The 103,154-nt window shown below is 36.9% G+C and overlaps 8 protein-coding genes and 1 long non-coding RNA gene across 10 annotated transcripts; 4 read left to right on the top strand and 5 right to left on the bottom strand.

Annotated features, from left to right (window-relative positions):
• Positions 1-25,151: 25,151 nt before the first annotated feature.
• On the bottom strand, positions 25,152-26,193 carry LOC104886250 (lachrymatory-factor synthase). Its single transcript, XM_010670720.3, has one exon. The coding sequence runs from the start codon at positions 25,903-25,905 to the stop codon at positions 25,411-25,413; it is 495 nt and encodes a 164-aa protein (XP_010669022.2). The 5' UTR covers positions 25,906-26,193; the 3' UTR covers positions 25,152-25,410.
• Positions 26,194-31,247: 5,054 nt separating this feature from the next.
• On the top strand, positions 31,248-34,790 carry LOC104885650 (gamma-tubulin complex component 3). The gene is made up of 2 exons (XM_010670308.4): positions 31,248-33,710; positions 33,806-34,790. Exons 1-2 carry the CDS (start codon positions 31,429-31,431, stop codon positions 34,086-34,088), a joined length of 2,565 nt encoding a protein of 854 aa, XP_010668610.2. The 5' UTR covers positions 31,248-31,428; the 3' UTR covers positions 34,089-34,790.
• A 7,521-nt stretch (positions 34,791-42,311) lies between these two features.
• LOC104885660 (hypothetical protein) lies at positions 42,312-48,050 on the top strand. Its single transcript, XM_019247306.3, has 16 exons — positions 42,312-43,156; positions 43,888-44,016; positions 44,109-44,182; positions 44,297-44,366; positions 44,456-44,511; positions 44,598-44,669; positions 45,268-45,362; positions 45,472-45,538; positions 45,643-45,772; positions 45,867-46,085; positions 46,183-46,325; positions 46,410-46,584; positions 46,728-46,818; positions 46,974-47,131; positions 47,224-47,412; positions 47,513-48,050. The coding sequence occupies exons 1-16, from the start codon at positions 42,692-42,694 to the stop codon at positions 47,570-47,572; spliced, it is 2,193 nt and encodes a 730-aa protein (XP_019102851.2). The 5' UTR covers positions 42,312-42,691; the 3' UTR covers positions 47,573-48,050.
• Positions 48,051-48,229: 179 nt separating this feature from the next.
• LOC125495085 (uncharacterized) lies at positions 48,230-50,502 on the top strand. Its single transcript, XR_007271773.2, has 2 exons — positions 48,230-48,890; positions 48,982-50,502. It is a non-coding gene; the product is annotated as an uncharacterized LOC125495085 (long non-coding RNA).
• A 1,684-nt stretch (positions 50,503-52,186) lies between these two features.
• Positions 52,187-59,218, bottom strand: LOC104885668 (protein SAWADEE HOMEODOMAIN HOMOLOG 1). The gene is made up of 9 exons (XM_010670323.4): positions 58,756-59,218; positions 57,027-57,112; positions 56,860-56,905; positions 56,592-56,760; positions 55,696-55,762; positions 54,781-54,832; positions 53,876-54,019; positions 53,689-53,808; positions 52,187-52,602 (listed from the first exon to the last, which is right to left on the bottom strand). Exons 1-9 carry the CDS (start codon positions 58,816-58,818, stop codon positions 52,564-52,566), a joined length of 786 nt encoding a protein of 261 aa, XP_010668625.2. The 5' UTR covers positions 58,819-59,218; the 3' UTR covers positions 52,187-52,563.
• A 7,809-nt stretch (positions 59,219-67,027) lies between these two features.
• LOC125494901 (uncharacterized) lies at positions 67,028-67,540 on the top strand. The gene has a single exon (XM_048638781.1). The coding sequence runs from the start codon at positions 67,028-67,030 to the stop codon at positions 67,538-67,540; it is 513 nt and encodes a 170-aa protein (XP_048494738.1).
• A 2,664-nt stretch (positions 67,541-70,204) lies between these two features.
• Positions 70,205-76,052, bottom strand: LOC104885681 (receptor protein kinase TMK1). Its single transcript, XM_010670330.4, has 3 exons — positions 75,723-76,052; positions 72,606-74,927; positions 70,205-71,039 (listed from the first exon to the last, which is right to left on the bottom strand). The coding sequence occupies exons 2-3, from the start codon at positions 74,905-74,907 to the stop codon at positions 70,510-70,512; spliced, it is 2,832 nt and encodes a 943-aa protein (XP_010668632.2). The 5' UTR covers positions 74,908-74,927; positions 75,723-76,052; the 3' UTR covers positions 70,205-70,509.
• Positions 76,053-82,917: 6,865 nt separating this feature from the next.
• LOC104885693 (NADP-dependent malic enzyme) lies at positions 82,918-89,725 on the bottom strand. Its single transcript, XM_010670339.4, has 18 exons — positions 89,543-89,725; positions 89,016-89,212; positions 87,812-87,932; positions 87,639-87,713; positions 87,120-87,271; positions 86,906-87,011; positions 86,713-86,778; positions 85,891-86,142; positions 85,712-85,810; positions 85,355-85,402; positions 84,908-84,961; positions 84,693-84,791; positions 84,510-84,599; positions 84,136-84,213; positions 83,937-84,011; positions 83,762-83,852; positions 83,372-83,500; positions 82,918-83,275 (listed from the first exon to the last, which is right to left on the bottom strand). Exons 1-18 carry the CDS (start codon positions 89,570-89,572, stop codon positions 83,187-83,189), a joined length of 1,851 nt encoding a protein of 616 aa, XP_010668641.2. The 5' UTR covers positions 89,573-89,725; the 3' UTR covers positions 82,918-83,186.
• Positions 89,726-94,028: 4,303 nt separating this feature from the next.
• Positions 94,029-99,985, bottom strand: LOC104885703 (hypothetical protein). Of its 2 annotated transcripts, none has more exons than XM_019247308.3 (10): positions 99,686-99,985; positions 98,624-98,697; positions 98,417-98,539; positions 98,210-98,322; positions 98,062-98,127; positions 97,135-97,236; positions 96,490-97,033; positions 95,195-95,400; positions 94,621-94,784; positions 94,029-94,414 (listed from the first exon to the last, which is right to left on the bottom strand). In XM_019247308.3, the coding sequence occupies exons 1-10, from the start codon at positions 99,808-99,810 to the stop codon at positions 94,279-94,281; spliced, it is 1,653 nt and encodes a 550-aa protein (XP_019102853.2). In that variant the 5' UTR covers positions 99,811-99,985; the 3' UTR covers positions 94,029-94,278. The 2 variants fall into 2 exon arrangements, with proteins under 2 accessions (XP_019102853.2, XP_010668651.2); XM_010670349.4 differs by having other exon boundaries at positions 98,462-98,539.
• Between the last annotated feature and the right edge of the window lie 3,169 nt (positions 99,986-103,154).

Genomic DNA, 103,154 nt, shown 5'->3' with positions numbered 1-103,154 from the left:
GCTAGTGAGGGAATAATTAGATTGTGATAATACATGATGCTTTTTAACAAATTTGATCAAAAAGTTGATCCCTTATTCAGCTAATAAGACTAGATGGGCATCGCGTTGGGCTAAATTGCACAAGCACCGTCCAAATCTTTGATTATTTTTTCCCTTTCGTTTTCTCTTTCTTCTTAAGATGAGAATCAACTTCTTTGACTTATCTTTTTTATTTCCCACTTTCATTCAAATAAAGAAAATGACTTTATAGAAAAGGTATGTTTTAAATGAGACTGTTTTATCAGTCATTGTACAATAAAGCTTTTTCTTAGAGATATACTTCCACTGTTTCAGTTTATAAGGCATTTTAGCTATAAAAAATTGTTTCAAAAATATAAGGTATTGTATATTATCAACGTAAAATTAAATGTAACTTTATACTATCAAGATAAAATTACAGGTTATTTTCTATTATCAATACGATGTTTAATGTCAATTCTTATTATCTATGCAAATCTAACTAAAACTAACTAGATTCTTAATATGCGTAAAAGCGATTTACATGTCTTATAATTTGAAACGGTGGGAGTATACAGCTAGCTACCCCTTAAATATCAATATCATTCAAAGAATTACCTTTTGAGAAATATAGAAGTCACCCCTTTCAAAATAAAAATAAAATAAAAAAAAAGTTACTTTTTTCAACATAAGTCTAAGAGATTAAGATTATCAAATTACATTGTAGGTTTTGATAACTAGTGAGATTGAGCATAAGTCTGAGAGATTAAGACTATTTAATTAGATTGTATGTATATGTTCTGGTAATTAGTGAGTGTTGTGAGATCTGTCATCAACGAGTTCTTTTAGAGCCTGTTTTTATGCAAAAATGCATGATACTTTCGTCACTCGTCGTTAGCTCCCAATCAGCATATCGGTTTTCCCAGAGAAGCACTCTAAGTACTTCAATTCTACCCTTCATAGTAGCAACATGTATCGAATTTCTTCCATCTTCATCACGAGAAAAACACATGTCAAATTTCATACCTACAAGGCTACAATAGTCTCCATAAAATGTACATGTCCAAGACTTGTACAAACATGTAATGGCGATGTCGTGTGCGGCGTGATTTTCGATGATGCATCGATCGAGAACGAATGGATCTTCTAGGAATAAGTTAGCGAAGGAGTGGTCGCTCGGATAAGTGTTGCATCATAGAGTCTTGTAACTGATGACTTTACGTCCATGTTTCTCGTGTGGAGGTTGATAGCGAAAATGTGAAATAATAGGCGGAGCTTTCCTACGTGATCTCACATACTTATGATGCAAAACTTGAACTGACTTTTCCGATAATTTATAAACCTCTATGTTACACATTATTTGGATAGGAAACTAGGAAGGAAATGGAGGGAAGTTTAAGCAAGAGAAACAATCACTACTATAGAGAAAGAGAATGTTTTGGAGAGCTATGAATGATTTTCTCATTGATGATTTTCGCATATAAATATACAAGCAGTAGGTTTACAACTGTTAGCTATATTTTAGGAAGAGATAAAAAGGTAACTATATAAAGCTACGTAAATGCATGTAGTTAAGAAAAGATAAGTACAAGTGGAATACATTAGCGAAGACTTAGTAAAAGATAGAATCTTAGCAAAGGATAGAATATGGGAGGATTGACTTCGTCAATCCTTATCACGCCCCCGCGAATTGGGCGGCCAAGATGAGAGGCCAATTTGACGCACCAATGAAGTGTAGGTGGCACGTGAGAGAGGCTTTGTAAGAGCGTCGACTAGCTGGTCACGAGTAGAGATGTAGGAAACACGAAGCAGACCTGCTTGCACGTTTTCGCGAACAAAATGGTAGTCAAGACCCAGGTGCTTCATCTTGGAATGAAACACGGGATTGGCGCTAACATAAGTTGCCCCGGCATTGTCGCAGTAGATGACGGGAGCTTGGGGAACCTTGCAGCCAAGTTCCTCGAGAAGATTACGCACCCAAAGAAGTTCAGCAGTGGTGTTGGCGACTGCGCGATACTCGGCTTCGGTGGAGGAGCGAGCACGCGTGCGTTGCTTCCGCGAAGTCCATGAAATTGCATTTTTACCAAGATACACAATGTAGGCTGTAGTGGAGATATAATCATCAGTGTCACGAGCCCAATCCGAGTCAGAGTATGCATGAAGAGTTAATGGTGTATCTTTATAAAGTAGTAAGCCCATATGCGAAGTACCATGAAGATAGCGAAGAACGCGACGGAGAGCTTGCATATGATCAGTGGTGGGACGTTGCATGTATTGCGCAAGCTTGTTGACAACAAATGCCACATCGGGCCGCGTAAGTCCCAAGTATTAAAGGCTGCCGACGAGCTGGCGATAGGGAGTCGGGTCAGGCAGGAGAGTACGATGTAGAGTGAGGGGGGGATCTGTGGCCATGGGAGTAGCTACAGGTTTTGCGTCTTCCATGTTTGTTTTGCAGAGAAGATCTTGAATATATTTCTTTTGGCTAAGAAAGATACCTTGAGGATGAGCTAGGACTTCAACACCAATAAAGTACGATAAAGCGCCCAAGTCTTTGAGTGAGAAGCGTGAAGCAAGCTGTGAAACAAAAGTATCAAGAGCCAAGGGATTGTTGCCTGTCACAATGATGTCATCAACATATACAATTAAATAGAGAAGAACATTATTGGACTTGTAAGTAAAGAGGGAGGAGTCGGATATTGCAGACCGAAACCCCACATCAAGCAAATGTTGACGTAGTTCGGTGTACCATGCGCGCGGGGCTTGTTTAAGACCGTAGAGCGCTTTATTTAGCTTGCACACGTAGTTGGGGAATTTAGGATCTCAACATAACCAGGAGGTTGAATAGTATATACTTCATCAGTTAGTGTTCCCTGCAAAAACGCGTTATTTATATCAAGTTGACGTAAATTCCACCCTTGAGTGACTGCAAGAGTGAGAATCAACCGAACCGTGGAGGGCTTGACTACAGGGCTGAATGTTTCGCTGTAGTCAATGCCAACACGTTGGTTAAAGCCGCGCGACGTATCAAGCTTTGTATTTGGAGATGTTACCCTCTGGATCTTTCTTAATGCGAAAGACCCACTTACATGTGACGACATTGTGGGAGGGAGAGGGTGGAACTAAGTTCCAGGTTTTATTTTGGAGGAGTGCCGAAACTTCTTCATCCATGGCTTTGCGCCACACAGGGATTTTTAGGGCTTGAGTGATATTGCGGGGTTCGGTTTCGTGGATGATGGCAGTGAGGTTGAGCTTGGCGAGGGGTTTGCGAATCCCGTGACTGAGATGGGTGTTGTGGGTATGGGTAGGGGGAGGTGAGGAGGGTGGAGTGGAGGGAGGTGAGGCAGGAGACGAGGAGGGGGAGGAGGTAGGAGATGTAGGTGGAGTAGGGGATGCGGGAGCCGTGTGGGCTGATGAGGAGACGGAAGAGGGAGAGGGGGTGGGCGTAAGTGGAGGTGAGTGTGAGCAGCGGAGATGGATAGGCGAGGAGGGAGGAGAGGGAGAGTTGTGGGAGAGGGAGGTGGCAGGGTCGGGTGGGGGGTTAGGGTGCGTGAGTGTGGGAATGGCTAAGGGACACCATTCATCGAGAAGGGTCGGAAGAGAGGGAGTGGAGGTTGTTTGTGAGGAGAAGGGAAAAACATGTTCAACGAAGTGAACGTGACGAGAGCAATAGATACAAGTGGAAGCGATATCAAGGCAGTAGTAGGCACTTTGGGAGGAAGAATAACCTATGAATACACAGGGTATGGATTTTTGTTGAAGTTTATGAGAGTTGTAAGGTTTGAGCCAGGGATAGCAAAGACACCCAAAGCTACGGAGTTTAAGATAATTGGGTTCGGTGCCAAAGAGAGTAGAGTATGGGGAAGCGTTGTGAAGGGTAGATGTAGGCAAGCGGTTTATGAGATATACGGCGGTAGCGCACGCATTTGACCAGTAGGTGAGGGGCATGGAGGAGTGAGTTAGGAGGGTGAGAGCGGTTTCGACAATATGTCGATGACGGCGCTCAGAAAGACCATTATGTTGGGGGGTATGTGGAGGGGTTGTGAGACGAGAGATTCCGTCAATGGATAAATAGTCTTTGAGAGCATCATACTCGCCACCATTGTCGGAGTAAAGCGAGATGAGAGGTTTTTGGAAATATTTTTCAACCAAGGCTTTGAACCTAATGAATACCGGTTTAGTGTCAGATTTTAGTTTGAGAAGGTAAAGCCATGTATATTTTGAGAAATGATCTATAAAAATAACATAATATTTATAGCCATCATGAGAGATAATAGGGGAAGACCACAAGTCAGTATAAACATATTGCAAAAGGGCCGTGGATGAGATAGATGAGACATAAAATGGAAGTTTATGACTTTTATTGCACGCACAAGCATTACAATCTAAAGTGGAGATACTAGAAACATTGAGATTATTCCGAGATATAAGATGCCTAAAAACTTTATGAGATGGATGCCCTAAGCGGTGATGTCAGTCAAGAGAAGTGGTGCTTGTGAAAACTTGAGGCGAAGCTGAAGAAAGTTCATAGACGCCTGAGTTACCCGAACCCTGGAATAGAGATGCCCCCGTTTTGAGATCCTTCACAATAAAAGAGTGAGATAAGAATTCGATAGAGGCATTATTGTCAAGACAAAGTTGTGAAATAGAAACAACATTACGAGACATAGATGGAACGCATAAAACATTATTGAGAGTAATAGAGTAAGAGAGATAGGAGATAGTGAGAGAGCCAATGTGAGATATGTGAAGACCCGTACCATCACCTATGATAAGTTCCTTGGTGCCATCATATGGAGTGTGAAGAGAGAGGTTATTCAGGTCATTTGTGACGTGGTGAGATGCACCACTATCAAGGAGCCATTGAGAGGAGGAGGAAGAGGAGGGAAGATGAGCGAGATGGGCTTGACGCTTGGTGGTGGGGGGACGGTTTGTAGGGGGAGATGGAGGGGGTGGGTTGGCTGTAGGAAACCTTGCGGTAAATAGAGGACAATGAGAAACGACGTGGCCTTACTCACGACACCACTGGCATTTACCTAAGAAGGGCCGAGGTTGAGAGCGAGAGGAGGTGGAGGGGTGAGGGAGTATGCCGTGATGTGGGTTTCGGCCAGGTGGGCGATTTTGTGGGCGAGCAACCGCGGCAAGCGCGGTGGCGGGAGTGTGTAGTTGAGAGCGAGTTTGGTTTATAAGGAGCTCCTTGTTGATAAGTTTCTCATGTAGTTCCTCAAAGGAGATAGGAGTATCACGGGCATTGACGGACTCGATAACGGAAGTGTAGGAGTCATCGAAACCGACAAGGATGCGAACAATAAGATCTTCATGGTCCATAGGTTTTCCAAGGGAAGCAAGTTGGTCAGCGCATGCCTTAATGGAGTGCACGAATTCGGTAATAGAGGAGTTGCCTTTGGTGATGCAGGTGAGTTGGTCCTTGAGTTGTTTAATATGGCCACGGCTAGGAAGCGCATAGGTTTGGGCTAGAGCTTCCCATAAGGTGTGGGAGGAGGTGGTGCGGGAAATTAAGGGAATAAGAGGGGGAGATAAGGTACCAACTAGGGCACCGAAAAGAAGCTTATCTTGACGTATCCAGTAGACACGATCGGGGTTGAAGGTTTCGGTGCCATCAGGAGCAAGAGTGGGAGGTGGGCAAGGGAAAGTGCCATCAACGAACTTATAGAGGTCATGGCCAATAAGAATGGCTTCAACTTGGAGTTTCCATGAGAGGTAATTTGTGGAGTGGAGTTTAATGGTGTTGTGGATGTTGAGGAAGGTGAAGGGCCGAGAAGGGTCGGCACCGTTGGGGATGGCGTAGGAGGGAGGGGGGTTGGAGGCAGCCATGGGAGAAGGAGTTCGACACAGGGAAGAAGATCGAGACTGATACCATATAGAGAAAGAGAATGTTTTGGAGAGAATGAATGATTTTCTCATTGATGATTTTCGCATATAAATATACAAGCAGTAGGTTTACAACTGTTAGCTATATTTTAGGAAGAGACAAAAAGGTAACTATACAAAGCTACGTAAATGCATGTAGTTAAGAAAAGATAAGTACAAGTGGAATACATTAGCGAAGACTTAGTAAAAGATAGAATCTTAGCAAAGGATAGAATATGGGAGGATTGACTTCGTCAATCCTTATCACGCCCCCGCGAAATGGGCGGCCAAGATGAGAGGCCAATTTGACGCACCAATGAAGTGTAGGTGGCACGTGAGAGAGGCTTTGTAAGAGCGTCGACTAGCTGGAATCTCAAAATGCAGACGCTAAATTTTTAAGAATCGGACGCTAATTAGCGTCCGACTTTAGAATCGGACGCTAAATCTCAAAATGCAGACGCTAAATTTTTAGCGTCCGCTTGGGGGACGCTAACTGAAGAATTAGCGACCAAGGGTTTTGCGTCAGTCTTTTAGCGTCCGTTGACGGACGCTAATCTCTTTAGCGTCCGATCCCGCCTTTTTAGCATCCGATTTTGGCGGACGGAAAAGGGTGATATTCTTGTTGTGGCATGTAGTTAAGAAAAGATAAGTACAAGTGGAATACATTAGCGAAGACTTAGTAAAAGATAGAATCTTAGCAAAGGATAGAATATGGGAGGATTGACTTCGTCAATCCTTATCAACTACTTCAAAAACAAACCTTATATCATATTTCGATCATTGATATAAGGTTCCGGCATTTACATGGTCCCTAAACTTACTTTTTGTGGAAGATTTTGTTTAGGTAATTTTGGTACCTAAACTTAGGTGTGAAATCCCCTAGCCTAGGAGGTATATAATGATAGCTAAAGTAATAGTGGTATGGTTTTGTGGGTATTTTAATGACCTAAACTTACTTTTTGTGGAAGATTTTGTTAAGGTAATTTGGGTACTTCAACTTAGGTGTGAAGTTCCCTAGGTGGTATATAATGATAGCTAAAGTAATAGTGGTACGTTTTTTTTTTTGGCAGCAAGGACAAACATCAAAGACCAACAAATCAAATAACAAGACCTTGTCTAGCTGTAATAGCTAGATCATGACTATCCCTAACTATCTGCCTATCAACCTTAATTATTTCACAATAGTTAAAAAACTTACAAGCCTCATAAATATCTTGACATATACTAGCAATCTGTAAAGGTGTTGTCCCCTTGCTTAGAGCTTGTACTAATATTTCAAAATCCATAAGAATCCTGATCTTTTATTTCCTGTGAGCATGCGCTTCCTCAAGAGCTCTTAAAACCGCTAGCCCCTCATTCTGAAGTGCTGAATTTGCCTTTATCATTGCATTTCCTTTAAATATAATCACCGAATTCACCCTAGTTATCCGTCCTATACCTGCTCTTGAACCGTTTCAATGACCTATTTATGTTTTTGGGTACATTAGTAATAGCCTTAGGTATCTTGGGAGTACTTAAATGGTTTGCGTCTTTCACAAGCATTCATGATAGTGTGACTATGACTTGAGAACTTCCTCAAACCTTTCCTCCACCTTGTATGTTCAACAATGTATGTCCACCTTCGCATGCATGCACAGCGAGGTTCTTTACGAGCTAGCCACGACGAGTAGGTGAAACGCAACCTTTCCACCGGTATTTTTACAGTTAAGTAGCTCATTGTCATCAGGGTCAGAGCTATTATCACACAACTGGGTTCAATTGAACAACTTGATTTATATATGGTGTAATATATGTATGATATGTGTACAATAATATATGTGCATTATATATGCAATATAAAGATAATTATCTAATACTCCCTCCGTCCCAAAATATAGTTCTCATTTCCCTTTTTTCACGGTAATTTATGCAAGTAGAATCTAAGAGGGATAGTAAAGATTTTTTATTTATTTAAATAAATATTGTATGGAAAAATATGATTTTAAGAGAGAGAGTGGAGAATAATTGGTGAAAGAGCATTAATTGTAACATTTTGGTTGAATAAACAAAGGAAAAAACAAATTTCAAGAAGAAAATAAATGATGGGACACGGTTTTTCTAGACAAATTACGGAAAAATGTGGAACTAAATATGGAAATGGGAACTATATTTTGGGACGGAGGGAGTATTTGTCGGAATTTAAAGTTTTAGATCTTTCATTGGTGGACGCCCCGGAGCGCTAGATAAGAAATATATTATTGTACTTAATTACTCATATTTATACAAAATAATAGAATAATGTATAATTCCAAAGCAAAATATTTAATGTTTTTCAAAAGGAAAGGGGAAAACATTTAATTCAAATGGAAAGCATTTAAATGCATTGCATTGGAATTATACATTGTTATATTAGCTTGCAGATAATTAATATCTTTGTCCCTGTTAATCAGCTTGCAGATGAGGTGTTCTGGGGTTTAACTGCAGATGGTGAGTATTCTGTTAAGTCGGGAGTGGCTCTTCTTCAAGGTTATGGTTTGATTCCCCCTAATAAAATTTCTTACAACTGGATTTGGGGGTTGGATATCCCTCCCAAAATTAAATTTTTTATGTGGAAAATTTGTCAGAATGGGCTGCCCACTAAGAAGCGTCTAGAGATTAGTCATGTGTTTCTTCCTTTGGAATGTGTGTTTTGTAATTCCCCTGTTGAGACCGATCACCATTTATTTTTGGATTGCCCTTTTGTAAAGGATGTGTTTGAGAGTATGAGTTCATCCGGGATTCCTATTAATCTGCCAGATTTTGGCTCCTCGCCGTCTTTTATTGAGTATGTCTGCGGTCTTTATTCGAATGTAGGATCTCGTCAGGTGCAGATTATAGCTATAGTGTGGTGGTTTATTTGGTATGCTAGGAACCAAATTACATTCAGTCAAGTTTCCTTTACTCCCGAAAAGGTTGGTTCCATGATTAAGGCTTTTATCAGTAAGTGGTCTAGTGTCACTAAGGTTGGGTGGGGTTTGCCAGGCCCTGTCACTAGAAGTTCTCGACTGAGCAGAGCTGGCATTTCCTGGTCTCCTCCTCAGACTTCTTATATTAAGCTTAATTTTGATGGTTCAGTGCTAAATAATGGTGCTGCTTCTTTTGGTTTTGTTTTAAGAGATGAGACAGGGAATGTTCTGTTAAGTGGTGCTAGCTCTATTGCTAATAATCTTTCCATCTTAGTAGCGGAAGCGTGGGGTTTAAGGGAAGGTATCAGGGGTGCTCTTTTTTTGGGTGTTAAAAATTTGATTATTGAAGGGGATAATCTTTCGGTTATTCAAGCTATAAAAAGAATTTGGAAGATTCCTTGGTCTATCTATTCTTTATTCATGATGCTGAGTTAGATTTGCAAAAGTTTGATTCCGTCTTCATTCAGCACATTTTTAGAGAAGCTAATTTTGCTGCAGACTGGATGGCTCAATATGGCCATTCCACTACTAATTTGTGTTATCATTTTTCGTCTTTGGATACTTCCTTTTCTCAAATCATCCGTAAGGATGCTTTAGGGTGGCCCGTTTCTTGGGTTCCACCCTAATTTTCTTTCTTGCTAAAAAAAAAAAAATATTATTTTATATAAATATGAGTAATTAAATAGAACAATATATTTCTTATCTAGCGCCCCCGACGTCCGTTAGCTTTTGCCTTTATAAAATTATGAAATAAATTTTTAGGGTTATACTTCAAGCTTAATCTTTAACTATATTTATCTAAGAGTTAATTTTGATTGACTTGAACTCATTTGAATAAATTGTTATATCCGTCATTCCGTCATTGGATACTCTCATATGCATCAACTTCCAAGTTCCAAGTTATAGATATATTATCTCTCTTTATGAGTGTGTTTGTATAATACTTTTATTATTGCGTAAAAAATTGGTGATATGATTTAAAATTTTGAAAGATAAGAACATGAAGAACACTAAAGGAATTAAAGCTTATCTTCGAGGAAAAAAAAGAGGCAGATTATCTTTCTTTTTTTTTTAATCGCAAGAAGAGGCCATAAAAATTGAAAATTTAAAGAATCTGAAGAGAATAGAAACCTGCGGACTGTGGACATGTGGGAAGCATCTATCTTTATGTCTATATTTGTAGACAGAAATTGTTTGTGGATTTTATAAAACGTTCATTGCTGATTCAATTATCCACCACATGAGAGTTGAGACCACCACGTTTCATTTTAGGACTAGTTTGTCTATTTCGATGATTGTAAATCACAAAAGACAGAATAAACTTTTTTGCGGCATTTTGTATTAAACTACCTCTCCATCACATAATATAAGTCATATTTCCTTATAAGTTGTTCTAAAATATAAGTTCTATGCTCAAATTTCCCTCATGAAAATAATTGAATTTTCAAAATATTTTCATAATTTCAGCTTTCAATATACCATTATTAATGACAAAATAAAATCTTTTACTCAATTGAACTCCTCTACGTTACACATCAAACCATGCAACATTAATGTTCAGTTTTTATTTTTTTTGTTAAAAAGACAAAAGTGATATAAATGTTTCCCAATAAAAATGAATTTTTTATTCAAATAAAACAAGATTCCACTTTACCTTAATTCTTGTGTAAAAACAGAATCATGACTTATATTATAGGACGGAGGGAGTAGTTATTAGGCTCGGGCGAATTTCGAGTAAGAAAAATTTTCATTTATTAATATTATATTTTGAAATGATCACACTAAATATCACTTGGTCTAGTGATTAAGATTTAATATATAACCTTGAGGTCACAGGATTAAATCTTATACTATGCAATTCCTATTTTTTTTATTGTATTATAGATTACATGTAGTAAAATATTTTAGAAGGAGCGCTATATGATACCATTTCTTGTTTAGAAATGTCTTTTATTTTATTAGTATATATTACACCGACCGCAGTATAGATATAGTTTTGCAAGCAATGTGTAGATTTTGTTAAATGACTTTGATGTGTTAATCTCTAAGGAGTACTCTTAGATATAGGGATGGGCATGGGTCCAGGACCCTACCTGGACCCTGTTGGACCCGACCCTAATTTAAGGGTCTGGGTCCAACTTTTTCAGACCCTAAGGGTCCGGGTCCGGGTCTGGGTCCAAGTTAATTTTTTAGGGTCCGGGTCTTAAAATTTTGGACCCAGACCCTACCCAGACCCGACCCTTAGACCCTAAACTTATTTAATATATACATTTTTATATTTTTCTTAAAAAAATAAATTGATTTTCTAAAAGACTTAAACCTAAATTAAACACCAAAACACCCATTCTGAACTCTTATGTAAGTTATATTTGTTTCGTTTTTTTTTTTTCAGTTTGTATGTCTGTGTTTGTTTCGTTTTTTTTCAGTTTATATGTTTGTGAATTGTGTTTGTTTCGTTTTTTTTTTCAGTTTTATAAGTTTGTGTTTGTTTCGCTTTTTTCAATTTTTGTGTTTGTTTCGTTTTTTTCAATTTTTGTGTTTGTTTCATGCGAATTTCAGATGATTATTGATATTAATAATGCTGAAAATTTGGCAAAATAAAGAATTTAGGCCTGGACCCTCCAGACCCTCTAGACCCTCCAGACCCTAAGGGTCTGGGCTGGTCCTCTCATTTTTTCAGACCCTTAGGGTCCGAGTCCGGGTATGGGTCTACAAAAAAAATTTAGGGTCCGGGTCTAGGGTCCACATGGACCCGACCCAGACCCTACCCTTGCACATCCCTACTTAGATATAATAATGCAGCAATGTCTTCGGGTTATGTTCTCCCTTATCTTCTTTGAGCCAGCACGGGAATTTGGAACTCGGAAAGTTTACCTCGCAAATCTAATTTGATTTGAGTTTTCAAATTGATTTAAAATAAACTTAATCCAATTCAGCCAGATTCAAATAATTCAAATAATTTGAATAGCTACCCACCTATAGTAGATGGGTCAATTCAGCCAGATTATTATAGTGTTTTAACTAATACCGAACCAAATATTATTAACTTATATTATTTACGTTATTAGATAATAGTATATGTAAAGGGATAATATTATATTGTAAAGGGTAGAAGGGTACTTTCATAGTCATTGGTCTGTATTGTAAACACTATATATATTGAATGCCAGATTAACCTACAACAGGTTAACACAATTATTTCCCACACTTGTACATGGTATCACAACCAGTGATTTCCTAAAAGAATTAATTTTTTTTCCACCTCGTTTTTTTTCCGTCCAAGAATTATTTTTTAATTCCTCAATTCTTTTACGTCGTTTTTTACTTTTCCCTGGCTATGGATTCTTCATCCATGAATTCCGCTGCCGCTGCTATATCCACGCAGCCTCTTCCGGCTTCTTCATCTGCCGCCTCGCCGACTTTGTCGCCGGCCGCCACCGTAGCTGCGGTCTCTGCCGCTCACCCCGGCTTGCAGCCATCTGCTGCTAATTCTTTCTCGCGTCCTCTACTTTCTGGCCTGGATTTCTCCTAGTCTTGGACGACCGGATTTACATCACCGGCTTCAGCCTCGCGCGCGACCCCGCGTTTTCCGCCGGGATATATGCCCACCTCACTGGGCCCCTCTCACAGCGGTGCCACACCGGTGTTATACCCGGCCACGTCGACCACCTCTCAAGCTTGGCAATTTTCTAATCCTTCCACGCCCCTATTAGGCGCGTCCCATACGGCTACTCCTTTCAGTCTTCCGACTTTATCGGCCCCTAATCTGAAGAATCTGGTAACCATTACTTTATCTTCCCCTGAAGATTATTTATTATGGAAAACGCAAATAACTTGCCTATTACTTTCCCATCAATTACTTGGTATTGTTGATGGCACTGCTATAATTCCTCCTGCTACTGTTATTGATGAGTCTGGTAATACTGTTCCCAATGTTCACTTTTATGAGTATTTACGTATTGATCAACAAGTTAAATCATGGATTTTTGCAACCTTATCACGTGATGTATTTGTGGATGTTCATGATTTGCATACTTCTGTGGATATTTGGACTAGATTACAATCTAGATTTATGCATGCTAGTATGGCCCGATCTATGGAATTAAAGGGACGTTTAACTCAGATTAAAAAACCTGCTTCCCAGACAATGGATGGGTACTTACGGGATATTAAGGTGATTGTTGATTCCCTTGCTGCTATTCAGTGTCCTGTGTCGAACCAGGATTTAGTGCAGTATACTTTTTTGGCTAGATCGTGATTCTGAGTACGATCATATAGTTACTACCCTCCTGCATTATCCATTCCCAATTATTTTGATGATTTGCGTCCCAAGTTACTACTGCATGAACAAAGATTGATCAATTCTAAGGATGCATCTGATCCTCATCCCATCATGCCTTACTTGCCGTTAAATCTACTGGTACTGGTTCAAGTTCCTCCTCCCAAACTAATTCTGGAGGGAGAAATCGGGAAGGAATAACAGAAACAGAGGTGGTAATAATAATCGTGGGGAAACAATGCTCGGAATAATAATGGTGGGAATGGTGGAAACAATAATAATCGTGGATCTGGAGGAAACAACAACAACAATGGTAATCGGGGACGCTCAAATGGTATAAGGAGTAATTCATCGAATGGTAACAATGTTACCTCTACCCCTACTTCCGATACATGTGGTTTGTGTTGGTTTCAAGGTCATCAAGCTGCCTACTGTTCCCAGCGTTTCAATCATAACTTTGTTCCCTCCTCCTCAGAAAGTGTCACTCGAGCCTTAGCTGCACTGTCTGTTGGTGGTGAAGCTAATGACTCAGTATGGTATCCGGATTCGGTAGCTGCATCTCACATGACTCCTCAGGATGGTACGTTCACTATTAAAACTCCTTATACTGGGTCTAGTTCTGTTGTAGTTGGTAATGGTACCTTACTCCCAATTAAAAGTACTGGAAATTTAACTTTAAAAACTGCAAGTCGTCCCCTCCGTTTATCATCTGTCTGTCATGTCCCTAATTTAAACATAATTTATTATCAGTTAACAAGTTGTGTCATGAAAATGATTGTGTTGTGAGTTTTGATAAAAATTTGTTTATGTTAAGGACCAGATAAGGGGGAAGTTCTGCTTCAGGGAACCAGTAAACAAGGTGTCTACCCTCTTCAGCCCAGCATTGTCCCTCCTGAGCCTTCAGTTCCTGCTTTCCTACCTTAAGGAGTCGGGTGACGTGTGGCATGCTCGCTGGGTCATACATCTTCTAACATTATAGGAAAATTATGTTCAAATAAATATATCACATGTACCTCTAAATTTCATGATGATTGTGTAGGCTGTAAGCAAGGAAAAATACACCGTTTACCTTTTGATTCTTTGAACATTTTCTACATATCCATTATATAAAATTCATAGTGATCTTTGGCAATCTCCTGTTTTGTCAAATCAATTATTTCATATTATGTTGTGTTTGTTGATGATTTTTCACGCTATTCCTGGATTTATCCTTTACGTCGAAAATCGGAAGTTATTCAAATTCCTTATGTTTCAAAAGATGGTTGAAAATCTTTTTAATTGGAAAATTAAAATATTTCAAAGTGATGGAGGAAGGGAATTTGACAATTCTCCTCTTCTTCAACATTTTTCTGACAATGGTATTATTTTTCAAAAATCTTGTCCCCACACTCCAGCTCAAAACGGTGTTGCAGAACGCAAACATCGTCATATCATTGAAATGGCTCGTATTATGATTATTCATTCTGACTTTCCTGCGGAATTTTGGGTTGATGCATCATATACTGCCACTTACACTATCAATCGATTACCCAGCTTGGTTTTAGGGGGTGTTTCTCCTTTTGAAAAATTATTTCATCGTCCTCCTTCCTATCAATTTTTGAAAACATTTGGATGTGAATGCTTTCCTTTGTTCCTAAACTCTAAAAATCACAAACTGCAACCTAAATCGAAAACTTGTGTTTTTAGTGGATATGCATTGGAATATAAAGGGTATCGTTGTTTTGTAACTACTACCAAGAAAGTATACACTAGTCGTCATGTTCTTTTTCATGAACATAAATTTCCGTATCGTGCTTTAGTTGGCTCTGCATCAAATGTCCCTTATAGTTCACCCTTGGTCTTGACTTGGGACTGGTCTCCCACGAACACTACCCACGAGTTGCCTTTGGCTTCTTCCCATTTTCTTCCCGTGTCGACCCATGCGTCGGCCTCTTATTCCCCAGGGCCATTTCCTTCACCCTCGGTTGCTGGCCTCGCCAGTCCTCCGGCGTCGTCTCCTATCGAGCCTCGGCTCGCTGGGCAGCCTGCTGCGTCGCCCACTCCCGTGGCCTCGGACTCTCGCTTGCCCGGTTCTGTGAGGTCTGCTGCGTCGCCACGTGCCTCGGTAAGTGGCTCGCCATCTCTCGCTGGGTCGCCGCGTGCCCAGGCCACTCCGCCCGAGTCCCTTCCCCTAGAGTCTCCTCTCACGGTCTCTCCCCATTCCTCGTCGTCTAGTCCGGTGTCTCCCACTCCCCTCTCTCCTTGTCCGTCTCCTCCTGTTGCTAATCACCACCCTATGGTCACTCGTCTTAAGGATGGTGTGTCTAAGACTCATGTCTTAATGAACTTAAACACTGAAATTGTAGAGTCCGAACCTACTAATTTTAAACAAGCTTCTAAAGACTCACGTTGGCGTCAAGCTATGTTAGGTGAATATAATGCTTTGATTAAAAATGACACATGGGAATTGGTACCTCGCAACTATGATAAGAATTTACTTGGTTGTAAGTGGGTTTACAGGATTAAATATCATTCTGACGGTTTTGTGGAGCGGTTCAAAGCCAGACTTGTTGTTTTTGGCAATCATCAGCAGGCAGGTATTGATTACTTTGAAACCTTTAGTCCTGTTGTTAAACCTACTACTGTTCGCTTGGTTCTTACCATTGTTGTTTCTCTTAAATGGTCTATTCGTCAGTTAGATGTCAAAAATGCGTTTCTTCATGGTTTTCTCAATGAAGAAGTTTATATGCGTCAACCTCCGGGTTTTGTTCAGCCATCTAAACCTACTCATATTTGTCGTCTTCGTAAGTCCATTTATGGTTTGAAACAAGCTCTTAGAGCTTGGTTTTCTCGGTTTAGCAACTTTCTTTTATCTATTGGTTTCAAGTGCAGCAGTTGTGACACTTCTATGTTCACTCTCAAATATCGTGGTCATCTCATTATTCTTCTATTGTATGTTGATGACATTGTCCTTACTGGTAGTAGTCCTCCTCTTGTTGCCAAATTCATTTCTGTTCTTTCTTCTCAATTTGCTATGAAGGATTTAGGGGATCTTCATTACTTCTTAGGTGTGCAGGTTGTGCGTACTCCATCTGGTTTATTTTTGTCTCAACATAAGTATGTCTCTGATTTACTACGTAAATTCCATCTTCATACTGTTAAACCAGTTACCACTCCTGTTGTCTCTAGAGTAACATTGTCTCTGCTTGATGGAGAACTTCTTGCTGATCCCACAGATTATCGTAGTATGGTTGGTGCATTGTAGTACTTAACTATGACTCGTCCTGATATTGCTTATGTTGTTAATATGGTGTCTCAGTTTATGCATGCTCCTCGTACTACTCACCTTCATGCTGTGAAAAGAATTTTCAGATATCTGCAGGGGACTCTGGATTATGGACTTTATTTATATAGCAACAGTTCTCCTACTATTGTTATTGCCTATTCTGATGCAGATTGGGCAGGATGTCTTGACACACGGCGTTCTACTACTGGCTATGCTGTCTTTCTTGGGAAGAATCTTATTTTCTGGCGTTCTAAAAAGCAACCTACTGTCTCCAAATCCTCCACTGAAGCTGAATACAGGGCCATTGCCTACACAGCTGCAGAAACATTTGGCTCAAGCAACTTCTTGCTGACATTGGCCATTTTCTCCGTCGTCCTGTGATTGTCTATTGCGAAATATCTCTGCTACTTATCTCACCGCTAATCCAGTTCATCATGATCGTAGCAAACATATCGATGTTGACTATCACTTTGTTCGAGAAATAGTTGCCAAGGGAGGACTTATTGTTCGACATATTCCTACTCAGTCTCAGGTTAAAGACATTTTTACTAATTAAGGGTCCAACTACTGACTTGTTTACTAAACATCGTACCAATCTATCCGTAGTTTCACCCCGTAAAGATTGAGGGGGTGTATTAGATAATATTATATGTAAAGGGATAATATTATATTGTAAAGGGTAGAAGGATACTTTCATAGTCATAGGTCTGTATTGTAGACACTATATATATTGAATGCCAGGTTAACCTACAACAGGTTAACACAATTATTTCCCACACTTGTACATACGTAAATAGGGACACACACTCAAGTTCATACAGAGGATGTTGCACCTCTGTTAAATGTGACTTAGTTTTTATATTTTAAGAGTCCATATTGTTCCTATTGATATATATCTATGTTGACATATAGGGGTTGCATCGGCTGTTGGTTGTTGGCTGTTTTAGTTGGCTTGTTTGACTGGCTGGAAGCATTGTTGTATTTATTGGCTTTTTGAGTTGGTTGTTCAAGCCAGTTGTTTGCAAAAGTGCTTGGTAAAATTAGTTGTTGTTGTTGGTTGTTAATTTATTAGAGAGTTTGTGGGCCAACAAACCAAAAGCCAATCCGAAAAGCTACTCCGAGCAGCTTTTTTCAGCCAATCAAAAAGCCAATAACCAAATTTTTTTTTATTTTTTGACTAAATTAAAAAGCGAAAAACCAATAAAAAAAGACATTTACCAAACATGGCTATAAATATGCTTATGTTGACATAAATATTACGTTAGTGATAAGTTGTAGATTTTATGTAAATCTTTGCTATAAGGATTAATGGCTACTTCTCTTCAAGTACATGAGTTAGTGAATCACCCAAAAAAATTATGAAACATTAGATTTTTTTTTTTATACAACAATAGTGGTGAATAGTAATGGTCGATAATCACTCTCGGCTCATCTTTTTTTAATCTTATTACACAAGGTTTCCTTAGAGCAATGCCATTATGCCAATGGTGATGGTGTAGGGTTTGATTACTAAATTGTGAATAACAAAATAATGGATAATAATACAAATGTTTATCAAACATTGACTATTTGGACCTTATTGGACCTTATTTGACGTTATTAGACCTGATCGGAACTTATTGGACCTTATTAGACCTGATTGGAACTTATTGCACCTGATTGGAACTTATGGTACCTGATTAGAACTTATTGGACCTTATTAGACCTTATTGGAACTTTATTGCCCTTATTAGACCTTATTGCAACTTATCTGAACTTATCTGAACTTAAAGGGTGCGTTCTGTTCAACTTAAAAAATTAAGTTTCAGGTCCAATAAGTTCAGATAAGTTCAGATAAGTTCAGATAAGTCGCAATAAGGTCTAATAAGTGCAATAAGTTTCAATAAGGTCTAATAAGGTCAATAAGTTCCAATCAGGTGCAATAAGTTCCAATCAGGTCTAATAAGGCCCAATAAGTTCCAATCAGGTCTAATAAGGTCCAAATAGTCAATGTTTAATAAACATTTGTATTATTGTCCATTATTTTGTTATTCATAATTTCATATCACTATTAGCGGATTATGTTATTATTATAATTTTAATTAAAGTACCACAATGATTATATAGTATTATACTTGTATTAGTGTCTATTTTTATTATTTATTTGTATTATGTCTATTATTTTATTATTTATTTGTATTATGTCTATTATTTTATTATTCATATTACTATTAGTTGATTATGTTATTATTAGAATTTTTTATTAAAGTACCACAATTTATAGTATTATACTTGTATTATTGTCTATTATTTGATTATTCATATGGCTATTAAATAATATTATAATCATGGTCAAATAATTAAGGTTAACAATAATAATAATAAATGTTAATTAATATTTGATTTTCTACAAGTGTTTCATAAAATCAAAACAAGACTATTAGATATATTAGTGGTGAAATTTATGTATAGGCAAATATATAAATAGTAAATTTTTTTGTTAAATTAATTATCATAAAAGATAATTAATAATCATTTTTTTCAAAGGACGGATTATAATAATTATTACTCCATAAAAAAATTTGAGGAGTAGTATTTCCATTAGTGGTAATATTTATGTTATTCATGGTCAATGTTTTTGTCTAATAAGGTCAAATAAGTTTCAATCAGGTCTAATAAGTTTCAATCAGGTCCAATAAGGTCAAATAAGTTTCAATCAGGTCCAATAAGGTCTAATAAATTCCAATCAGGACCAATAAGGTCTAATAAGTTTCAATAAGGTCAATAAGGTCCAATAAGTTCCAATCAGGTCCAATAAGTTAGATCAGGTCCAATCAGGTTTAATAAGTTCCAATAAGTTCAGTTCAGGTTCAATAAGTTCAGTTCAGATAAGGTCCAATAAGTTCAGGGCCAATAAGTTGAATAGAACGCACCCTTACTCATGTTTTGTTCATTTTATGAACAAATGTATCACCTCCATTTCACTCATGAACAAAAAAAAACCATCAAACTCCATTTTATTTTCGCGCAAATGGAACTCTCTCTTTATTATATTTTTTTTATTACTCATTTAAATCTCTTTAAATGACCAAAAAGTAACATATAATAACAAAAATGCATTATATGCCAGCCTATATCTTCGAAAGACATAAAAAAACTATTAGCTTATATTACAACAATAAATAAAAATTCATCCAAAAATAATTTCTTTCATCAGCCCATCAAAAATTATTGAAGCAAAGAGATTGTATTAGCTGAGAGAAATCTTTTTTTTTTTTCAAGAACTAGGTCCAAAAAAATGTTAGTTTACGATGGTCTGCAAAAGATCAATTAACGTGCTTAATTAGTGCTTACAGAGATTACATATGTAGGGATTATATATTCAGCTGATGGACAGATGGAGCATATTTAAGCTTTGTGGGGATTTAGTGGAGCCTTTGTTTTATCTCTTCCACTATATTCTCTTTCTTTTTTAAGTACTGGTTTGCTGTTTTTGAGATTTGATGGTTGAGCATCTCTTCCACTTAAGCTAGTGAGAAAAGACAACCGTAATGTGCATTCTATTTCCAAGTAGAGGAAACCTCGAGTGGAATAAGCATAAGTTCTAAAGCTATAATCAAAATGTCACTCTCAAAAATAATAGTACTCATAGATTTCTAAAATTTTGGATTAATTTCATTGAATTTGGCAATTAAAGTTTGCAAAAAAGGAAACATTGATTATCATAATGATAGAATAACTTGGCTAGCTAGAAATCTAATTATTGCTAAAGTAACTTTTTAAAATGTGAAAAGCTCGTTTTATAAAAAATAATAATTCATGTGTAGAAGTGTGAAGAATAAATGTTAACTTGATTAGATCGACCCTAACAGTAAGTTACAATCAGTGGCGGATCCAAGAATTGAGCCACGTGGGTTCGGAGTTATTCGAACATAAATTCTAAATTACTTATTATATACGATCTAGAGTTACATTTTTATTTAAAAAGGAAAACTTTCAACAATTATACTTAGTGGAGCTTTCATTCTTGATTACATTACAAAAAAATATTATATGAAACATGAGGAAAAAAATGAAATATTAGCAACTAGCACAAATGTGAAATATAAAATGACTAATTAAGAACGACACAACACAACAACAACCGGTATGATCTTTGCATTTTGGGTGATATATGAGCTCTGTCAAGAATTTTGTTTAGGAGTGACATATAAAAAATCTTCCATGTAAAAATATTAATATTTGCACTTTTAGTTTATAAAATGCATATATAAACCTGATAGTCAAGAATGAAAGATATTCATAGAAGTGCACATTAGAAATCGAATAACCATGTTCATCAAGTACAGTAGAAGGAGGAATAGAAGTCGTACCATCAACTATATTAAGCAATTGATGCAAAAGAAGCAAGCAAGTAATCTTCGTTTTCCATAAAAGATAATATTCAGGAGAAGAAAGAGTAATGGTTACCAGATCGTGAGATCGGTGAGATTTGGAGTAGACAGCTGTGGGAGGCTAAAAACCATGGGCGGATACACTGGGGGTACAGTGGGTACAACTGTACCCCCATTAATTTAGAAAAGCAGATTTATATAGTTTACACATGCAGACTTTTATCAAAACTAGTGTTTGTTTCAGTGGTAAGGGAGAGGAAATTGATAAAGGAGTGTGAGGTTGCATGTTCAATTCTTGTAATCTACCTTTCAATCTTTTTTTTTTTTTCTTACTCTTTCTTTTTTCTCAAATGTTCTTTAGCAACATTTTTTCTTCCTCCTACTCTTTCAGGCCCTCCTAAATAAGTTAAATATGCAATTCTTATGTAATCTTGTATCGGAGCATTTATATCATATGATATTTTTTTCTTATATATTAATGGTATTTTGGTTAAAGTTGGCGAAATTTGGCTCCAAAAAAATAAAATATAGCCAAAGATTAGGGAAGGAAAAATGATATATTTTATGAATCTAGTTGCTCATTGTTCCGTACCCCCATTTCTGAATTTCTAGATCCGCCACTGCTAAAAACGATCGACGTAACACTATTAGAGGCCGGAGAAATAGCTCCCACGTGAGAGGGCTGCAAGACCCGATGATAAAAACCAGGCGAGAACCAAGGTGAGACACGCACAGGAGTGCTACAGGGCTGCATTGTCGGGCTGGATGACACGCCAAAGAGAGTCGCAGGATGCGAGGGCTGGGCGTATGCTGTCGAGGAGTGCTGGGCGGCAATTCCCGCAGCCACTGCCGAGTAGGACAGGACGGGCTGAGCATGCGAAGCAACAACCAAGGCTGAAGAAAATTGCGAGGGTTCGTGCAAGCCGACAATCATGGTCGAAGAGGTGGGGAGGCTTGCCGAAGCAAGAGAGCCACGCAAGAAGAGATGCATCGTGGATGAGGCAACAACATCGGAAAACGATGTGGCAGAGGCGGCGTCCATGGTGGAGGATGGAAGGCCGAAGGAAGGAAACATGAAGGAGAAAATAAAATTATTTTAACTTAAGTTGTGATACCATGTACAAGTGTGGAGAATAATTGTGTTAACCTAATCAGGTTAACCCTAACATTATATATATAGAGTTACAATACAAACCTAATAATACAATTAAAATTGTACATACAATATTACACTAATATCATGAAATATATCCAAGATCGATTCATAGAAATGTTGGGATTGTCAATTGTCGTACCATATTGTCTAGGGGATTGAAAATCTTAGTTGAGGTTATCGGACGACAAAATGAGTTTTTTTTTAGAAAAAATGATGAAATGATAAATCAAACAAGATATTTAACTTTTGAAGGAAAACAAGAAACCATACATACAACACCCAACCCGCAAACAAATATTTTAGGTGATGGTTGAGCACTATGATTTTCTTTAGAACTGTATATAAAAAACAGATCATGTGTAAAAAGTTAGTACTAAAATAGTATGAGTTTTAGGGTGTTTCAATCACTAATTAAAGTGTGATCATATAGGATATGAGTTAAAAGTGTTTGCTTAAAGGAATAACGTACACATTATTGTAATCTATAAAGTGTTAATTTATCTTAGGTGTAATTTATGCTATCGTCCTCTAGTATCAAGTACGTAGACAAACACAAAAACTTTGATATACTTTCTGCATTTAGAAATAGTTGCGCCATTTGCATAGTATTTACTGTTCACATCTTACATTTTGATTATCTTTGGTGATTTATATTTTAGGAAAAATATAGTCATATGTGATCTTGTTAGATTCGTCCTAATGTATATTTTTTTAATATTAACTTTTTATAATTTTCACTCATTGATAATTGAAGATATTAACGTTTGAAACTATCTATCGGCAAGCGTGAAAACATAAAACGGTGCAACTATTTCTAAACGGAGAAAGTAATTGATTGAGGCAAATAGCCAGAGGTCCGACTCCTAATTTTTCTGCTTTAAATATATTGTCTTAAATATACAAAACAGTAGATAAATACTCAAATTTCAAATTAGAGATTGCGTTTTCAAACCTTGACACCCTTAATTTTTTGGTTCATAATACGCTAGTGACAATCATAAATATACATGCATGGACTATGTGGTGGATCTTGAACCACGAAACCAATAGGGCAAAAATTCGAATTTCCGACCTCTACATTGAAAACTGAAAATTTTACTATTATATATGCTACTAAGTGTGTGTCGTGGATAGGGATGGCAATTCAATCCGAATCCGACCCTAGTCCGTTCCGATCCGAAGGAAAAAATTCGAGTTGACCCCGACAAAAAGTAATCCGACTCCGACTCCGTTTAAAAAATCCAACTCCGAGTCGGAGGAGGGTCGGAGTCGGATCTCATAAAATTATCCGACATCCGAATCCGACTCCGACTTTGAGTCAATCAATCCTTTTTTCTTATTTATGTAATGTATTATTTATGTATAATCTGACTTCGACTTTCAGCTAATTGTATTATACATGATTTTCCCACAGAAAAAAATGATTGTTAAAAATAATAGTAATAATGAGATTATTTGTACTATAAATGATTTTCATATGATGATTAGAATAAATTGTAATGATTAAATTATTGTATTATAGAAGACTATTCTATTATAAAGAATTGAAAGAAAAATAAGTCGAATCAGGTTTGGAGTCGGATGTTCGGATTTTAAGTTGGATGTTCGGATTTTAAGTCGGATGTCCGGATTTTAAGTCGGATGTCCGGATTTTAAGTCGGGTCGGATCTCGGAGTCGGATGTTCTGATTTTAAGTCGGGTCGGATTCAGATTTTCAAAGTCGGATGTCGGAGTCGGACTCGGACTCAGATTTATAATCCGACTTTCTGTAGGGTCGGAGTCGGATCATGCATAATCCGGTCCAAGTCCGACCCGTTGCCATTCCTAGTCGTGTGTGTGTCATGTATGTGTGAGATTACAAAGATTATATGACTATGAATATAGCCAGTTTAGTTACTTATGTATAGGTTTAACAACTAATTCGATCGTCAGAGTTGAAAATAAAATTCTTCACTCCCTCCAAATTCCAATCTAAAATCATGCAAAATAGCTAAGATTAGCGGGGAAAGGGTTTGTATTTTTTATGCATGGCATACGCCATACTGTATCACATTAATTGGTAAAGAGTTTGTCTTGTAAGAGACCGTTTACATTTAAATTAAAATTAGGCAATGGTAAGTCCAATATTAAAAAGAGAATTAGTCCAATAATGACTAGGTTAACTTTTCTAGGTGACTAGTTTAATCCATTCAATGACTAGGTCTACTTTTATAATAAAATTAGACCGTCTCTTTTAATAATTTTTGATTGGTAAATTGTTTAAATTACTTGTTTAACAATACATAGAGTGATACACATGTTTGAGAGTGTAGAGAAAATAAATTCACACTTTTGGGAGAAAAATATATGCTTTTGTTATCAAAGTTAACCAAAAAGTACAAACTCAATCCAGATTTGCAAAAAAAGAAGTATGATAATCTCGTAATTAATACCATATAATATTGATCACATTGAGTCATTACTTACGTAATCTATTGAGATCACTAACTTTAGGAGTGTACTCTAACTTTAGAAGGTTAAAAAAAAAAAAAACTAAAGTTGACTTTTTCCCACGGTACATGAGCAGCATCTTTGCACATGCTCGGTAGATTTGGATCTCTGTAATTGTAACAATCTAATAATCTATTATTGTTGTATCAATATATAAATGGGTATAAACAATCAGTAATAGATATATAGTGAAGTAGCAAAAAAACAATGATTTAGATGATTTTTAAGCTACTAGTATAGTCTTACTTGTATATATATGCCACTAGCTTCAAAAAAATATTACGTGTTTATGTCTCATGTATTGATTCGATTTTCTTGACAGATTGAAATAGGTTACTTCTACTTAAGAACATAGAAATTAATCTATGTTTTATTTCCCATTTATACAAAATTTATTATACAGTAATTATTCTAATTAAGTTTTTTTTTTACTATTTTTCTTTAACTTCGGAAAAAATTACTTTGAATAAAACTTAAATAATTACACCCTAGCTAGAGAACATACTAGCACTACCTAACTAAGTTATCGTGAGCAAGATTATTAGCTACTAAAATATAAGGAGTAGGAACATGATATTTCTTTCGACAAGGGTAGTAAATTAAACGTTCTCAGTAAAACATAATAGAATTTCTATTATTTCTTACTACTAATTTAGCATTACATTGCGATAATGTTTAAATGTCGATCACTAAAATCAAGGATAAGTACCTAAATGAAACATATATATTGATAATTAATTATTTTGGGAACAATTTGTTGGACTCTACTCACCACAATAACAATGAGTTACAGGCAATGTACTATAATAAGAATTGTCCTTCCATTCAAAATACACTCATGTGTATATATATATATATATATATATATATATATATATATATATATATATATATATATCATATAAAAGCTTAATCAAAATGATATATTAAGCTTATGATGATTTATAGCATGGTATCAATAACAAAGATCTACTAATTTAACATAAAAATAAAATAAAATTTTTATATGAATTGATATCTCTTTCTCTGGAAAATCAACATATATAATCTTCAATTAATTAACTTTGATCAGAAAAAGCTTCTTCCATCTTTTTAGCCATGGCTTGAGCAATACCATTTAAAAGCTCAAGAAGACCTTCTAGGGTAAAACCATCAACAGGATCAGCTACAAAATTCCACACAAACTTACACCAACACTTTCCATCATCACCATTAATAACTGGAAACAATCTCATGGTTGCAACATAAGATTTAAATCCAGCATTATTATCAACAATATCATAAGAAAGACACATATTTGATGGATCAATCATAAGGAGTCTTTCTTTAGCATATTTGGCTGCACCCTCACCTCCAAAGTTTGAGGACTCACAACACCTGATCATACCTGGCTCTCCTAGTACACCTTCTACTAAGTAACACTTCTCTAGGTGAGGGCACAATTTGTCTAAGGAGCAAAAATCTGCTATGAGTGGCCATACTTGTTGTGGTGTGAGTGTTTTTAGCTCTACTATGATCTCTCCTTCCCATTTGCTTGATTCTTGATCTCCCATTTTTTTATGGTTTAGGAGAGAAATTTGAGAGAGAGGTTTTTTTTTTTTTTGAGGTGATTTGATGAAGTGGTGAAGAGTAGCTTTGGGGATAAGCTTTTATAGACCAAAAATGTAGTGATAGTGGACCAAGAAAAGTTAAGAGATAAGTTTGTGGTAGATGCATGTTACCTAAAATTCTTCTTTGAGAATTTGTTGTTTCTTTAGTTTGTGTTAGGTATTGTATATGTGGTGAAAGTATTAGTTTCTGTTTGGAGCACTAGTGCAGCAAAAAAAAATCTATAAGTTGTCGAAATCTGTTTGAGTTGGTATCTTTATGTTTTGTTTTTTGGACTGAATTGTTAATGTTCAGTTCAAATAAATTTAGTTCAATTCAGTTTAATTTCGATAAATTTCTCTAACAATATAGTTTTAGTTCAGTTCAAAGAACAAAACCTTAACTTGTTGGTATCATTTTGTAGTAAAAAATTTATTGTGCCAATTAAAGGAGCTTTTTTTGGTTACGCATTTATATGATAACATCTAAGTTACACTATATAATATAGAGACCCATAAACCTTCATATTTCTTTCATGTTGTTAAAAGATAAAAAGATTTATTTGATTAAAATCTTAGATGCATATGTTTTTGAACTATAGGCGGTCATAATTAATATCAATGGTAAATTTTCTAAAGTTTGACAACTAATTTTTTATAATGTAGACATTGAGTTATTATTTTTAAAAGAGACTTTCATATTAGTTTTGTTTTTTTAATGGTTACATTATACTTTTTGGTGGTCACATATTTAGAAAATTTTGACTGAAATTTTCAATAATGTATATATAAGACCTTGTCGTTTAAGATTATGTATGATTCATTATAATGTGTGTTTTAAAAATATCAACTATATTATTTTCTATTAATATGCAACTATAGAGCTTTTATTGTCAAAAGGTGTATATTTAGACCATAAGATATACTCCCTCTGCTTTTATTTATTTGCTACATTTTTCAAAAAGGGTTGTTTTTTTTATTTGCTACATTTTCCTTATTAGGATACTTGGCCCACCAAAAAGTAATAGTATTATATTTGTTTCTCCTCTCTTTCCACAAAAAAGTACTACTTTTCCCCCCTTTTCCCACCTATTTAATGCTAAAGGGGTCAAAAAGTACACTAAAAAAGAATGAAAATGACATCTCCTAAATTCTTGTGTAAACCAAAATGTAGCAAATAAATAAAAGCGGAGGGAGTAGTTATATAAGTGCAAAACCATTATTTTTTTTTGATCCATATGAGCCACGAAGGCGGTACAAAGTACAAAGAAGGGGAGGGGGGATTCGAACCTGTGACCTATTGCTCACAGCACCTCAATCTTAACCACTAGGCCAAGACATCCTTGGTTAGTGCAAAACCATTATAAAAGCACAAGGGAGTAATATTTTCACTTTGTATAACTTTCTAATGAGATATTGATCAATTATTAAGAATTTCTGTTAAAAACAGGTAACTTGAAAATACGAATTATTGGTTGAAACTTCTTTATCAAGGCCCTACTTATTCGAACTAATTGAGGGAAAACGTGTAAAAACATTAAACTACACAATTAGGGATTTGTTTTTTACTGAAGTTGTGTAATCTCTGGAATTATGACAATTCTCGAACAAGGTGAATATAAATTAGGGCCTTGTTCAATAACTTTCCCAATACCTTTCTTTTCTAGAATAGTTGTATGGGGATTGTTCAAGTTCCATATCAGTCCAACTGAACCGTCAGAGACCGTCATGGTCAAACCTTTGATATATCAGTCCTTATCGAACACCTTATCAATGAGAATCGTCTGGGCTATCTTTGATGAGCTTGGGCCTAATCCAGTAATATCTTAGCAAGATCTATGGCCTAACGATAAGGATCAGAAGAGGATAGAATTGCATTTAGCCAATAGGAGTAGTGTCCTACCTAACTTAGGACACTACCGCCTCCTATAAATACCCCTGATCTGAGTCATAAAGGTACGTTGAAAATCATAATTATGCAATACTTGAGAGCTACCAATTTTATCTTGACTGACTCAGGCATCGGATAGGCATTAGCCGCATTACTTAGATCAACCCCCGAGCTCAATTTACGTAATTTGTGTTGAAGGTCATCAAATTGGCTCACGTGACAAGGAGATATCAATTCACTTCCAAAACATTTATTCCATACCAGAGCATTATTAGTATTACAAAATCAATAGTTACTCGCTTCTTTAAAATTTGCACCACTTTAACACTTGCCTACACGAAAATAAAGAAACAGTATACATAGTTGTATATTGCGTAATACTTCTGTTTCTTTTTTATTAAGTGAACACCTTTCTTTACAAGGGAATGTGACATGCAGTAAGTGACACATTGCTATGACAAAAAAAAAAACTTTTATTACCAATTTAGTATTACTTATTCTGGGCAAAGCAAATACATTCCAAGAAGAAATTACTTTGGGCAAAACAAAGCAAAAGAACAAATTCGAAGAAGTAAATAAATGGCAATGACACGCTTTTTTAGCAAATTATGAAAAAATGTAAAATAAAAAAAAACAAGTAATATAATTTGAGACACCTAAAAAGAAAACAAATATTATATTATGAGACGAAGTGAATAGTAAATATTCAAGAGTGATATTTTTAGAAATACCAATTAATACCAATCTAAGCATTTACAAGTTTCTTTCATTTCAAGTTAATATTGTAATAATTAATAAGTCAAACTCAAACATGTCAAAAATCAAGACAATTAACACAATTTATTAAACAAATCAAGTTAGTATCAAAGGGTTTAGATACTTTTAATTAAATGGAATGAGTTAGTGTTAAAAACTTTTCTACTCACTTATCTATAATATGAAATACAAATTTGTCATTACAGCGTAGTTAACAGCTCTTTTTTTGGGAATAAGACTAAGCAAAGACTAATTTTTTTAAATGGAAAAAGAGTAATGCATTAATCGAAGGACAAAGTGTCCATAAGTACGTACAGAGTTACAATGCTAGGACACTGATTCTCCCAACATTGTTCAACACCAAAAGCACCACTCTAGCAAGATTACGGGCAACAGTATTCCCATCTCTCTTGACATGCATAAAATTAATAGAAGAAAAATCACGGTATATAGCAAGAACATCACCAAGCATTGCATCTAAATCCGAGAAATAAAGGGTCATTCTTGACAATCTTGTTGTCACAACCTGTGAGTCAGACTCAATAACCACATGCATTCTTCATCCGATGCAATTTTGCTAGTCGAATTGCTATATGAACCGTCTTACACTCGGCGACTTTAGGAGGCCAAAAGGCTTTATTGAACCCTTCTCACTGCCGCAGAATGGACTTTCCCATTCGAATCACGGGCCACATACAACCGTAAGACAAATCCAGCCATCCTCACTAATACTTGCATCTGAGTTCACTTTGATGATTCCAGTAGAGGGCGCAACCGCGCAATCCATCGAGATGAGCTGGCCACTACACTCTTCGACACTCCTCCATAAATGTGAGTGGTGTATTCCTTGAATTCTTCAACTTGCCTCACTACTAGTTGACTCACTACCACCATGGGTTGAGAGCTATTCTCACAAACAAATTTATTTCGAGCTGTCCATAAATTCCACATAATGTAGCAACCCGTTTGCACCAATTTCTTGTCGAGCCACTCCATCTCACTAGCGTGTCGAACTGTCGATCATCTCCTCATCTTTAACACCTCTTGCTATATCTTGACGTCCCAACATCTCCAAATCTGCTGCCCATGACGACAAGTAAATAAGGAACGTTGAATGGTATCCTCTTCACACAAGCACCATGGGCAGCAGGCATCTGCCAGCAAACGACGCCTTTTAACGGCTACTCTCACATGGAGGGAATTAGTACACCCGCCACAAGAGATGTCGTACTTTGGGTGAAACTTCTAAACTCCATATGAGACCCTATGCTATGTGAAAATCATCCAAGTTGCCACCTTTTCAGGACATGTAAGTCGTTTTCACCGAATATACCCCATCTTTTGAGTATGCCGAAGTCAACTCATATTGGATACATCTTGAACTCAAAGGAACGAATAACTAAAATGCAACATTGAAGATCTCTTTCATCTAAGTGTCTTTCAATATATAACATTCACTCCACTCCTTTCTCTCATCATCAATTAAATCACCCACAACCTCCAAACTCGCAACACGCTCACTCCTAATAAATCTTCCATCTTTATCACCAACCCATGGATCACTCCACAAGTTAATTGATCACCCATCCCCTACCCTTCAAATTATACCTTCCTTTACTAAACTTTTTGCACCCCAAATACTACGTCAGGAAAAGCTATTCGATTACCCTAAACGTGCTTCAAAGATGTCACCATATGTGTAGTATTTTGCGCTCATAACTCGACTCAAGAGAGAGTTTTTGTAATGTAACAAACGCGAAACCTGTTTCCCCAATAATTTATAGTTAAACACCCCTAGATCTTGAATCCTAAACCTCCGATACATTTGGTTTGCATAGTTTCTCCCAACTTAACCAATGCATCTTTCTCTCCTCTCCCTTCCCTCCCCACCAGAAACGAGCCACGGCAGAGTGAATCTCTTGGAATAACAGCAGCAGGAATTTCACGCATCCGTATTTCACTAAAAAAAAAAAAACTAATTTCATGTAATTAACACTAATCTACAATTAATGAAAAAACTTGAAGTAAAATCTAATAATGAAAGCACAAAGAAAAACACATTATTAACGTGGGAAAATTCGAGAATCTAAGAGAAAAAATCACAAAGTAACCTTCTTTGATTGATGGAACCAATGGGTCATGCTAGTTTTTTCTCTCCACTTTCACTACATCCTATAAAGATCTCACTTTTGTGTGAATAATCCCTAAAACCAAAAAAAAAGGGAGCATATATAGTCTAGGGACATAAATACAACCCTGCAAAGAATCGCGATACACAGACCCAAAACCGTCCGACTGGGCCAAACTGCTAGATCGAACGCCACAAACCGGCAAAACCGCCCACTTGGGGGAGTGAAATCTAGACAGCCTGCCTCGACAAGCAAACCTTACATTTCTACATAGGCTGGGCGCTCGCCTAGTACCAGCCCGAGCTGAGCCGCCTACCCGGGCCTGAAGACTGGCCGCCCCCTGCAGCCATGCTCCTCTTCCTTGATTTGCTTGGTTTGCTTTAACTCCACAATAAACCATCATTATACATTAGTCTACTTCAATAAGGGCTTAAGGCTTATAAACCTTTGGGCTTTTCATCTTATCTCATATTCTCATAATCTCATCCACAATCCATCCGACAACAGTATTTTCAAAAGGCAAACAGTAATCATTTTACGCGCCCATTTATTAAGAATCGAAAAAAAGCCACAAAATCACCTTTCCTTTTCCATAAAAAATCCCCCAAAATTTCCCCCCTTTTCACTTTCTCTCTCCTCTCTCACTACTCTTCACTCTCTAATCTCTCACTCTCTCCACTGTTTTTGGAGATTTCATCAAAAACCCCATTTCAAATGGAAGATCATAAACACTTAGATCTAATTAAAGAGCTTGTTCATCGATTAATTTCACAACCCCAAAACCCTAACACTAACCCTAACACACCAAATTCTATGAACCCTAATTTCTCAATCGACCCCAATCAGTTCAATCAAGCTACCCGTTACGCAATTCGCATACTTTCGAGTCGAATGACGCCTTCAATTGCTGCAGATGAGGGTGCAATGGCAGAATCAATTAAACGTCATCTCGTTACTCAAGGTAAATCATCTCAAGCACTATCTTTTGCGGATCTTTATTCTAAATTTGCGTCGAAAACTGGACCTGGGAGTATAAATAATAAGTGGGCAGTGCTTTATTTGCTTAGGGTGGTTTCGGAAGACCGTAAAATGTCGAAAAAACATACTAGTTCGATTGTTTCTAGGGGTTTGCCTGCTATTTTTGATGGCCAGTTGAGTGAGAATTCAAAAGTTCGTAGTGATAAAGATGTGGGTTGGAGTGGTGGGGTTTTAATGGTGTCGAAAGACCCGGAAAATATTAGGGAAGTCGCGTTTAGGGAGTTTACAAACTTGTTGAAGGAAGAAAATGAGATTTCTGAGGAGGTTTTGGTTAGGGATGTGTTGTATGCTTGTCAAGGGATTGATGGGAATTATGTTAAGTTTGATGAAAATGTTGATGGGTATATATTGTGTGATTCGATCAAGGTACCGAGAGCTACTAGGATTATGACTAGGAAGCTTTGTGAATTAGGTTGGCTGTTTAGGAGAGTTAAAGGGCATATAACGGATTGTATGGGTCGGTTTCCAACTGAAGATGTTGGTACTGTGGGGCAAGCATTCTGTGCGGCGCTGCAGGATGAGCTTACTGAGTATTATAAGCTTTTGGCCGTGCTTGAAGCACAATCAATGAATCCCATTCCACTAGTTTCAGAAGGCGCTAGTTCGGGGAATTATCTTTCTTTAAGGAGACTATCAGTTTGGTTCGAGGAACCTTTGGTGAAAATGAGGCTGATGGCTGTTTTGGTCGACAGTTGCAAGGTTTTGAGGGGTGGGTCTATGTTGGGGGCTATTCATATGCACGCTCAACATGGGGACCCATTAGTTCATGAGTTTATGAAACGTCTGCTCCGTAGGGTTTGCTCGCCCCTGTTTGAAATGGTTAGAAGCTGGGTCTTGGAAGGTGAGCTTGAAGATATATTTGCCGAGTTTTTCGTAGTGGGCCAGCCTGTCAAGGCTGAGTCTCTTTGGAGAGAGGGTTATCGACTGCACGCCGGGATGCTTCCTTCTTTCATCTCACCATCCCTTGCGCAGCGTATATTAAGAACAGGGAAGTCGATTAATTTTCTTAGAGTATGTTGTGAGGACCAAGGTTGGGCTGATGCTGCAACTGAGGCTGCAGCTGCTGCGGGTACAACAACAGGAAGAGGTAGTCTTGGATATGGAGAAACTGATGCTCTTGAATTACTGGTTGATGAAGCAGCAAAAAGAATTGATAAGCATCTATTGGATGTTATCTACAACTGCTATAAGTTCAAAGAACATTGTACGGCAATCAAGCGTTATTTGTTACTTGGGCAGGGTGACTTTGTGCAGTATCTAATGGACATAGTTGGGCCAGAACTCTCTGAGCCTGCGAATACCATAAGTACATTCAAGCTAGCTGGTTTGTTGGAGACTGCTATACGGTCATCAAATGCTCAATATGATGATCGTGACATATTAGATAGATTAAGGGTCAAAATGATGCCACACAATACTGGAGACAGGGGTTGGGATGTGTTCTCACTGGACTATGATGCCAGAGTTCCATTGAACACTGTTTTCACAGAATCTGTTATGACAAGATACCTAAGAATTTTCAATTTCTTGTGGAAGCTAAGGCGAGTTGAGCATGCGCTGATCAGTGTTTGGAAGACAATGAAGCCTAACTGTATCAGCTCCCACTCCTTTATTAAATTGCAAAATGCAGTTAAGATGAAGTTGCTTTCAACATTGCGGAGGTGTCAAGTTCTTTGGGATGAGATGAATCATTTTGTCTCAAATTTGCAGTATTACATAATGTTTGAAGTCTTGGAGGTTTCATGGTCTAACTTCTCCAATGAAATGGAAGCAGCAAAAGATCTTGATGACCTGCTTGCTGCCCATGAAAAGTATCTCCATTCTATAGTGGAGAAGTCTCTTCTTGGGGAGAAATCACAGAGCTTATATGAGACATTATTTGTCTTGTTTGACCTAGTACTGCGGTTTAGAAGTCTTACAGACAGATTATATGAAGGGATATACGAATTGCAAGCAAGGTATCTATCTATATTTATCCTGTTCTCAAGTAGTTGTTCAAATGTTTTAGCACAAAGCCTTGGACACTGATTCATCTTTTTATTTTATTTTACAGGTCCTCTGACTCACACGACAAGAGAAAACTATCCAGGCAATCAAGTCGCATATCCGCAGAGGCTGGCTCATGGGCCACCGAGGGTAGGAAGGCCTTGACCCAACACGCTGCTAAGTTTCTTAGCAATATGAGCCAGGAGCTGGATGATGTTGGAAAGAAATATTCATCCTTGCTTACAGGATTCATTTCTCAGCTGCCAGTACAGCAACACATTGACTTGAAGTTCCTCCTATTCCGGCTTGACTTCACTGAATTTTATAGCCAGTCACTGCCCAACATCTGAAGATGGCATTCTGTATAGAAATTTGAGTTTTTGAGGGTGCTTTGAATTTTCAAGTGTGAAGGATCAGTAGAGTGCTATTATCGATTTGATTGATTCATTTACTGTCTGGTTCATCAGTGGGACAATCAGGCAAGAAAAGAGCTTCCGCAATTGGAGAGAGAAGGACGAGGTTCTTGATCTTGATAATGCTCCATATTAATAAATGGCTGAAATTAAAGCTGCTACGGGAAAGGTTTGTTCTCTGACTCTATATCTGAGACACTGTCATCAATGTAATGACACAAATCTGTAAATCTATGGAAAGGTCAGGGTTGGACTGGGGGAGTCTAACACCATCTGATTGATGATAGTAGCTGTATAAATTAATAGAAAGTGAGATGCAAGTATTCAGAGAGATTCTCAACATTCATGTTTACATCTGTAGTTTGTCCGTATTGTGTGGGTGTATCTTCTTTTCTTTTAGCAGTTTTGGTTAGCTTAGGGAGAGGGAGGCATCATTCTTTAACAGTAGCAAAGGGGTTAACCTTCTATATGTTAGTCCAAACTCTTAGGTCTTGTTAGCATCTGCTCACCTGTATATGACCTCTCTATCGTAATCATAATTTCGTTTGGTTTTGCCAAGTTCTATTTTACGCCACATGATACCATGTTCCTGGTTTGTTGAACTCAAACATGGTACTTGGGCTATTTGATTCACTTTAAGCCAATGTTGTAAAACTAACCAGCCAATTGCATTGCTGTACCCGTTCCAATAACCAGAACATGCCTCCACGTCCTGGAGGACACTGGTGTAGACTATGCTTCTAGGTTATATCAATGTTTGGCCCAATCTTTGATTTCTCTGTGATATATAGGCTAAATTACAGTTTACTAGAAGTTCAAATAGCTATTCCTCTTGAAAGGTTTTGCTATGACTGTTTATTAGACTCAAATTATAGTTTGCTCTTCCTATTCTATAGTGTATATTGGAGAATTGTTCATTGAATTCCCATTTTCATATTTTTCATCCACTTCTTCAGCAGTTACTAGTCAAATCGTCAAATTTACCTTGTAACCTGAGTCTTGTTAACAAAAACAACTGAATAACAATGATAGTCTAGTTCATTTATTACTTACAAACAATTTAACTTATAGGTACCATGACGCAAGGTGTAATAGTGTATAGCTACCATAACTTGTTCTGTTATTCCACATGTGGCGAAAATTTCACCGAGGTACCTTAGTTACCAATTACTCTGTGTGCCTGATTGTGTTAACTGCTGATGAAACAATTATTATTGTACCTAAATGACTTTTATTTCAAAGAGTTGATGATACCTCTATGGAATATCTGGAAATCGATGATACCTAAAAGTTGTTACGGCATATGTTAGGGTAACTAAGTAAAATCTTTCCTATTTCTGTAGTACTGTATATATATTTTTGCATCAACGTTCTCTATTTCAGACAACTCATGGTACATTTGTACAGAATAGACTCAACTTTTAACTCTTAAAAGGCTCTGTTGATGCATGGCAGAATTGTCGTAGTTAGCTTCTTGTCATTTTACTTTCCTAAAGATATCAGCTTTGAACTTAAGATCTGGTTTATGTGAAGAAAATTCTGTTTAACCCAACTTTGTAGACTTTTTGATATCAGCCTGGAATAGAAGTAGAAGTAGAGTCACTTTCTAATGAACAAGCTCGAGCTGAGACTATTGAAGTGTGGTTGTATTTGGATTTTTGGGGCTGATTTGGTAGTCACATTGATCGACTGTTTTCACTCAATCACATGAATTTTCGACATGTTATCTGTTAATTTTTCTTTCTTAAATTTCGCTTGTTACTCTTTTCCCATAGATTTTTCAATCTGGGAAGAGAACTAAAAGATCTTTAGAATAGAAAGTGTGCACCTTAAATAGAAACAGATGATATACACCTTAGTCCTTAACACCTATAATGAAATCCAAAGACTCAACCCATGTATAATCAGGTCTCTAAGTGTCTGCACTATAAAGAGAAGTTGCTATGTCTCAACTCTTGACCCAAACCCCTCTAATGAAAAACTCTTTAACAAAAATAATCGCAGTTACAGGCTATACATGTTGCATAAGTAATTAGTACTTGTTTACAACATATCGAGCATTGGTAAATTAAACATGTCTACTTCGAAAAAAATAGAGTAGTAGATTGGACAAAAAATTTATCATACACTTTGGTGTATCATGAGTATGGTACACTGAAAACTATTTTTTTTTTTTCATTTGAAATCATTTAAATTAGCAAAATGTAGTAAACAAGGATAGTTCCAAATGAGCAAAAATTAGTCTTACCATTTGAAATCATTTAAATTATAACATTGATAAGATTGCGATGGTCAAGAAGGGTATGTTTTTGGTATGATTTAGGTCGATGGATTCTAGAGATAGTGTTCTTAATGGACATTATTTCTTTAACAAAAAACCCTTCATCCTGAAACCTTGGACTCCGATTATGGATTTTTAGAGGGAAGACATTAAAAGTTTACTAATCTGGGTTTAGTTGAGAATTGGGATCAAATATTGGGGAGAAAAGACATTACACAGGATAGTGTCTCAATCAGGAGACCCTATTAAGAGGGATGATGCTACAAGGAATCGAGATAAGATTCAATATGCCAGAATTTTGGTTCATGTATGTATGGACCAAGACTTCCCACAGCAGTTCATTTTATCAATGAATATGATGAGGATAAAGTAGTACCATTATTTTATGAGTGGAAGCCTAGTTCGTGTACTAACTGTAATAAGTTGGGACATGAGACTAAAAATTTCATGATAAAGAAAATTAGGAAGGTATGGATGCCTAAAAAGATTGTTGTAGAAGAAAAGAATGAGGAAGATGTCATTACAAATACATCAAAGGGTAATGAAATTGATCCAGATGGTTTCCAGAAGGCTTTAAGGCCTACTCGAGTTAGGAGGTCAGTTGTGATCCCTGTTAACACTGGAAACTCATTTCAAACATTAGTAGAGGCTGATGTAGGAAGGAAGGAACATCTTGCAGATGGAACTGGTGATGTACAGACATTGGACATTGATGCAGACCAGGGCAAGGGGGACCCCCAAGATTGCTTGCTGGAATGTTCGGGGGAGTAACAAAGGGTGTTTCAATGGTGGTGTTTCACATCAAATACTTTTTATGATGATGGTGGGAGAGTAATACTTGCATGGAAACCAGGTAGTTTCAATGTCAACATCATTGAAGGTACTAGTCAAATGATTCATTGCTATGTTCAACCCAGGAGTGTTGGTTTTTTTTTTTTGCACATTTGTGTATGCCAGATGGGGACCAGATTCTATAACCTTTCACCCCATCCCAATATCCTACAAACACTCCCTTTTGGCTCTTGGCTTCAACTTACCTTCATTTACATGATAGTAAACATTACAATAAAAAACTCGCATATATGAGTAATTCGCAAGTTTACCTCACCACATCACATCACATATGTTGTTTTGAGATTGATTCTAGAGTGAGGTCCACGTTTGATCAGTTAACATGATGTACTAACGAATTTTCTCCAAAACCTTCTAGTCATCCTAACATTAGAGAGCATGCATCGAGCTCTCTCTAGAAGCGTCTGATTCATTCGTTCAGCTCCACCATTCTATTGTGGTGTATCCCTTACAATATGATGCTTAACAATCCCTTCATTCTTGCAGAACTCGTTGAACTCAGACAAATAGAACTCCAGACCATTATCAGTTCGTATCCTTTTGATCTTTTTCCTAGTTTGATTTTCCACCAATGCCTTCCATCGCTTGAAATTTTTGAAAGCTTAACCTTGTGGCCACACAGAAAATCTGCCTTGAAGAGGATTTGCATCCCTCTCTCACTCATATGCCAAGTCTCATGTGCCATTGCTTGGTCATATCCTCCTCCTGGATTTCAGATGGAGTAACAACAACTGAACCTGAGAGAGTAAAGCCTTGCAAAACATACAAGGTACCGCACTTGATGCCATTGAACTATCCTTTGAACCCTTGCAGACATACACAACTCCATCTCCACTGTGACACCCCGATAATTCTCTCTTTCTAGAAAATACTTTTATAATAAACCTTAGAGAATTACCCAGGCATTATCGCCCGTGTGATAACGTTTCGACTTACTCAAAATTTTGCAGCGGAAAACAACTTACTAAAAACAACTTTATTAAAAACTTTCGTTATTTTTAATCCCTAGTATAGTACAACTATTCTAGTGATTAAAAATCATTTAAAACTCTTAGAATACTTATTTTCTGAAATTACAACACTTATAATATTTAATAAATCTTCTGAAAATATATTCAATACATATAAAATTATGTACTAACCAAATCTCATGATTTATACTTTATATATATAGTTTCTAGTAATTAAAAACCCTAAAAACTATAAATTTCATGATAAAAACTAAAATAAACTTAACATATTAAATCTGAAAATTATTATAATAATAATCATAATAACCGAAAATTATTTATATAAATAAAACTGTACTTTAATTCATAGACATGATAAATATCAATATAATAACATAAAAACTAGTATTTTAATGGAATCTTAGAGAGGAAGAAAGAAAAACAACCAACAATAATGAGGTAAAAGAGGCGCCGGACAACAGCAGCCACGACAGGGAACCCGGCGGAGGTTCGGCTCTTGAGAAGTATTCATGACGTTTCTTGTTGACTTGAAGAAGAAGAAACGAACTTTTGGGAGAAAATTGAAGAACGACGCACAAACCAAGAGAAGAGAGAAAATGCCGAGTGAGAGAGAGAGAAATTACGTGTGAAGTGGAGAAAAATAAGTGTGTAGGGTAAAATAATTGGGTTTTAGGATATTTATATAAAGGCTTGTACTTGTGGGCTTAGGAAAAGAGATTTTAATTAATGAAACTTGATGACTAATAAGATGGGCTATTTAAAACTTTAGTCATCAAATGACTCTTTCCCTTTTTATCACTTTTGGGCTTTCGATTCCATTAACTACCTTTTCAATATACTTTTAGTATTTAAAACTCTTATTAAAACATGCTTAATTAAAATATTTCAAATTTTATTAAGCTATGAAAAATAATTTCAGTTGACTTTTAAAATAGTCAACCCTATTTAAAAGTCAAATCATTTTCCAAACTCATTTGGATTTAAATATAATTACATAAATACTTTAATATATTTATGAAAATTCTTTAAAATTATGGGGGATTACATCCACCTCTGAAACTCAACCATGTACCGTCTAACAGACTAAGTGAAATCAGATTCTTGGTCATTTGTGGAACATATCTGACATTATAAGGTGCAGAATGTACCATCATGTGTCCGGATCATGATAGAGACTATTCTAATTGTCTTTCAGACTACGCTTTTAGCCATTGAAATATTACCTCCATCAACCTACTCATAAGAAGTGAACCACTCTCTACGAGGACTTATATGATACAACGCTCCAGAATCAAGGACCCACACATTATTGCAATATGTTTTTTTCATTTTCAACTAAAGCAAGATCATCCTCATAATTCAAATTTTCTACAGCAACAGTAGCAGATTCAGACCCAAATTTATTTTCCAGACTCTTCTTTTTAGGACATTTCTTTTTCCAATGTCCCTTTTCCTTACAGTAATTACAAATATCATTAGGGTCAGCAGGACCCCATTTGAAATATCCGAATTTCCTAAAATTCTTTTTTCCAGAATTCCCACGTCCTTTACTATTACTGGCCACTAATCCAGAGGCATGATTATCTGTACATGCACTATCAGATGCCTTCTTGCGCAATTCCCTAGTATATAAACATGGTCTAACCTCTTCTAGGGACACATAATCTTTACCAACAATTGCACAAAATTTTCATAAGACAATGGTAAAGAAGCAAGCAGAATTAAGGCAGCATCCTCATCCTCCACTTTAACATCAATATTACGCAATTCTAACAAAATCGTATTTAATTGATCTAGGTGATCTCTAAGAGGTGTACCTTTATTCATGCGCAGACTTATCAGACGTTGCTTCGAAGCAACTTATTAGTTAGAGAGTTTGTCATATACAAACTCTCCAATTTCAACCACATACCATATGTGGCTTCCTCCGCTGCGACTTCAGTAATTATGTCGTCAGCAAGACACAAGATAATCATTGAATGTGCCTTCTCCTCTAGAACAGTCATCTCATCGGTAACTGAATATGTTGACTTCTTTGCCAACGGTGACCACAACCCTTGTTGCTTCAGTAAAGCCGACATCTTGATTTGCCATAGATTGAAACATTTTCTACCAATGAATTTATCAATTTTCACATTCATCCCAAACATTTTTCTAACTCAGATCGAAAACCAAAGCTCTTGATATCAATTTATTATAATGGATGTGAGAAAGAACATATAATGAATAAAGAAAACGGTAAAAAACACACAGATGTAACGTGGTTCACCAACTGAGTGTTGGCTACGTCCACAGGCAGATATAGAGAAAAGTTTTACTGCTCTTTAAGGAATTTTAGATTAAGGATGTGTAAAACACTAATGACGACTTATAAACGAATTAGGTTAAGTATATATATAACACGATACAAAATCGCCGAACTCGCGTCGAAAACCAAGCTGCCCGGTTGCGCGGGCCAAAACGCCCGGTCACCCGGGCCAAGCTTCCCGATCGGGTGTGCAAGCATATTTGTTGATCTTTATGCCTGGTCACTCATCCGGTCTCTGACCAATCCGCCTGGGCGGGCGAGACTTGCCCGGTTAACCGGGCGAGCACTCGTCTCCTCCGTATTGCCACTCTTTCACCAGATTCAAGGCATTCGATCTTACATCTATTATTTTCTCTCTATTGTGTTTTATGATGATCAACACTAACCATACATAGAGTATATATAATTAGGTTAAAAATACATGAGAAAAAGAGGCCAAAGAAACAAGAATTGGGGCATTTAATGGCCTCAGTGCACTTGTCATTTGCTACAACCCGCGTCTTGACGTACCCAAGAAATTGATCGCACCGCTCCTAGTGGCTCGCGGAGCCACCCTACTGCTCAACCCGCGACCAACGGCACTTCAGCCGCAACCCACACCTAGTGGCGATCCTTCGACAATCTACAATCTTCCTCGTCGATTGCTATACAACCGAAAACTTCTATGCTCAAGATCAAGTCGTACAAAACTCACAATCGTAAGTTAATTTTATAAATAAAGATTAATTAATGTTCTTTTATTAAGATTGTATGTTTTTCAACTATAACTTGTGTTGTTCTCTTGGCAGTATAATACCATTAAGATTCAATTTTCTTACTTTTATCTTCTTTTTTTTTGTGTATGGCAAGTATCCAAATCTTGTTGGCCATGTTCCTCCCATTAATGGCTACCTAGCACTGAGTCAATTTGGAGCTTTGATTTCGATGTCGAACGATGAGTGTCGATGCGACTTTATACTTTCTTTGGATAACAAGAAACAAATAGAAGGGGAGGGAAGATAAAGACGAGAACTTATGCAGATTCATGAAGTAATTATCAGATAATCTAACAATTATGATATATAAAATCTTCAAAATGTACCATAATCATTGATTATAACTTATCATATACTTATTGTGAATACAACGCATACAACTTGAACTTCAAAGTCGTGAAGATATTTCATCCTAAAGGTGTCTTTCTTTATGTGTTAATTTTCCTCACATTGTTTTGTATCCTTCGATTTCCCAATTCATAAAGGTAATTAAGTTTCCTATTTTAGTGAGCAGCAGGTGATAACCTAATGGTGTTGGTATCACCTCTGATCCTAAAAATTCTAGTATTGAGTCTTACCTCTTGTTAGGAGAAATTCTCAATTTCCCCCTTTCTTATAAGGGACTTCATCTTATCTTTAAAAAAAAGTTTCCAATTTCAGTTGATAAAATTTCCTAATGTATACTTTGCATGCCAAGTGATCCACGGACGAACTAGTTATATGATCCCAACAAATCTCATTATAAGAAAGCAAACAAATAGAATCCGAACCACAAGTCCACAACCTACTCGAAACAAAGATCAATTCATTAATTACAAAGTCATACGACATCTTATAATAAAACCAACGAGTTTAAAAACGAGAAAAAGCCAAAAAACTGCAACCCATATTGGCACATTCCATTTAAACAAAGAGGGCCCCCGTTGCCAAAACACCAATTTTTATATCAACCCAATAATAATCACACCGTCACAACTCACAATTAAAATCGAAATTTAGCAAAAAAAAAAAAAAAAAAAAAAAAACCTTGTGAGGCGTTATTTTTTCTCCCTTCTCTTTTTCTCTCTCCTCTATTTTGCACCCCCTCTTCTATCCATTTCTTCATACAGTCAAGATAAAAAAGAAAGGGGAAAAACAATTCTCTCAGATCTTCAAAAATCATTCATTTCAATCCACAATTTTCTTCAGAAACCCTAATTTTCTCCCTCGATCGTCGCCGATTCACCGAGAAATTCTTCGATTCACGGAAAAAAAATTCATCAAACAATTGAAGATTAGATTAAAAACGAAATTCAATTTTTTTCTAGGGTTCGAAAATTAGGAAAGAGAGAGAGAAAGAAGAAATTGATATGATATTTGATGGATGAAGAACGATGCCGGAGCTGCGTAGTGGAGTGCGCAGAGGCCGAGCATCGAGAAACCCTAATACTACTAACAACAATCAGGAGGAGATCGACGGCCAGAAAGTAACCGGAGGTAGGACACGTGGACGGCGGGGAGGAGTTGCAGGTGGTAGAGGAAACAACGCCGGTAATCGAGGAAGAGGTCGGAGGAGTAACCGGAAACCGGCGGTGCCGGTTGGTGGTGGTGGTGAAGGTGAAGGTGATGAGAAGCGTGTAGAAGAAGTAAAGGAATCGAGTCATAAAACGCCGTCGTTGAAGGATAACGAAGGAGGTGGCGGAGTAGGGTTAGGGTTAGGGTTAGGAGGTGGTGGTGAAAGAGAAGAAGTGGGAGAGAAAGAGATGGATGAGTATGATAGTGATGGTAATGCTGTTGGTAGAAGTGCTGATAAAGGTTTGAATGATGATGATGTTAATGGTGCTCCATTACCTGAAAAGGTTGATTAATTTAATCTTTTTTTCTTTGTTTATTGTGTTGTTGCTGTTATATCTTGCAATTTTATCAATGTTTGATTGTGTTTGTTAATTTATGTGCGGAATTTGATTGATTAATGATGTTGATTGAGTTTAAGTGTGGGTTTTTAGTGAAAGAATTGAGCTTGTTTTTGAAGTTTGTTAGGTGGAAGTTTTAGGGGTGGTACCCGAAACAGCGAGTTCCCACTGTGATTCGGGAGCGATTTGAACTATTTTAGCAGTTTAGGGATCCCAGATGTCTAATGTCAAGTAGCTAATTCGTTTTTGTTTGGGTGATGTTTTATATGGACGATTGCTATGTTTTCTTGTCAGAGGTTATGATGTGTTTCTAAGTTGGGAGAGCGTCCTTTTCTCAATAGTAGTATTTTTTTTTTTTAATGTTGCATTTCAGTGATGCTTGTGTGGATGGTTGAAGTTTGATAGTGGTTTGATATATTGTTTGGCGGATGTTTTAGATAGAGTATCTTAGTAGTTGCTGAAGAGTATGCTGAGTTCTTTCTTTTCTCCAAATTTTATTAGGTTTGTGTATAAACTTATAACCATGTATAGCACTTGTTCTTAGTGAAGTGGTTTAGGTGATTTTTTTTTTGTGAGTGAATGATATTAAGATATTCTTATGGTGTGGATGAGAACAGTGTTGGTACATTTAGCATCTTTTGGATTGGAGCTAACTTGTTTCATGTTGATCCAAACAGGTTCAGGTGGGGGGTTCTCCCGTGTACAAAGTCGAAAGAAAGTTAGGAAAAGGTGGTTTTGGCCAAGTTTTTATTGGTAGACGTGCTTTTGGTAACACAAATGAAAGAACTGGTCCGGGAGCTATTGAGGTATGAGTTTTACAATACAAAGATACATATTGGCTAATGTAATACATAAGTGGTTTCTTTTTCCTGATGTATTTGTGCCTTGTCTACCTTAGGTAGCTCTAAAGTTTGAGCATAGGAGTAGCAAAGGTTGTAATTACGGTCCTCCATACGAGTGGCAAGTTTACAAGTGAGTTTCTTTTCTTGCTGCATATCTGTTGATGCTGGTCTAATTCCCCTATAATATGTATTACATGATCGTTGAACTAATTTTATGCTCTGTAATTTGTTTTTTTTCCCTCAGTGCTCTTGGTGGTAGTCATGGAGTGCCACGTGTGCATTACAAGGGTCGGCAAGGAGACTACTATGTTATGGTATGTATGCTTTTTTTTTTTTTTGTTTCTATGATCTATGTAATTTTTATTTCCACTTCGGTAGGAATGCTGACAACATCTTGGTGCAGGTCATGGATATGCTAGGCCCGAGCCTTTGGGATGTTTGGAATAACAATTCTCATTCGTAAGTAGTTTAAGTTGAAGTATTTTCTTCATTTTGCTGTTCTTTAACTTTGCCACTAAACTGTTATCTAATTTCAACAATTGCAGAATGTCAATTGAAATGGTTGCATGCATTGCAATTGAAGCAATCTCCATTTTGGAAAAAATGCACTCCAGGGGGTAATAATTCATGCTCTTGTTCAGCTGTTCTTCATTTTGTACTTCTGCAAGATTGAGATATGTACATGATGAAGTTAAGATTTGCTCCCTTTTTTTTTGTATTGTACACCAAAAAATCTTAGGAGAATTCACTCTAAGAAAGATTACTTGTTAGCTTTTGTTGACATGCTCCTATTCATTTACTTATGTTATTATTCATATATATCAGACTAGTTTTGAGATCTATTCAATATTATATATTTTCTGCAGTATCCTACTTTGTCTATGATATGATGATGTTTTATTGAAGCTCAAACTAGGGCTGGAATCAATTTCCAATTTTTGTAAAAAGTAGGGATTTGTAGATCAAGGTCACAATATCTTTAAGTTTTATTTTTTATCCATCTGATGGTTGAGGAAGCTATAGAAGTTTGCTTAGCTTTCTTTCCTCATGATGCCCTTACATTTTTATATCTTTTAATTTTTCTGTTTGTAGTATTTGCTTTTCTGGAGAGTGAATTAGTTCATATTTTGAGAAGATCAGATTTAGTTATTGTGTTGAATCTTTTGATTATTCATTTTCTGGTACATGGCCTGAAAAGTTCTCATAATATGGCAGCTATGTGCATGGAGATGTAAAGCCCGAGAATTTTCTGCTTGGACCCTCTGGAACTCCTGAAGAGAAAAAGCTGTTTCTTGTTGACCTTGGGTTAGGTAAGTTTGTCATCTTTTGTTCTTTTCTTAATTGATATATAGCTCTTTGGGTTTTGATGTAATTATATATATGTTATGATTTTTAATATCATGTTCTTCCTTTCTGCAGCTACTAAATGGAGAGATAGCACAACTGGGATGCATGTTGATTATGACCAACGGCCGGATGTTTTCAGGTCTGTGTTCATGTAATGTTATGTGGATTTTGGAAATGATTGAATGTAGAATATTTTATTCTTATGGTAGTTCTCACTGGTCATGAGCTTTACTGTCGCTACAGGGGGACCGTTCGATATGCAAGTGTTCATGCTCACCTTGGAAGGACTGGTAGCCGGAGGGATGACTTAGAATCACTTGCATACACACTCATTTTTCTTCTACGTGGTCGGCTTCCTTGGCAAGGATATCAGGTCATTGCATTCCTTCTGTGATTGTGGACTTGAAATGCTTTAGGAAGTTGTATGCTTTTATAGTTGTTTGTTCTGATAGAGTATTGTTCTACAGGGAGAGAATAAGGGATTCCTTGTATGCAAGAAGAAGATGGCAACATCTCCAGAAACGTTGTGCTGTTTCTGTCCCCTGCCTTTCCGACACTTTGTTGAGTATGTGGTGAACTTAAAGTTTGATGAAGAGCCAAACTATGCAAAGTATGTTTCTCTATTTGATGGGATTGTTGGACCGAATCCTGACATTAGGCCAATTAATACTGATGGTGCTCAGAAGGTATTGGATAAGATTTTTCTTTTTTTATCGTCTTGTTACTCAGCTGGATATTTCATGCAATGTGGTAATGTTGAAAGCATGTTTTTATATTTTGAAGTTGATATTCCAAGTGGGGCATAAGAGAGGACGTTTAACGATGGAGGGGGATGACGATGAGCAACCCAAGAAGAAGATTCGAATGGGAATGCCTGCTACACAATGGATTAGTGTTTACAATGCCCGTAGGCCAATGAAGCAAAGGTAAATTGGCAGAAATCTAATGTAACACAATTATTTTCAGTTTGGATAGATTTTTAACAATTGTTGATGGTTTTCCTGCTCTAGGTATCACTACAATGTTGCAGATATTAGGCTTTCTCAGCATATTGAGAAAGGAAATGAAGATGGTTTATATATAAGCAGTGTCGCTTCATGCTCGAATCTTTGGGCTTTGATAATGGATGCTGGCACTGGATTTACTGCTCAAGTTTATGAACTTTCCCCACACTTCCTTCACAAGGTTCATTACTCATTTTAGAAATATGTGGCCTATGTTTTATTGTGAACATTATTCTCTAGTTTATTCGTGAATATGTTATTAGCTGTTATGGGTTCATGTGTTCTTTATGTGTTCACTTTTCCTCTTCTTTCCTATGATTTTAGGAGTGGATAATGGAGCAGTGGGAGAAGAACTACTATATTAGTGCAATTGCAGGAGCTGCAAATGGGAGCTCCTTGGTAGTCATGTCTAAGGGTAAGCTGGAGAAGTTAATTGTGGCTTTGCACTTTGCTGTGACGAAGTATTTCACATGCTCGTAGTATTAATTTTTGTTGAATGTGGCTTTGCACTTTGCTGTGACGAAGTATTTCACATGCTTGTTGTATTAATTTTTGTTGAATGTGACCTAGGTACTCAGTACTTACAGCAGTCTTATAAAGTTAGTGATGCATTTCCATTTAAGTGGATAAACAAAAAGTGGCGAGAGGGTTTCTATGTCACTTCCATGGCTACTGCGGGGAGTAGATGGGCAGTTGTTATGTCTCGTGGTGCAGGGTTCTCTGATCAGGTACGGTATCAGTATCTAATTGTATTTGTGGCACCTTGCAAGCTAATCTGTCAATTCTGTGTTGCACTGTTGCTCATTTTTTATGCTTTTAGGTTGTGGAACTAGATTTTTTGTATCCTAGTGAGGGTATTCACCGAAGATGGGATTCTGGTTATCGCATCACGTCAACAGCAGCAACTTTTGACCAGTCTGCTTTAGTATTAAGTATCCCAAGAAGGAAGCCTACAGATGAAACCCAAGAAACTCTTCGGACTTCAGCATTTCCTAGTACTCATGTCAAGGTAAATTATTCAAGAATCCATGGTTGAAATACATATTTCCTGATTGTTCCTTCTCTGGTTTTGCTGAGAATTTTTTTTTGATGCTTGCTTGGCTGTGCAGGAGAAATGGGATAAAAATCTTTATATTGCCTCGATCTGTTATGGAAGAACCGTCTCTTGAGCTCTAACAAATTGTCAAATACATAGCCTAGTAGGTGCTAATTGAAGGATGCAGTGCACTAGCTCTTTTTTAGTGGCCTCCAGCATGGAAAACTAGAAAAGCACATTGAGAGGTTGCCGTGGCCTTTAGCGTCTCTGTGTCTACAAAATTAAATCATCATATTTTTTCATGGAGTCTGCTATTGATACCTTTGCACCTCATGTGTTGCAATTCATTGTTGAGATGATGTCTGTGAAATTTCATATGCAGTGGGATGGAGGCATTCTGAAGAGTTTGTATAGTCTTTGATCTTTAGTACTGGATTGGTTTGTGCACAGGTCATCTTTAAATTGTTGGAACTTTTGGGTAATGTGCAATTAAAGATTATTCAAGGGCCTGTATTCTGTTATCTCGTTTGATTCATTGGCAGTCCAAGACTTGGATTCTTTTTTGTTATGTTCAGACATGGCTTGCTAAATGATGATTATTGATTGTGCTATCTACTAGTCATATTGAAATATTTTGCTCTCTTCTGGCTGTTTCTCACTATGACTAAGTGACTTGTCTTTGTTTGTTTACAAACAGCCACTGTAGTTAGCATCTTTCAATTTGAAGTGTTTTGGCAGTTTGCTTTTGCTCTAGAGACTCGCTACCTGTTCCTGCTTGTAAAAGGTAATCATATTTCGCATCTCAAGTTTTGTCCCTTTTTCTTACTCGTATGTCATTATGTATAGTTAATATCATTGTTGTTCTGCTTTGCTAATTCCTCATTGAAATGGTGGGCATGCTGAGTATCTCTAACTGGAATATTGTGGGCTTAAAGATAAAGCTGATTTTTGAATGGGTTTGTGTGTGTTAGCTAGTTGGTATATGTTGAGTGCATTACTCTTCTGACTTTTGGGGATACAGAAGCGACAATGCAACTTGGTGCTTGTTTGTTTGAGCATAGAAACAATTTTTCAATGAATTTGATTTTCCAATTTTCTTTTATTTCCTACAAAGAACAATAAGCTGTTTTTGGTTGATCAAGGGAAGTAGAAGCTTCAAACTTTCTTTGGGTCTCCCTTATATAAGCAAGTTGCTATATTTATTGGAAAGTAGAACACTTCACACATTTTTATCCAACTAATCCACTTTACATACTTTTACCTGCTAGGAAATTTTCACCACATATTTATTTATGTTAACCAAACTAGCACTGTCTAGTGTGTTAACTAATAAAATAGCTCTATGGCTGTACCAGTGAGATAGTATGTTGTTTTTGACGAGTGGGCCATTTTGTTATTTCCAGCTTATTGTTCTTGACATGTATGGTCACCCAAAAGCCATGGTTCAAAATGTAATATTTCGGCAACACCTTGTACTGGTATACTTTTGACGCCTTCTTAGATCAACTATTTTATTAACTACAGCAGTTTGCTTGATTACAGGAGCCACTGAAGTGGCTCATGAATTATGTGGCCCTGAACTATATGGCTCTGGTGAGATTTCTCACTTTCTGTATACACATGAACCTAGAGAAATATGTGGCTCTCAAACGGGTTAACTGAGTGAAATGAGCTTGGTTAGTGGTTAGGGCTGAAAGTGTACTTTATAGGGGTGTTTTATTCGAATATTACTAACATGTTTTTGCTTAAAATTTGTTTGCTGTATGAATAAAATGGGAAATTGGGCTATACTTGTTCAATTTTTTCTCCTTGGCCATGTTGGAAACCCTTGATTTTCTTGCCTGTGTTGTATGGTGCCAAACTTCTTAGAGGCTGTGGGTTGGTTGAATTTAAATATAATTTCAGCGCAGATTTCATTAATGTATTAAGTGAGATTCTGTCATGTCCTTTGTTAGCCTATCTTCAGTATTTGGATGGTGTATATCTCGTGTGGTCTAGTATCATCATGTGTTTATTGAAATGTTAGTATTATTCCGTTGTGTGTATAATGAAGTTTCGTACGTAGCTCATTTGTTATTATAGGTAGTAATTTGAGTGCAATGTTATATAAACTTTCCATGTTCATGAAATTTCATCCCTGAAATATGTTGTTTTAATTTGCATCAATGCCTAGTTCCGTAGTATCACCTTACGAAGTGGTAATAGTAGTATGAAACAAGAGATGTTATGGGGGTGGACAAGAGACATTCTTTTGTATATTGCTGGTATTGCGAGCTATTGGCAGCCATCAAACGGGGTACCCCAGGCTGTTGTGTATGCTCCAAAATATAATTCGATTTTTATATTGTGCATTTGGGTTTAACTTTACACCCTCTTACATTTATAGTGTCATCTTCACATTTGCATAGGATAAAAAATGTGAGGGTTACTGTTGCATCAGGGACATTCAGTAACTTAAGAAAAGCTAGCGCATGTTCATTTGGGTGAGATCTTGTTGCTATTAGCTTCTGGCATTTGAGTACTCTGATATGGCTGTCTTGCTTCTATCATGCACAAGTTGTGGGGGTGTGTAGTCTTTCATAATTAGGCTCACATGACGCATATGCTAGGCATCATTATTGTTATGCAAGAATAGGATGTGTCATGTGTGGTTGATGCATAGTTTTTATATTCTAGGCTTAAGTGCTGAACATGTTGCAGATGGCGCCATGCTGGTCATCCATATCGGTTGGAGTATATTATGCGAAATGCAGCGAATGGAGACCGCGAAGTTGTCACAAATCCTTTCCTACTTGCTAATAGGATCATCCATATCAGAGTGCTAATATCTGAGGCTCTTTTAGTTGCTAATATTGTTATCGAAATGCATATTCAATTTGCGGTTTCATTTAAGATTCTGGACATGTGTTTGTTGCTTTTTGTTATATGGTTACGTACTTGCGGTGAAGGGAATTTGAATTGGCATGTTGATCAGGACATATTATTACACCTAGCTATAATGGTGGTTTATTTAAATTATTGTATCATTTTTCAGAAGTTATGTCATCATCAACTTTTGATGTAGTACCTCTTCAAAATAAATAATTAGCTGATCTTATTTGGTTTACATAAAGAGTTTGAAATAAGGAAAATTTGTTAATAAATACCACATTTTGGACACTTTCTGAAATAAATACCTAGGTTTGAAATTTATATAAAATACCAATGTTGACTAATATGTTTTGGAATTACTACTACTAGATAGAATCTTGCAAAAAAAATTTGTTTTGCTAATAGCACATGAAATTACAATTTTACCCTTGCCTCACCACCACTGGTCCTACCACATGCAACAATCATGATTGCCACTGTTGTCGCCACCTCTATCAACAACCACAACCAACTACAAAACAACCTACACATCCACGCACTCAAAAATTATCCACCACACCACCTTAACCAACTACAAAACCACCATCACCTTCACCCACCAAAAAGCTGACCCATCCCACAATATTAACCAAGTACGAAACCATCACCACCACCACCTTGTAATGGTGGTCAAGAGATAGAAGGAGATCGCAAAGGTAGTGTATTTTGTGGGGTTTTAAGTTTTGGTGGTGGAGGAGTTTATGGAAGGTGAGAATGTAATTTCACAATGTCACTAACAGAGCAAAACTGACGGTTTGCAAAAATCTATTAAGTAGTAGTAATTCCAAAAGGAATGGCAGAATGTCAGTATTTATATACAATTTCAGACAACCTAGGCATTAAAAAGTGCTTAAAGTGTGGTATTTATTAACAAAATTTCCTGAAATAATCATCCAGTACAGCTAGACTGAAAGATACAGTGCTGATTATTTTGTTCAAGATGCTTCCCTTCTCAAATTTCATCAAAGGTCCCTAGGAGGCTAGGACCATGTAATAGATTTTGAATGGGACAACTCTTCTTGTTGGCCGTCGGTGGAATTGGAAATCGGGAAGTAGAAGGGTGAAGTCAATGCTCAGGAAGTTCATATTATAAGTATGTTCATTGATGAACTTTTATTTTTCTTCTCTAAATGGGTAGAATTAAATGCAGTTTGGCACAATTTCAATATAAACTTGAACTTCCTTTATTAAGCTTTAGTTAGACTATAGGCACTACACAGTTTCTTATACACAAGCTTTACAAAGCTGTGATTGGGAAGGATCCTAATTGGTGGAGTCTCTAGACACGATTGGTACCCATATGTAGATAAAATTGTATCTGTAAGAAAGGTGAATTTTTTTTTTTTTGGATTGGCAGCATGAAATGGCATACCAGTGGCTTGTCAACCCGACCGCAAGTTAGCAAGTAAACACTTTGAGAGTAAAGAAGAAGGGTAAAAAAAATCCATACCTCTAAGTGCCTGTAGTGGGAATTGAACCCCCAGATTCAAGGTTAGAAGGCACAATGCCAACCACTGGCGATACCATTTGGTTATACAATGGTATTGCTATATGTATAATGTATGTTTTGTACTTAACCTAATACGATTAAACACTTTGATACCATTTAATCATTTTCAAGTACTAATTAAACATTTCTTGTACAACATTCTTTAAAAAAAAATGGTACCAATTAGACACCGAGAATATTTCCCTGTTTCACTATGCTAAAATAATCGTTTTAGGTGTTCATAAAATTCATTAATAAATCTGTAACTAACACTGAAATCAAATGCTTATATCAAATCATAATTTACAAGGTTTACTAGACATTTCAGTTTCAGGAGAGGTTCATATGGGAATATAAGTTGCCTCAGCAATCAAAAATGGTAATTGAAGTTTGTGGGCTCGATCAAAGGAATATCAATATGTGGTCACGTAAAGATACACACTGCAACTTAACAAAAGCTGTTCACTGTTCCCTCACTAGCACACACAGGAGGAAACCTAATAACAACGATGATTAATGATTACAAAAAATTTCCAACAAAATTTGCCATGATCAATAATAAGTCTCTACTACTCTACTGACTTCATTTACTGTTTGATGGCATTCAATAACCATATTCCCTATTATCATTCTTTACCTGATAAGCTATCTTATGATGCATACCTAAGCAAGGGTTGAGACTTTCTGATAACTGCAGACGTCATTTCCGTCTTTCTTCTTAGTTGTTATGCCATGCGACATAATCTCCTCAAACGAACCTTTTCCTGTTTAAGAAATACACCCAATAACCACAAGGAAATGAATTTATATAAGCAGGCATGTAAAAGAAGAAATACAAAATTTTGATAGGTAAGCTGAAAGATCCAACTAAATCTGACCCCTATTGGTTCTTTCAGCTCGGCATTTAGTGGGCCAGCAGGTCCCTTGGGAGTAGGAGAAAGAGTAAGGACATCCTCCCCCTATAGTGCGTCTATTGGTAGTTGGTACTGCTACAATCGACATAGCTGGTTCAGCACTATGAAGATGATTAAGGACTTTGGATTAATAATTGGAACATTAAGGAGTAGAAAATAAAAGAGAACTTGAAGTCTTCAAGCTTTTGAGAGGCTTGAAACTATCCAAAGAAATCACTAAAACCTCTGAACTTCTTCTCCATACTTTCCCTCTCCCTAATCTAATCTATTTATAAAGTTTCTTCCCAACTAACTCCCTGACTTATTTCTCGAGCTACCCTTAACGGACGTACCTAAACTGCCCCTTCCCCTTCCCCTTCCCCTTCCCCTTCCCCTTCCCCTTTGCATCAGTAATCGGCTACATTTTGCCGGAGTTGGCAAAATTTATCAGTGTCCCACTGCTTGAACTGCCCAGAATTGAGACCAAGCCTTGGTATGATTTGCAGCTGCTCATTGGTATAAGACGGCAGGCACATCAGTGGGTTAAAAAAATGCAGACATCTATCTTGAAGGAGCATTAGGTGTACCGTGAAGTGAGTGGTCTTTGGGTGGAGATTGTAATCTGATGCGTTAGAAGAGCAGGAAAGATTTGGCGGGAACTGGGAAGGGTTGTATGGGAATATTACATGGTGGACTGGATTGAGTTATGGGCTAGTTGGGGTAATTAAATTTAATGGAAGATAGATTAGGTTGGGTTGTGAGCTGGATGGGGTAATTGGATTCAAAAAGATTGGGGGAATAAATGAGGCATAGAGTTATAGAACTCAAACATGGGCCCTGTCTCAATAAAAAAAATAGGTGTAAACCTTACTATTAGTCATTAGACCAAGTACTACTTGCTACGTAGAAGAAGAAACATAATAGTTGAATTCACAGCAATAAATAACAAATACTTGCCTCACTCTTATCATGGTCATACTCGATCACAAAGATGCACCTGCAACCCCTTATATCATGCATTTTTCGTTGAACATCCATTATACGTGCATCATAATATATAGCCTGATCTTTTCTTTCCTGTGTCAAAGGTAGAAATTATGAACAATATGCCCATAAATATTAAACAAAAACAAATTTTAACTACCTGAAGGCAGAGCATGACATCCCCAGCCTTGACTTTGTGGCATTCCCAGTTCTCTAGCGGGATAGAACGCTCTCGCACGTCATTTTTCACATTAACCCACTCATCTTCTTCAGCCCCAAACCCCACAAATCTCACACGAACTTCCTGAATTATAAGATATCAGTAAGACACTTGGTGTCTGCCTCAAATACCAAAAGCAGTACATATTGAAACATCCTTGGTAGTTACAAACATCTTGTAAAAGCATCAAAATATTTACTTCACTTTGCGAAATAGCTAAGTGAAGGAAGTAGCTAACATTCCAACATTAATATTTTCACCCCCAGAACAAAAGAAACACAAGTGGCTTGCTGTACTAAATTAAACGGTTTGAATGCCATTTGAAATGCTGTCAACCTACAGTTTATAAAGTAGGCAGGTCCAAGATGGCCACAGTGCATAAACAATAGAGTTGAACCTTAATCAGGAGTCAGGACATAATATGAAGACACAACGCAAGGTGAATTGAAGAAGAAAGGGATAGCAATGGCTTTCAAGGCTGGTAATCTGATTGCCAAAGTGGCCATGGGAATTCAGTCCCACGTCAAGAATAACGGATCGTATGGTTTCTCGCACAATAACATCTAACTACTAGAAAAGGACTAATAGTTGCAAATGTATAAGGCCATCTCTTCCACATTCCAGTACGTCCTCCTAGTTCAGAGGATGGATCATAAAAAGGACTTCTGGATCCATATTGTTTACTTCTCTTGTTAAATTGACACAAGCGTCGTCTTTTTCTTTTACCTCTTCTTTTCATCTTTCTCCCATTTACATGATTTATTTATTTATGTTTCAATTTTTTTGACCAGTGTGACTAATCATGTGTTTCATCTGTTAAGCGAAAGCATATTTTTGGAACTTACAGCTTCACCTGAGCTGACAAATCTGTGGGTGAGGAATCTCTCAACATCATACCTACACCACAGAAATACAAAGTAAAAATGGGAAGGTTGCAACAAAAATCACATAACTCAGAATAAATGTAAAGATTCCAAAGGATCTGAAGATTCATATACAAAATTTCTTTTAAACTTTCAACCATATCCAACCAGCCTTTCACTATAGCTGGGGTATGGTTAAAGAGTCCAAGCCAGACACCCTTTTACTGCAGGAAAGAAAAAGAAACGAGCAAAGGAGTTTCACCAACCCAATGTAACTGACATCATGCAGTCAGACATGACAAAGATCCTAACATATCCAGGTCACAAAGCCTCAGGCCATAAAATTATCAACACCATTAAGGACAAAAGAGGTTCTCGAGCCGAGCATGAGAGAGAACATTTTTAACACCTGTATCACCTTCAAGCATAAATCCTACATCATACACTCACTTTACAAATCCCCAATGGATATCACCTAGCTTAGTAGGTAAAGACCTGTGGGCATATTACCAAGACTTGGCATGGAATCCAAACTGCATCACTTTTTATTGGCTTTTGTGGCACTCCATACCAAAAAAAAAAAAAAAAAACTTCACACTTTTGCAGAAGATAACTATCCCCATGGAGTTTGAAGTACAGATACTTGACTGCTTTAAAAACAATCAATTCAATAATATAATTTCTGCTTCTGATTTCAGGGATTAGTAAATGATTACACCTAGGCTCTGATTTCCAAACTCGTAGAGGTTTTCCAGGCTGCTTTCTCTAATCAATAAATGTGAAAATTGTTAGTGTGCAAAAAATTTGAATAATTAAGATTGTATGATCTCAGTATATAGAAATATGGCCAACTTAGTGTACAAATACTATATATAGCTTGGTTGTCCTTGCACTTACCACGCTCCATCCCTTGATGACTTAGCCTCAAACTCTAACTCTGATAAATCTGGTAACTTTTCTCTTGCTGAAAGAAAGACAGTAGTAGTTAGGCAACAAAAGGCATGAGCTGAGACTGTAGCATCAAAAGAGCAACTTAGACATTATATAAATATGAGAGGATTGTTATAAGCTAATGCAATATGCTTCTCAGGAGAAATGACTACCTAAAACTGCCCAAAAAAGGTTTAAAAAGTCAAAGCATGAAGTATGTGAAAGATAGGCTATATGTAGTTTAATAGATCACCTCTGCACCAGGAGCAAACAATGTCTAGAATCTAGATACCTCAGATTTCAAGGAGATACCTCTTCTACAGAGACTATGAATAATTAACATATTTGATTAATTATTTGACCACCTACTACTAGATTGAAAGGGACAAGTAAGAGCTAAAGATTAAAAGATGTAGTAAACCACAATACATGCCAACAGTATCAAAGTATTTTCTGATTCCCAATATGAAAGGCACTGTCAATTGGCACATTAATCACTGTAGTAAATGTCCTGGATAGAGCAAACAGCCCAAGTTGTAAATCTCAACATGCTACTCAGCAAAAAACCAGTTGGAGAGCATTCATAACAGCTATGAAGACGAAAACAGCCAGGCCGTCTAGGAAATTAAATACCTTGCCAACAGGTAGCGATATACAAGAACTACTATGTAGAAACTTTGCAAGTGAAAGAAAATAAACCTTATTTTTTTAGGTTACAGGAAACCAAATCAAAATCACACAACAGACATATGCAGATGCAGAAGCTCTAGTCCCTTAAGCTGAAGGAAACTTATTATAGCTGTCATCAAATGCATATTAGCTCCATGAATCCATCTAGACTCCATACTAACTAAATAAAGTACCTTTAGGCACCTGGTTGCTTTCATTAGCCTTCTTTAGGTCAGAAATATCTGGATGAGCAGGCAAATTTTTAGAAACATTAGGTGAAGGAGTTATTTCTGTTTGATTGATAGATGGTGGATTCGCTTTAGCTGGACTTGATTTCTGTCGATTATGGAACCAACTTTGCACCTAAATGACAAATGAAGCAGTAAGACAAACAATAAACAAAAAAAGTGTCGTGAAATATATGAGAAGCGAACGGTACAATAAATTATAGAAAAGAAGCACCTCAGCCCACTTGACAATGGGTTTCCCAGCCCGTCCAGCAGAGCGACTGCATATATAGAAGTTCTGTTTCAGAGGTCTAAAGTCAAAGCATGCAAACTAGCTACTTTAAACATAAGATTATTACAACATAATATTCAACTAGGCATAGCATAAGTGCAAGAAGTTACCTAATGGACTTTGCAACTTTTACACAAAATTCCCGATTAACCGACAATTCTCCATATTCTGTAAACAAGCTTTCCAGCTTCTCAGTCTGTGAGTAAAAGTTAAAAGTTTAAAGCATATTCATAACTCCCTCCGAAATAATACAGAAAAAGATGTTGACCTAATCAAATGATAAGTGGAGGAGGTGCGCATTCTTGTTAGTATTGTACTTAACAACACATTCTCATGGAACTAGTGATTTTATGACAAGGAGTAAAAGTGGTGGCGTTTGCTGTTCTAAGGAGGCAATTTGGGGGGGGGGGGATTAGAAAGGGCAGGAAACACTGCACAAGGTACAAATACTGAAGTCAGATTATGACATGCACAACTACAGAACTTATTATAACCCCCTACCAGTGACCAAGCTTAAAATTCCTTCTGAGACATTTTTTTTATAATATAAAACATTGTGTTTGTGTTAAGAAAAATAAAGGACAGAATGTTACAATCTTAAAGCCTAAGGCTTTTTCTTAAGAGGAGTAAGGCCCACGGAATATGTTACTATCCTTAAAAAAACTAAAAAGTTGTTATTGTCCAGATTTACCGAAGAAATATGGAGAAGAACCAGATACGTAATATATTGGATAATTCTATAATCGTCAATCAAGTTGTTAAACCTCAGTGTAGAATACATGCTAGCACAGTCATTCATAGACTGATATCTTAAAACATTACTTCAAAGTTGGGACCAGCCATTGAGACATCAAAACTTTAATACGCTTAATTAACACAAGTAAAGCATAACAGGAGCTAGACTAAGGTAGAAACACTCTTCACTTATATGTGACTTCCAAGCGCATATATCATTGAGTAAGAATGGAAAGTAAATCGATCTAATACAAACTGGAGCATCTAACTTATCTCCAATAATGTTCTGGAAATACTATCAAAACGATAACAACCCACTAGCAAGTTCATAATAAGCAGTGAACAAGACTTATCACTTTTCAGGCATGGAATATTATTAAATGACATAACACCTGTGCATAACAAGTGATAAACAAAAAGAGAAGTAAGAAACACGCCAATAAAACGCAATCGAAAATTTACAAACACACTCCGAAACATGCCCTCCCACCAATCATCTAAACTCTCACGAAAGGCAAGTAGAAAGGTCTGGCATTGTGCAAAATCGTCTAAACATCCCCTTCCACAATTTCTATGTGCATGAAAAGTTGTGCGAAAAACGAAGATATTTAGGCAATCCTAAAGCAACTCAGGGGTCTTTCGGCTGGCATTCTGGCAACCGAAGTCCCCGTGAAAAGCGACCGATGCCTAGCTAATGGGTCAATTTAAGACCTCACAAGATTGAGCATACAGAACATCACAACAAGATGTCAAAGAAGAATGTTGGACAATCGAAAATCATCCCAGCAGTCAGCAATGCTCATACAAAGTTGCATATGGATTCTAATTTCTAAAAAAACCAACTTATCTCACATTACAGTACAATAGTAGGCAATGCATACATAACAAAAAACAACAATCATGCAAAAATCATGAATTTTGCCGAAAACTAACATGTCAAATACAAAATTCCACTCAAAAAAACACAGTCTAGGGCATTTGATCAAAAGCCAAATAATTTGGGTATTCACTGTAACTTCAAACCAAACAATTTTTACACAATTCACCAAAACCCAGATGATAAAATTACAAAAACAAGAATACCCAGAAAAAATAAATGCTTACTTCGGAATCTGTGAAACCAGAAAAGACTTTGTTTTCTCTGGGTCGAACACGAAGACGATCCATGGAAGAAAAACCTCCAAAAAAAACCCTACTTTATTCCTTTTGTCTATATGAATTGCAGAAGTTATATGGGTTTCTCAAGGGTTTTACAGTAGCAAAAGTGGTTAGAATTACTAGAATTATAGTATTAAGCAGTATAAGCACATAAAAAATGTGGTCCTAACTCTGAAATTTTCTAACCCCTGCTTCAACAAAGAAAGAAAAATGAAGAACAATTTTCCTAAATCCTCAATTTTTTAGGGGGATGTTTGTTGGGAAGATTTGTTTAGAATATCAGGGTGGGTTTCATGGACTTGGCAATAGGAGCCGGAAAGGCATGGAATTTGAATTTGCATGTTATTTTGATGCCATAGAATAGTAATCAATATACTATTAGTCTATTACACATGAACTAGTTCTTGGTCTCAAGACTCAACAATGTTTCAAGTCATGGTGTGTGATGATTAATATAAAAAAAAAATGCATAGTTTTTTGGTGGTATAAAAACAATACTTGTATATTTATAAAAATAAAAAATACGTTATTCATATTAATATAATTGCAACAAATAGATATTTTATATCTCACAGATAATACCTTACATAATTATGTTACGGAAGAAGTATATATATACTTTTTTTATTAGGAAAGATAATTGGTCCGAATATCATCCCCTGCTAGGCTACTAGCTTGCAGGGCATGCCAATTCAGAGGTTGAGTACAAGGCTAAACAACCATAAGTAATTACTCCAATATATTGTTGGAATGAGGATTCGAATCTCGAACAATACCCTGAAATTAGGGGTGGTACTCCACTCAATTACGGAGGAAGTATGTATAGAAATCCAAGTATCCAACATATAATTTGATTGTAGGTATGAGGTAGCTATGGTGTAGTAGTGACATCACTTCCACATCGTATCCCTAAGATTTAGGAATCAAACCTCATGTGACTAATAAGGTAAATAATATTTCAAAAAAAAAAAGTTGTCAACAACTATATTTTTGAACTACATCTTGTCAAAGCTACTAATAAAGAAACTTGTAAACTCTACCTTATGAGAGCTTTTTAGTTGTTGTTGTATTTCATGTTTTGATGATGTCAAATAATTAAGTCTTGTATAGTTTTATTTTGGAAAAAAATAAAATCTTCCAATATTGTTTTGTTAATTGTTATGTATCTTGTAAAGAGAGATTAGTGAAATTTAATCTAGTCAAGATATTATGCACTTTGAATTTTATTATATGATATGTTTAATAAAATCTATTAACTTACAATCTTTGAGTAAAAGATTCTTAAGTTATTGGAGATATTTTTGTTGTTGTAATTATTGTGCAAGATAGGTTGTTGGAGTAAAATGTAGAACTAACCGCTTGAAGATCTCTAACTACCTAAGTCCATCCGTTGTATTTGCGCCCACTAACGGATAGTGGAATCTGTCTATTACCGTTGCAAAGATTGTGGAGAATGTGCAGCGTAAATGAGCCATGATTCCCATAACCCAGGAAGCACACAATATGGAGAACATGGAGTGGAAAAAAAGTGCAGCAACTATTTAAAGAAGAATTGCTTGAAGAAAAATCACGACTTTCTAGAATTCAAAGTCCGTCTTTTACTTAGAAAGTTTTTAGTAATTTTCTTCTTCTCCTACAATACATATCACTGTAATATTCTTAGTGTTTGGGTGAGTGAAAAGCTTGGAATATCCTTGTAATCAAGTGAGAGAAAGAAAAAGAGAAAAAGATAAGACTTCGAGTGAATTACTCATGAAGGAACAAGCGAGGTGAAAAGATCGAAGATATATATATGCTTATGAATAAGTATGAATTGTTTCAAAGGAAACAAAAGGAGCTGTTCAAGACATGTTCACTCGCTTTTTGATAATCATAAACGAACTTGAGTCCCTTGGAAAAATCATTACTCTAGAGGAACAAGTTCGAAAAGTTCTAAGGAGTCTGCCATAGGATGAGAAGTGGATGGCTAAAGTTACAGCTTTATTGGAGACAAAGGATTTCACCACATTTAATGTAGAACAATTGGTTGGTTCCTTGATGACTCACCAATTGCATCTAGGAACTCACGAGACTGAACCTGTGAGGCCTAAGGCTCTTACGTCAAGATAGATGATCAAGAAAAGTCGGAGGCAGACGACAAAGAAGCCACAATGATCGTGCGAAGATTCAAGAAGTTCTTTAACAAGAACTACAAAGGGAAGGTCACAAGGAAGCCTACCAAATTAAGTTGTCATAAGTGTTGAAGTCCTGATTACTTTATCAAGGAGTGTCCTTATTAGGAAATCGAGAAAGGTAACGGAAATTCGAGGAAAGGAATAAGGAGCAACATAAACCTTTTTCAAAAACAGACTTGAAGCATGACATGGTTGCTGTATGGGTAGATCTGATTCTGATGAGGAACAGGAACAGACAGAAGAAATTGCTCATTTATGCCTCGTGACCAAAACTGAAGATGAAGGAGAATCGTCAAACACCAGGGCATGTTCAAACACTATAGAAGAAGAACTTATAGAACTTAACAAAAGCCAACTTGTGAAATTACTTCTTGAAAGCATAGATGATTATAAGTTTATTTGCATAAAAAAGGAGCAAGTAGAGAATGTCTTAAAAGTTACTAAGAAACATTCGATTTGACTTTATTCTTTAAAAACCGATACCGAAAAACGTTTTTTAACCTTTTTGATAAAAACCAAAGCATTCAAGAAGCATTTGAGAAGGTTAAAAATAAGAACTATATTTTAAGTATGGAATTGGCAGAGTTGAAAATCTTTGTTCCTAAAGGAACAGATCCATGTACTAGTACCATAACATATTCTGAAAGACAAAAAACTTATTACGAAAATGTTTTAAGTGAAAATTTAGTACTTAAAAGGAACTAGATTCCTCTAGGAATACACTTCCTGATCCAGTAAGTTGGATACAAAAAAGTATCAACATAAAGGAAGAAATGGACTAGGTTTCAACCACAAGAAGAAAAATAAAAAGAAAAAAAAAATATGTTGATCAGCCAAGCAGTAAAATATGTTCTTATTGTGGGAACAGTGGACGCATAATGTCTGACTGTTCCACCGAGGAAGCATGTATCGAGAGAAATACTTACCTGGTTAAACAAGTATGGAAGGCTAAGAACGATCTAAGTCCAACAAAGGAACCCAAGCAGGACTGGGTTCCTACAATTGACTAGTTTATTTGGATACATGCTGAAGTGAGGGGGAACAACCTGTGTTTATTCTAAGCATATGACCATGTGATAAATCAAAGTTTCTCTCACTCTCAGCTTACCATAAAAGAACTGTGACCTTCGAAGACAACCTGACAGGTATTATAGTAGTTGTTGGTAAAATTAGTAAGTCTCTGTCGCACTCCATATATAATGTATTTTTGGTCGAGGGCTTAAAGCATGGTTTACTTAGCATTTCTCAGTTTTGTGATAAGGAAAATATAGTGAAGTTTACTAACGATTCATGTGTTGTCGGCAATGAAAGTACAAGAACCAAGATCCTTGGAGGGACAAGGAAAAGGAACACATATATGGTTGACCTGAACCTTGTTCCTCGAAACAACTTTACTTATTTAAGCGTGATTAGAGAAGATCCTCTACTATGGTATAAGCATTGTGGTCATGCCAGCCTGTCTCTATTACACAAACTAAGTGGGAAAGATTTAGTGGTTGGGTCACCAACAATTAAGTCTATACACCATGGTGTTTGTGATCTATGTGCAAAAGTTAGACAAGTAAGACCCCCCCTTTAAATCTAAGAAAATGGTAAGTATACAAAGTCCATTAGAACTTCTTCATATGTGGCTCTGTACGTGTCCAAAGTAGATCGGGTAAGAAATATGTGTTGGTTATTGTCGATGATTTCTCTAGATATACATGGGTTATTTTCCTTCATAGTAAGGATGAAACCTTTGATGAGCTCTAACTTTTTTGCTAAAAAGATTCAACGAACAAGTGGTGTAAATTGAAACACCTTAGGGTCTGGCTATAGTAAGAAATTTGAAAACTCCAAGTTTGATGAATTTTGCAGCAATGAGGGCCTAGATCATAATTTCTCTGCTCCAAGGACACCACAACAAAACGGAGTAGTTGAAAGGAAGAATCGAACCCTAGAGGACATGGCTAGAACGATGATCATTGCAAGAAGTCTTCCAATAAATTCGCCCTACTTCAAAGGCCCAAACCAAAACCATCCTCCTCCAACTCCTCTGGCCCACCCTACCCCCCAGGTTTTGAGGACAACGTCCCCCTGGCCAACAGGTCTGCCTACCTGCTAAAGAAGCTTAACAAAAGGAAGGTCAAAAAACGAGCTAAAACACCTCCAAGTTCTATACCCACAACCAATGCACCTCAAAATCCTTCTCTTAAACCCACAGACCAATCATCCTACCAACCTCCCATATCAATATCCGCGGAAGACACCATTAGACTTGCAAATGAACTGGGATTTCATTTTGATGGACCGCTCTCTAAGCTCCATAATCGGATAATATCTATCCTGAAAAAGCAGAAATCAGATTGGGTTGCGGACCAATCAAGCAACCCTTAGCCTCTGCCCAACTCACTCATAAAACCCGCCAAGTATCAATCATGATTGCATTATCCTGGAATATAAGGGGCCTTGGAGCCAGGCCCAAACGAAGCTCGCTACGCAAAACTATTCAAGCCACGCATCCTTCCTTCGTCCTTGTACAGGAGACAAAGATGGAGAATTTTCATGACAAGACTATCAAATCAATGTGGGGGGAACCGGATATCAATTGGATACACAGTCCCTCAGTAGGGCCCTCAGGAGGCTTAATAACCCTATGGGACTCCAAATACTTCCGATTATCTTCAAGTCAGGTGTCAAGACATTGGATAAGTGTTTGTGGCACAATCATCTCACATAAATTCCAATGCGCAATAATAAACCTTTACAACCCATGCTCAGTAGAATCGAGGGCCTTGGTTTGGCAAGAACTAGTAGAATTCTCCGCAAACAACCCTCTCCCATGTCTAATATCCGGTGATTTTAATGAGATCTTAAACCCCCATGAGCGAGGTAGCCAATCCTTCTCACCCCAAGGATCACTTGACTTCCATGATTTCATCCAAAAAGTGGGCCTAATCGAGCTAAAAGCCTCAAACGGGCTCTTCACATGGTTTAGAGGCCGATCAAAAAGCAAGTTGGATCGCATCTTTGTCCAGTCCGAATGGTTATCCATATTTCCATCACTCAAACTATCCCTTCTGAAAAGGGGCCTATCCGATCATCGCCCTTTACTACTTCAACCCGAGGACTGTAATTGGGGTGCTAAGCCCTTTCGCTTCCTCAATTGCTGGTTGTCTCATCCCCAATGCTTGAAAATCATCCAGAGTGCTTGGTTAAAAGGGAGTAATCTTTCAATCCCAGAAAAATTAAGAGTGACAAAGGAAGATTTGAAAATTTGGAATGCCACTGAATTTGGTTTGATTGACTTCAAGATCAAAGGCCTCGAGGAAAAAATCGGGCACTTTGATAAAATAGCTAACAATCATCTGTTATCTGTTGATGAATTGCAGGTCCAATATCAAGCCCAACAGGAGTTGTGGGCGTGGCATAGGCGGAGGGAATCATACTGGGCTCAATTATCCAGGGCTAAATGGATCAAAGAAGGGGATAAGAATACAAAGTTTTTTCACACCCTAGCATCCATTCGGCGTCGAAAAAACCAACTGGTAAAAATTGTTGCCAATGGATCACACATTGATAAGCCCAGGGAGATCAAAAAAGAAGCAGTGAGGTATTTTCATGGAATCTTTAAAGAAGATCATGTGGTGCGGCCAACCTTCACAAGCCTTAACTTCACAAAATTGTCAGAAGATGAATGCTCCTTGCTCATCTCCCCCTTTTCTCGAGAGGAAATTGACGAAGCCATTAAATCATGCGACGGCCAAAAATCCCCGGGCCCGGATGGTTTCAACTTCAGCTTCATCAAAGCTGCATGGGAAGTGATAAAAGAGGATATTTATAGTATGGTGGACTTTTTTTGGGCCTCTCGCAGACTACCTAAGGGATGCAACAATGCCTTTATAGCACTTATTCCGAAAGTGGAGGGACCTTCCCACTTCAAAGAATTCCGACCAATCAGCATGGTTGGCTGCCTTTATAAGATTGTGGCTAAACTTCTAGCCCGTCGGCTACAGAGAGTAATGGACCGACTAGTGAGCCACTGTCAAACCTCTTTCATCAAGGGCCGGCAGATACTAGACGGAGCTCTTATTGCAGGGGAATTCATTGACTCTTGCAAACGAAGAAAGAAAAATGCGGTAATCCTTAAACTCGATTTTCATAAAGCTTTTGGCTGCATTTCATGGAATTATCTAGATTGGGTGTTGGGTGAGATGGGGTTTCCGGATATTTGGCGATGTTGGATTAGATCGTGTGTTATGTCGGCCTCTGCATCGGTTCTTGTTAATGGATCCCCTACTGAGCCTTTCAAACTCGAGAGAGGGCTCCGACAAGGGGACCCCCTTTCCCCGTTTCTATTCGATATTGTAGTGGAGCCGCTAAACCTGTTATTGCAGCGAGCCATCTCTTTGGGCCTATGGGAGGGTGTCGAGATATCGAAGGATGGCTTAAAACTTAGCCACTTGCAATATGCGGATGATACCGTCATCTTTGCACCACAAAATATCGAGGCTTTAATGAACATCAAGAAAACCTTGATCATCTTCCACCTTGCTTCGGGGCTCCAAGTTAAATTTTTTAAGAGCTCAATTATCGGAATAAATGTTGAAGAATCTTGGCTCAAGATGGCAGCCAAAACTCTACAATGTAGAATCGGGCATCTCCCGTTTCTCTACCTGGGTCTGCCTATTGGGGGATGCACTACCCGTCTGAGCTCATGGGAATCGGTATTAGAAAGAATGAGGAACAAGTTGGCATCATGGAAGGGCAAGTGCCTATCTATCGGGGGTCGTATCACGCTTATCAAAGCTGCTTTGTCAAGTTTACCTTTGTACTACATGTCATTATTCCCTATTCCTAAAGGAATTGTGGAAAAAATTGTGAAATTACAAAGACAATTTTTTTGGTGTGGAGATGAACACAAAAAATTCTTGCCATTGGCGGCTTGGAACCTCATTGAGCTCCCTAAGGCACTTGGTGGGCTAGGAGTTGGGAATTTGCTGCATCGAAATATCTCTCTACTATTTAAATGGTAGTGGAGATTTTTTTTCAGAGCCACAAGCCCTATGGAGGCATATCATCAGTAACAAATATGGATACTCGTCTTCCTTCACTTGGGAGGACTTCTCGATTCCCTCGAATGGAGGCCCATGGAAGTTCATTTGTTCCGCAATACTTTCCAACTCACCAGCAAAATCTTTTGCAACGTCATGTATTAGGAAAAGGGTGGGGAATGGTGCTACCACCCTGTTTTGGCACGACATTTGGATAGGGCCAGCATCGTTAAAAAAAGCCTTCCCCAGATTGTTTCTTCTGTCAGCAGGCCTCAATGCTTCCATTACATTCATGGGCTTCTGGGATGGTCTGGATTGGGTTTAGAGCCCTCCCTGGAAACGCGATCCAAGAGCGCGAGATCTGTGCGACCTCAAACAATTGATGCTGCTCCTGGACCAAGTGGCACTCGACTCAAAAGGCCAAGACTTTTGGGTATGGACTCCGGAGAAGGCTGGGAGATTCTCGGTCAAATCCTGCACAAGGGAACTAGACAAGTCTTCCCCTGCAATCCCGGCGATAAATTTCCAGAAAATATGGAAAGGTGTGGTCCCACACCGGATTGAAATCTTCATATGGTTCGCCCTTCTCGGGAAAATTAACACAAGGGCCATGCTTTCATGGCTTGGAATCATCCCAATATCCGAAGCAATGTGTGTTTTCTGTAAAAAACACGTGGAAACAATCGATCATTTGTTTATCCATTGTGAATTCTCAAGGGGACTGTGGATGTGGTGGATGTCATTATGGGAGCTTAGTTGGGTCATACCCCTCAAGATGCTTTGATTCAATGGGAATTCCGTGGAGCACAACCGCTATTTAAAAAAGTTTGGCTGGCGGCTTTTTTTGTAATCACATGGTCAATCTGGAAGGAGCGCAATGCTCGGATTTTCGGTAATGCTTCTTGCTTGGCTGATCAAATACACACTCTAATCCTTCTTCGCTTGAGCTGGTGGCTTAAGGGGTGAGGACATCCATCCCCCTACTCCCCTGATGAAATAGTGCGGAACCCGATGTGCCTTAAATGGATATCAAAATCAAAGTCTAAGGGGGCCCTTCGCAAGGTAAATCTGAGTGCTAATTGGAGTCCTCCTCCAGCAACAACATACAAGTGGAACACCGATGCCTCGCTTGATCCAATTAACCACCAAAGTGCAATAGGTGGGGTTTTGCGCAATGATCAAGGGAATTTTCTATGTGTATTCTCCTCTCCAATCCCACCAATGGAGATTAATTCAGCCGAAGTCTATGCAATTTTCCGAGCGGTGAAGATTTCCTTATCGAATCCACGAATTAGCTCTTGCTCAATCATCCTTGAATCAGATTCTTTCAATGCCGTAAAATGGTGCAACTCAAATCAGGGAGGACCTTGGAACCTTGACTTCATGCTGAACTTCATCCGTAACTCCATACATTCCAAACTGAAAGCAAAAATAATTCACAAGCACCGAGAATCAAATGCCGTAGCTGATGTTTTAGCAAAACAAGGACTCCGTAGGGAGAATGAATTCCTTGCTTGGATGTAAAATGTGTGAAGCATAGAGAAATCATGAATGTATCTGTGTAGTTCTTGACGCCATTCTCATTGAATTGGCTTTGCTGTAACAATCTGGGCTTGAGCCTAAAAGCAGCAATAAAAGCTACAAATTATCAAAAAAAAAAAAAGTAACACAGCATGTTACATCATCAATCGAGTAATATTGAGGCCAATAAAATTGAAGACACCTTATGAACTCTTTAGAGGAAGAAAACCAAATATTTCTTATTTTCGTATTTCTGGATGTAAATGTTTTATTGTTCACAATAATGGAAAGAACAATCTAGGGAAGTTGATGCTAGAAGCGATGAAGTAATATTTTTAGGATATGCTTCAAATAGTAAGGTATATCGAGTTTACAATAAAAGAACAATGTGTGTAGAGGAGAGCGTCCATATAATTTTTGATGAAACTAACTCCAGAGTTCTAATGATAATTTTGAAATTGGTTTGACTCCACCTGAAGAGTCAAATCGTTATGGTAAGGAACTAACCCCTACTGAAAAGGAGAAGAAGCATGTTCCTTAACATTAGAACCCTGTGCGTGATCCTCAGGGGGAACAAGCAACAGAAGGAACTCAGAGGTGAGTGAAAACTTGATCAGGAGTGGGACCCATCGCCAAATCTGGCGAAAATTATTTTTTTTGGCTTTCCCCCAGTCAAAATGACGCGTTTTGGTTAGAGTAAGCTAAAACGCGTCGTTTTGGCTTGGGGAAAGCCAAAAAAAATTAATTTTCGTCAGAAATCTGACGCGTGTGTCAGAATTTGACACTTGTCAAATTCTGACAGGTGAGAGAAATAATACAATTATAAATAAAAATGAAATATCTTAAAAAAACAAAGCGAAAAAAATAAAAAAATACCAATGGCTCTATTTTTCAGAGATCTACAATTAGAGACCCATTTTGTAATATTTTGGATAAATTTTTTTCTAGCTATTTACTAATTTTCTATAATTTTGCTTATTTTATATGAAATATCTTCCCCTTAAAAAAAAAAAAATATTTTTGTGCATTTAATTTAGTTAATGCTAAAAACGCTAATTATGTATTTATAAATTAATTTTTTTATCAATAAGTAATGAATATTTAATATGATTAAAAAGTAAATAATAAAAATATTGTATAGTGGTGACGGGGTGATGAGAGAGAAAAGTAGTTGGGTGGGAGTAAAAAAGTATTTTAGTAGGTAAAAATAGTTGGGATGATTTTTTTTGGTTCATGGTTAAGAAGATAAGTGGGAAAAGATCGTGGAATGTTATTTTTTTAAGAGAGAGAAAGTTAAAAAGGAAATAGGATGATTTTTTTCTAAAATTGTGAGTAATGATGCTCTAAGGTTCCTCACACGACACAATTTTCTGTACCTTTGTTGTGGCAGGATTTAATTGTTTTTATTTTTTGGCATACACAAAACCAGTTGACTTGTTTCCATTTAATTTCGAAACTAAAGCCGTCGTTCCCTCTAGGGTTTCTCCTTAAGAGAATTTTTTCTCTCAAGGGTTTCTCCTTGGGAGGGTTTTTTCCTAGCCCCCGTCGCTAGGTTTTCTTCTTTTTTTGAAGGTTTTTCCTTCATTCTTTCTTCTTTCTCTTTGTTTTTTCATCACTTTTCTTCTTGGTCTCAATTGTGAATCTTTGTAGGGGCTTCCGCTGGTATTCGTACCGGTGGTAAGCCCCAAAAACCTTTTTAATTGCTTCCAATAAGTATATCCCATCTTTAAGATGGTATTTATTTTAGGATGTTCCATTTCTTTTTTTCTTCGTCTAATGAAGAAGGAAGATCTAACAATCACTATTCTCTGTAAGGATCTAGAAGACCACAGAAGTATTTTCACCCAAACGACTATGCATCAGCGGAAGTTATTAAGCTGAATCAGGGCGAACTCAAAGATTGTATTGCTTCAGATAAAGTTTTTTATTAAGGCTATTTTTTATCAAATCTGCGATGTATCTAGTTCTAAGGTGTTATATACCTATAATGGAATTTTTCGATTCTTCAGGATTTGATTGTAAGTGCCGTTTGACTATCCCTTATGAATGAAATTATTTTTTTTCCTGTCAAAAAAAAGACTTGTTTCCATTTAAAACAAAGGTTATCCACTTATGATGCCCAGTTGCCCACTATTGAAACGAATACTAGTACAAAAACAAAATTCCCAACACAAAGACATTCACATCCACAAATTACTGAATTAGGTTCCGTGGGTCCACTAGCATCAGCACTCAGCAGCGATCACCATCATATAAGACGGCATGCATAACAAAACAAACCAAAACAACAAAGCAAATACTCTTAGCCCTACCAACTGGTTTTATGATAATATTGTTTGATGTTCATCTATTTTCTATAGACTCCATAGATATAGATTGGTGGGAGTGTGGAACCAATAACCCAAAACTAACAAATTGGTGTGACTGGAACCTTTTCTACATCGGCCATTCGAGGTTGAATCCCTTATCCTTTCCCCGACTCCAACGGCTTAACCCGCAAAATTGGACTAAACCTACCTAGTAGTACTTGGAATATATGGTGGGATTGAAACCTTTTACCTTGGGCACTTGAGGCTGAGTCCCTATTCCCTTTCCCCCACCGCAACGACTGTCGGCTTGACTCACAAAAATGGAAAATGTAATACAAATAAATGGACAACAACGCTCTGCTATGCAAATACAAACCAATATTCATTCATTCTATACATGCCGAGTTCACTCCAAATATGGGGAACTGAGTTTAGTACTGCTCGTTCAAAGCAATGCTCTCACAAAGAAGTTTTCTACATACGTCAAGTGCTCAGATTACTTCCCCCAAACTATCTTGTTTCAATAGACGAACAATCCCATTAATCATGATCTTCAAGTACCATCCAGTGCCCCCCCCCCCCCCTCGCTAACAGACCACGTATCAAAGAAGAGTGTTTACAAAACAGGAATCAAAGCAGGACATAGACACCTGTTCTTTCACCTCACCTTCCATCTGTCGAGGTAAATGATTCAGCAAACCCAGAGGGCCGAGTAGGTATGCTTGTCTGCGTGTTGTCTCTACTTGCAAGGAAGGACGACGAAGAAGAATCATCGATACTGCTATCTCCGAAAGCCTGCCACTTCTTGAGGGCTTGTGGTAAGGTCATGTCAAGATCAATTCCATAAATGTCCTCAGAGTTTTCTACTGAAGGCTTCCATACATCAAGGAGAGAAGAAAGAGCATTCACTACATGACCCATTTCGGGCCTCTGGTTTGGCTCCCGAGCACAACAGTGGCCAGCTAGCTCAGCAACTGTGTTGACACTAGCAAGAGTACTCTCCTCTTCGAGATCAATGGTGGGGTCAATTGCTTTTTGGAATGAGTCATTAATATACATCCTCCGGAACCATGTCACCAGGTGAACACTGTCCTCTGGTTGGGTCTCGTCGAGGGCCCTCCTTCCCGTGATCATTTCCATTAATATCACTCCAAAACTGAATACATCGACTTTTGTAGTTATGCGACCCATCACTGGACAATAACAAAGGGAAAGAAATTAAAACAAAACCCAAGGATTAGAACAACAAATATTGTTAGGATGTATTTCATAAAAAACAGATATAGCCATGGGTTTTGGGCAGAAAAATATGGGAGCTAAGTGAAAGCTTTAATGGAATGATACAAGGACAAATTTAAAATATGCTAATCACATGAAATTACATACAGAAATCCAATTTAGATAAATCCCCGGGTATTAATGCACAAGAATTAGATTAGGAAGGTTGATTGTTTCTAGTATCAACCTCCAATTTCATATTCGAGGACTCACAGGTACAAGAAGTTCCAGATACACAAATTATACGTAAAACTAGGCAATAACATGAAATGACAGAAGGCAGAAACTCTGAGTCTCCCAAAAAAGAAAACAAAAAGAACTGGTTCTGCCGCAGTCTTGTCCAGGACCTGCTCACCATACAGACTTAGTATAATAGTGAAACATCGTACTGCCACCATGGGGTAAGAATATTCAGTATTTAGTTTTTTGTTATTACAGGAGGAAATGGAGAAAGTGGGAAGGTGGTGAATCACGTAATCTAATATCTCGTGGGTGATAGGGTTCACATAACATATCTTGTCAACAAATGACCAACGAAGGAAGCATGCTTCTAATTAGCCAAAGAAACAGATCATAACAACAACAACAACTAAGCCTTATTCCCAAGGTGATTGGGGTCGGCTAACATGAATCGTCAACTGGAATCGTGACCAGAGGAGATGGCATCGTCAAGAGTGACAAAAGTTTTTTTTTTTTTTTTTAAAGCAAGGTTTACACGAAAAAGTGTTTAGAAAAGGTTTTCAGCAAAAGGTTTTAATACCAACACAATTGAGAAAAGCAAATAAATGCAGTAATCAGACCCCTTCCTCCACATAGATACTACCCCTCCACCCACTTCTATCCAACGTCATGCTCTCCTCAATAATAACATTAAAATCATTACATCCCTGCTCTGAAATAAGGAGCTCTTAAAAGTCAAATCGGTGGAGTTTTGGTTGTTATTTAGAGGCAGCAACTAGATGGGATATGGCTTGTACGGACCTAAACCAACCCAAACACACATACTAAAATAAACACGCACAAGCATACATGCAAAGAGACACATGCTCCCACATGCTATCTTACTGCTTCATCAGTTGAAAAAGCATATCTGGTATCATGTCTAGTACTTGATTCAATTGTTTAGCCAGGAAAAGGACAAGCACTAAACATGGATTTATTTACTTATTTCCTAATGCAGAGTTTTCATCTTCATAATATTTAGGAATTAACAAGCAATATTGGGCCCCTGGCATGCGAAAGGATTATCCTTCAATATCTGAAGTTCAGTTAGCCACCATAAGAATATTGTCATTCTTTGAACTTCTTAATTGAGGGGACCAAGTAACTATGTCCAAAACTTAACTGACTACTTTTATATAGTGGCCTATCCTTCTGGGACAACCCAAAGAAAAGATATATGGCTTATATCATAGGGAGTAGCAAGTACAACATACTATTAAAAAAAGTATCTCAATACAAAAAGGAAATAACAAATTTACCTGCATATTCAGGTGCCAAATAACCAAAAGTTCCTGCTAGCCTGGTTTCTATTGACGTTTTTCCACCATCAGGTGCAAGACGAACAAGTCCAAAATCTGCAACTTTTGCACGCATATCATCTCCCAGAAGAATATTAGAAGGTTTAAGATCCCTATGAATGAAACTTTGATGTGCCAAACTGTGTAAATATTCCACTCCTCTCGCCACATCTAATGCAATTGTTAACCTTTGATTCCATTTAAGTGGTTTCAATTTCTCTTCTTGCCAATCAAATATATACCTACTTAAAGCACCTTGTGGCAAGTACTCATATACAAGAAGTTTCTCGTTTCCATCCAAACAGAATCCCAGAAGTGCAACCAAATGTCGATGGCGAACCTTAGTAAGAACAGCAATCTCAGACTTAAATTCTGCCAAACCTTTATCTCCTAATATTCCAGAATTCATCCTTTTGACTGCAATCTTGGTTCCATCAGGTAACTCCCCTTTATAGACTGTCCCAAAACCCCCTCTTCCTAAAATATTTTCATCGCTGAAGTTGTTGGTAACGTTCCTTAACACTTGAATAGAAATGATCATGTTATTAGTCTCAATTACATGGACATCACTGGGGCCACTACTACTCCCCTGACTTTGGTCTTCACTCATCGCCTTGCCATTCACTCCTGAACCAGTGATTGTTATTTTGACGGCATCATCAGACCCGGAGTGATTAGGATGGACTACCACCGTATTTGACTGTTGTACCCTCCCATAAAGCTTCTTCCTTCTCAAGAAACAAAATACAAACAAACCAGCAGCAGAAATAACAAAGACACTGCCAATTACTGATCCAACAACCACTCCGATTTTCGAACCTCTGCCACCAGTTGCTCCAGTTCCACTATCTTCTCCACTTGGTGTGTTAGGGCGATCTTTGCCAATATTAACATTTCCATGAGAATTAACAGCAGCATGAGAAAAAGCTGGGATCTTACCATATAGATTATTAAAAGACACATCAAGTGTCCTGAGGTTAGGCATTCTTGTGAGTGCATCAGGTATGGTCCCTGTGATATTATTATGGGCAAGTATCAATGTCTGAACTGATGTAAGAGAAGCAAACTTAGGCGAAAGAGTACCCGTAAGACCCCTACTTTGTAAATTTATGATCGTAATGTTTTTGTTAGAGCAAGTTATCCCTAACCAATTTGCGCACGGATCATTGCCTTTCCACTGTTGGGCAATTTGCAAAGGGTACCCAAATGACTCCATAACTGATATCAGAGCATTAACACGGCTATCACAGCCCACACCGGGATCAGGCAAACAGAAGCTATTCTGTTCAGGTAACATATCAGCAGCTACTGAATCGGGAAACTCGGGGGTCGGTCCCTGAAGAGCATTATTTGTCAAATTAACAGTCTTAAGCAAAGGTAGCTTGGTGAGAGAAACAGGGACGGGGCCAGTGAGGCTATTGTCCCTCAAATTCAGATCTGCCAAATCGGTCAATCCAGACAAATCTGGTATAGGACCAGTGAAAGCATTCATATTCAGCCATATTTGTACCAATTGGGTCATATTCTGTAAAACCTCGATCGTCCCATTAAGACTTCGACCACCACTTGAATCAAGTTGCCCATTTAACCACAGGGACTGAAGTCCGAGACCCGAAAAGCTTGAGGGCAAACCACCAGTCAGGTTATTGCTAGACAAACGCAGATGAATCATACCTGGGAAATTATCAGAACTGAAAATATCAGGTATCTTGCCACCCACATTGGCCGAATTAGCAGAGAAATTTTTCAGAGAAGAAGCAGCCTTGAGCCCCTCAGGTATAGACCAAGTTCTAAACGGGTTATTGTCCAGATAAACTTCCTGGAGAGAGGTCAACCCGTCAAATAAATTCTCAGGGACAGAACTAAATTGGTTGTTATGGAGAAATAGCCTCTGGAGTGAGCTTAACCCCTTAAGGCTCGGTAATGGGCCTGTTAATGCATTGTTCATCAACTCAAGAACTTCAAGATTTGTTAGGTTGCCTACAGCTGGGGACAAAGTGCCAGACACCCCTTCGCTTCTCAACTGTATCCGAGTGACCCGATTGTTTGAGTCACATCCCACATTATCCCATCTGCACGGATTCGCATTAGACCAATCAATACTCGATGGGAGCTTTAGGCTAAGTTTCAGTTCCTGCATTGCCGCAGCATCAGAGGAGGCAGACTGTGCAGTGATTGACACTACGAACAGTAACAGTACAAGAACCATAATCTGCAGAGCAACCAACCCTAGGGTTAAAACCCTGGGATGCTCAACGGACATCTTGCAGACAATTGATCCACCTACAAAAGTCATCAAGTTATAAATCATTAGCCAACTCTAAATCACCTAGATTCCACACATTCTTTGCCATCATTTTCAATCAATGCCTAAGTTTTGTGTTCTAGTGGTCTCATTGCTGTTCATTCCTGCAACTTCAACACCACATTCAACAATCTTCTGATCTCACAAATTAAATAGCACCTTAGACAAGCCAGACATGAAACTTGAACAATATTCACATCCAATACTTTCAAAACCCCACAGATTTCCGAGTTTTTAACTCTCTAGTCTAAATTCAATTTACAAAACCCATCTCAAACTAAAACCCTAAACTAAACTGACAAGCATAAAAAAACAAAATTAGCACAACCAACATCCAAAATTAAAATATTTAGTCCATAATTAACAAGTCAAAACATCATCTAACCCAGAAATCACATCCCCTTTAAAATAAATCAATACCCAGATTTTCAATCAATGTTAAAGCAACAAAACCCAATTCAAACTAAAACCCTAAACTTCACTGACAAGCATTAAAAAGTTAGTACAACCAACATTCAACATTCAACATCCAAAAACTAAAATATTTACTCTAAAAATAACAAGTCAAGACATCATCTAACCAAGAAATCACATCCCCTATTAAAATAAAACAATACCCAGAACTTCAATTTATGTTAAAACATCAAAATTCAACCCACCATAAATTTAAATGTCATAAACTCAAACTCCCAGCTACAGAAAATCCAGCAAAACAAAAAAAAAAAAAAAACAAATTTCAAAACTTTAAAAGAAAAAAAACCAAGCAAGCTAACCTGGAGAAGAACCAGACAAGTGTTACAGCAGAGGAGAGAGAAAGAGAGCAAAGATTAATGGTGATAGAGGAGAGAGAAAATACGTTACTGGGTGAGTTCAGTTTCTTAAGACGTGTTTGGCTAAAGGGTAAATTATTAGTTTGGTAGGAAAGAATAAAACTATAAAAGGGGAATAAAAATAAAAGGTGGTATAAATTTGGAAGCAAAAGAAGAAGATTTTGCTGCAATTGAGAATCATCTAGCGCTGATTATGGCATAATTATGAATTTATGATGATGATGGAGGACAAAAAGAGAGAGAAAATGGCGGGGTAACTGCTACTTTCATAACATAAAGTTACAAGTCAACAAATTTAATAAAATAAATTACAATATGATGCGTTACATTAATTTTGTTTTGGGGTGTCAAAACTTTATATTATAATCAAATTTATTTGACAGCTAAGTTAATTGTCTGCATCAACTTTGACCAAACACGTTAATCAATGAGATTATATGAATATATGTTACCTAAAATAATTACTTGGAGTTGTTATTAATATTATGAGATTGAGTGGTTCTTTTGTTTTAGGTAATAAATTATGGAGAGTTTGGTATTTGTTGATTTATTTTAAACCATTTATGAGTGAATGTGAGGTAATCAAATTGGAAATGACTTTCATGGGAAGATTTTGGACTTCCATGATCAAACCATATTCTCTCATTACTATTTGGAAACATATTACTAAAGATTTGACTCTAATCTCATTCCATATTCATAGTACGTGACTTAGTTTTCTTGATCTCTTCGTGTTATTAAGATTTTTTTTCTTCTCCTTACGTTGTGTTCAGGAGCGGTTAAAGTCATGAGGAGGATGAACAACTGTATAGAGCTCAATTCTATTAGTTATCTGCTCAAAGTAATAGAAAAAACTAAATATAATTACAAGTTGTTCCATTCAAATTTAATTATCGAGTGCAATGTTGGATGCAGATTCAGAGAGGTTAATTTTCTATTTCGTGTTTTGTTTCATCTCTTCCTATTCTCCAAATACCCTCTAAGGATCCTTGCATTGTAAGTTCTATTGACTATCAATCTAGAAATAATAGCAAACAATAGTAGAACAACAAATAACAAAGCAGGAAAGAACACACAAGAACTTTTACGTGGAAACCCAAGAACTGGGAGAAAAACCACAAATATGCACTAGGAATCAATAAATATTCAAGAAAGATTACAAAAGCCCTCAAGAACTCTCTCTATAACTTTTTCTCTCTCTAATCGGTGTATAATGATGAAGAATACAATAAAAGACGTACTAGGGCACTATATTTATACTCCTCGGGAAAAACCATGTTTTCGAAACGAAAACCGCGTAAAAACAGCCCCGCCCGATCAGGTCGGGTGAGACCCGCCCGATCGGGCGCTTAACGCCAAAAGAAATCTCGCGTCAGGCCCGAATGGGTAAATGATGTCCGCGGCGTAAGTCGTTGTTCCGCCCGATCGGGCGAGATGGCCCGATGCCATCGGGCGAGCCACAAAACTGCCAGCTCTTGTCTTCATTGCGGGCCCGATCGGGCTCCCTTGCCCGACCCGATCGAGAGAAGCCCCAATCTGCTCGTTTTGATGCATTTCTTCGACGCAACCTTTCTCCACACCTCTTACACCTCCATGAGCTTCATATGAACCATATTCCCAACAATCTCCCACTTGGAGATAGGTGTAAGTGAAGAAAACTTCATACCTTCATCATCCTCTCATTCATCTCAACTCAACTCCTAATCCACCACCTTCACTAACAATCAACGAAGGCCAACTAAGGTCTTGCACAACCTTAGTTTATCACGACTCACACTCTTAGTGAGCATATCTGCTGGATTCTTAGCACACAACACTTTCTGCAGACTCAACTCATTCTCCTCCACTAAACTCCTGATGTAGTGAAAGCGCCTACAAATGTGCTTAGTCCTACAATGATACATGGGATTCTTAGCCAACACTAGTGGAAAAAACCTTATATGTCACTTAGTATCAGATGCGATTTTTGTAAAACCGCATCCGAAAATCAACCAAAAAATGGGAGGGAAATTTGGCCAAAAAAAATCTGATGCGGTCCTCAAAAAACCGCATCAGATTAAAAATCAGATGCGTTTTTTTTAATCTGATGCGGTTCAATGGACCGCATCAGATTATTGTAATTTTTTATACGGGAAATTTGACGAAATTTGGCCCACGCACGAAATTTGGCCCAGCACTCCTAATACTAAATCCCTCCTCACTCCTCCTAACCAGACCCACTCTCTAGACTTCTCCTCCAGACCCCCTCTCTCTCCTATCAAACCCTAATCTCCCTCCTCTCCCCTCTCTCTCTCTCCTCTCTACTCCTCCCTCACACCACGCCGTCATCACCTTACCCCTATCTCTCCTCTCTACTCCACGAAACGAAGATGGGGATGAAGAAACGAAGAAACAAAGAACGAAATCAATTGACGAAGAAACGGAGAACGAAATCAATTGACGAAGAATCGAAGAACGAAAACGAAGTGACGAAGAATCGAAGAACGAATTGGGCTGCCATTTTCATTTCGATTTTTTTTGGTTTCTACTCTTTTTTTTATCTGATTTTGTTTTTTGTATTTTTGCTCTTAATTTTTTCGTTATTTTTTTTTATCTGATTTATTTTTTTGGGTATTAACTCTTCTCTTTTTCGTTTTTCGGCTCTTAATTTTCGCTTTATTTCTCTTTTTTGTTTTCATTATTTTTACTTGTGATTCTCTAATTTCTGTAATTTTCGTTACTTTTAGTTATGTTTTTAATTTGTTTTTTTCATTGTTCAATTGAAATTGTGTGTATTTTTTCAGATATATATATGTATTTTTTTTTCATTGTTCAATTAGAATTGTGTATGTATTTTTTGAATTATATATATGTATTGTTGTTGTATATATGTATGTATATGGTTTTTTGGTATTGTTTTGAATGAAATCATCATGCACGATCTTTGTTTGTTTTGAAGTATTTATTGTTAATTATTAATTAATAATATATAGTATAAATATTAATGGATATTATATGTATTAGAGATTATATAAGAGGCAGGTAGTAGAAGTTAGGAAAGGAAAGAATCAATTGGAGTTTTGGTATGAGTTGCGTTGCACACCTGCAGTTGCAGGTCTGCCACTTTTTTTTTGGGACTTGAACACTACAATCTGATGCGGTTCTTAAGGAATACCGCATCAGTTAATCACCTAATCTGATGCGGTTTTCCCCCAGAAATCGCATCAGATTATGCCTTTCTGATGCGGTTTTGGACTGCATCAGAATATGTTACACTCCTGCTGCGAGCCCACCTGATGCGGACCAAAACCGCTTCCGAAAGGCCAGTTTTGACCGCATCAGGTGGGGTTTTTTCCACTAGTGCAAATGAACTGCACTTTGACTATCACTATAAAGTATCACCTTCTCCTGTTTAATACCCATCTCCTCAAGAAAACCGATCAACCATACTATCTCCTTACTTGCTTCCGACATAGCCACATACTCAGACTCTGTAGTAGACAAAGAGATACACTTATGTAACTTGGACATCCAACTCACTGCAGTACCCCCCACAGTAGAGACATATCCTGACGTGCTTTTGCTTGTATCGATATCTTCACTGAGGTCAGCATCAACATAACCCTCAAGCTTTACTCCCTTCTCCCAGAAACAAAGCCCTATACTTGAAGTACCCTTCAAATACCTTGGTAACCACTTTACAGCATCCCAATGTTTCTCACCTGGATTAGAAACAAACCTGCTAACACTCCCACTGCAAAAGCAATGTATGTCCGTGTGCACATCATGGCATACATCAAGCTACCAACAGCTCAAGCATAAGAAACAGTGTCATCCGCTCCTTTTCTGCTTCTGTAGTTGGTGAATGCTCCCTTGTCAATTTGAGATCACTAGGAAGTGGTGAATTTCTGGGTTTAGCATCTCCTACATTAAACCTCTTCAGCACCTTAAGAATATAATCCTCCTGAGACAACTTCAACATACCAGTAGACTTGTCCCTGGAAATCTTCATGCCCAAGATTTGTGTAGATTCACCCAAATCCTTCATCTCAAATACTTGTGACAGCTTTCCCTTCACATCATTTATACCTCCATACTTGTACCAAATCAGCATATCATCAACATACAGAAGTAATAAACATATCATTTACATACCTCTGATAATAACAACATGATCATTATCACTCTCTTGAACCCACTGCTACACATGAAGTGTCAAACTTTATGTACCACTGTCTAGGAGCCTGCTTCAATCCATATAAGCTCCTCTTGAGCTTACACACCAAGTTCTCCTTTCCTTGAACTTTAAAACCATCTGGTTGTTTCATGTAGATCTCCTCATCCAGATCACCATGTAGAAACGCAGTCTTAACATCCATCTGTTCTAAGAACAGATTTTCAGCAGCAACAATAGCCATCAACATATGAATAGTAGTCAACTTCACAACAAGAGCAAATATTTCATTATGATCTATACCCTCCTTTTGTAGGAACCCCTTTACTACTAATCTCGCCTTATACCTGACACTTCCATCGGGCTCTTTCTTCAATCTAAAGATCCACTTGTTGCTAAGTGCTCTCATACCTGCAGGCAATGCAGACAACTCCCATGTCTAATTCTTTTTCAGGGAATGCATCTCATCTTTCATGGCTAGCTCCCACTTAGATGACTCAGTCGAATTTATTGCTTCCCTGTATGATTCTTGTTCACATGCATCAGTTAGTAACAAATAATACATAGAAGGTGAATATCGAACAGGTGTTTTGGACACCATTGCGGATTTTCTCAAGTCAACTTGAGAGACAATTATCCCTGTACTGGAACTGGAGCTCTTGGTAGTATGATAATAGTACCCTCTGAATTATCAGGCTGTGAGATATCTAACTCATCAGAATCAGACCCTGCAGGAGTGTGAACTTCATCTCTATGTTGCTCAACCCGTTCTGGAACAATGACATCCCTTCCATGAATGCCATATATCTCCACAAACTCCTTATTCTCCTGAACTCCCACTATCTCAGTAATCTCATATTTATCACCAAATACATCCTTACATAGCTTAGTCTCATCAAATGTGACATCACAGTGTGTCAAAATCTTCCTACCTTTTGGTTCCCAACATCGATATCCATACTTCTTATAACCATACCCAATAAAATAACATTTAACGGGTCTAACTTGTCACATTTCTCACACTGAACATATGCAACACAACCAAATAGTTTTAGAAAAGAAAGATTTACCTCATTTACACTCCAAACCTTCTCTAGCAACTTGAACTCCAATGGAACTGATGGTCCTCTGTTAATCAAATAAGCTGTTGTACTAACTGAATCCGCCCATAACGTCTTAGGTAGCCCTGCATGCGACCTCATACATCTAGCCCTCTCAGTCAGTGTCCTGTTCATTCTATCTGCAATTCCATTCTGTCGAGGTTTCTCTGGAACTGTCCTCTTCAGAATTATGTCGTTCTCCTCACAAAGTTTTGTATACTCTACAAACTCATACTCACCTCCATTATTAGACTTAATGCACTTAATCTTCTTTTCAGTCTGATTCTCGACCTCAGCTTTCCACTTCTTGGAGGTTTCATAAAGCTCAAATTTCTTCTTCATGAAAGACCTATACCTTCCTGCAGTAGTCATCAATGAAAGTAACAAAATACAGTGAGCCTCCAAGGGATCTGACTGGGGAAGGACCCCACAAATCAGTGTGCACTAATTCTAGCTTCCCAATTTTCAACTCTTTCTTGGGTTTTGTGAAAGTCACCTTTTTCTGCTTGCCATAAACACAGCTCTCACAAAATTTCATGTCAGCTGATTTCAACCCTGACAATTTACCATTTGAAACTAAAATTTTCATCCCCTTCTCACTCATGTGACCAAGTCTAGTATGCCATAACTTGGTCTCATCTACTATAGCTGCATCAATCATGTCTGTGCATCCTGCAATAGTGTATAAAGTTCCCATCTTATTACCTCTAGACAAAATCATGGAACCTTTGGAAATCTTCCACTTTCCCTCACAGAACATAGTTTTGTAGCCACATGAGTCCAATTGACTCACAGAAATCAGATTCATTGCTAGGTATGGAATGTACCTAACATCATGCAGTTTTAAAGTTCCTTCGTTCGTAGTCCTAACAACCACATCTCCCTTCTCCATAATGTCCAAGGTCTTATCATCAGCATGATCGACCTTCCCTAACTTCTTACCTTGAAGTCATGAAACAACTCCGTCATGGGTGAAGAGTGAAACGATGCCCCCGAATCTAGGATCCACGACTCTATAGAACTATCAACACTCAAAATCAGAGTATCCTCAACCTCATTCAATGCAGAAAATATCGATGAGTTAGCACTATCCTCTTGTTTCTCACTATGGTAAGATTTTTCATCCTTCTTCTTGGGATGTGGACAATCCCTCTTTGGATGACCCTCTCACCACAATTCCAACAGGTAAAACCAGTCATATGACTTACTTCGTCCCCTTAACTTTGATCTCCCCTGAAAACTCTTCCCTTTTCCCTTTTGTTTTCCCCTCCCTCAACCCTCTGCACTGTTTCTAGATTAGTCTCCACTCTCCTTCCTTCGAATGCTCTCACTTAAAATCAGATCACGGACAACATCATAAACCAATTTCTCTTTACCAGAGGAATTACTAACAACAGTTACAGCAGTTTCTCAAGCAGTAGGTAAAGAGGACAACAAAATTAGGGCTTTTACTTCATCCTCAAAGACAATATTTACCGAAGTTAACTGACTTATTATTGAATTAAATTCATTGATATGTTCAGCAGCAGAACTATCATTATTCATCTCTAAATCAAATCAACGGCGCATCAGATATACACTTTTTAACATTTTGTCTGAATTAGTTTACTTTATTATATACATTTTTTTAAAATTTATTTTATCGTTGTTGTTAGTCAACTTTTTGTTTATATAGATTAGGTAACTTATTTAGTTAACATTTTGCACATTTTGTTGTTTCCTTTTAAAGGATATTCATGAAGCCTTGTTAATTTTCAAAAAGGATTTAGATGTGGTTTCAAAATTCCACATTGATCATTTTACTTCTATTATGAAGAAAAATACAGCAGAAGAGGATGTGAGAAATTCTCCTATGTTATCGAGAAGCTAAATCAAAGTTGCAGTCTGACCAAGTTAAACAGTTTTGACCAGAATCATCTCATTGAATTTAATACAAATCAATATACTAACTGCAATTTATCAGAGCTACATACTACATAGCAGATCAAATATAGATGTAACAATAACAATAGCATAACGCTATATATTGAATGCTAAACATAAGCCAAACGGTAGATTTTGAAGTATACAAAAAAAATAACAAGACTAATAAGTTTGCTTCGAGAATTCTAAGGTCCAAAACTGCAGAAAAAATTAATTCCCCGTGTAAATTCTTCAACGGTAATTTCTGTAAGAAGGGCTGTACATGCAGCTCTCAGCAAATTTAACCAAATCTTCGGGTTTCGGAAGCCGACTAGCCAAACCTACACAAATGAATAGCCACTTATGAGTTATGTTCAGTGACCTCCCAGTAAGTCTTCATATATCAGATAATAAAGGGATAAACAAAAATGGCTCACCGAGATCATAAGCCTTTTCTGCTACTTTTGCAGCAATATGAGCAGATATCATTCTGATGTCTTTGTATGGAGGGTAGATAAGTCCTTTTGCCAAGTGTTCTTCTGTAACTTGCGAAGCCAATGCCTCAGCTGTTTACAGAACAATAGTGTTAGCAAGGACAAAAACGATCACACAGGTAGAAAGGCCCAGAAAAACTAGATCAGATCAAAACTGGCGTGGCCTGGTCTAGTGCAGCCTGGCTAAGGCACTGGGAAGCCTTATTTGCCGCGGCCTAGCCTATGAGTAGCTATAGGAGTAAAGTTGTAACAAGTGATACAGACTGTATTCTTGGTACAATCACAAAATAACTAATGTATATTTAAATTTACAGTATAATCAGTGGCACTTACAGGCAGCCAAAAGCATGTCATCATGAACACGGATTGCACCACACATTATCAGACCCAAACCAAAACCAGGGAAGATGTAAGCATTATTTGCCTGAAACATAAAAAAACAGAGGTCAATTCTCATTCTAAACTAAGAGTTTCCCCCTTAAAAAAAGAGTAATGGTTGCTGGTAGACCTGGCCGGGGATAAAAGTATTCCCTTCATGTTCCACAGGATCAAATGGACTTCCACTGGCAAATATTGCTTGACCCTAATCATATTCAAAGTACAAAAGCCAAATTTATTTCACTTGCTTCGGTGTCGAAAAGAGATAATTAGAGGTGAAATTCTGAGGTTTTGGAAGAAAGAGTAGTGGTTGCAGAATGAGAGTTTACCTGGCTCCATGTGTACGCCTCCTCAGCAGTACATTCTGACTGTGAAGTAGGATTTGATAGAGCAAGAATGAGAGGTTTCTGCACAGCCAACCACATGTTAAAACTTCAAAAAAGAATAGCTAATAACCATACTCGATCATCCGGCCTAAACCCAATTTGATACTGACCTGACCCACATAGTAATGAGGGTATGGGACTAATATTGATTAATCTATCGCAGATAGATTTAAATATGACCTGACCCAAACATGAACTGAATGATTCCACCCGAATATGACCTAGACTCAGACCAACCCGAATGACCTATTTTGCCACTTCCAATTAGATAGTCGATAATACAAACTTCAATATGAGGAACAAGCAATGAATTGTACCGAGTTGATAGATGACATGGCTTCAACCACCTCCTTAGTGAATGTCTGTCCTTTTCCAGAAGTGCCTATCAACACTGTTGGCCTGATTGCCTAAGAAAGTTAAGCACAAACAAGTAAGACAACAGCTTTGGTTATAGATGTCTTATTGATGAAATACAATTTTGGTAGCCTGCTCCCATTCACCTGTACTGCTTCTAGAAGAGTTGTAACAGGTTCAAATTCATGTGCCCATGGCAGTTTGAAAGACTGAAGTGACTCCTTCCTAGAACCAACAACAAGTCCCTGCAACAAGAAATCGAGAATGGCAGATAATTATTGTAAACAAAAGAGTAAAGAAGAATAAAGAAAAAGGCATTTTTATTTTAACGTTGAATCAACATCAGGGTAACCGGATATACCTTGGAGTCCACAAGCCAGATCTTTTTCCTCATTTCTTCAACTGGAGAATTTGTCTGTACAAAGATGGAAAAATAACACAAAAAAGATAAGAAAATAAAGGAGAGTTAAAAGTAAATAGAAGAGAGCATGGTATCAACAACAACTCTCATATTCTTGTTTCTGTGGGAACCCCCCCCCCCCCCCCCCCAAAAAAAAACTTAATTCGACGGTTCAGTTTGAGGTAACTCAGCAGAAGCGGTTATATTAAGAGATTCCCTGGGAAAACTACACAACGCAGCTACTTTCAACCTCGGCAAAAAACACAAGTTCACATTGCTGAAGCAACAGCCCTGCATCAAGGTATCCTGCTAGCTCTCAAACAAAAAAATCCAACACCTACATATTGAAGGCGACAACTTGCTCGTTATCAACGCAACCAAAAAAAAAAAGTTGGACCAGTTTAATACCTTCTTTGACATCTCTTGAGCTATAAGTTCCGCAATACCTGTTCCAGCCTTTCAATAAACAGCAGTTTCAAGTGTCAGATAACAGCACTAAAAGAGGAACGCGAAGAAACTATCTTCTCTAAATCTCAGAAATAAACGAACATATATCCAGTTGAAAGGAGGTGCAGAAGGAAAATTAGTTGCAATAGCGTAACCAGCAACATCTGAAGCAATTTGAAGCAGTGAAAGAATAAAGGAAAATATCTCGGTGTTGCTTTAATATTTTCTTTTCGCAGTAAACACTAATAGCAGTTCTGGAAACATTTAAAATGAATTCCAGTATAATATATATTCTCAAATAAGCTGTTAAGTGCTCACTTCTCCAGCGCCCAGGAATAGGAAGGTATGGTCAGCCAAGTTTCCTCCCAGTAGTCTCAAAGAAGCAATGAGTCCTGCAAGCACCACAGAGGCAGTACCCTGCACTCAAAAGGGGATTTATATCAGTTAAAATTTCTAAAAGCAATCAGATCATGTTTAGACAAAAGAATCTAGATCACCTGTATGTCATCATTGAAGACAAGGTGTGTAGTGCGGTATTTCTCCAGCAATTCAAATGCATTATGGTTGGCAAAATCTTCAAACTGTACCAGGATTTTCTCGCCATAGTTCTGTTTAACTGCGGACATAAATTCCTGTACAAATTCAGCGTATTCTTCCCCAGTAGCCCTATTTTGCTTCAATCCAATGTAAAACTCGTCATTCAAAAGCTTCTCGTTGTTTGTGCCAACATCAAGGGTTATAGGCAAGCACTGCAAACAAAGAGGATAAGAATTTCATGGTTAAATCAGGGTGAAAGGGACAGAATATCAAACTATCTTGACTTTATAGCCAATTCTACTATCCAATATAATGTATTTGACTCATAACTTGCACGGTACATGCCCAAATGTCAGACTCAGCGATTTCATATACATTGAATTCGATGTTTTTGTTTTTATTAGAATTGTCAAGGATCCAGCATAGGAGTACCATAGATGATAGATCCAGGATGAAACACAGTGCATCATAGATTCATTCGAGTTGATAGCACAAGAGCAATAGAATTATAATGGTAGAGGAAGTAACATAAAGAACACAGTGAGGCTTAATATAAAATTGGTCAATAACTTTCCCGTTCATTAGAATTAAACGGAATTGTTTAGGAGAGTTATGTGCTCAAGTTTTAAAGCTACTCATCCTTCCTGAATATTTGTTGAATGAAAACAGTCGATAACACGCCTTTAAAGATGAACATATGGTTAATGCAGCCTAAATGTTTCAGAATTCAAAACCCATCAAAACATTGCTAGACAAGAGCTTAATAGAATTCAAATGCTTACTGCTGAAGGCCGAACTCCACCAAGTGCCGTGTACAAAGACAGTTTTCCAACAGGTATACCCATTCCCTAAACATCTCAAGCAAATCCATCATATTAATATTGAATGCAACAGAGAAAGAAAGAGTCAAGCAAGATGAAAATTTTCTTTGTTTTTCCACTTTCTTGCTAAAAAAAAATAAACATGCTCAAATACCTGACAGCCAAGGTCTCCTAGTCCAAGGATACGCTCACCATCAGTGACCACTATAACTTGAATATTCCTTTCAGGCCAGTTCTTCAAAATCTCAAGAATCTTTCCCCTGTAACACCAAATACATCAACTTCTGACTTTCTAAAATGTAAGGCAAGTACAATATTCATTTCCTATCCAACAAGGAAATTTGATGAGAATGCACCACAAGACTTACTTATCCTTCAAACTGATGAAAAGACCTTGGGGGCGTCTAAAGATACTTCCGTACTTTTGGCAAGCCTCACCAACAGTTGGAGTGTACACAAGTGGTAGCAATTCTTCAACATGGTCAACAAGAAGCTTGTAAAAGAGTTTCTCATTCCTCTCCTGCGATAAAAGATAACATCAGAACCATGAAGGAAACCAAGCATAATGTGACACATGAATCCTGGCTCTGTAGTTCAGTTAAATTCAGGTGAAAAGAACGGGGCATAACGCGTAAATCACTACATAAAGTAGCAACCTAATTACAACTTTACAAGCTTATGTGTGTAAAGTATTGAGTATTAAAAGTATCATTATTCCACCAAATTTGGTCATTTCATGATTAGTGGCTCCAAGGTCTATCATCACTAACTAGCATATTCACATTATCCTATAACCCATGACCATTACAAAAGGAAGCTCTCCAGCAACATATAAGAGCAGATAGTTAGTCCTAAATTCCACACAATTATCAAGCACACGGATTTACCTGAAGATCCATCATGGCCATGTATTTCTGCAAGGGAACTTGATATTGACGAAGAGTCGCCAAAAACTTCCTCTCCTGATGTTCAAAAGACTGCTGATTAAGAACTATTCCAAAGAGAAAAAGCTACAACTTTAAGATTATCGAAGTAACTGAGCAAGGTTCAGTGATGCAACCTGAAGATCCTGGGACAGATATGCAGGAGGTAACAAACCACGCAAGTAGTGAGCATCTCTTTCTTTCTCTGTAAAAGCAAGTCCTTTGTTGTGATGGGGATCCCTCAGCAATGAATACCCACTGCAATAACAAGAACAATATTTGGTGATGAAAAAAACAATTCCATTTCAGCAAGAGAAAACTTGCACTTCTTCCATTACCAACTTTTGCATTTTTGCAATCTCCAACACACTACTTTAACCATTTCACTAATATCTTCAATTTGCTATTTATTTTAAGATTAAACATTAAAAATGAGTGTAACAATCCATCCACATGTCTACTGTTTTCCTATACAATGGTGAACTCAACATCACAAGTTAAGCGTTACATTAATTTTGGAAAGGAGGAAGTAGTACTTAATTTACATGGTTATGTTTGAACTTCGAAAATTTCTTGATTTAATACAAGTAATATGAAGAGGTGTTAGTTTCATAGTTTGAGCGGCTTCCTAAATGTGTGTTATTTTTCTTATTTTTGTTTTCGAGGGGTGCCTCCTAATATTAGTTCATTCATGACTCTATAAATCTTTCTCTCTGCTCTATTCAATCCAAGCAAATATTTCCTTGATTTACACAAGTTAACACTAACAATAATTTCATTTTTCGATTTGACATTCAAACCCAAGATTTAAACAACAAATCAAGATAACCCATTGCATGAATTCACATTTCAAACTACTCAATTAAAACTAAACCCTTTTACAAATAAAATTACCCACATTATGATGCATTTAACCAAACATGTAAAAGATCAAATCATGAATACCCATCAATTTTTCATACCAAAACAACACATCACTTAACCATTATACCCATTTCATCACACAAAATTCAAAACCAAATTATCTCAAAATCAACAACAAAATTACAAAACTTTACAAAGATAATTAAAAACTTAATACAAACAAGATAGAAATGTTACAACTACCTAATTCATCACACAAAATTCAAAGCCACATAATCCCAAAATCAACAACAAAATCACAAAACTTTACAAAAATAATTAAAAACTTAATACAAACAAGATAGAAATGTTACAACTACCCAGTTCATCACACAAAATTCAAAGCCACATAATCACAAAAATCAACAACAAAATTACAAAACTTTACAAAAATAGATCAAAAACTTAATACAAACAAGAAAGAAATGTTACAATTACCTAGCAACAGACACAGTCCAAGGAGTGATATGTTGATCCTCCGTGGCAAAATCCTCACCGTACACGTCCCTAACACCCCCAGCAACACCGTTGGATCCTACAGTCATCTCATCCAATGTACTACCCATTACTCCTCTAATCAACAACAACTTTTTCTCTCTCTCTCCTCTCAACTGCAACTTGTTCACCAACAATTTCTACAATAAAAATGGCACAAAAACCTAACAAACCCAGAAAATATAGAACACCCAAAAAAGCTATAAATTGTTATTATTGTCACACTAATGCAAACATAACATAATTTGGGTCGTTTTTATAAACAACGTTGGTAGTGAGAAAAGGGTTGAATTTTCCAACAACAAAATTGAAATAAATATATTATTTAATGATTAAAAAGAAATTTCTCAAAGAACAAAGATTTGGACTTGGAAAAGAATAAAACGTGGCGACAAGTTTATGATTTGAAATTTTCTATTTAGAAGGGTGAATAAAAGTAAAATAAAATACCATAAAGGAATGTGAATTACCAGAAAATGAGGTTTATTGAATGACATCATTTTCTAATTTGGTGGTTAGTTATTACTGTAGTAAATAAAGTAGTAATTTGTATAAGAAAAAGGAGATGTTTTCTGAAGAAAGAACTGGTCTATCCTAGTTTGTTGGAGATTTGGAGGAGAGAGAAAAAAATGATTATTCAAAGTCAGAAGTGTCAAACACGCGTAAATTATTGGTGAATGGACTGCACTTTGTAATGGAGTACTATTATACTATGGTGTGCTCATATTACTTTTGTTTTCATTTCAGTTAAATTATTTTTGCGTTTTTAGTTTTGTCTCAGTTAATTTCAGTTTAGTTTTTTTCAATAAAAAAGAATGGTATTGATATGAAATTCCAAATGTCTTTTTTTTTTGTTTTTTATAATGAGAAATTCCCATATGTTGTAAGTTCACATTTTAGGTACAAAATTTAAATGGTGTATAATGAGATATTGAGTTACACGTAGCAATAAAGACAAATGAAGTTTGAATAAGAATAATTCTAGAATGTATAGAAGGGGTTCTTTTGGGTGTGGATTTTGACATTACTAGTCAAATTATGAATTATAAATGGGTTAACAGTTAACGCCGATTTAGTTTTTTTATTCTTAGTTGCGATTTTTATTTTTCATTGTATATGTTGAGTAAGGTCCTATTTAATGCAATTTAAAATAATTATATCGAAAAAAATAATTATATATAATGATAAATGAGTTTTACTTAGTTTTATCAAGGAATTTCCGTAACCGTAATTATGTGCTTTAGTTAAGGGTGATAGCAGAGGCGGACCGAGAATGGGACATGGGGGTACAAGTGTATCCCCATTTTTAAGAAAAGCTTTGATAAAAAAAAAATTAAAAAAAAAAAAAAAAAAAAAAAAAACAGGAGGGAAAGCTAGAAGCCGCAGCAAGGCAAGAGAAAGTGAGTGAAAGTGTCAACCATGGTGGTAGTGATGGAGATTTGTTGCTCCAGTAGAGTATAATAGAGGTATTAGTTGAATTCATGAAAGAACAACCACTTGCAATTTTCTTTCTCTTCAATTTCACCTCAAATTTGTGTTTTTTTTTTCTTCAATTAATTTGGGGGAAACACAACTAATTGCAAGACGATTTCCATAATTTGTTGTAAATGGTGGAAATCTCAAGTAATTTCATGGGATCTTTGTTCTTTCTCTCTCCTCTGCTTCTGCATTTGTTTTCGGCTTTGCGTGCATGAAAGAATGCTCTACTTTATCTCTCTGATTCACTGTTGTACAACAAGTTATAAGTTTCTTGTTTTATTGTTTTAAATTTTGTTTTTCATTTTTAATGATTATTTTGCTTAATTAATTGATTGTTTTATACTTTTATACTTAAATATGTTACTTATATCTATATCTATATACTTCCTCCGTTTTTTTTAGATGTTACACTTTCTATTTAGAAATTTTAAATTAGATGTTACACTTTTATTTTTGGCAATAACTTCTCTCTATCTCTCTCCTATCACATGTTCACATGGGGCCTTTTTGTTTTTCATTCTCTCTATCTCTCTCCACTCCAAAAATTACCTAGGAGTCCGTGATTTGAAAAGTGTAACATCCAATAAAAAACGGAGGAAGTAAATATATTAAAAGACGTTCTTAAACACAAAACCTTAAATCTTAAACAGTTAAACCACAAACCTTGAGGACTCGTAAGATGCAAATATAATCTAAACTATATGATTTTTTTATTTTGGATTGTATAAATATACATATTTTGGTTATGATAACACTTAGGGCTTGTTTGGTTGGCAAAGAAAATCATGGGAATTTCTATTTCCTAGGAAGTGTAAGATGGTTAGTATTAAACAATTTATGCATTTTGTCCCTACTATTAGCGTTACTTTTACGTCCGTATCCCCAAATTAAAATTCCTGGGTCCGCCACTGGGTGATAGGCTTAATTAGGGATGTTAGAAAATAATCATATGAACCTACATGCTTTACCAGCCAATGTGCTGGTAGTTCCTACAAGGCTAGTAGCCTTGGTAGGGGTTAGCCCTTGGGCTGACTTAATTTCCTAATAAAAAAAATATGTGTATAAAAGCTATATACATCCATTTTATTTCATTTTCACACTAAAATTTTAATTTTTTCAATTATAATCCTTGATAACTTTCATATTCTTCTCTATGAATTATGAGCCAGTACTTCTCTATCTTTTTTTATCAATTTGTTTGGACTAAAGTATCCTTTATTTTTACATAAAACTTTCTAAAATACTTCTTTCTTTCTTTTAAAATATGTTCCTATTTATTATTTTACACTATTCAAGGAATATTTATTGCTCTTTCATTTTATTTTTAAGGAAAAAAGAAGAAAATAAACTAGGTACAAGACAAAAATACCCAATAAACATTTACTTAAATATATGTTTTTGTGAAATCCTAAAACTACTTCCATTTTTCTTAATTCTTGTGAAAAACGAGAAGTGAGCACTATATTATCGAACGAAGGGAGTATAAAAACATGATACCTTGCTAAATGTTGCCCTAAAATTTCCAGTTAACGCCCTGTATTTTTGTATTTGTATACATGGGTTGTATTTCCCTCCCTACATCTCTTTCATCCACAATAACTCCTGCAATTATTCCGGCTAACTTTCCCATCAAGAACACCGACAATTTTCCGGCTAACTTTCCGACGACAATATCTCCTGCAAAATAAATCCGGCAACTTTTCCGGTCAATTTTCCGGCCATATTATTGCATTATTAATATTAAGTAAATTTTATAATTCTTTTAATACACAAAATCGGACTATATTGACTTTTAAAAAAAAAGTGTCCAGGCACCTAAAGTATGTGCCCGAACCTGTGGTCAGGCACCTAAATTAGGCGCCCAACCACAGGTGCAGGCGCCTAAATTAGGTGCCTGTACCTGTGGTTGGGCGCCTAATTTAGGTGCCTGACCACAGGTACAGGCACCTAATTTAGGCGCATGTACCTGTGGTTGGGCGCCTAATTTAGGTGCCTGACCACAGGTTCGGGCACCTAATTTAGGTGCTTGGACACTCTTTTTTTAAGTCAATAGAGTCCGATTTTGTGTATTAAAAGAATGATAAAATTTCATGAATATTAATAATCCAATAATGTGGCTGGAAAATTAGTCGGAAAAGTTGTCGGAGTTATTGTCGCTGCAAAAATTGTCGGAGTTTGTGATGGGAGATCCTTGCTCATGAAAGAGATGTAGTGAGGGAGTGATGGAGATAACTCCGACAATTATTTCGGCTAACTTTCCCATCAAGAACTCCGGCAATTTTCCGGCTAACTTTCCGACGAAAATATCTCCGGCAACTTTTCCGGCCACATTATTAATATTAATTAAATTTTATAATTCTTATAATACACAAAATCGCTGCAAAAATTAGGTGCATGTACCTGTGGTTGGGCGCCTAATTTAGGTGCCTGACCACAGGTTCGGGCACCTAATTTAGGTGCTTGGACACTTTTTTTTTTAAGTCAATATAGTCCGATTTTTGTGTATTAAAAGAATTATAAAATTTCATTAATAATGCAATAATGTGGCCGGAAAATTAGTCGGAAAAGTTGTCGGAGTTATTGTCGCCGGATTTACTGTCGCCGGAAACATTGCCGGAGTTTTTGATGGGAGATCCTTGTTGATGAAAGAGATGTAGTGAGGGAGTGATGAAGAGTGAGGGAGAGTGAAAGAGAGTGGGATAGTAAGTGTTAAAATATAAATACATGTATATGTATTTATACAGGGCGTTAGTAGGAAAATTTAGGGCGGTATTTAGCAAATGAGAAAAGAAATGCAAACACTATATTATGAGACGGATGAAATACTACTCATTACAGCTATGATCTTTTCTATATAAAAATATCTAAATAAAAAGACTCACTATTAGTACTGTTATCATATGGTTGTTGCAGTGATAATAATTATTTTTGGTTGGGCCTTTGTTCCCATTCTTCTCTTGCGCAATCATTCATAGCAATGACAATGATCTAAAATTGAAATGTGTCCTTTATGGTAGAATGAACTTTCACCATCAAACCTCTTGCAACTTGTCAGTACTTGCACTTTTGTATTCAGCACAACAAAATTAATGTGATTAGATTTAACAGGTTCCTGACTCCTGTTTGCATCCTTAATTTTATTATAAGTAATGATTAATGAAGGTGTTCAGTTTCTTATTAAGCTTGTTCTATAGTGTTTATTATAGTATGGTTATCAACGTGTATCTGTATGAGACTTTTGATAAATTTTATAGGTCAATGTCTCTTTGATTTTGAACATACTACACCCAACACATAGTGAGACGGTCACACCCATACTTTTGCATATTTATGTTGGAAAAATGAGATAATTTATTACCATATGATGTCGCATAAAAATACACACAGAGTAATGTTAAACGATTTTGCATTATACGTCCTCAACATCAACGTAGAATGCTACCCCAGGAGGCAGAAATAGCGACGATAAACAAGAAGTGGAGCCGGAAAAACGGAACAAACTCCATTGCTCAATACTAACATACTGCAAACAGAACACAATAAGAAAGAAAGAACTACACTATGTAGCCTCACATTTACTTTATAGGAAAATTATGGAGAACTACGTTTGATACAGTTTGTTAATTGTTTGTATAAGCATCTACTCTCTGACTGAGAAGACTGTGATATCTATATGTGACCATTTACAAACACAAGGACATGTAACTGAGATTCAAGTCCAGAAATCTTATTTCAGGATATCAGCAATCTGACAACTTCGAACTCCCCAGAAAGATTTAGGCTTCAACTTCTTCTTTACAGCAGTAAACAGCCAGCCTATGTGCCTCTCACAGGTAGCACAGTTGGCGATAGTCCATGCATATCTGCAGAGTATTTCGCACACAAGCTCATCAGTATTATGATAAAATCAAGCTCAACATACATGAAAAGTGTATATATAATGCTAAAGGAAACTATTATCACATCACTAGTATGTGAGAGCACAATCAAGCTTATATACCATTTCAGGGATCCACGTTAATATTTTGGTATTCTGAAAATACGAAATGTGAAATTGCAAAACACATACCCTGGAAACCAGCTGTATTCTAATCCAGGTCGGCCAATCAGAGCAAGACCATTGGCTTTGTATAGAGTCATTATCTCATGCACAAAGCCACTTGGGTTAACATATGCACCAGTAGGACCTTCATTAGACATCACCAGCATATCACATCGCCTCGCAATTACGGACTATCACAGTGCAAAACAAGGCAGAATCATATTAGTCAAAATATAGATTAACTTAAGCACATTTCAGAAATGAATAAAGAACACAGTAGGGAAGTATCGAGAGTGGAGTCCATGCTGCGTGTAAGAAACACCAATTATGTCGATCTAATTAACTAAACCTGGAACTTTAGGTGACTAATTAAGTAAACCTGGAACTTCAGGTGACTAATTAACTAAACCTGGAACTTTAGGTGACCACTGCCAGCTCCCCGCTCATTATTTGAATCTGGAACCTTAGATAGCCAGCACCAAACTAAAAGGCCAAGGCAAAAGGACATAACCCCCTCATCAAACCTTCCTTTTTAGTTTTTCCCTCCAAGGAAAAAGGAAAAGCTTGAAAATATGAGAAAAGGGGAAGAATTTAGAAGTACCTGACAGTTTTTACACCTAACACGATCAAAACCTTCAAGTAATTTTATTTCCCGGCGTAATCTACAGGAGACTCCATTGATTTCCAGTAGCTCCTGTCTTGTTGACACGGAAACAGGAAGTTTACTAGCAATATAAAATGACAAGATATCAGGCTTTCGAACAAAACCATCCATATTTGGTGCCCCAACTACCTGCTTCCACATATCTGCAAAACAAGCAGAAGCCCCTTTGTAAGAAACTATAATACACCTTCAAGTCTCCAACACAGGCCAACTTGATTTCCATACGCTCCGAAGGCAGAATAAGCAAACTAATATTTTACAAAGTTTGGCCCAATCTACTTGCATAACAGCAGCAAAAAGGTCATAAAAGCTTGCCACCATTACCAAAAGATGCATTTCTGAACCTTCAGTTAGAATGGATTCTAGTAATGCCTATAAGTCTACATCAGTGTTCTAAATGTACTGTAAATGAGATTATCTACATTGTTAATGTTTCTTTGATGCTTTGGCTACATTATTGATGCCATAAATCACAAACGTTTATCAAGAGAAGACAATATAACAGCTGCAATATTACCACAGAATATGTTTCACAAGACCGAGGGACCATTTGGTTTAGAGGGAACCAAATTTTAAAAAGCATCGACAAAAAGGTTGAGACCTTTAAAGGGATATAATTGGGAGAAGAAATAAAATTGATCGCCCCTCTTCTATAGTCCTTAATGATAAAAATGTAGAATCACACCCATTCCAAAGTACAAGCTTTCCCCAACTTTACAATTAACCCATTCCTGTCTTATAGGATTTGAAGCTCTTACTGTTAAACCCCCACAAATCCATTATCCACAATCAGATGTTAATTATAATATCAGAAAGCATTGCTGGGGAAAGCTTTCACATAAACTACCAATTGAAAGCTAGTACGTGTTTTGGTGGGACCTATAGCAGACGTGACACGTGACAGCCCTCGATTCGAAAGATTCAAAACACAACATCAGTGATAGAGACAATAAAGCAAAGCAGCATAATATGCATCTATAAATCACTGTACTGAAAGTCTCCATCTCATCAGTTACCTACTTTTTTTTCAGTTACCTTCGTTCTTCTACATATATTACTGTGAATATATTTAAAAGCACAAACAGTATAGAGGATACATCATCAAAAATTTGGACACAGCCACTGGTATACAGGAACCTTGTGCAGATTATGAACATCAGAATATTGAATGACAGAGAGAGAGAGACTTAGGGAGGGGGGGGGGGGGGGAAGAGAGAAGAGGTGGAAAGTACCAGCTGCCTTTTGAGCAAGAGCAAAAGAATCATACATCTGATAAACCCAGTATGGCCAGAATGCTCTGGAAACAGAACGGAACTTAGTTAACCCGGCAGGCATACCTCCTTTCTGAGGCAATTGCCTAATTCTAGCTTTTCTCTCAACTCCTGTTGCAGCACCTATTCTACTTCTATACTTCGATTGTGATGAACCATCACTTGATAGAGACTTTCCTGAGTGAAGCTCCGACTCACAAACATACTTTTCATCGTCACTGCTTGTTGACTCGTCAATCATATCATAAGCAGCACAGGACTCAATAGCAGATTGATGCAATCTAATCTCTGATAATGAAAGCTCGGTCAGAAAACTTTCTTCAGACTCTGCATCCGAATCATTGTTCTCAACTGCACCACTATGTCTCTTCGCCTGATGATGCGGTTTTGTAGCGTCAGAAAAGCTCCGACTACTAAGGTTCATTAATGGAGGTAAGTTTCCAAATGCGTCACGCGGAGTCCTTGCAGGCAAATCTTCTTCAATAATTTCAATCTCTCCACATGGCTAAGAAGACAAAACATTAGTCAAATTAACCTCTAACAGTTAGATAAGACAGCATCAAAGTAATGGGAGCGTAGGTGATGCAACATTAAGGTTGTTCTTACAGCTTCATCAGCATCACGCCAATGGCGTCTAAGACAGAACCGCTGCCTTCCACGGGTAACTACATTGACAGTTCCATCCTCCAAACGACGGTATTGTCGAATCTGAAACAGTGATAATATTATTAAATTACAGTAAACATATAATCATGTTGAGCTACCAAATATTTCCTAGTTAGCCTTTGATCCTGAGCCTGATCTCTCAAATAAATGACCATTCTTGTGAGGGTAGCTACTGTCTGGCCAACACCTTTTGGAACAATAGGCATGCAATGAAGCAGCAGTTAAGTAACATGTAAAGGGATATTTTGCAAGTGAGAGAGCACTTTGACAATATGACAACAATGCAACTACTCACTCATATAATCTTTTGACAGGGTAAAACAGTGATAGATACTACTTGTGGGAACTTAAGGGAGATAATAAGAAACATTTATACCAACATACTATAGGAAGTGGAACCTAGTTTCCAACTTCCAATTCAATAGTAACATACTTCCTCCGTTTAGAAATAGTTGACATCGTTTGCTCAGTATTTACTATTCACATGTTACACTTTGATTGTCTTCGGTGATTTATATTTTAGAAAAAACATAGTCATAAAAGATCTTATTAGATTCGTCTCAATGTATATTTGTTTAATATCAAGTTTTTATAATTTTTACTTATTTTAATTAAAGATATTAATATTTAAAGAGATCCATCGGCTAGCGTGAAAACATGAAATGGTACAAATGTTTCTAAACAGAGGAAATATACTTCTATTTTTGCAATGAAGGAAGAAGAAGCATACCACTCAAGATGCAGTGCTAAAACTGTACATTTAAAAAGTTATCAGAGAACATCTTTTTGCAGGTTTCATATTTGGACTATCCTCAAGCCATGACAATAAGCATAATATAAGTAGCTACGCAAAGTCAGAAATCGTACCTCTGCAGTAGTCCCAATAGTTTCAGATTTTACGTTTTCATCTTCAGGGTCGTAGTAGACACGAATCTGAACAACATAGCAAAATTTGCTCAAGCGATCTTAAATCATTAATGCAATTCCTGACAAAGATGCAGAACAGTTTACGTACCACACCTATGGTATAAAGGGAATCAACCTGACCCATTGCTCTTTCTATAGCGGCTATTAAATTCGGCTGTATAATTCTTAAAGGCAGAGTTGCCTCCGGAAAAAGTACAACACCTGAACAGCATAAGATTGAGGGAATCAAGTTACTAATTGTATCACAATTAAAAAGAAAGGTGACAAGATAAAAGTACAAGAAAATTGTGTTTGCCTATGATATATTGGCACAATGTCAAAGTGAACTTAATACAAACACCTTCAAGAAAAAAAAGAGGAAGAGTCAAAGTGGTTCCAGTATCAACAAAAGCTGTCCTATGATGAGTGTCTTCCACCACTGCAATATTCATGCAGAATCAGGTTAAAAACAAAATAGATAACCGAGAAGTTACATAATAGTATTAATGCTACACATGCCTACCGCCCAAATATGTATGCAATGACGCCAGACAGGTGTTAAATGTACAACCATCCAGCCTTCTAAGGGAAAAATCACTGAAACAAGAGGAAGAACATGCAAAACAAAAGGAGTCAGAGGATAAGCATCAATAACAAAGAAGTCATACTTTTGCATCTAAAAATTAGACACAGATATCAAATCCTCACTTTCGTTCTGGAATACACTAGTAAAGCCATCATCACAAAGAGAAAGACATGGGGAGAGGGAGCCCTTCGCCTCCCTCATCCCATACTTCTTTTCCTGTCACATACTCATTCTCTCCTTCATCATCAACCCTCAAGTTCATTCTTGCGTTTGACCCACTCCCTAACAAACTCCTCAGCAACCAAACTTCACCCTCTAACTTCTTACTGTCAATAGTCTCCTTCCTAACATCTTTTTCTAATCCTCACACCACCAAGTTTCACCAAAAGACTCAAAACAATATCTTGTTTATCAGCGCCATGTCCTAGCAGGCTTCCATCGCGTTCTATGTTAGCTAAGATGTACCCAAAATAGTGGTTTAGTATAGAGAAACTCATAAGACCTAAATTACACATTAAACTCTTCTCAATGCACCATAAACATGCCTTTTTATACTGTAATTTTTCGTTCAAGAATAATTCAAGATTTACACTGCAACACAGGCGAGTTTTACCAACTAATTTAACCAATATATATTGTTCAATGTTCAGCAGTGTCATGTCGAATGATATATCAAAATGTAAACTAAAATTGCCATATGCTAAATCGCATACATACATTCACTTTTGCAACTCGATTTCTCCTCATCTAACATAAACATTCGGTTTTCTAAACTTCTAGACTATCACCAACCAAAAAAATTGAAACTCTCACATAAAACCAAAAGTTGAGCACTCAGAAACCCTAAATTCGGCAGTTTCAGCAATCGGAAAATGCGAAATGAAGAAAAATCAAGAGCCAAAAGTACAATCAAACATTATGACAATTGAAGGCGTAACATTCGACAACAACGAATCAAAAAATCAAAGTGAGAACGTAAAATTTGTACAAGAAAATTACATAGGATCATCATCGGAGTCGTCAGGAAGGCCTTCGACTTCTTCAATCTGCAATTCCTCGTCATCGAGCTCACGAATTTGCTCAATTTGGTACCTTTCTCTCTCCAAAATGCGATCTTCGTCCATTGGAAGAAAGTTTTGTGGATTTTTGAACAAGTTGAAGAACAGAAGAAGTAAGAAATGCCGCAATCTGGGAATGTCCTGAACTTTCTTCAGTAGGAAATGCCGCAATCTGAACTTTCTTCACCTATTACCAGTTTACCAGTGTTCTTTAGTTCTTTTCTTTCAAGTTTCAAGGATTCGACTAGTGCCTAGCACATGTTAGGTTACATGTTCGAATCCTTCTTCTTTCTTTGTATTTTGTATTGTCTTCGTAGCTCATTTCGTATAAAAAACCGATAAATGTTAAAATCGATTTGTTAGGTGTCGTACATTTTGTTCATTGACGAAAACTAATTTTATAATGAAGTTTTAAAATTAGATTAAAGAACAAACTAAAATTGAAATAATAAGATTGTAGCGTACTCTATTTTGCTATTATTATTATTGAAGTTTATGTGTAATTATTTTTGCAAGATTTTTGAAATGAAACTAAATTTTATGATATTTTGTGTGAATCATGGAGGTGTAAGACTTATAATGACGTTAATTTTTATTTAGAATAAGGGGTTGGCATGATTGCATGAATAAAAAGTATTGGTGAGAAAGGACAGGGACACATAAAAGAATAACTTGTGCTAACAGAGTTGTTATGTGAGAGTGTAGGTATTTAATTAGGGTGATCAAATAGAGAAGATGTACGGAGAGAGAAAGAAGTTATATTGTGGATTAAGAGAAAAAAATATTAAGATAAGATTTTAGATGCAAATCTTTCTAAAAATTAAGTACCTCATAATAGATATGAGAAAGTGTATTGAAAGATAAAAGGGTAACACTGATTTGCATTTCATATAATCATATTGGAGAGACTTGAAAACGAATAGAAGAAATATATTTCTACCAATTCATTCCACTCCCTTATCTGGGGTAAAAATTTAAACTCCTTTTGTTTTAGTAGAATTTATGATTTTATGAGTTTTTTGCTTCACCAAAATGTATTCACAGCCGATCATTTTTTAATTCAAGTCAAAATAAAAGTATGTGAAATTGATTTAATGAAAATATTGTATTGATCCTAAATTCAAGATATAAATCATGAATTATTTTATGTACTTGATTTTGTTGCATGAGAAGGATGTAATAAATTGGGTAGAACAGAGCAATTGTATTTCCTTGATATTTCCAAATAATCAACTATGCTAGTATGCTACTGCTGCTACATAAAAATACTATATGGACTTTTGTATACTACCTCCGTTCCTTTTTAATCTACGCACATTTCTTTCCGGGTCGTTCCTTTTTAATTCACATTATTAAAATGTCCAATCAATATTCCCCACTTTTGTCCTCTCGGGTCGTCCCTCACCAAATAAATTAACCCATTTCAAACTCTCCACCTACCTCATATTTCTCTCGCCTCTATTCTTTACTTGTACTTCTTACTCCTCACTTTTTAGGATTCCTCTCATCTCTTACACCACAAATCAAACCGTGTAGATTAAACAAAAATGGGGGTATTACTTGGTAAACTTACAAGTTATAATGAAACAACTATATAATTTTTGTGGTAGTTGCATACTTATTCAATTATTATAATATGGCGATTATTTGTCTACATTTTTGTTATAGGTAATTAATGTTTTTCCTCAAGTAAGTCTTATGTAAGATCGTCATATATACTTAATCTTGTGTAACTCAAGAGAAGATACGGGCTGATGGAGTAGAAGAAATTATATATGTAAATAATCTTGTGTAACTGAAGAGAAGAGACAAACTGACGGAGTAGAAGGAATTATATGTGTAGATTACAGATGTTCTATTTTAAAAAAAAAAATTAGGAACGTTTCTTTTACTAATGGGTATTGTGTTAGATTTGTTCTTTTATGCAACAGATGAAATTACAGCTTTCATCTATTTTAACGTATGAACCCTAAACAAGTTCATGAACGCAAAGTTTTGTAAAAGCTTAACAATTGTTATCTCAACCCTAAAAAGGAGGAGTGTTGCAAATTGAGCAACAAAGACAAAACTATGAATTAGTACGTCCACCCTCATCTCTAAGAGCACTTCCAATCATTGTAGCTAGGGACTTTTACAATTGTTAGAAGTCTCTAGCTACTAGCTTTACCATTGGATACAAATTTACTCAAATAATTCTAACTCGGGGAAAATCTGCCAAAAGCAAACCTAATATTACTGAAAAAGTGCTCAATAATGACAAGTGGGACCTCTTTAAAAGAAAAGTTGTAGTTAACCATTGATAATGGTTAGCTAGAAATAAAAATAGGGTGGAAATCTTATGTGACATAACAAGCTACATTGGCAATCAGCTTGTCATTAAAGATGCTCTAAATAATAAGCCCAAACTTATATATTATCATTAGAAATAACGAAATGCCCAGTAATAATTACTATTTAGATAAATTTCACTTGGTACCACTATACTTTGAGCTTTTCCATTTGATACCCAATTTCTTTTTTATTGCATATGATACCACTGTAGTTTGAATTTATTCAATATCGTAACATTTCGTTAGATAAAACATTAGTTTTAGGTTAAATGGAGTTAGTAGTTTGTTTCATTTACGTGCGTTGTGCGTTGAGAAAAGCGGGAGCCATTTTGGCTCTTATAGGTCAAAATTATTAAGTCGAAATCGGAGAAAAACGGCGAGAACCTCATTTTATGTGTCAGGAAATGCCTACTTGTTTCTTTTACGCAATTGAATTTTGAATTTGGTCGTTAAGGACAAAAATGACTCTCAAAACCTTATTACACAAAATTAAACAAACCCATAACCCTATTTAACTCCCAAATTCATGTTTTGTTTAACATAATATTATAATATAGAATAAATCCGAATTATAGTGGTACCATATAAAATACAAAACAAAATTGGATACCAAATGAAAAAGCCCAAAATAAATGGTACCAAGTGACATTTCCCTACTATTTATAATATTGAATTGCATGCTTTAGAAAACTTCCCCTCATACAGTACATTCGATCTACCTTTAATCTCCTTCTCTTAGTTTATACATTAGATCTAGGGTTACTCTCTTTTTTCAAAAAAAAATTGCACCATCTCCATAAAAAAATAACTCTCCTTTTTTCTGATCTAAACAAATTTCTTTGCTTCCTTCTCATTCCTTTTATCTCTTTGAATTATCATTACGGAATGGGGTTATTGAAACATGGAAGTTATATGTATCACAAATTGCGGTTGATTAAAATGTTGAAGTTAAGAGGGTACTATAGTGTTGCGCCAAGTTATCTGCAGTAGTAGCATTTGGTATGATACTCTTAATAATAGATGTATGACTTACAGACTTGTTCAAAGAAAATTAAAGTCCACCCATATAACAGTGGTTTG

The sequence above is a fragment of the Beta vulgaris genome, chromosome 2, assembly GCF_026745355.1.
Source record: "Beta vulgaris subsp. vulgaris cultivar EL10 chromosome 2, EL10.2, whole genome shotgun sequence".
Taxonomy (NCBI): Eukaryota; Viridiplantae; Streptophyta; class Magnoliopsida; order Caryophyllales; family Amaranthaceae; genus Beta; species Beta vulgaris.
Note: the sequence above shows the minus strand (reverse complement) of the source record. Positions and strands in the feature narration are given on the sequence as shown.

What these genes read in the sequence shown, in the direction of transcription:
- LOC104885703 (XM_019247308.3), bottom strand. Translation starts at nt 99,810, where the DNA reads ATGGACGAAGATCGCATTTTGGAGAGAGAAAGGTACCAAATTGAGCAA. An exon ending in ATTGTGCCAATATATCATAG is followed by an intron (nt 98,323 to 98,416) that starts GCAAACACAATT and finishes TATGCTGTTCAG; the next exon opens with GTGTTGTACTTTTTCCGGAG. An exon ending in CCCTTTATACCATAGGTGTG is followed by an intron (nt 98,128 to 98,209) that starts GTACGTAAACTG and finishes TATGTTGTTCAG; the next exon opens with ATTCGTGTCTACTACGACCC.
- LOC104885660 (XM_019247306.3), top strand. Translation starts at nt 42,692, where the DNA reads ATGCCGGAGCTGCGTAGTGGAGTGCGCAGAGGCCGAGCATCGAGAAAC. An exon ending in TCTTGTTGACCTTGGGTTAG is followed by an intron (nt 45,363 to 45,471) that starts GTAAGTTTGTCA and finishes TCCTTTCTGCAG; the next exon opens with CTACTAAATGGAGAGATAGC. An exon ending in TTCCTTGGCAAGGATATCAG is followed by an intron (nt 45,773 to 45,866) that starts GTCATTGCATTC and finishes ATTGTTCTACAG; the next exon opens with GGAGAGAATAAGGGATTCCT.
- LOC104885693 (XM_010670339.4), bottom strand. Translation starts at nt 89,572, where the DNA reads ATGATGTCATTCAATAAACCTCATTTTCTG. An exon ending in ATCTGTCCCAGGATCTTCAG is followed by an intron (nt 87,714 to 87,811) that starts GTTGCATCACTG and finishes TTTGAACATCAG; the next exon opens with GAGAGGAAGTTTTTGGCGAC. An exon ending in TTCATCAGTTTGAAGGATAA is followed by an intron (nt 87,012 to 87,119) that starts GTAAGTCTTGTG and finishes TTGGTGTTACAG; the next exon opens with GGGAAAGATTCTTGAGATTT.
- LOC104886250 (XM_010670720.3), bottom strand. Translation starts at nt 25,905, where the DNA reads ATGGGAGATCAAGAATCAAGCAAATGGGAAGGAGAGATCATAGTAGAG.
- LOC104885650 (XM_010670308.4), top strand. Translation starts at nt 31,429, where the DNA reads ATGGAAGATCATAAACACTTAGATCTAATTAAAGAGCTTGTTCATCGA. An exon ending in ATATACGAATTGCAAGCAAG is followed by an intron (nt 33,711 to 33,805) that starts GTATCTATCTAT and finishes TTTATTTTACAG; the next exon opens with GTCCTCTGACTCACACGACA.
- LOC104885668 (XM_010670323.4), bottom strand. Translation starts at nt 58,818, where the DNA reads ATGGATCGTCTTCGTGTTCGACCCAGAGAAAACAAAGTCTTTTCTGGT. An exon ending in CTGGTTTCACAGATTCCGAA is followed by an intron (nt 57,113 to 58,755) that starts GTAAGCATTTAT and finishes TTTTACTCACAG; the next exon opens with ACTGAGAAGCTGGAAAGCTT. An exon ending in TTGTCAGCTCAGGTGAAGCT is followed by an intron (nt 54,020 to 54,780) that starts GTAAGTTCCAAA and finishes CTTATAATTCAG; the next exon opens with GAAGTTCGTGTGAGATTTGT.
- LOC104885681 (XM_010670330.4), bottom strand. Translation starts at nt 74,907, where the DNA reads ATGTCCGTTGAGCATCCCAGGGTTTTAACCCTAGGGTTGGTTGCTCTG. An exon ending in TTTGGCACCTGAATATGCAG is followed by an intron (nt 71,040 to 72,605) that starts GTAAATTTGTTA and finishes GTTATTGTCCAG; the next exon opens with TGATGGGTCGCATAACTACA.
- LOC125494901 (XM_048638781.1), top strand. Translation starts at nt 67,028, where the DNA reads ATGTGCCTTAAATGGATATCAAAATCAAAGTCTAAGGGGGCCCTTCGC.